Source organism: Camelus ferus, chromosome 7 (genome assembly GCF_009834535.1).
Source record: "Camelus ferus isolate YT-003-E chromosome 7, BCGSAC_Cfer_1.0, whole genome shotgun sequence".
NCBI lineage: Eukaryota > Metazoa > Chordata > Mammalia > Artiodactyla > Camelidae > Camelus > Camelus ferus.
In genome coordinates, this window is record NC_045702.1 from 44,020,061 (window position 1) to 44,141,956 (window position 121,896).

Below are 121,896 nucleotides of genomic sequence, written 5' to 3' on the forward strand. Positions count from 1 at the left end.
AGCAGGACCTGAAACTACATGGAAGTTCTTAGTTACTGGATTGACCTCCAGATGCTCCAGAATATTCTTCTGCTAATATTTAGATAATCATTAAAATAAAACAAAACTCATCAGCATCATTAAATTTCAGTTTTAAATACCTAATTGTTCAGGGCCTGTGTAGTCTGACATACCCAAAGATCCTCATCCCAAATCACTAGGCCCACATGGAATTAACTAGATACCACCTCCACCATTTTCACTGTGGCTTTGTAGCTCTGGCTTCTGAAAACTACACCCCCTGTAGTTTGGTAAATTATATACCTTCACGTTACACTCGGTCAAAGCCACAAATCTACTGGTTTGTTTTGGATGGTGATAGATTGTCAACTTGTTCACCTGTAAACCTAGTCAAAACAGTGATCCTTGTCTTTTAAAGATCCTGTGACTCTATCTGAACAGGAACACCTATCATTTGCTAAAACAAGAGCACAGAGAACTGCTTTATATGCTTACAAGTTGTGAAAAAAATACAGTATTGACTCCATTGGAGGACTTTTCTGTTTATTTATCATCTCTGGTCAAAACTAAGAATTATTCTGGCAGAGATAGAGATGACATTTTTATCCTTTGTCTGATTCTCTGAGTGATTTTTTTTCAGATTTGCACTGTGGCAATTTATTTATTTATTTTTTAGTCCTTTATTCAATATATAAGATGCCAGGAACTGGCCAGGCACCTGAGAATACAAATATCTCATAGCCCAATGCAGGAGACAGATATGAAAATAGACAATACAATCAAGTAAATTCTGCAAACAAGGCATATACTAAAGGCTATGAGAAAGAAGAAAATTGGGAACACTCACTCAGGCATTTCAGAAGAGTATCACAGAAAAGAATCTTTTTCATTGAGTAGTGCATTGCTTATAGATTGCTGCATAACAAATTACTCCCAGAACATAGCAGCTTAAAACAAAATTTTTCTCTTGCTCAGTTTCTATGCATCAGGAATTCGTGAGCCAGCTCAAGGTTTCTCATGAGGTTGCAATCAAGATTATCCACATGGCTGCTGGGAGGGGGCCGCACTCAGTTCCTCTCAGTGTGCTTTCCATGGGGCTGCCTGAGTGTGCTCATGAAACGTCAGCTGGGCTTCCCTGGAACGAGGGAACTGAGAGACACAGAGGTCCTACCTTGGACATCACATGCCATCACTTTCTACATATTCTATTCCTTTAAAGTTGCTAAGTACGGCTCACACTTAAGGGGATGGCAATTAGGCTCCATCTTTGATGAAAAAACTATCAAAGAACTCAAGGACGTATTTTTTTAAACCACCACAAGCACTGAGGAATGAACAGGAGTTCTCTACAGAGAAGCCTGGAGCTGGGGGGGGGGGGAATGCCTAGAGCAGTCTAGGCAGAGGAATAGCATGGACAGGTGTGGAAAATCATGAGTTCCAAGAAAAGGAAGGAGTTCACTGGAGGTGTTCAAACTTATCTTAGCCTTTTAATTGGATAGAATCTTACAAAGAAGCCCAGTATGTAAAACAAATAAAATTAGCTCTACTGCAGGGGAAGCTAGCTGAAGGAGGGAGAGAGGGAACTCCCGTGCCAAGATAGTCTGTGTGAAAACTCCTGGAGGCCCTAGAATATCACAGAGTTGTCTGAAAACCACTACTGTACCCAGTAGCTATTAGTGGTTATCTACAGATGCAAGGCATACACTCTTGGTTAATCTTTGTCTCATTGGGTAAAAATTGTGCTCTTGTTCTGTCACTGGGCTGTAACTAAATAAAATGTAGACAAAATTCTCATTAAAATGAGAATAATGATCTTAATGCAATGCAGGAAAATCCCAATTTTCTAATGGGTTAACATTCCAAGAGTTTACTTGTAAGAGGCTTCTTAAGAACCATGTGTGTTGGTTAGCTACTGCCACAAACATGCTGTGTAACAAACCATCTCAGAGCTCACTGACCTAAAACAATTATCATTTATTCTCACATATCTGCAAGTCAGCTGGATGTCAGCTAATTTATGCCAGCTCTGCTTCAAGTTGCAGGTCAGCTAAAAGGGAGGCAGCTACTCACAGAAAGCCCTTCTTACAGAAAGAACAGAAATGCAAAAAGGCACAAGAAGGCAAATAGAAAAAGACAAAGCCTCTTAAGGGCTAGGATAAGAACTGGCACACATTTGCCTACATGATTGGCCAAAATAAGTTTTATGGATGTGCCCCTATTCAAGGAGTAGGAAAAGGCACTCTGCTAACATGAGGCTAAAGTGAGGATGTGAAGTGTTGGAGCCAGTCATTCAACCTACAACATTTTGAATGCATTTTTCCATTAAAAACAAAATTTTAATTGTAGTTTATCACAGTAGCTCAGAAAAACTGATTTAATGCTAAGAGGAATAACAACAGTAGCTGGAATCAGGTACTTAGATGATGCAGGCACATTTTCTAAGTAAGCTGACCTCGTCTTCCTAGCTCACTTTCTTCAGCCTGCTTCTCAAAAATGCTGCCATCTCTCCCAGCAAGCTCTGCATCTGCATGGCTGCCCTAAACCCCTCACCTCTGTGCCTCACTCATCCCTCACTTCTCTCCAAGTATTTCAGCCTCCAAATTCAGAACTCTGAACGCCTCCAAGTAGGCTCTCCCAGCTGGCTCCCAAAGGAAGACTATCTGAATGATCCAATCCACAACTCATGTATGAACGACCCACTGCTTCTTCACACCCCCCAAGATATCTGCCTTTTTTAAGGGATTTGTGCCATAGCCCCATGATCCTCCCACTGGTGAGATTCAAGAGAGTACACTGGTCAAAGTCCAAAAGTCCAGAATATTTTCAGAGAAAGGGAATGGGTCCTACATAGGCCTGCCAGTTACTCTCATTTTGTGAAGAAAGTGTCATTCATACACTTGGAGCCTGCTGCATTCATTTTATTACTCTCAGTTCCAATATTATCTTTTCCTCTCTGCGCGGCTACAGGGAATGGAACTCACCAAGAGAAGATAAATGTCAGTGTTACGATTTACATCTCATTACAGGACCAGTGTTGGCCCCATTTTGAAATTTACTCCATAGGCCAAATCTTTAATGGCACTCTTCTTTTTCTTTTAACATTAAAATGACATATTTCAAATTTTTCTTTCAGCATTAAAATGACATATTTCAACATAAAATATGCCTACTTTGACTTAAGAAGAGTTCAATGATTTGGCCTTTGTATTGGGTTTTCATGTGAACATCCCTATTTTAAACAAATAAACAAAAAAAAAAGAAATTACTATCTTGAGAACACTGCAATTAATCATCTTTGACAATGTGCTTACTGTTAAAGACAGATCATAAAAAAAGATTCCACGTATTACATTTTAGTAACACCACTTTCCTGCCCCATTCAAATGTCTGTGTTCAGACAAAGAACAGTGGGAAGTTGAGGATTGAAGATACCATGTAAAAGACTAACTTGAATAATTCAGCCCCAAAAATACAGCTTTATTGATCCTGAGTTATGAATTTATGTATGGTTCTTCATTTCTGCTGATGTTTTCATGACAAAAATTAGCAATGCCTATATGCCTTATGACAGTATTATTATGTCATATTTTAGCCATTTTGAGCAGCTTTTGAAATAGTCTATATCCTCCCCCATCACTTTGCCACACAAACTATAGTACTGAGCATCGAGCTCCCTGAGGATGGGCCAGTAGGAACAATTACTTCTCTTCTTATCTAGTCAAATGTCAATAACCACAGCCTCAACTTCAGGGAGGCTATGTTAGATCAAGATTTGGGGTGTTTTGGTTTAAGACTTCCTTCTCACATTTTTTCTTACATTAGCCAAAGAGGGCATCCAAATTCCATGCTACCCAAGGGAAAAATGCTTTTCTCTTGCTTCTTAACAATTAAATTCTGATGAAATCTAAGTACAGTCAAAACTCTCCTTGGGGAGAACTGTGAAAGGGGGTATGACTGGAAAGGGAAGTCCCACTGTCTGAATGGCAGGGTGGGCAACCACCAGTCAGCCACAAAGCTGCCCTTATTACTGGCTCGTCTAGAGTGAACTCACAGGTTAGTGGCTAAAATGAGGCGTGGAGTTCAGAGCACCATTTCAAATCCTAGATCCTGCATTAACCAGCCATAACTTGGACAAGTTACTTAACCTCTCTCTGCCTCAGTTTCCTTACTTGTAGGTGAGGATAATAGTATACACCTCTCAGAGTAATTGTAAAGATGGAATAAGTCCCTGGGTTTGAGGTGTTCAGAATGCTGCCTGGCATACAGTCAGCACCATAGTGGGGTCAGTTGTCCTCGTCATGCCAACATCATGACAACCATCACCACCATCTGTGGATTCCTCTCGGCCATGCAAACCTCTCTTCTCTTCACTCAGATATTTGAGAGCAGCTAAATCAACCCTTAGTTGATCTGAATTCTTGAGTTCCTTCTTAAACATTGTTGGGGGTTAGCTTGGGCCACCACTAACATCTAACGCAGTTGAAGATGCTCATTCCCTATGAGCTAGCGATGCTATCCTCGGGCATATACAACGGAGAAATTCTTAGACCTGTGCACCCAGAGACTAAATTATTGGATTAGAATATTCATGGCAACATGGTCTGTAATAACAGAAAAGGGAGAGATTCAGATGGCCATTAACAAGAGGAGGGATAAATAAGCCTTAGCGTATTCATACAACAGAATAACAAACAATTGTGAGTATGAATAAAGTATGTTACATATATCAACTTGGACAAATCTCACAAATATAATATTGAGTGAACAAAGCAACTCATAGGAGAATACATCTGTATGATTCCATTTACATATGATTCAAACACTGGAAAACCTGTTTTTTAAAAGCAGGAGAATGATATGCACCAAATCATGATAGCGGTTACCTCTTGGAGTAAGAGGGGCATTCTTGGAGTCTCAGTGGCAATAACAATGTATTTCTTAATGTGGGTGGGACGGAGACCGTCATTGTATTGCAAAGCTTTATAGCTCACATGTATTACGAAATTTGTGAGTATTTTAACATTTATTCAAAAGCTCTTCAAAGAAGCAAAAATAAAAACCACCACCTTTCTCTCAGGCGGTGCTCCCACACACACTTGTAGCCGCAGGAATCTGACATGGCCCCAGGGTCTCGTCTTCAGTGTACTGGGGCACACTCTCCGGCAGGTATTTCTCTTTAGGAATGTGCAGTAGGGTCTGGTCAGGAAGCCACTCTGCCTCTATTGATATTTTTGTTTGGTTTCTTAATAGAAGAACACAATGTTATACCAAAATGATATGGCCGCCTCTTCTCACAAACATCACTCTACCTATCGCCTCACAAGCAGGAGGTGGATTTGCTTTCCCTATTTGACAGAGAAGGAATGGAAGCACAAACCAACACTATCCTGCCACCCAGCTGCTACAGCCGCTCTGCTTCCTTCAGGCAGCTTCTGTTCTGTTTATCCCAACGGTGCATTATGTTCGCCTCCATAAACAATCCACAAGTTCTTTTGGAGACTGGAGAGCTATAAATCTTAAATTTATAAAACAATAAGGGAATGGCACCTCTGGGATTAAAACCCAACTCTCCTGATCACAGGTTCTGTAACTGAACATCTCTAAATGGTGTTTAAATCCATACATGGTGGCGTTCATTAAGCACCACGTGCAAGATGAGAGCTGCGGGGAGAGAAGGGAACCGCTGGCAGCTGCGGCAGGTGCACACCTGCAATCATGGCACGAGTTCTGGGCAAAAGTCCCTCCCCGCAGCCACCCGGGGCCCCTCTTTGCATCATGTATTTGTTTCTAAGACTTGGGGGTGGGAAAGAGAGGAAGGAAAGGAAGTGATTTTTCTTCTTAATAGGTTTGTTCTTCTCACTCTGGGTAGAATCAATGCAAGTGGGGTTGAACACACTCCCCAACGTCCCCTCCCCTCCCAACTGCTTCCTTCCATTGTAAATAATTCAGACAAAATAAAATAATCATGTGCTGGTAATTACTACCACCCCCTCCCCCCAAACGAGCGATTCCTGCAATGCTGTCCTCCCAGATGTCGCAGTGGCTGTTACTGGTGCCCAGGCTGGTGGAAAGCTGGGCTGGGATGCATGTGGCATCTGAAGGTGAGGGCAGGAGGGCTGTGTGTTGTTATTCCTGAGCAGAAGGACAATGAAACCACACTGCCGTGCTCCCATGGAAATGGCTGGCGTTCTGCTAAGGGGCCTGGAAGCAGCACAAATTTAAACCAGCTGCTCTAAACCAAATTCTCCTTATTTTTCATCCTAATTTCCATCTTTATGCATGAGAATAAAGCTTCTATGAGAGGCTCCAAGGCACCCCCTCCCTGCATCAAGAAGAAGTATGCCTTTTCTCCCAGCCTCACCTCTTCACAGAATTTTTATTTAGTGGGCTTATTTCTTCATGCAAACACCTTGCCCCCGGTGTGGGCCTCATTAACAAGAACCTTTAGGAAAGGGGTAAGCAGTTGTTTTGCTTCAGAACATCAATAAAGTTCAGGCAGCAATGGCACCAGTTACGATATGAGAATGAATATTCTCCACCCCACAGAACAAAGTGACGGCAACTCACCAAAAAGGTAGGCGGGTGGGGGGGCGCCCTCCCAACAAAACTGTGTGTGTGAGCAGTAGGTGGTAAGGACTGTGTGGTAGAAGGAATCTCATTTGGAAACCAGTCTTTTACGGGGAAATCTCTGCTTGATAACAGTTCTTTTTTAAAAAAAAAAAAAAAGATTCTCTGCAGACTCGTCATCATCATGGAGAATTAAAGAAGCTGTAAACAATAATTTTGAAAACAGCATAGACAGGACTGTTATAACCCTAGGTTGTTACTAATAGTCAGCATGTGGCCTTCAAATAAAAAGCTGGACAAAAGAGACTGAACTCATAAGCAGGTGGACAAAACCCTGGCTCTTCCTGCTTGCTCTCATTCACTGCTCTCAGCTGGGGACAGCCTTGAGCAGCGCAGGGAAGTGGTCTTCGAAGCCCGCGGGTTCCCCAGGCTGCCCTAGTACAATGGGAATAGAAGCTGATCCCTTCTGTCTAATGCTTTCTCAGGTCCAGGGGCCACAAGGCTCTAAGTCTGACCTGTCCAATACTGTAGGCACTCGCCACATTAATTTTCAATAAAATTTAAAATTCAGTTCCTCAGTCACACTGGCACATTTCAAGTGCTCAGTGGCCACACATAGCTAGTGGCTGCCATACCAGTCAGAGGAGACACAAAACAAATATTTCCATCATCTTAGAAAGTTCTATTGGACGTGCTGCTCTGATTCAGCACATTGCAGAAGAAAGGCAGACGTGCTGACCACCTGCGGAAGCCTCTCAAAAGGAGAGAAACAGGATCTCCAACCCTACGTCACTTTCTCATCTGGTGCAACTGTTGAAATAAGTGAACATCCATGGGAAACAGTGCAACACCCAGCGTTTTAAAAATTCTCTTTCTACCTTAATGAGTCTTAAGATATAATCATAGGACATTTTCAAGTACTTAGTAAATGAATTCCTCAGTTTGGTTAATTTTCCTCTTCCATTGGACGTCCTTAATCGCTAACACAGGAAAGTTTTTGGAGAGAGGAAAAAGCATATTCTGGGTAAAATTATTTTCCACATTCTAAAAAAAAAAAGAGTAATGATTACACTGATAATATGAACATTTTGTATTCAAACATTACAAAATACAATATGTGGAATAAATTCCAAGATATTAGCATTTTATGAAAAGCTAAGATATGGTTATCATCACTCTCTGCTCCACCTGAGAGAGGACCAGGGTCAGCCCTCAGGTGTTCCACTGCCCACCTTCTATCAGGAGCCAGGTACTGTGGCTGGCTCTGGAGGATACAAATGACCCACACAGAAGATGCCAACATCACCATCACCCCAGGAAATGGGAAGTACAACAACAGGACACGCTGGGAGGACTTTGAGCAGGGGAGGGTGTGAGCCTGGATGAAAGCTTAATGCCACGTGCTTCTCGTGCCCTGGACATGCATCAAGACATAAATGATTCTGACTGACTTCATATTTTCAAATGCTCGATTTAAAGAGCGCAAACATCAGGATGCTAGGAAACACCAAGGTATGTTTCACTTTAAAATAGCACAGACCATGGAATATTGGTTTACTGCGCTCAGTGTTAACATCACTAGGGGGAGAAGAGGCATTCATGTTTCTTATTCTTACATTTTGAATAAGAGTGGAAATTTTATAAAGATGCCTTCTGACATCTAGAATGTCACACATTTGTTTCAAATGTTATTCATCTTTTTAAAGGAACTCTGATATCTGACATGACTTGTGTTCACCTGGATTTTCCATCTCAGTATCCCAGACATTTATTCAATCATTTATTTATTCATCCATTCTTTATTCCCTTGTTCATTCACAAGATTTTTTTTTCCTTTCAACAAAAACACACTGAGCATCTGCTGTATGTAAGGCACTGAGAGCAGTGCTGCAGAGGATTCAAAGATGCACCAACAGCCTCCCCAACCAGCAGGCTAGATAAGACATTGGTTCATTTGTTCATCTGGTCTTTTTCCCCAAGCAGTGTTTACAGGGAGGACTGCCATGTGCCAGGCTCTATCTTAGGGTCAGATAAACCGCCTTTTAAGGTTTTCCAGTCATAAAGGAGAGAGAAACAAGCGTTGCTCTAATATAGGCAGTGCACGACTGCCTGATGATCACCGTTTAAGAGAAGTGCAGGGAAAGACAGTACTCGGGGGTGTAGAAGCAGAGACCACTTCCTGCCTGGAGAACAGGGCCACTTCCTGAAAGAGACGGCTTTTGAGCTGGGTCTTAGAGCTGGAGGTGTGCAAACTCAGGGAGCCAGAAGAAAAAAGGAGGACTGGGTTTGGAGAACCCCGGATATCCCAGTTTAGCTGGACGATAAGCTGAGTAAAGGGAGTCAGAGGGGAGGGGAGGCCGGAAAGGCAGGTCACAGGGGTAACAAAGGACCTAAATGTTGACTGGACCAGAAATTTAGTACCCTCACACCTTCCCGGTTAACAGTGGAGTGCAGACTCCAGCACCTGCCTTTATTAATGAAGGGTGGTCACTCTATCCAAATCTGTAAATACTTAAGAGCCTCTGTCTATTACATCCATTCCGTGATTGGTGCTCCGTGTTATGGGAAATAATTGTGTCATCAGTTATAATGCCAGGCAGCCACCGACACCAGAATCCACTTACACTCCAACTTAGTTCTTCCCTCTTCCTTAAATGTTTACCTGATAGTTCAATTCATCTTCAGAGTGATAGATCTTTCACAAAAGCCCTAGGAGAGGGAAGGAAAGGATTCCTCCTCAACAAGCAGAGATTTGTAGCATGGGTGGTGGGAAGAACCCTGGACCTGAAGCCCAGAAGACAGCTTAGGCCTGGCTCTGTCATTTAGCAGCTGGCGACACTGGGCAAAGTATATACATGCTCTGACCCTCGATTTCTTATCTTCCTATAAAATGGAAGGAGATAACATGCCCTCACTCAGCTACAAAATACTGGGAAAATAGAAGCCATTACTACATTTAGATAACAGTTTAGAATAGTTAGTACTGATTCATCATCTGCCAAAAATAAATCTAGAATAACTTTTTCTTTGTGAATAATGTCTTCTTTCTTGTCAAAGTACTGATTTTCTTTCTAATTTAAAGCTACTATTTCTTCAAAAACATTTTATATCCATATTGAGATGATTTCTTCCGGTCTTTTTAAATTCTCTTTCTTAGCTTTTGTCTGTTATTTAACTTAGGAAAAAGCAAAGGATTAATTTTGTGATTTAAATTTTGAAATTAATCGTGAATTTTTTGAATTTCTACTGTGTGCTTAAATTCATATTCCTGGCTGGGAAGGACACAAAAGCCATGTTGGGCAGGGGTTTCGACCACAAAGACATTACAATCTAACTAGTTACCTGAAATCATTTTTGTTGTTATATTATGTATGCAACTAGAAAAACAAAATCGAAGAATAACCAAAGGTCAAATTCTGGTTGAGACTACATGTGCTGCAGAGCATAGGACAATGGAGAACTGACCTAAAACAGAAGCAGCAGGGAAAGCATCATGCAGTAGGTGGGTTCTGGGTGAGCCCTGAAGGTCAGGCAGGATGCTAATGGAAGGCAGGAAAAGGAGGGCACCCTGGGCACTGACAAGGCAAGGTGATGGTTACGAGCACTACGTGACGTGACTCGATGAGAACAGTGGCCAAATCGAGTGGATAGAAAATGCTGGAAAATCAAAGGAAATGTGGTTGGATCAGATTATGAAAGATGCAGAAGCTTAGCTCCTCTGAACAAATGACTTGATCATTTAAACTTCTTGGGGTCACACGTAACTCGCTAAAATGGGAAGAAGATACATAAGCTACCCTCTCTGCTTCAAGACACCGGTAGTCTGGGACAGAGGACGAAGTCTCCTGACAAATAACTATTTGCATCCACTGATTTGGGGGAGCCAAGAAACCTCCTGGGGAAAACCATACAAACAAGTCAACAGACTTGAAATGTTTTTTATACCTGTTGGTCAGGCAATTTTGTACATGTTTTGAGAGGGGAGGACATCAGAAGCCAAGTTGTGGGGAAAGATGGAGAAACCGCAGGAGAGAACTCATTTATGGGATGGGGTTGGCAGGGCCAGCCAGTCTGTGAAGAAGGACTGAGAGCCAGATATGGCAGTAATCCTGGACAACTGGTGGTACCTGGTACCTGGAGCCACCTGACCCAGCTAACCTGATCATGTCTACATACCTGTGTAGGAACTGAGAGAGGAGCCTCGATACGTTTCTTTAACACCACAGTGCTCAGGCAACAACGCTGTGGGACCCCACTCTTACTGTAACATATTGGAAGGAGGCCACCAAGCAATCATAGCACCCATGAAGACTGATTGTATCAGTGGGGGCAGGTCAGTCTTTCAGTATCTGCATTAAGCAAGGGAAGAGGATACCATAGAGCAGGCCAGAAGTAGCCACATGGTGAAGATAGCAGAGGCTAGAAGGGTTATGAGTGATTGGATATATTACCAAAACATGTACTTTATCCCCCCAACCTCCATGACAAGAGCAGACTTCTCCACCCCTTGACTTTGGGCAAAGCCAAGTGAATTGCTTTGGCCAAGAAGATGTTAGATAGGACACAGGCTGAGGCTTACAATGTGCTTGTGTGGTGGGGCTCACTCTTTGTGCTTCTGCCATCATCTTGAGAAAACTAAGTCCCAGTTAGCCCCTTGGCCTAAGACAGAGCGGACCCAAGCCCACAGGATGCAGCAGAGCCGACCCCAGCCAGCCTGCAGATCCAGGAGAATGAGCGACCTAATATAAATCACACAAACTGGAAATCCAAGTCACACAAATTGCAGAATCCAACATTCCGTCACCGAGACTGTCCCTGCCTACGCCGGTGACTACACCTATCAATGACACAATAACCGTACTGTGTCATTCATAATAAGAAACTGTAAATAGGGGCCCCACACACAGAGTGTTGTTTTATTTTTCTTTCCCACTAAAATCAATGGGAAAACAACACTCCAGCTTTGGCTAAAATAAAGCACAACTGTGAACAAAAGTTAAAACCGGCTCAGACAACAAGCTGGGTTCTGCAGTGGAAATTTCTGAAGCTCAAGTATTTTTTTTTCCTTTCAGTGCATCATTCCTTCTTTATATGTAACCTTTTATTTTGGAATAACTATAGACTTATAGAAAAGTTACAAAAACAGTACAGACAGTTCATGTATTCCCTTCTCCCAGCTTCCCCAAATGCTAACATTTATTTGGACTTCACCAGTTTTCCTCCTAATGTCCTTTTTCTGTTCTAGGACCCAATCCAGAACCCCACAATGTTTTGTCTCCCTTCAAACTCATGACAGTGCCTTAGTCTTCCTCAACATTCATGTCCTTGACACTCTTGAAGATTACTGGTCAGTCACTTTCAGAATAGGTTTGTCCGGTGTTTTTTCATATGGGGAGTGAGGTTTTGCATTTTTAGTAAGAATACCACAAAAATGATGTTGCGTCTTTCTCAGTCATCTTGGGGGTAGGGAGTAGGGGAAACTGTCTTGTTACTAGAGATGTTGCCCTTGATCACTTGGTTAAGGGGGTCTCTGCTGGGTTTCAGCACTGTAAAGTTACTGTTTCTCCTTTGTAATTAATAAATATCTTGAGAAAGATCCTTTGTGACTGTACAAACACCCCGTTTTTCCTCAGACCTTCGTCTGCTGACGTCAGCACCCATCAGTGGATCTTACCTGCAGCAATCATTGCTGCGGCATTTGCCGAAGGGTAGCTCACACCTGAAACAAGAGGGAAGCAGCTAATGAACCATCCTTTCGCTTCTCAACCTCAACTGAGCCAATAATGAGATCTGAACTAAGTGTGAAAAGGGGTAAAGGAAGGTCCAGTTCCTGAAACGAAGGCATTTCAGCCGCAATGTCTGGGCTGCTTTGCAGAGTTGACTGAACAGGAGTTGACAGATCTTGCTTAGAAGGCAAAGACGACAAGCAGGGAGCACACCCAACTCTCATGCTAATCAAGGTGAATAAAGCCATGACACAGAACAGAAAACCACAGGACTCTGTTTAACACAACCAGGGGCTCAACTTATCCAGCCGACTCCCTTGTTTTCCATTTGTAATTAGAGTCGCAAAGAAATGGCCTCCTCGTGTGCTACCCCAAAGCAAAGCCCCAGACAACATCCTCATTTTCAATAACTCTTCCCCTTTATCTCACCTCTGCCTGATGCCTAATAAGCTGATTGCTATTTACTTTGGACCAACAGCTAATCTGTTAATGATTGATTTTAAATTTTTACAGTCATTTGTCTCTGGCAGGACCTGAGGCTGCAAAAGGCAGTCCTTTTCTACCTGATGAATTGGCTTTTTCTTAATAAAAAAAAAAAAAAGGAAGAAGAAGAAAAAGAAAAAGAAAGATTTAAGTCAACAGTCTTCACGTTGCATTGTGCTGACAAACAATTGACAGTCAATGAGAAATTTCAACGCAAAAAAAAGAAATGGTAACGCTTCCCCTAAAATTCATCTGCTTTTGAAATTGTCAGCAAATAATAAAAAGTGGACTATTTTGCTAATGGTGGCATGGGGTAAAGATCCTCTTCCATAAGAAGTAAATTGTAATTGTACTATAAATTTACAGAGCCTAAAATTCTTAATTAACAAAATTGATGCTCATTGCCCAACTGCGATGGGATATCTAAACAAATGTCTTTACTGTCCTTTAAAACGATCTAAATTGCACACCATATGATATATTTTTGTCAGATATATGCAGAAAAGTAAATTTTGCTTTCCATTAAAAAAAAGTCTGTTGAATAGACAGTGGTTAGTTTAATTGATATCACACAGCAGAATTCTGCAATTTAATCGGCGCTTCTAAAAAATGGAGCTGTGGATAACTACTGTGTTCTGAAAAGTAAAGGGGACAGCAGGCAGGAGAGCGCTGCGTACATTTATAAACATCGCCTCTTCCACAAAGCTAAGCTGGCCTCAGAGATGCCATCTCTAATTTTGTAAATGAGAATGACCCCCAAGGCTAGCATCCCATCAAATATTTATTAAAACGCACCCCAAGACCTCTCATCTCAAAATGGAATTAAACTCATCCAAGTGTCTCTGAAAGATTTGAGTGATTTAAAATATGAACCAGCACTTCCACAAAGTGAAAAGGAAAGACACTGGTACAAAATGGGGTTTGGGTACCTGTAAGTGGTGGCAGGTCTTCCTGGAGAGCCAGTGTTATAAATTAGAAGATTAGACATTTTGCAGAGCCTTCAAACGGAAAGGCTCAACTGTTTGAAGGATAAAAGCCCTAATCTTATTAATATTTTAGATCCTGCAAGACAGTGAGGCTCCATCCGCTGTCAGCACTACCTGAGAAAGAATCAAGGCAGCTGGGGGACAGAAACCGCGGACTCACAAATGGTCTACTGACCTTCCTGAGAGGCAGATATCATGTGACAGCGATTGCCTATCTCAGCAGACACGCTGGAAACAGGAGAAAGTGTTAAATATAACCAGGTAGACAGTGATGAATTGACACACTGAAAAATCGAACGCTTCAGTAATCAGCCTAAGGATCTGATATCAACAACATTTTTCAGTTTTGTCCAAATTCATTGAAAGGTGTACTTTAGCAAGTTCACTTCTCATTGGTAAGACCTTTCATCTTTATGCTGCTTTTCTGATTGGATTCTGTGTCGTGATGGGTTCGGGTGGCTCTGTGCACAGGAAGCAGACAGACGGCTCACTTGTGAGAGGAGGAGGACTGGGATAAGCACAGATATAAATGGGCTTTACTCCAACATTAATTAAAAAACTATTAAATATCTATCAAGATGGTTATTTAGAAAGAATTATTAAAGCCATGGTATGTGAAAATGCATCAGGTACTGTGTTCTAACAGCACAGTAAACCTGAAATATTAACATATTGCCCTCTATTTTGCAGAAGGAAGCCTCTATAATTCTAATTATAGAACTCTAATTAATGTCTACATGGCTTCACATAACTTCATTAAATCTTTGGAATATTTATATTATCCAAAGACAATCTCTATCCATTAGAATAAAGAAATCCTTTAAAATAATTTTTAAAAATGCTATTGATATGCTTTTCTTTTTATGAGACACATAAGTCATACAATTTACTTTAAGGTTTTATTCATCTCTGTAGCAGTATTCCAAAAATTCTTTAACTCTAAAACACTGTTTTGTCCCTGGTACAGATAGATGTAACAAGGCTGTCAGATAAGGTCACTCCTTCCTTTGAGATTTAAATAAAAACCAGCTCACGTCTCCAACCATTATCCTGTGGGAGGTCCAATATTCTCTCCTAGAGTTCTGAGAATTCCTGAGAGTTTATAGTCTCACAGTCACTTCTCTCTCTCCAGTGACTTCCTTGGGATAAATTCTTGATCTCATTGTTTCTCATCTTTCATGGCTGCCCCATGACAGCCCAGATTTTGAAGGTGACCCCTTTTACTTGATTTCTGCCAAACACCACTCCAATAAACTATTTGTGTGGAGCAGACTATCTATTTCCTCAAAAGTCTCTCATTGGGTCCCATCATTTGCCGCCATCTTGTTTTCTCCCTTACTTCATTCCTCTCCTCTCTTCTTTCTTCTCTGCTCCTCCCCAGTTCCCAAATTCCTGTAAACTTCTTCCACAAAGCAATTTGCTATCTCTTAGCCTAGCTCCAGACTGCCCAGACTATCTCCTGGGGGCCTTATCTTCATAACCAAATGCTTCCACTAAGGTGGTAGACAGTCTCCTCCCTGAAAGGAATTCCTGGCTAGCTCTTAAAATAACAGCATTTTCCTCCAAGCTGCTCATATGTTACAAGAGATATCTGACTCATTCCTACAAACGTTCAGGAAAAGAAACACAAAGGACAACTAATTTTGTGAAAAGCACCTTAGGAAAGCATGGAAGGTCTACAACAGATAGGAAGATAAGATCAGAATACGGGGGCACTAGACCTGGGAGGCAGGACTTCGAGGGTACCCTGCTTTTAAATTCACCCTGGCAAGGGTCAATGAAAGGATTGATTCATAGATAGTCAGAGAGCCATGCTGAGCTGGAAATGAGCCTCCATCCCAATGTCTTCTTAAGACTCTGAGCTCCTGGCTTTCCCCAGAAAGTTCAGTGTAGAAGCACCATAAACTGGTGTTGTGTGTGACTGATTTCCAATTGCAGACTAAGCCAGAACCTAAGATGAGAAAACTCCCTGCTGCATGGAAGGGTAGAAAGAATTCCAGGAACTGAGCAGAAGTCAAATTCTTTTCCTTGACTCCCAGCTTGAATATAGGAGATAGAGCATCTCTCCACTACCTATAAGCTTCAAGCCACTCAGAACTATATGGAGAATAACTCAAGTGTGACTCATATACCAGCATAAGATCAACAGCCTTAACAAAGCGTTAGAGTCCCAGATCCAAGAACACAAATAGAGGATGACTCAATTCATCAGCAAATTCAGACACATCCTAATCTCTGAGATAATTCAAGCAGAAGAATTTTACTTTAAAATGTCTAAATAGGTTTCTATTCAATGGTTTTTTTTTTTTTTGGCTCTCATAGCAAAGAAACAATGATTTCTAAACAGATAACAAAAGTAAGTCAACCAGGTTCAAGCCTAAACAAGAATTTTCATCTTAGTTCAATGCTGGAAGTGTATATTCAAGGTCGACTATATTTAACTCAGTGGGAGGCAAAACTGAGAACGCCCATCAGTATACACTGGAATAAAACCCTGCAAACTGCTTGAGAGGAAACTGAGTAATTTTACTAAAATTTGTTGCAACTCCTAGAAATATTTACCCAGCTATAATATGGCTGGTCTATCAGAGACATGTTAGACACAATTTGCCCCTGCACTGAGGAAACTGTTGCATCTCAGGGGACCTGGGAAGAAAGTGACTTGTACTTGGTCAAACACTGCCCTTTACAACATAATACATATGATTCAGTCTGTTCTTACTGAATTCATATATTCTGTATATGATGATAAATGGCAAACATTTTCATATTTACTGTAAGCCTGGTACTGTTATAAGAACTTTTATATATACTAACTCATATCTTCATCTCAACAATACTATAGGTAGGTACCGCTATCATTCCCAATTTACAGATGGGGAAACCGAGACATGGCGAGTACAACTCACCTAAAGTCCCACAGATAGCAAAGATCCTAGCCAGACTAGGATTTGAACACAAGCAGTCTGCTGCCCAGGCTTTTACACTTGGCTTCTATGCCCTCTATGGCTTCCACTCAATGTGGGCCCACAGCTGACCTTCACAGTAGCTAGCTTCCTGTGCTCTGATTAGCAATAAGTACTTGAGGTTCGAGGATACAAGAAAACCCCACAAATCCAACCTAACTTCAGGGAGGGCAATGGTTGAATTAAGAGAATTTGCATTACAAAGTAGTTTAGGATGTACTGGTTTGGTTAATTCCAAATGCACATAGTGCCTTTCACCACAACATATTAAGTGTGTCAAGTCTAGGTTCCAAGGACCTCATTAAATAAACAAATAAATATTATTTGCATATGAGGTTTTACATGCCAGGATATTAAAAACAATTTGTTAACACCTTTCCTATACTCCTACTTGGACTATTCATTTTCTTCACAAACCATTTCTCCCTTGAAAATACCAGAGTAAATACTAGCCTGGTCAAGTGAGTTAGTGCACGATTTGAATAAACGGAGGATGCACTAGTGAAATCATACTGCCACAATAAGGCGGGTCTGCATCTCTAACTTAATCCGTGAGACACCGCAACACTGTGAAATGTATCTTGTTCCACTTCATCTTGCATTTAAGCGCCCCCTTTGTCATAGCCACTTGGCAACCCTAAATGTACTTGTGCTTGAATCAGGCAGCTGGGCAGGCTACATTCCTCCAACCCTCAACATGCAATTCTCTCTTCACTTATTAGCCCCAGTTCTTAATTTGCATATGATATAAACACTTACTTGCTCATGCACTTGTTCAATTAATTTTTGCCTAATCACTTTTTTTTCTGAGGCTCCAAAGATTAGGTATATCCGACACAGCTGGCTGCCCTCTGCTCTTCCTTTTTGGCAGAGGCCAGAACCTGTTCAGATACCTACCCCTCCCACACACAACTCAGGATTAGTCCTAACTGATCCCCAGTGCTTGGCTGTGGCGTGAGCAAGTGAGCAAGTGTCAGCTTAAGGGTTTCCGGCAAAAGTCAGCTGGAAGGTTTCCGGGTCTCTGTATGAAAAGTTATACAAGGATGAGAGAGGCTCTCCCCATTTCTGTTGGATGTTACTACGTCTACATGTGGTGTCTGGAGCTGCAGCGGCCATTTATGACTATGAGATCAACTAGGTTGAAAACAACAGAGCAGAGAGATGAGAAGGACCTGGGCCAGGCACGATGTTAGTGAGCCATCAAATTAACCATCCACAGAATCTCTCTACTTCTAAACTTGTAGTTATAGGAAATAACAGATGTCCTCACTGGTTTAGCAAGTTGAATCAGGGTTTTCTGTTACTCAGAGCTGAAAGTATCCTAAAAGAGACAGCAGCGAATGTGACTGTATAATTCACTTTAATTAATTTGTTCAACAAGTCTTAAGTGAGCAACCACTGTCTCCAGGCGTTGTTCTATAACTTGGGCACAGAGCAATTTAAAAAAAAAAAAACAGACAAGTATCTGCCTTTATGACCATGTGTTCCAGTGAGGGATTCACTTTGTGCGATGCCTTATACATTCAGCACAGCCCAAAGTGGGAAGAGAAAAGGAATCCAATGCTGGGATGATGGGAGGTAAGTTGTATTTATTATGTGCATCAGAACACATTTTAAAAGCTATCTCATTCAGTCACCACAGCTGCATGGTGAGCTTGGTATTATGGCCCCACTTTACAGATGAGGATGCTGGGGCTCCAAGATCATAAGTGGCAGAGGCAGGATAAGAGTCCACATCGCCAACACCAACCCTGACCCTCTTTCAGCTCTCTTGCTGCATCAAGCCTGCGGGGTGTACGGTGGGTCAACAGGAGCAGCAGAACTAGAGACCCATCAGATCCTGGTGTCCCTGCAGATGGACACGTCATGGATACATTTCTCGACCTGGTACTACCACAGGGCTATTGTGTGCCCAATGAGGACTGTAAACAGGACAAGGCAGTAAAACTCAGAACAATCACGAACAGATGGACATCTGGCAAAGGTAAGATAAACACTCAGAGCTTTTGATAAGCTGGTGACAGTGCAGGAAGGAACGGAGATGAGCTCGGAAGGGTCTGTGATTTCCTGGCCTGTCAGCTCTGATCCAGGCTGCCCTGCAAGAGATGTGGCCCCACCCTCTGTAGAAAATAAACACAAACAGCTCTGGGATCACAGACAGGCTGACAAAAAGGAGAGGAGTGGGAGGAGGGGTGCTGCTTCATTTGAGAGCCATGTGTTTGCTACAACAATGCATAAAGAGATCAATCCTTCCAGAAATTTCTGCTTTGAGTGCTAGTTAGTGACATAATGATGGACGCTTTCATTTATTGAGCACATGGTATGATACATGCCAGGCAATGTGCTAAGTTACGAAGTTATTATGAAGTTAATTCTATTGTTACTCTTGTTTTTACAGATAAGGAAACCAAGGCACAAAGTGTTTGTCATTTGTCGAAAGTCTCAGAACAAATAAGGGGCAGAACTGGGATCTGAACCAAGTCTGTCTTTTACCTACTGGGCTGTACTCCCCTCTATGAGAGTTTATGGAACTCCAAGGCCCTGTGTGCTCGCATTCTTCACTCTGACTCACGACAGTGCTTCTCAGCCTATCCAAAGTGAAGGGCTGGTTTGTTTGCTTGTTTTGTTTGTTTTATCCAAACTGCATGGAATGATAAAGAGTTCTAATGTGCCTGACAGAATTCCACCACACGACTCGAAACCCAGCCTGCTCTATATAAGCCTCTAAGACCATCCTCTGACTACTTCTTGGATGATGTAGCAATGTCAAATCACTAGGAAGGTTTTCATTCTAAATTTCCTCTCGGTTTCCATATTGTCTCATTGTGGACCAGCAGCAAACAGTTCAAGACAGGCACTGGTCCACAGATCACACTTTACACAGCACTCATCCAGGACACTTAACCTGCAGCCCTCAGCCCAGAAAGGCAAGAGGGCCACTTAGCAATGATGAGTGTTTGTACATACAAGGACATCTCAGAGAAGGAAAGCCCAACATTTAAAGATCCAGATGGAAAAAGGGAAAAAAGGAAGCAAAGACATTTATAAAAAGGTAGTTCATGAGGGGCAGGTATAGCTCAGTGGTAGAGTGCATGCTTAATTTTTTTTCACAAGCATGAGATCCTGGGTTCAATCCTCAGTACTTCCATTAAAAAAAAAAAAAAAAAGTAGTTCACAGGCCTAAAAGCATCTTTCAATAAACTATAAGATATACTTGTCTAACAGTAGAACAGAAAAATAATTCTGGTGAAGCCATTCATTGGAGCAGTATACAGCCATTTGAGGGGTAGATATAACGTTAAACAGAAAACAAGATTAACATATAAAAGTATATACCTAACATGAGCCCATCTCCAACACATCAAAATCTGCTATCAAGAAAGGATTTTACAAAATATCTTGTCCTTAACTGTAATTGGTAGATTATTTTAGCTACTGACTAATGTCACTCTTTTCCTTAGCATATGTATTCATATCTTCTTAACTTATTTTTAAGAAATCTGTTACAAATTCACATTTGCTAAGGTGTAGATGACTGATAACTCCTAGTATTTCCGAGAGAGCATTTCCTTTTAATGAGAGATACAGCTGAAAGGAATTAATTGTCAGATTTCAATCAGCTATGCAATAGGTGCGTTGAAATCAGACAACAGATGAGGTTGGCTGGAATCCCTGACAGCACACAGCATGAGCCTCACAAGCTTGGTCCCAGCATTTCTTCCAAATGAAACAAAACAAGAGTCCTGGCCGACACCAACAAACCATGAGATCAAAAATGCAGGTGGCTGCCTTGGTCACCCACTTAGGAAGTACATATGTGGAGGCTTTTTAATTATTTGGGATTTAAAACTCACCTACTTCCCAAAAGAATTTGAAAACACTGATGAAATTTTAAATAATTCAATTTAAAAAAAAAAAACAGAATATAGTCTACAACATCCAGAAGATAGATGTAAAGATATTACTACGATGGAGCAATGAATTAGTTTTCATTTTCCTCCCAGGACACAGCAATACTTTTTACTCAGCAAAAAATTGCTGATTGCATCTGCCACAGCACTTCCTCCAGTAGGTGATCAAATGAACAAATTTAATCAAAGTGAATCAACTTCAAGGTTTAACTATTTCTTCCAAAGGAAATTTGTGGAAATCAATACATAAATTATGAAGTATCTGTTAAATTCCAAAGCAACAGCACGCTCTGATCACTGTTTTACTTTCCCACTAAGCCATCTAAGCATCTCAGGCCTGCAGTACATTGTGCACATTATGTGTTACCGCTTTTTTTTTTATGTTTCAAGTGTTATCATTTTATAATGTATTTAGAACTCAACAGACTCTCCTTCCCCTCACCTCACCATCAGATGATCCACATAGGTCGAATTTGGTGTCAAGCAAATTAAAAGTGTTATTTTATTATCCAAAGTAATTGTTTCAGTATTAAAAGGCCATTATGCTGAATCAGTTATGTTGGTGATTATGCCATTAAGAATGTGGGGCTAACTACTGGGTTAGCTGAATGCCCATGTTTGCGAAAGCCTTCTTTAGGCTCTCCTAGATGTGGCAAATCATTCCTAACTGGGTACTCCAAATGGTCTGTGCACTTCAGATTTATTTTTCTAAGCTATTAACACATGGAAGCCCCTCCCCAAATTCCCTCAGCAACCATTAATTAACAATGTAAGAAGAAATAACCAGGCCTCCCATTGTGATGTGGCTGAGACTAAACCTTTCAGCAGTGATGATGCTCAGAACTAGACCGCCATGGGATGAGATCTCTTATTCACATCAACTATTTCTATCATGGGAAGAGCAGGGTGGGGAGAGAAGGCTATTAGAACAGTGCTTTTATTCAGAGCATTATTTAAAAATCTGCTGGATACAAATACATTTTTGAAAGCCTCAAGGAATCTCAGCCTTGTAAGGAATTTTGCGATAAACCTGGCCCTCAAACAGCTTCGACAGCTGAGGACTCAGCAAGTGCCAAGCCCTACATTAGGTGATTCGCGTATCATCACTGATGCTTACAAATCCCTGCAAGGTTTCTCTTTTACAGATGAGGAAAAGAAGCTTAGAGAGGAGACTCTACCCAAAACGTCATGGCAATCTGGAAGTTATAACAAAGATCCACTTGGGTCTGTCTCCAAAACACAGGCTTCTACTGCATACCGACTCCCTAAAACAGCAATCCAGCTCCAAGCTTACATTCTATGCCAGAGGGTAGCTTGTTCAAGCACATACCTAAGAATCATATGGTTAATCATAAAACCAACAAAACCCTGTAAAATACCCAGAAACAAACTTTACAGGAAACAAGCAAAATCTGTTTGTCACACACACACACACACACACACACACACACACACACACACAAAGGGACATTCAAACAAAGGCTTGAGCAATTCGGAAATCATGTCTCATTCTCACATAAGACTCAGAATTGTGAAGAAGCCAATTCTCTCACCCAAATTAATCTATAAGTGCAATTCTAACAAAAATTCCAACAGGATTTTTTATGAATCTTTGAAAAATGATTCTAAAGTTCATCTGGAAGAATAAAGAAAGCCAGGGAAATTCTAAAAACAAATAGTAATGAGATATTAAAATATGTGGTCCTGGCACAAAAATGCAGACTGATCAAATGACCATGGTAGAGCCCAGTGTATATGGACATTTAGTACATAATAAAAGTGGCATTTTATATCAGTGGGAATAAGATAAATTATTCAAGAAATGATCTCAAAAAAAGTAGTTAGCCATTTGGAAAAAACACACAGAGCTGGATCCCTGCCTCATTCTCTATACTAAGTTAAATTCCAGAGGGATCAACAATTTAAATATAAAAATTAGAACCATAAAGTAAAGGGGGAAAAAAGATGAAGATTTTTATTATCCAGGGAAAATGACAGTCTTTCTTATCATGAGTCAAAGGCCAGAAATTAAAAGGGGGAAACCTGATAAATTTTATTTCATTTTAAAAAAAAGAGAAAACCTCTGTAATTAAAAAAAAAAAGGACAAATGACAAATAAAAAATATTTGTAACAAATGTAACTTTTAAAGTTAAAACCACTAATCTAAAAAGAGTATATAAAATACTTTTTCTTTATATTTCCCAACATTACTTGATTTTTTTATAATGAGCATACACCATTTTTCTACTAAGAAAAATAATAAAGCTGTTTTTATTTTTAAAAGAAATATTTTTTAACCATGCCTATTTCATCTAATGTATAACTTCCAATACTTAAAGGAATCAACCAATAACTTTAGATCACACCATTCACTGTAACCCTAACGACAGTGAGGGGTCTCAAAGCTGGATGCAGTTCAGAATCACCCTGGAAGGTTTTATTGCTGATTCAAGGGTAGAGGAATTTGCCTTTAAAATTTAACAAGCATCTTGTTATGTCTCGCCTGCTAACTTCACTTTGAAAACTATTATGGTAGCATATTCAATCACAGAACATTTCAACCTGCAAAAAAGTACACTGAGACACTATCTCTGAATTAACCAGGTGATGTAGAAATATCTAGTGCTTCTTAAAGCAGGTACATTGGCCATTAAGAATTGCTTTCTCTATCTTGTAGCTTTGGTGGCCCCTTAAGATCTGATGTTAAAATGTTGGTGCCAAATGAAACTTATTGTCTAGGTTTTATCCTCAAGATGGCTTACATTTTATGACAGGAAAACAATTCTGGGGTATGACACTAAATTCTCTGCAGCTGCATGGTGTGAAGTATGGGAGATCTGTCTTCCACAGTCAGATGACTCTTAGAGGAATTCAATCTTCCGTGTGCAGTCCAAATTTCATTTACTGAAGATGCCACATACGCTTTCTAAGGTGAAAAAAATCCTGATTCTTTTTGGAACTTCTCTGTTTCATCCTGACAATCTGATTTTTTCATAAATTTGGAATGACTTTTTCAAGTTTCTACTGGCTTTTCTTTCCCTCCTCAGTTTTCACTTCACTATTAGGAGCTTCACGGGCTTGAAGTATTGAGACACCAGTACAGGTCACTAGGTATGAGTGACTTACTAAGAAATTCAAGATTTCAAGTCAATTGATGGCATGTCTAGACTTAAATGCTGTCCACTTTGAGGTATCTTCCTATAATTGGAGTTTTCAAAGGATGTGAATGCCTAGAAATTGATCTCTTTTTCTAATTGTTTTTCCTCTTCTTTCAACTTTTAGTGACAAGTAGTTAGGTCCTATCACCCACACGTTTAAAAATTGCAAACTGCTCATGGGATCAAACACATGCCACAACAACAACTCTTGTGACCAATGACTAGTCTAAGATAAATTTTTCTCTTATATACTCAACGCACTATAATACATATGTATTATTCTACTAGATAAAAACAATTGTTACCTTTTTATTGTTTATCTAGCATTGGCTCATCCCTTCCTTCTTCAATCATTATTTGATCAGTTCTTGCTGCACACCTAGATACAGTCTAGTTACTCTGCTACATCATAAGCACGTAAGAATTTCTGGAAACTAATTTTGAATGATGTAATTTTGTGCTTCCCCCAAAAGGAGCCAAACTCCACAATCACAATATAGCTCCAGAAATATCAACTATACAACTACCGTGAAGTGAGTCTCAATAATCTCGGTAAATGGCCATGAAAAAATTTTAGAGTGATGCCATACCAGTAAGGGATGAACAACCAACATTGCTTTCACCTGGTGCCCATGGCCCCCAGATGGGTACTTTTGGATCGCCTGGTCTTCACTGGTGTAGAAGTACTTCATTCAGCTTCCTGCCACCCGACATGACATGTTCTGCCAGTTGCTCTACTTCATACTGGTTGAGGGACGTACTCTCTCACAATGACTACTCTTCTAAAACAATCTTTATGCTTCTCCATGAATCTGGAAGTGGATCACGGATGAAAGACTCTGCTATATGAACAAGGATTCCATGTCTCTGAAGTCCTGATAATGATTTGGGATTGGCACCTGCTCACCCAGGCAATAAAAATCTTTCTCTTCATCTCTCAACAACCTTGTGCTGCTCTTTGATTTCTGAGAAGATTAAAAATTTATTCTCAGTGTCCAGGCCTTGCCCCATGCCAATGAAAATATCAAACTGGCATCAGTCAGGAGTGCCCCTTGGAAGTCACTGACATGGATTCCACATGTGAGATGATCTCCTAGGAAGCTATTTTGGAAATCTCTAATATCAACATGTGTGGCAGACGGCTTGACTCTGTGAGGTCTCCACAGAGCCTCCCAGATCTCTTGTTTGCATTTGCAGAAGTCAAGGCTCTGAACAGTGACTAACAGGGCTGGCAAAACATCCTTCTTCAATAATTCGTAACTTCACCAAAATCCCTCATCTTAGATGAGTCAGTGGTCACAAGAGTTGTTATCATGGCATATGTTTGATCCCATGAGAAGTCTGCTTGTGTTTATTTTAATTTGCTTCTAGATAGCCTCCAATAAAACTTAGAATACCCTGAGCCTAAGAACTGGAGGAATTACATAAAGGTCATCTGGAAGTCAGCACAGACCTAAACCAACTCCCTCATTCTTTGGGCCAAGATGGGCTGGGTAATCCTCAAAGAGTACTGGTGGCAGCTTGGAGGAAGGTCTCTAATCAATAGGCCAAAGGGTTCTCTCTCTCTTCAGACATTGCCTCAGTCAAAATGTTTCCCTCTGCCACAGACAAGGACATGGATGGCATGCTTATCAAATCTGATGAAATTCATTCAGCATATGAATCCCAAGAAACAGGACACTTGACATCCAACTCTGCAATATACTTTAGAGAAACCATTTAAGCAATGTCTGTGCAACTTTCAGTGAAGATAGGATTTAGTTTCATATGAAGAGTAATTATCAAAAGATTTATACTGCCTGCTATTGTTTTGTTTTCTTCTTCATTCTCATTAGTATCTTTTTTTTTTTTTTGAGGGAGGGGAGAAGTGCTTGCAGAGTTTGAGATCACAGTGGGTGTCCATGGCAGTTAGTTCCAGAAAATTATAACCAGTCATTAACTACCATCTTAAATGAGCACTCCAAGATATCACACACTGCTTCTTGGCACACAGAACAGAAGATAAAGTCCCTACAGGCAAGCTCAAGGCCTATAGTTCAAAGGCCATAGAATTTTAGAACTAATAAAAATATTAGAAATTATCTAGCCTATACATCCCATTTTACAAATGAGGCACTTTAAAGCTACAGGATCCCCATGACTTCAGAATGCCCCACTATAATTCAGATACAGAGCCTGCATGAGAACCTCATTCCTTCCCTATGTGTCTCTCCCTTGATGCTCCAGGATGCCTGACTGGACGCCTGACTCAATGCCTCCTTGTAAGTAGGTGGTGCCTCTCCTTCTGGTCTCTTTTCTCCCAACACACTCCCTGTGAGCCATTCTCACCAGCACTTCCACAAAGCTCCACCCCATTATTGTGACTTCGTCTGTCTAGAAGTCCCTCCCAGTTGGTCTGGTAACCGTTTTCTAAACATCTTCCAGCACCCAGCTCAAATATCAGACTTTGCAGAAACAGTTTACTCCATCACAGTTAGTTGCTCATGTTCACTCTGCCCATACTATGTGAATTTTCAGACTGCTTTACATCCCACTGTCTCTCCCACTGTGAGCTGATGGGAACAAGAATTAAATGTTAGTCATCTTCTGGGACACTATGCTGTACACCAGAAACTGACACAGTGTAACTGACTGTCCTCCAATTAAAAATAAAAAGTCATCTTGAAAATCAAGCCTCAGGTAGACCCAGGTATATGGTAGACAATAAATGGGAAAATTAAAACAAACAAACCAACAACAATTAAAAAAAAAAACTTTAGGCCAAGCCCCATTCCATGATTCTGTGGAAGCCATAGATATTAAAAAGACAAAGGTTTAGCTCTCACGGGGCTACAGTCCAGTGGAGAAGTCACTTATAACTTCTCAACAAATATTGGTTGAATGATGAATTAATGTGATCTAATTTCATTTCTCCCACATTGATAAGCCATTACCAAAACTCAACTGATCTCAGTGTGTTTTGTGGAGCAATCTTTTTTTATCTTGATTAACAAGACTTCCTACTTTGTAGTCTGACTTCCTCACTTCACTGCATTTATCACAGGGAACACAGGGGGAAAATCCACTCACACATATTCAAATGATCCCAATAAAACACTGAGTTGGCCTGGAGTGGGGAAATAGGCACACATACTGTTAGCTGGAGTATAAGGCAGTACAGTCTTTCTGGTTATCAACTTGGCAATATATATCAGCATTTTAAATGTATCTCTCTTAGTCTCAGCATTTTCACTACTAAGAATTTATCCTGTGAACATATTTGCACAAATCTGCAAATTTATACAGATACTCATTGCAGTGATGGTTGAAGTAACATAAATTTTTAAACTGTTACATCCAGATCCTGGAATTCTATGCAATCATTACAAAGGGTACAACAAATTTAAATGTACTAAGAAGGAGAGATATTCGATATATTATTATTAGTTCAAAATACAAGGCACTGGAGAGTAATATTTGGTATTATCCCATTTGTGTAAACAAAGAATAGATACATGTCTTTGCATATGTATAAAAATTACTAAAAGAATATACAAAAAATATTAACAGAGATTGCAACAGTGGATAGGTATAGTAGAGAAGAGATAGGAGAATTATTTTTCATACATTTTTTCTGTAGTGTTTGAATCATTTTACTGAATGTTACTTTTATGAATTATAAAAGTGCCTTCCATCTTCTTACCACCTTCTTGTTTTATTTCAGTTTAGCCAACTCTGTTTTCTGTTTTCAGGACTGAGGTTATATATTCCATATTAAGTCTCTCAAACTCATATACATCTCCCAATCTTATTCTCTCTAAACCACTTTTTCCACCTTAAATATGACCTTCCCAAGGTCTTTAGCTTATTATTAACCAGATGAAACCATCAGCACTTGGATCCTCAATCCAGGTATTGAATTACAAAAAGTATTTTTGAAGAAAAAAAAAAAACTGCTAACTCATTTGCCTCAGTTAAAACATCCGCAAAGATTAGCAACGTGGCAGTGTCAAGACACAAGAGGTCAAAGATCCACACACTCCACACAGGACGTCACAGTGGGGCTTAACTGGGGCAGTTCTGGTTCTGCCTTTAGGACCGGGAGCACTTTGATCTCAATGAAAGCGCTTAAGACACCGCAATTATCCCCGGATCATCGGCACGGTAGACCCAAACAACTCCAGTCTATCGTGTCAATGAGTACTCCGGGAGTCTTTAATGCACGGATCATTGGCAAGCTGTGCCATAAAAGCCCTGTAGGAGCCGTGGCCGTGTGTGGAGTCGATGCACCCTCGGGGACTCCCCCAGGCCCGGATCATTGGCAGCGTGTGGTGTCAATGCATACTTCGGGAGCCCTGTGCACGCTGAGGAACAATGGACACCAAAATACTTATGAAGTAGCTGTTACAGTGCATACGCAGTATTCACTCTTCTAAACGGCATGTCAGCAAGTTGAGTGTGCGACAAATAACTCCTAAAAGGCACAAAACCCTCCTAGAGGCCCAACTTCACACACGGACGGTTAGACCGTGGAACTATGGCACGACTGTGGTAGGAGCGGGAGTCTGTCTTTACAGGGAACAAAGGCAATCTAAGCCACTGCTTCCACTCAGTGTCGTCAAGGTTTTCCCTATAATCCCAATTACTTCCTAATTATCTGCCTGGGCATTTGATGCTTAAGAGCCAAGAATCTTCCTCTCTCCCTACTGGGTTCCAAATCACCTGCAAGACTAAGGTGAAAGGGTTAAGAGGAAAGCTCCCCGGTTTTAAAACCTCTAGACTAGAACTGTCCAACATAAATACTTTGTGAGCCACGGGCATCTTTTTAAATGTTCTTTATAGCCACATTTTTTTAAAAGGTAAAAAGAAATAGACCTAATAGATTTTAATAGTATATTTTATCTCACTATATATATATGTGTGTATATATATAAAATACTATCATTTAAATAGTCCATCAATATTCTTAAATGATCAATAAGGCAGTTTACACTCTTCTTTTCCAGAGTCATCACAATCCAGTCTGTATTTCACACCTATTTGGACCAGCCAAATTTCAAGCGCTCAATAGCCACACGCATCCAGTGGCTGCACTGGTGGACCGCCCAGCTACAGAGGAAATGGGATCCCAGCAGTTTAAATATTCACTGTGCCCCGTCAACTACCTGTCTCAAAGTAGGTGTGTGTCTAGCTTGCCACCTCATTTCCTGAGTGCTGCACCCGCCGAACCGCTTTTTCTCCGCCGCCTCAGAGGGTGGATCTGTTTTGGGTTTGACAATCCTAAAAAGGACCACAAATAAGCATTCAGACAAGGGTAAAAGAACGACTTTAGGCCGAAGCGATACTGTCGGTGTCAGGTCCTCTTTCTTGGAGACGGAGGTGAAGAGGAGAACGAGGGGTCAATGGGGGAAGGGAAAGGGAGCAGGGACAGCGCTCAGGGTGAGGGTGGCGGCCTGGGTTGCCACTAACCTCCCCAAATGCGCAGTCAGCGGGGTTTGCCGGGTCCCGGGCAGTCGGCCCGGGTCGGGTGGCTGGTGTCTGAGGCTGAGTCTTCCCAGGGACACGAAGCGGGAGGAGTGCGAGGAGGAGACAGAGACAAAGCCTCGGGGGAAGAAAGAGAGTATCGAGCGGGAGCGGGAACGGGTGCGGGCCGGCCGCAGACAAAGCCGGCGGCTGTCAGGGGGAAACGGGGCGCCGCGCTCATCCGGGAACTCGCGGGACGCTGGGGGCGGGGGGCCCGCGCCTGGCGAGCCCATTTGAATATCAGGCTCTGCCACACTCGGGGAGCCGCTGACAACTTCATTACCTCCGCGGATAAAAATGACTGCGGGCAAATGCAAATGGCGCGCGCGTCTCAGCCGCCTGCCTCCGCGCGGCCGCCGGCAGCGGGCGGGGCCCCGCGCAGCACCGCCCCCTCCCCGCGCCCCCCGCGCCCCCCGCGCAGCGCCGCCCCCTCCCCGCGCAGCGCCGCCTGCGCCCCCCGCGCCTCGGGCCGCCGAGCCCTGCTGGGACCTGGTGGGGGCGGGTGGGAACTGCTCATCTTACAATGTTCGCTCGTGGACGTTAAGCAAGTGCCCTGCCTCTAAACTGGCATCGAATTAACGTATGGAAATACCAGAAAAAGAGTATACTCTGCGTAGGATTCCTAACCTTGAACCCTGATGGAAGAAGTTAGAACTCACTGGGCCTGACCGCTACGCCTATAGTGATTAAATCGAATGAGAGCATCCCCAGCGCCCCACTTTCGCCCGCAGAGCAAGGACGGGATGTACTGCGCCCTGTTCCCCAGGCCTTGAGGTCCCGCTGCCACCAGGACGTTATTGGGTCACCGTGCAGAACGCCTTCCTAACCCCTGGCCTAGCTCAGCAGTCTGTATGGGAGTGGGGGCAAGTCCTGTGCACAAGGAAAAGCAGTCCTTAAAGAGCCTCTCTCCTTGCTTTGACGCAAAGAAAGAGAGGAGGACTCACGCCCTGGCAAGAAGTCACCTCTTGCCTTGTGACAGCTGTGGCTATTCCATGTGGACTTCTTGTGAAATTCTGAGGAGTAAGAAGGTCATTTGTATTAATAGTAACAACAGCAGTAACAAAAACAATAATAGTAAACATCTACTGAGGGCTTATTACGCAAAAACGTTATTCCAATTGCTTCACTGAGATTATTGTTTTTGCCACAACAACCCCATTGCTCACCAGGTGGGGGGACAGCTGCTGGGGGGTTCTGGGAAATGCTTCCTTGCTGGACGATATCTTGACTCTGGGTATGTCAGACCGTGTCCACCACCTGGTAACCAGCAGCAAAGCTGCTCTTTTCAGAGACAGATTTGCAAGGTTTAGTACAATTAATGCGAGGGCTGAAGTTGAGGAAAGTCAACTTTTAGTCCTATCTCTACCAGCAGTGAAATCATGCTGCTTCATATTTATTCAGAGTTATATTTAAGGTTCATTCTTTTTTGGAAGAAGAGAAAATATAAAGAAGTTAACAAATGAAAACTCCAGAAATTTGTTCATATCTCTTCCCTGCTATCTCTGCGTTTCTTCATCAATAAAATGGCTGAAGACCTTCTGCTCCTGGGAACTTCAAATGGAACCTCACACTTCTAAATTCTCTTCCTGGGCATGCACCTCCAACCTCATTCATTGTCAAGGCTCTAAGCAGCTTTTCCCCAACTCATTTTTCATCAAGACATCTTTTTGCCCACACAGGCAAGGCATCTTTTCTCTCCCAGAGCACCAGACCCTCCATCTAACTGTCTCACACGTGCACATTCGGCTGTCTGAGCCTGACTGCCTTTGAAATGTTGTTTACTGGCCTTCAAGTAGTCTCTGTGGAGAACTTGCATCTGGTTTTGAACATTTTGGAAAACAATGACTACTTAACCAGTCATTTACTTGTTTCCCTTGGCAATTGCTTTAAAACAAAGAATCCAAATTAGAATAGAAAATTGATGTTTATTGTTTCATTAAAGTCATGCATACTTTTCATTAAAATATGCAAAAAACTATGTAAAATATATACTATATGCCTTAACAATTCATCCAGAATCAGTGAGTGATGACCAGCCCAAATATCTCCAATGTTTCCCACCACTGAGGAAAGGAAGCCCAAACTCCTTAACAAGACACCCAAGACAATCCACAATCTGTGCCTAAGCAGTTCCAGCCTTACGTGTCTACCATTATATACCCCCAAATCACACTGTTGCATTTCCTCTTTTGTGACACACACTTCAACACACTGGGTGCCCACATTCTCTAGAATGCCCTTGAACCTCATCTCCAACTTTTCAAGGTCCAGATTAAATACCACCTCTTGCAAGAAGCCTTTCCCATTCCTCACATTTAGCAACACAAAGTGTTGAGTTATCAAGTATTTGTTCTCAGTAATATTTAGCATATGCTTTGTATTTAATACCTAGTATTCTAAAAACACTGTACATGTCCAAATAGCAGAGGACTTAAATATTATTATGCAAACAAGTAAAATGGGTTATAAATATTGTCAGCAAAGTGTATAATAAAGCTCACTCCCAGCTTAAGCATGAGCTGTTCTCTTAGAGGCAATAAAATAAAGCTTTTTTCACCTCTTGTTTTTGTCAGGATAACTTTGATGTAAATAATAGCAAACCTGCCTCTACTGGCTTAGACAACAAGGCACATGTTGGATCTCCTGTAGGAAGTCTCAAGGTGGCAGATGCTGGGGTTGATTAATTCATGTTTAATGTTGTCAAGGACTCAGGTTCTTCTCTTCTTTCCACTCCTCCATCCTCAACTTATTGACCTTGGCCTTAGCTAGTTCTCCTCAAGGTCTCAAAATGGCAGCCAGAGTTCCAGGCATCACTTGAAGACATGGTAAAGTCCAGCCAGAAAAGTGGGACTAGTCTTAACTACATTTCTTCTTAAGAGTGGGGAAGTGATACCAGAAGACCCCTCAGAGGATTTTTTCTCATATTTTTTTGGCCAGAACTGGGTCACATGCCTGTTTCTAAACTTTCACTGGCAATGGAGATGAGGTTATCACTACTGCTAATTAATCAGGATTAACCCCTGAGTTATATTGGAGGTATGTGAGGGGGGAGACAGGGAATAAAACAGGCAATATCAAAACAAAAGCTGAATTTTAGTCAATCTCCCAGTCACCTGTTCCTGCATACAAACAATCCCAAAGCTTATTGGATTAAAATATATATATATTTTTCTTAAGAATCTGGGGAGAAGGGAGTGATTCCCAAGGAAGAAGGGAAGATTTTGGGGTAGGCAACTGAAAGTGTCTCTCTCCAACTTACAATTTATCATTTGAAAGTCAGAAATAGTCATATTTAGATTATTCTTATATTGGTCTTTTCTATAAAATATGTGTTCCCAAAAAATAGTGTTCATTGATTTAGTCAATAGTAAATTGATTGGCTCAATTCAGTGGGTAATTTTCTTAGAGGGTGGTAAAATCATTTTTACTCTTTCGTATTTTTCCTAAATAATGAGCCATATAATGGACTCCATATAGGAATTTTCCTTTTCAATAATAACGCTTGACTGAATTAAGTCATTTTTGCCCTAAATTCTTTAGTTTGTAGACATCTGAGAATTAAGATCAGGAGGATAGCAAATAATTACTTTGATTTAGTAAATTATTTGATAACTGAATTACTCACCATCAGAATATTACCCTTTTGAAATCAGTAAATCACAGAAGCTTTTGAAGATAAACCTGTTAAATAACCATTCCCCTCTTTTAACCAGGGCAGGTAGGAAAATTGCAACATACATTCTTTGCTTTGTAACGTCACTTCCTTATCCTAAATAGGCCTTCGAGTCCTTTTAATTTTTATATATCCGAGGCAAAAAAAGTTCTTAAGCGGTGGCTATAGTTAGATTCATATCATTTACTAAAATAATACATGGATTTCCTTTTGTGATTGTATCTTCCATCTTCTTATAAATGTATAACTGCCTCTATGACAGTGCCTCTATAAGCCAGTCAGATGATGAATGTTCATATATTAATGCTACCTTTGTCCCCTTTTTTTCCCCCAAGAAGCTCATGGCACTGTTAGCACAGAATCGGATGTATTTCAACATCATCTCTGTAGATCATAATCGTAGACCATTAAAGCCAGAATCACAGCCCTCTAATGTGATAAGTAAAAAAAGAGTTTAAAGAATTTTCTGGAAGTTCCCAAGCTAGTTAGTGGTAGTGTGGGATCTCATTATCTTGTTTTCTGGTTGACTGCCTTTTCTACCACAGCATGCTATTAATGATTAACATGAAGGACAGAACTAAGCCTAACCAGATTAGCAAGTCAAATTCCTTAATACACAGTTGGTGGCGCCCACCCAGCCAGGTCCCTGCAGGGGCAGGATTCCCGTGATATCCTCAGGGGCAGAGAGCTTGTCCTCCAGCCTCCAGCCCATCAAATCCAGAAAGCCCACTAGCACTATGTACCATCAAGCCCCACTCGCAGGTAAAGCTCTCCTCGAATCCCTGTTTCAGCACCTGTCCCAGCAGCCCAGGCAAAACCAGGGTACAAGGAATGTACCTGGTAAGGTGTTTCTCTCTCCCACGCCTTTTTAGGAGGTTAAGAAAGGAGAAATGGGAGAGTGCACTTGACAATGCATTGCTTGCCATCTTCTCACCATCGCAGTGATTTAAAGTCACATTTTAAGATTAGACTTTGACAGCTCAATCATAAACGTAGGTTTTCCGTTCACAAATGTCCATTGAATTTTCCCCCTTAAATAATTATTTGGTGATTAGAAAGCCTGGCACCTGGATTTTTTTCAATATGGAATTATCCCATTTGCATCGTATATTTAAGCCCACAACTCATTTGTTCAAATCAGACAGTTCTAAACAGAAAAGAAAATGTGCTCTAATTCTCTAATATTTTTAAGCAATTAAAGCACAAGAAAATGAAGCCTCTTCATCCTCTCTTCCTCCTCCTTCTCTTCTTCGACCAACAATTGCTATAATCCACACTAACGAGGTAGACTGTGTTAAGAATTTTCTTCACTTAACATTTCTCATTATTAATAAATTGTACACTGACAACTATAAAGTGAACACTTTGGATTTATGCCCCTAACCTAATTACAGTATGCTGCATGTACGCATTTCATTATTTACTTGACAGATTCATTCCTTGATATCATAAATAATTAAACAAGAATCAAATATTAACAATCAGATACATGTTAATTCTCCTCAAATCTGTAGAAACAAACTATATTTTTATCTTCAGTTCAACAAGGACTGATTAAAATATCTTCATTAGGCAAATTTCGTAAGCAAAGTTCTTGATCTACTTTTCTTCCTTTCACTGACAATTAAACCTGGACCAAATTACCCCAGGATTACTTCATGGGGAAAAAAATGAGTATAACAGTATATCTAACAAGCCACTGGGTTCGTAATCTTTCTCAAGCACTGCTGTATCTGATGTATGAAACATTCATCTGCATGTTTGTTAGGAATTTTCAAATACAGCTTTAGTTGTAAGTTAAGAGCCAGCACCACATTGGTTCTCAGTGGTGTGTTACCAGAGCTCCTTGTCTAGTGGGATGATGGTTTTAACCAAACAATTATTTTATAACTTGTTTAAATAATTTCTAGGCATTATGGATAATGACAGAACTAAATGTACTGGGGCTGAAAACTGACCCTGAGGTCAAAGTATAGCTGTGACTTTTTCTGCTTTAATGATCGAGGTTTAAATTTTTTTATTCATGTATATCAACATCTTCATTGATCAAACTATTCTCACATTTTATCAAATTTGCTTTGGTAGAGCATACCATACAATTTCATCATTTAAAAAATATTAAAGATTCATAGATAGCCACATTATTCATAATACAAGATTAATGCCAGGCTGACAGGTTTTTGTAAAGCTCTGACTCTTTTTTTCTAAGTGCATACACCATATCTGTGTGAAATGCACCTCTGATGTTGCATATTGATTACTCCGTTCTCTTCTCTTCTGATGCCAAAGAGAGAATATTACGGAATGATTGTCAGGGTTAGTGTGTCTCTGACCTACACATGTACTATTAATAATTTATGAGCTGACTTGAAATACAGCACTAAGAAAACAACTGAGGACCACTGCTGCTGCCCGGAATGACACTGACTTGGGGTTGACAGCACGAGTAGCAGATACTGAGGTTCTGTTGTTAAAATACGTAGAGAGACACAAATGGTCCAAGTGCCAGAGCTAACTGAATGGAAGGAAGCCATGCTTCTTTGTTAGAAATCTCAAGTAGCTATGTATATGTCTCTTCAGCCTATGCTTTCCCTGCCATGAAATTTCCTTTTTAAATTATTTAATGAGATTTTCAAGTGAACTCATGGTGTCTATAAACATTAGAGAACCTACTCAAGCAATATGGAGGTATAGAAAGCCAAAGATCGGGTCTTCCTTCTAATTTCCTACATTTCTTCACACCCGGAGGCGTGGGTCCTTCCAGACTGTGTCCTATGCTCACACAAAGATGGAGGAGGTGGGGAGAGAGAGTTCCCCCTACCCTCAAAAATGGTATCACACGCTGCATGCCGGGGTGCAATTTGCTTTTCTCACTCAACAACGTATCAAAGACATGCCCCATACCAGCATATACAAACCTAGTTTGTTTGCTAAACAATATAGCATTCCATTTTATGAAGGTACCATGGCTCATTTATTCATCCCCTTATTAATAGATTGTTAAGCTTTCTTAGATTTTTCACAATTAAAAAACAATGCCACATACACTGAACAGATAGGCTACGTGCTTGCCCAACTATCTCACTGAGACAGAGTCCTAGAAGTGGAATTGCTCGGTTAGTAACTGAGTTTTTAAATCTCCTTAACCCATCAATTAGGCAAGAATCAATAAATAGTCCTATTTAGGATTTAAATACTATAATGTTTCATTTATAGATTTGCTCATAATATTTAAGTGTATTTTTTTCAAAAACATACTTTTAAAACTTGAATAATACAGAGTATTTTAAGAAAAAGATTATCTACGGTTTTAGTTACACTAATTTCACGTGTGTGTAGCTTTCTGCAAAAGCAGACTAAAGTCTAAGTTCTTTCTAATGTTCCAATATAACTTTCTAAGTTCTTTCTAGCAGCATGTCATCAAGACACACATCTGTATATATTATTTTTAACATCAATGTCCAAAGCAGCCAGTCTTCATTTTAGCAATGCTCCCCATAACTCAGCATGTTTATAGAGATTGACAACTGTTAAACTACTGAATGCTTTTCAAAAGATGTTTAAAGGATTTTATGTTTGAAAACATTTCATCTAGGAAATCTAATTAAAAACAATGTTATCTCTCTTTGAAACCATCACAAGAAAGTATATTTGTAAAATGTTCTGCTTTTCACCTAAACTGTTTGAAGCCTTCTACAAACACTGTCATGGTTACCTAGTGTGTCTGTCAAGTTCTATTATGTGAACTAGAATATGCTTTCAGAAAAGATGCCTTGCATCCCATGACAGACACTTCCTATCTGCTAGGATTCGTAAAAATTGGAACATTGATCATTTCATGTAGAGATCTTCTTTCACAAGCAGATAAAGGGAAACCTTGTTATGCTAAATGACTTACTAGTCAAAAGTAGCCAGGACACTGAAAGCTGGAAACTAGTTAATGGTTTATAACAAGTCAGAAATAAAGATGTTCAACCAAGAAAATGACATTAAGCAGCACTGGCTACAAGAGAAAAGAGCAGCCTGTCAGAAGCACGCGAGGACCGTGCTGACAGGTAGACAATAAAATGGGATGACACCGGTTCCTCTCACCGGGGGTGTTTTCAGCAGCTTTCTCTTGGGAGTTTCCATGCACTTCCTTTGTAGGAAGTCTTCCCTCTGAAAATGGCAGCAGATCCCTTGGAGGGCTTATTAAAATTCTCTTTCTGTGTTATGAAGTGTTGTTTAAGGCAGATGGCGGTACCCAAACAGTTAATTCTGCGCTGGATAAAAGAAAGTGGGGACAAAAGTCACACCAGTAAGGTAGCTCCATGGCTGACACATCCCAGTGATATTGCACAGCAGGCACCATTCGGGAAACAGGAAAAGAGTCAAGGGGGGAAATCAGTCCACGATTCCACCTAAAACGGCAGGCAGCCTGAGTCCAAGCAGCAGCAATATGGTACATAATGAATATTCCATATTCAGATTGGTATCCACTCTATCTGTGAACAAATATCATATACCAGCTTAAACCTCCACAGCACCATTAGGATGAACATTGTCTTCAGTTTTAAGGGAAATTTTCTTTCATTCACTCTTCGCCACAAAACTGCAGCTGTAAGAGTGTACCCCTACCTACCTCATTATGGACTATAAAGGATAAGCCACGAATGAATTGAAAGAAAGCAAACATCCCAGCTATTGCCCAATGACTTCCTTAGTACCAGTAATTTCAAGGAATCAAACCTACTTTATCTAAAATAATGCTATCCCCTTTTTTTACTTAACCCTGTTCTAATGTAAAGTTATATCATTTTATATATGTCTACTTAAACTGTTACAATACCACTAAACTCTTTCCAATAGAGTCATAGCTGTTAGAACAGCCTTCCAAACCATTTCTCTTTTTTTATTCAACTCTCAGCATATTTTAAGCAATATGATAAAATAAACATTTCACAATCTTTTCCAGCTAAATTTTTTTTCCTACAAATGTCATTTCAAGCAGTGGGAGATCTGTACTTTCCACACTGAAGTTCCACATCTAAAATTATTTCTAATATAGATTAGCTGTCCGTTAGTGAGCCATGAAAGGCGAAATCTTAGCCTCTTTAAGCCCGTCATCTTGTCTGACAGCATGCACGTATTTACATGAAATATAAAGCAAATATTTGTTCTTTTCATACAAGCTGTCAGTACAAACTTGAGTTGTTTCAAAACCTATTCAGACAAACAGAATTGGCATTTACTACATGACATATGGTAAAAGGTCAACAATAGGTAAAAATCAAAGATTACTGAAAAAGAAAGAAAGAGTTGACATGCATTTGTGGAACCAAAGTTGTTCACATTACGCCAGAAGTTAAATAGCACGTTGACGATTAAAACCTCATTGTTTATTCATTTGATTGTTTAAGAAAATATGGGGCTTACTTCTAGTTGTTTACTTACCAGAGTATTAACTTTCGGTCCACTGCAGGGATAGGTATAAGAAAATGTTACCCTAAAAAGTTCCCAATTAAAAGTTGCTTTTCAGCTCTTTTCTCCAGGGAGATTTCTAATAGCTAATAGGAACATATTCTGGAGATTTCCTGATATTAGTGCCACCTAATCAGGGCCACTGAGCCACCACCTCCAGGTGCCCAGCAAAGTCAGGCATCTGCTGTAAGAAACTGATGGCTCCTGAGTATTCAGGAGCAGTGATTTACCAAAAGATGCAAATTTGCTTTCCTCCTGCCTCTAGGATTTAGACTATCATGGCTTCCCTGGGGGATGTCCCCCTTCTGAGGGCACACTTCATCTTCCCTTCGACCCACTCTGTTCTGAAGCCATAAGGACTGAACCTGTTCCGCTTCCTATGCACAGCGTCCCATCTGCTGAACACACATCTTAATAAGTAAATTCTATTTCCAGGGAAATACCTATTGGTATTAACAAGAAAACAGCATCTCTACAAGATCCTCTGAAAAGAAATCCTGTCAGTGCCACTCATTCTACCTTCAAAGACATGTCCCTGTAATTACTTTCTCCCCTTCGTTTCCTTGTCTGGATAAAGCAACAAGATCAAGAGAACCTATCCATTTTCCCCAGATACCTTCCAAAATGTGCGTCTGCTTTGCAGGCTGGGGTCAGAAATTTCATTATCTGTATTTGTATTAGTAATTCACTGCACAGAGAGCACAGAGGGCAGAGGAGGAGAGCAAGCATGGAAGCAAACATCAGACAGACAATTGTATATATGCAAATGCTTGCAAATTTCTGCCAGCATCTCCCTATCTATAACCAAGCAACATGGAAGCCTATTCATCCCTCAGCTTCTTCACTGCCAAATATGGTTGTGGATTTGGAGGAAAATATTCAGGAAACGTTGAACTTTCAGCCACTGGGACTCAATCCAACTCAAAACCTACTACGTAAAAGGCTAATGCATAAATACCATCAATGATTTTCTAGGGAGACACGAGATGATATGCAACCTCCTGGCTACAGAGGGTGGAAAAACAAGATGCCCTGGGAGAGGGCGGTGGGGAGGCCATCACTGCATGTCACTCTTCAGCCCAATTGTCTGAGGACTGAAGTGTTGCCTCCTGGCTTCAGGGAGGTGCATAGTGCATAAATAGCCTGGGTGAGAAGGGGCATGGGAAACTCCAATTCAAATTCATAAATACAAAGTGCTCACTTTCAAATGAATAGGCATGGTGTTTATAAATGACAGCAAGAATCATTGTGTATTTTGTTTCATCTTGAAATCAATTATTCCCAAACAATAATGGTTATAGAACATTTCAAGACTTTCTTTATTCTTATATATTTACTCTGCTCACAGCAATTCAGTCATAATGGTAATAACTCATATACACATGCCTTTCACATACAGTAATTCCATTTGTCCTCAAAATTATGCTTCAAGGTAGGGTCAGGATTGTACCCATTTTACAGGTAAAGAAACCTGGACATGGAGGCTGATTCAGCTCCCCTGTGAACTGAGAGTGGAAGGGTGGCCTGAAGAAAATCAGGAGACTTGTGGGAAGAGAGCAGACAGTGGGCAAGGAAAGCAACGATGTCTCCTGCCCTCAACTATGGCCCCTGATTCATCCTGTCTGCTGTTATGATTAGATGTTTTCTTGTGTATCTGCCCTTAGATTGAGAGACCCTGGGAACAAGAACTGTGTATTTGTTATCACTGTATCTCCTGGAGGACTCAGGACAACCCTCAGAATATACTATATGCTCAATAGATGTTTCTTGACATTATTGTTTCATTAAACTAGTTTAAACAAGTTCATCTCCTACTCATTTTAAGTTCTGTGGTTCTTGTTCCCTTCACTACATGGAAACACATAAAATCTCAAACACACATAATACCTTTTAACACCTTCAGAGACTGGATGTCAACAGCAGAAGCAAATAACCTATGTTCATAATTTATACATGTATTGACTCTCCTCTAAAATCACTCTCTCGGCTAATTTTCCACAGGTGAGAAAAATCAAGCTTCTCTGGTGCCTTTCTAAGCCACTTCATTTTTGCTGTTCTGTTTTTGTTCAGTTGTCATCATTTGGATTTTATTGCCGTGTAAAAATGTCCTTAGTCTTGGAGTCATTGAATTTCCACCTCTCTGGCCTTTCTCAAGGACTCCCATCAAAGCCTGTAATCTCAAGTACGGCATTCTTTCCTCCTTCCTGGGGTTACAGCCGCCCAGCTAGACACTTTGCCCAGCCTTGTAGCACCCAGACGTGGCCATGTGACTGAGTTCTTACCAAGTGATGCAGTGATGTGTACCAGTTCCAGATCATCTGCTTAAAGATGTCTGGGATTTGATCTAAAATAATCCAGCGAAGGAGGGCATATCTGGGAGATGTAATAGTACCAGCTGGACCATGTGAAGACAACTTGAAGCTGAGTCATGGGCACATGGGGATGTATTATCACTACATCATCCCTACACTGATATGGATCTGTTTGGAATTTTCTATTGAAAAATAAATTCAGAGGTGCTTGCCCCATTTGTGTGTCTCCTTTTCTTCTTACTGGGTGAAAACAGCAATGGCTAGAACCACCCTGGAAAGCACCTGTGGAGGGTGACCGAGCCCTCCCACAGCCTGGGTCCCTGGCTGACGTCCTGGGGCATGGCTTGCCCCACTTGCCTTGGGGACCGACTGAAAGAGAACTTGATTTCTCGCTCATTTGAGTCATTGCATTTCGGGGCCTCTTTGTTATAGCTACAGAGCTCTCTACATACCTCCATCCTGCTCCTTATTTACTTACATTCTATTTCAGAACAGTCTCCTTTACTCTAACAGACAGTATAATCTCACCTGCCTTCTCCATATCTTTCCTTTTCTCTGGCTGTTTTGTAAGTCAGCAGAGTATAAGAACTCAATCAATGTTTACTACGGTTACTTTTTTGGTTCCTCTGGAGATCAGGCTCAACCACAAGCCACACAAATACCTAGATTGCACTAAGGCAACCTTAAATTAAATTGTTCACAATACAACTCACTGTCAAAACCCTTACAAAAATGTCACTTTTGAGTTTGGAGGTCTACCATTTAGTACAGTCGTGGACAAACTTGATTCAGAAAAGAACCATAAATTATTCAAGGTTAAGAAAAAATGGAACTTTCTACACATATAATGTAGTTGTATTCTAAACCACCCTGGGGGCTGCCTCTGATCCCATCGGTGCTTGTCTCCGCCTCTCCAGGACGGGCACAGCCCAGCACAGTGCTTTTGGGCCTTGTGGCTTGCAGTGTGCGTACAGAAAGGTGCTCCCCAGTCCGGCAGTTTCTGCCCTTCCCTGTGGCCTCACACCAGCCTCCTTCCACAGCTACCCTGGCCATAGACTGGGCTTAATGGGAAAAGAAAAACCACCCATGAGGGCAGCTGGCCTGTTCCCTCCCGGGGCCCCCAGCACACTCCACGCTCCCTCCCCGCCTGCCTGCTCCTACTCTGCAGGACAAATCTGTCTTTGCCAGGCTAGTTCCTGGGCTGTGGCTGCAGGGCTGGAATTACTGCGGGCAGAAACTGGGAGGACTGGTTTTACATCCAGAGCCACCGTGAGAAGAGCAAGGAAGGTTAGAGAAAAGGAGGAGAAAGACTAGAGCCAGTGTGGGCTGGGATTTGGAAGCTGTCAGCAGTTTGAAAAAAAGCTGACAAGACATATGAGGTGAGCATAGATGGATGAATGGATGGATGGATGGATAGATAGATCGATCAATCGATCGATCAGGAGAGAAGAGGACTGAGGCTTTTAAGAAAGTTTTGGAGGCTAAAATTTGAGATTTGCAGATACTAACTACTATGTATAAAATAAATAAACGAGTTTCTACTGTATAGCACAGGGAACTATATTCAATATCTTGTAGTAACCTATAATGAAAAAGAATATAAAAACAAATATATGTATGTTTGTGTATGACTGAAGCATTATGCTGTACACCAGAAATTGACACATTATAAACTGACTATACTTCAATAAAAAAGAACGCAAATGTTAAAAAATTAGAATCTTCTGGTGTTTTTTAAGAAGAACTTAATAAAGCTTTAAATCATTATTCAATTGCTTCTTAGAAGTCAGACTGGGCTTCAGCTTTATATGGGGTTATGTGACCCAGCAGCATGCATGTGGAGAAAATGCTAGCCTGTCCACGTAGTCAAATATTTCAACTTAATCATCAACCATTTATTGAATGTCACTCATTATATACATACCGTGCTAGGCACCGCGCATCTTATACGCAAGTAGACCAAAAGAAGTATTTTACCAAAGTATTTCATCAAATAGTCTTTTTGATCAACTAAGAGAGGATTCCTGGGCAAAGCATTTATTAACTGCTATGCAGACCTCAAGAACGGACAATTATATGACCACTTCAAGGTCTACAGCAGAAGAGAGATGGGAAATGAGGCATGGTAACAGAGGGGTCTCACACATCCTCAGGACGACCAGCGTTTTCAAGTTTAAGGAGGCAGACATCTCTGCATTACCTACTACCCTTCCTGAAGCTCTTCTTCTGCTACTCTTGCTGGTTCTGTCACAGCAAAGGGGTTTTAAGAAGGGTCTGCTGGCCTTCTGCCTACCTTAGGACAGTAATTCATCACTGACTCTAGAAGGTGCCGGTGGCTGGTGCCGGTAGGACGGGGCGGGTCAGAGATGAGATGCAGTCCTCGCCCTACAGGGGCTACTGCCTGGAGAGAAGGACAGACAGATGGGTGACCAACCCTGCAGCGCAGGGGCATGAGTGCTGCCAGAAAGACACGTGCGAACGTGTGGTGGGGCCTGCAGTAAAAACGCTGCCAGGACGGACCTATCCCTTGCAGGGGGTGTGGGCACAGTGGGCATCAGCGCCAGGAGCCTTTTCATCAGAGTCCTGCATAACTAGGAGAAATTAGCCAAGCAAGAAGGCACGGGAGGGGAAAGGAAAAAACCCTTCCAAGCAGGGGAACATGCAGTCATTTCATCAGCACCACACACCTGCTCTCATGTTGTATTCTTATTCTCATGTTGTCAACGATGAAACAAACTCCAAAAGGTGGGGGGACCTGCCCCAAGTCACTCATCTTTAAACAGTGAACTTAGCACCACGCTCCCTGCCTCTTTACAGAACCTGGACTTTAAAGGGGAATCCTCCTCATTTGGCGATCTCCACACATCCCTCACACTTTGGCTTCCAAAACACTTAGGGTGAACACAAATGTCCCTTAATCATTCTGGGAAGGAATCCAAAGTATTATAGATTCAAAATATCACAGCATTTTTATGATCTTCCTGTATACAGTTTAAGAAAACTGCATTCAGTATCCTGCTACACACACACACACACACACCCCTACTCACTCACTTACTCACTGTGTATCAACATATGAAAGGCACTGAGAAGTCCTGCAGAAATAATGTAATAGACCGTGAAAACTTCCACCCTACCTCCCTTTTTTTTGTCTATTTTTTTCTTTTAGTAACACTTATTAACACTTTTAAGGACATTCTGCATTCCGTCTTCTTATTGTACTGATGAGGAAACTGCAGTCCACAGAGGGTGGGAGCTGCCTTTGGGTATATGTTAGTGGCAGAGTCAGAATTCCATTCACCAGACTTCCTTCCTGTCAACACCCTCTTCGGTAAATCACACTTCAAAGTGTCCATTCCATACCTCCAATATATAAACAGTACACACAGCACGTGAGTTGATAACCTTGTAATTGTCAACTTACAAATTACCCTTTTAAAAAATACAAAGAAATCCCTAGGTGAGAGCTGAGATCATGTATACAAATTTGAAGTGTGTTTATACACACTATTAATCGCCCTTGTCATGGTTTATATTAGTTATCCAAGTCTTGCTGATATCAACTGTTTATCATCAGTCTTCTCACTGAAATAATAATACCAATAAACAACTACTAGCTCTTTTTTGCTCTCAGTGTGAAGGATAACGTTAATATATTGATGTAAATTTCTAGTGTTTATCTTTATGCACGCATTTGCATGGAACTGAAGAAATCATTCCTTAACAAGATAATCACAACACAAATCTCTGTACCAAGCACTTCATTGCAAGATCAACTCCCAGTATCACTAACTACAAAAAAAAAAAAAAAAAACTACTGTGGAATTTGATTTGAATCAAGACAACAACAACAAAAAAGTAGGGGAGGAGATCGGAAATCCTTTTGTTTTTTGCAAAGATTCACATTATAACAATATTTCTTGTATTAAAATTAAAGTTTGACTGGGAGGAGAGTATAGCTCAGTGGTAGAGCACATGCTTAGCAGGCACTGGGTCCTGGGTTCAATCCCTAGTACCTCCATTAAAAATAAATAAACCTGATTACCCTCCCCTCAAAAGAAGATTAAAAAAAGGTTTAAAAAAGACATTAAAAAAAGTTGTTTGGAAATTTTTCAAGGTAGTGTGCAAATTTAAAAACATATTTCAAAAGCAGTCAGTACCCAACTTTGAAGAGTATTTATGAATAATAATGTATGTTAATACTAGAAAAGGTCAATTGAGCTTTCTGTCTAAAAAGTTAAATATTCAGTGCCTACGTTCTGCACTTGTTACCAAGGTCCGCCTTATCAGCAGAAGGAGGCAAATGATACGCTGAAAATGTTTTAAACGTGCAACTTTGCTTATCTCCCTGTATTAATGATCCTTATGGCAGTTGTTATATTAACCTTATCATGTTGCACAGCAATAGAGAAAACCTATTGTGAAAGGAAGGAAAAGAAAAAGCACTTAGTTTAATCTTGGATTTTTTTTTTCAACCTAGCAATTTTCTGATTGTCAAGGAGGGTGAAAATGAAAGTTAGATTTTTTACTGGGTTATCTTAAAAATCAAAGAAGAAACTAGACATTTCCAAATGGGTGATTCATTAAACATCATCTACTGTGAAAAGGACACAGATGAGATTATCGACGAAGTGCTCATTATGTGCATTCTGGGTTGAATGGGGGTCCATGAAGGAGCTCTGACCAGGAGACAGTAAGTGGCTCCCGAGAAAGCCAGTTTCTCCTTCAAGGCTCTGAATTGCTCATTTGTGGATATGACATTCAAGAAATGCCATTTGCCCCTCATAAGATTTCTATGTCCTTCTTCATACATCTCTGTGTGCACACAGAGGAAATTCAAAGGCTCCGTCTTTTAATCCCTTTTAACTTTGACTACAATACTAAACCTTACCCCGGGAGCCTCCTACTTCCTCATTTTCTCAAGGTGCTAGAGAAACCACCTAACTTTATGATTGAAATTAATGTTTTCATTCAACTGCAGATGCTTGAGCTCAACACACATACTAGCAGAGCGAGCACTAGCCCCTTCTGCTCCTTCCACCAGGTAATATGCTTTTCCCTTTTTTTTCTTTTTTCTTTTTTTTTTTTTCATTATCCTTTCAATGTAGAGCAGGGCTACTGATTACAAAGAGGCAGTTTGACTCCAGCAATAGGTCTTCTTCACTAATCCTCACTGTCATGGAAATTCCAGCTGCTACAAGAATAAGAGGCTCAATCCATATTTGCCAGCTCTAATATGAAATCTGTCAGAGCCCAAATTAATGAGTTCCAAATTCCTTACATCACGATAACAGGTTAAGACTGGTCAATTAATTACATAAATCCTTCCCGATTCATTGTGCGTTTGCAGCCCAGATTGTGTCTTACATTACTCCATGACACAAGGCCTTTTGGCTCCTGTTGTTCTGCAGAAAGGCCCCATTTAAGTAGAGGCTGCCTGCCACGGCAAAATGTTAAATGTCACACGTTAAATTTGCACTTTTCTGTAATTGCTTTTGTTAAAAAAAAAAATTAAATTACAGCACAAGGCTCCCAGTACACCACTATGAAGAGGGCTGGGATTGGTACTGAATGGATCCCAAGGCAGGCAAGTAGCTAGCTGTCTTTTACAGTTTACACAGGTCTAATAGTTTACAGCCCCCTCTGTACCTGGTGCCCGATAGGCAGAAGAACCCAGAACGATGCCTGTTTGTGAAAATAAACCAAGTCTCCCTAAGATTTGTTGCAGCAAAAATATATAGTCGGAAGACTTTTTTCTTTATGAAAGGATTAAAATAGGATTCTTTCCATAGCCAGTTTCCCTTTTGTTTACCAGTATAAGTATTCGATATATAAAACACTGTTGATCTAATCACCTTTTCCGGAACATAAACTGTACAAATATGTGTGTGCAGGTCTTTGTGCAGGATGTCGCTGCTGGCTTTGCCATCTGCATTTGTAACTGGCACACACCTACAGAGGGAGAATAATTGAGGATAAAGATCTCAACGGGTAAAGATTTCAAAATTTATCCAGACCTTATTCTTTTTAAAACATCAAAATGCACCTGTTATCACAACCAATTAGATCTACACCTAGGACTATAGGCGTCCAGATTTCTAGTGCAATCTCTCTTCACCGCACTACATTTCCTCAAGGAGTGGACTTTTTATGTACCTATGCTCTGTGTAGAAGGGAACCAGTTCCGGTTATTTCCTGCATCATCTTATTGAGGGTTAGGTGTTTCGCGAATACACGAGCGAGCAGATGATGCTCCCAAACAGCTACGGAAACCTAGGTAAGGCGTCGGTTCTTTCCATTTGGGAGCCCTAACACGAAGCCACCGCGCAGACAAGCTAGCCAGACCCCAAGCGGCGCTGCTCTGGCCCGGCAGCGCCCCCCTCTGTCCTCTAGTGGCCTTGCACAGGGTCTGCCACCGCCCGCCTGCTTCTTTCCAAGTTAAAGGAAGCTCGGCCTCTGGACTCCCGGCCTAATGGGTGGGGGACTTGTCTCTCCTCGCACGTACCCCCTCTCTCCCCACCTACATACACACATTAAACCCTGACCCAGGGCAGTTTCTGGTCCCAGAGGCACGCGCTTCTTCCCCAGCGACCCAGTCCCGCCACCGGGCGCGGGAGGGGGGCGGATGAACGCGCCAGCGCGCCCACCTGCAGGTTTTAAGGTTCTAGGGAGACTAGAGGGGAAAAGGGTTAACTAACGTGTGCAGTGCGGGCGCCGATAAAACATTCGGAACGCGTGGGATTCGCCCACCTCGCCGCCACCCCAGGGCGCTCCCGGGCCCCTCCAGGCCTCAGTCACACCCGGGCCGGCGGGGCGTCGTCGCCCCCTCTCGGTCCCGGCGGCGGGGCCGAGGCCCGCAGCGCCGCAAAAGAATCTGCAGAACAAAGACTCGGGTCCAGCCCGAGACTGGGAACCACTGCCGCCGCCGCCACCGCCGCCTCCCCGGCTCCGGCCCGGCCGCCCTGACCCAGCCAAGCCCGAAACCCACCCGAGCGGCGGGGGCGGCTCCACGCGCGCTCCCAAACCAGCGGGGCCCAGGGGGTCATCGGTATTCAAAGTTCCCTCCCGCACCAAACCCACCACCCAAGACCCCTCTGCATTATTGTTATTTTTTTTTCAAGCGGCCAAGCTGTCATTCTAACGCTGGGAAGAGGGCCTCGCGGTACCCACGTCCGAGGCACGTGGGCGGGGGGGAGGGGTGTGTGCTGCGGGTCGGAGGGGTGTGTGCTGCGGGTCGGTGCAGTAAATCCTGTCTCTTTGCGGTAGTTGTTCCCACTCACCACCCGCCGCCCCCTCCACCCGGGTTTTTTTCCCCCCGCTCTTTCTTTCCGCCGCGCAGTTGCTATGGGTTACCAGGGCGGTTGCCATGGGTTACCGGACCGAGGCCGGCTGGCTCGCTACCTGCCACCCAGTCACCGCCGCCTCCGCCGCCGGCGGAGCGGCCCAGGCGGGAAGAGGCGGGAGCGCGCGTGTGCGAGCCGCGGCGCGGGGAGTGTGCGCGAGCCGGCCGGGCGCCGCAGCCAACAGGCGGCCTGGGTGCCGCCGCGGGAGCGCCGCCGCTGGTGGGGTGGGGGGCAGAGCTATAAAGAAGGCCCGGAGGTAAGAAACAAGCCAAAACATAACCACAAGTTGTGCCCGTACTGGGCCTCTGGCAGCAGAGACAAGCGGTGAGGGGTTTTGGATGCATCTACACTTCTCGTCGGGGGAGAAGGGGTATTTTCCTCTTAGCATAAGCCATTTGCATAGTGTCTTTAGACTGGAGTTTAAATTCAGCAGAAAACTGTAGCTTAATTTTTTTTTTTCTCGTTTCCTCTCTATCTTTTGAAAGAAGTCTTTGGAATTTTGAAGAAAGAGAGAAGGGTCATTAACTACCAGAGTTTGCGCAGCTAAAATAAATTAGTGTCCAATGCACTGTTCATAACAATGATCTAGAAAAGTTTCCAGCAAGAGTGAAGAGCAATTGTGTCTGACTTAAAGGGATAATGGTGACTCGTTTGTGAGATGCATATGGCAAAGAATAGTGCCAGAATCCTTTGTAAATGTTTCAAATTTAAAGAAATTGTTGCTTATTTATATCCTGAAATTTCTGAACTCCATTCTACTAAAATGTATTAATTTTTTATGATCTTCATGTACAAAGAAAATTGTTAACTATGCTTTGAATGTTAAATCGCAATAACTAATTTCAGATAACTTTTTGTATTTGAAATATTGTATTTGAAAATATGTATATCTATATACGTAGATATAAAGGTCTATATTCCAAACAAAAGCAGGAAATTATATTGAAATAAATTGTTTCTTCCATTTAAAAGATTGCTGCATTGTATTCGTAGGATACCAACTAAGTGATTTAAATATTAAAAGGAAGATTATTTAGAAACAGAATAAGCTTTCGTTATTTCTGTCTTAAAATTTTAGAGGCCTTTTGTGAAAAAGGGTCTTCCTTTACAGCTGAAATACTGAAAACCTTATTTGTACCACAGTAGCTCAATAATGAAGAATCCTTAAGGCACTAAAAAGCAAACTGAGTTCCAGACTATATTCAATTTACTGTTGAATATAATGGTAATTGTGGCTAGGCTAAATGAATTTATTTAAATAGCCATAAGAGAAATTTTATTCTTTTACCTTACTATAGTAAGGTTATTGCATATCACTTGTTTGTTTTTAATTACTAAGTAAAATGTGAATTAGGCTCAAAAAGCTGCAAGATATTTGATATCTTCAGCAACATAACTACTGGAAGATTAAAATTTTTGTTTTTCCTTAGTAATTTTTAAAACTTGAAATTTTAACTACAGTTTAAATCACTTTCTTCCAGGCAAGACTTTAAAAGCCCTACGTAACAGGTTGTTGACTTTCACTGTTGACATCTTTGGGTTACATATAAAACCAGTTCTCAAACAAAACACATAAATGAGCTTTATAGGCGAATAGTTTGCCCTTTCAGAATTGGCCAGGGAAATACAGTTTTGCTATATGTAAATCAAAAAGCATCCAGGATTTAGAATTCTTTAAACTTGTTACATATAAAATAGTTTTGAATAAATATCTTTCTATTTAGTTATTTAAGTAATTGTTTCATTTTTCTAAAGAAAGCTTTGTTTAAAAAAAAATTTGCCAGAGAAAAATAAGAGACTTGAACAAAGCAAGAAAGCCATTGGGGGCTGAAGCCCATTTAAATATCTCAGCTGCAGGAAATCAGTTTTAAGATGCAAGTGCTTAGATATCAAAACCAAACCAAGGCTAAAAGCCTCAAATATATACAACTATAGTGAATATTAAAACAAATTTTAGCAAAGTTATTCATTAAAAATTACTGATCATTCAGAAACACACTGAATGTAGATCTGAGAAGACATATACTCTCTTGTATAAAATAAGCAGTTCAACAAATTAAAGTTTTTTTTTATGTTTAATGTGAAAATGATGATCGCATGAAGTTTACAACGCGTAGTATTAGGCATTACTTAATATCAATTTGATGGCTATAGTTACATCATCTAAAATTACATGACAATTGGTGGCACATTATATGCTTTTCAAAACTGCTGTAAAACAGAAATAATGTGAATGCACGGACATATGACCAGGGAGCTGGAGATCACACTTAAACAACTAGATGGCAAACTTTACATGCTAGCAGGATAAGAAGAAATGGCTAAGTCTTTTTCCCCCTGTATTAAATGATTAATCTTAGGTGACAAAGTAACAAGATCCAAGATACATTAAATCAAAATATTTACAAAAAGTTCAATAATGTTTTAGACCAAACAAAAAACAAAAAGGCGAAATTAAGGAAATCATTTGTATTCTAAATTTAATTTTTCTCCTGTAGGTTCTTAGTTATAAGCATTTCAAAAACTTTTTAAATAATATAATAATTTTAAACTCCTCATTAAAATAAAATGAGGTGAGGAAACATTTAGTTAAAGCAACAAGTTATCGCAGTTATGTAACAATATCTTCCTTTTAATTTCAGAGATATTCTGTACCATTCAACAAGGAAGAAACTTGGACAATTATCTCAAAAAAAAAATGCTGCCTCATCTGAAATTTGAAGTTCAATGTAGTTTAAGACATTTTATCTTTGGACCACTAAAAAAAAAAAAGACATTTTATTAAATTATACCAATCCTCAAGCAGATGCCTTAAAAGAAAGTTCTTTTTAAAAATGAATAATTAATTCTGAAATTAGCAAGTTCATATCCTTTTCTAAATTATGGGAATATTTATTGGCAAAATTTATTGTTATAAGTTCCTACTTTAACTTAAAGATAAGTAACAAGCAACCACCACAACCACCACTGACACTGAAAGTTATCTGGTGATAAGAAACTGCACATTAAGTGAGAAAATAAATCATTAACCTATAATTCTAATTACACACAGATAATGAAAACAAATGATTTGCTTCCAGAAACCATGTGTTAAAGCTGATTTTGGACAATGAAAATGTATTTCTGAATTGATGTGTTGCAAATAGAAGCAAAATGACTAGCACTAATTCTGGGTTTTTTCCCTAAGATGTCAACATTATTTTAACATGTCTCTATTCATAAGATACATTTTCTGTCTAAGTATAAGAGAGAATACTGGAAATGGTAAACGCCTAAAATATTTCAAGCCAACACCCCAAAGCAAAATGTTTTCCCAGTGCAGGGGAGGCACCCACAAAATATCAGCCGCCTGTCGGAGAGAGGCGGTCTGTCCTGGGCCATGAGTCTTCCTAGTGGTTAGGATCATACCTGCTGGGTTTGCACTGACGCTGCCCCAGTGACACAAGAAGGAATGCTCTATCTGGATTTTAAATGCTACCTACTTACCTATCTTTTAAAATTCAATAAAACCAACTAGGCTTTTTAAAACATATAAATCATGTCATTTGAGGGCAGGATCTTGATTTACCAACAACGTATGCCTGTCGAGGAAGGTACTGCACCCACAGGCTTTTAGCTGTTTACAGAAGCTTAGGCACAAGAAGACAACATAAAAATACCACTAATAAACAACACATCTTTACAAATTTAAATACTTAATATGACGGTAAGCTTTAGGTAAGCATATGTTGTTTGCAGGCTTTTTTCTCTATGACTGGACATCATTGGCTATTCCTAAAATGGTAACATTAGAATTATTTTTCAGGATTCCTGCAGAGCTGGGCTCATTTTACATCCGTGTGAACTGCTGTCATCACTACTATGTCCGAACCCAGAGGATGAACTGGAAAAGAAGAGAGGGGAAAATAATAAAAAGAGGAAATTGGTTTTCACAACACACTCAAAGCCTGAGTAGCAGAGGAGAACTTTAATTATCTCCAGTCACAAAGAGAGACAGGAAATTTGGACTTTTAATTAGCCATTTGGAGTGCAGTTGGATATTTTTTTAGCTAGATAATTTAAACGCGAATAATTCAAGTCTGACTAAATGAAAGTCACATAATCAGAATGCAGATAATTGAATTTCTACTGCATTCATTAATTCAGTGTGGAGGTGTGTGTGAAGACTACTATGATGAGCTGTCACAGCTCAATAAAATCTCAGTCAATTAATTTTTTCATTATCTTAGTATTACATCAACAAAAGAGTGAAGTGTGTGTATATATCTATACACATGCATATGTGCACGATGTGTTATATAAATACGTGTACAGTAAATCAAAATGCCAGGAAATACCTTTCTGAATCATAATCTACATCATTTTCTTTTTTTCCTTCTTCTTCTTCTGCAGGGAAACGTCTGTTCATCAAGGCAAACTTGTGAATTGCTTCTTCTACAGAGTACTTAGTCTGCCCAGAAACACACGCCTCGATGTCTTCTGAATTCAAATGGCTCTGCAAGAAGAGGTGAAGGCTGCTATCTGAAAGCAAGAGTGCGTTCTGCAGGACCCTATGTAAAAGATGAAAGGAGAAATAATCAGTGGACAGGGATGGACAGAGGGTGGCAGAGAGAAAAGCATTAGAAATGTGGCAACGAAGTCATTTCTCTAGTATGGCAAACTTTGCATCAGTTATAGACTCTGCCTAGTAAAGGGATGAAAGCATATGTTAACTTTTATTCAATTATTTGGAAATTTAAGTAAGTAAAAACATGAAGCTAATAGTTAAGAACATCTGTTAAAAGAATAACTTCAAGGACATTTCTTCAATTTAACCATCTGTTATGACCATGTGGATTAATTATGGAAATATTTTGCTTATATAGTCATAGAAATTTATTCTACTTAAAAAAAAATTTACTGCCAAGCAGCACGTCAATTCTGTGATCTTTATTGGCTAGGCTGTCATGAAACATCAAAACTTTCAACTACTATTAAAAATTATATTAAAAAGTCAGTACATTTCTCAGCATGTTTTACACTTTAAAATTTTACAAGTATACTTATATACATCTTTACAAGGGCTCAGTTGAGAGGTGGCTTTTTTTTTTGAATACTTAAGATTGACTAGACATTTCTCCAAAAGCTTCAGCAGTATTGCGTATCTATGTTGTTAAAATGAGTCACTAAATAAAATTGCTCCCAGCTAGTTTTACCATACATATCTTTCAAATATGGTAATTTTGTAATCAGTACCTACTAGCTTTCCGACATTCAGGATCAAAGTTTACAACGAGAGTACAGATTTCAGCTAGGGCATCAGAACTACATGGAGAATTTAAAAACCATCATGGAGCAAAATCTACATATGCTCAAATTCATATTATCCGTGAATGTGCCTTTTTCCAAAATGCATGTCTTGGAACAGGAAAATAAGTCAAAGAACATTCTGTATTTAAATAAAAACTGGTTTCAGCTTTTTAGCCAAGATTTTGATGTATGATCATTTAGTCTTTATTAACAGTTCAATAATGATATAACATGAGACACTAAGACCAGATAGATGTAGGGGACAGAACTGAAACACTGAAATTCAAGTATATTTCTGCCCAACATGGGATTTTTCCTACAGAGAGCTATGAAAAACAGATTATGTATTCCAGACCAAATGAAACTTACCTTATATTCTGCATTTTAAAATAAGTAATGAGACACGTAAATCTCTTTTGGCCATTCATACCAATTTACTTAAAATCCCCAATACTTCCTTCTCTTCCAAACAAAATAGAATTATTTCTTCAAGAAGGCAAATGTCTAAAAATGCACAATATCGAAACCAAAATCTAGCTGTCGCCTTTGCTTCAAATAGGCTTACAAATGTAGTTTGAGAAAATACTCTTTACTGACCTACTGAAAGGAAACGTAAAACCTTTGTGCTTTTTTAAAAGGCAGAATCTCAAGCAAAGCAGCTAAACACTTCCACTGCCTCCATGTCCTCCGCCCTGGGTTCTCCTAGAACATGACCGTATCACATGATAAAGGTTAATCTGCCAAGTACAAGTAGTGAAGCAGTAAGTCCCTTTCACTGCACTTTCAGATTTATTTTCTGCATTTACAGATGTTTACCGCTCTTGTTTTAAATGCTTCAAATCAAGAGAAGATTTATATAGCAACAAGCCATTAATATTAACTTGCATTCGCTGTGAAGTTTGAACGGAGTGTTTCCTGTGTCCTTTTGTCAGTGGTTTCCTGCCAGCAATGGTACAAGTAACTGTTCATAGAATTATACTTACTGCTTTGTTTCTGTTGGAAATGTGTTCTATTTTCCTTATAAAATAATGGGTAATCTTTAAAATTGATTTTAGATGGTTCGAGGCATTACACCACAAAAGTAATGAGCACTAATGCCAATGATATTGGACACAAATTCATTTTAGCTTTATTTCATGTCTAAAGCAATTCTACCGAGCCTTGAACTGCTCACGCGCTGTTATTAACTTGCTAGTAACCTAACACATGGGTACAGCAAACAAAAGTGATCAGAGTCCAGGCTGATCGGGACCTCAAGGCTACCGTCCTTTTTCTTGAGCTATAATTCAATTTCCAATTTTACCGTACATTAGACTCATTATTTCCCAGTGTTTTCCGCTGAATACTGCCACCTGGAGGACACACAGGTGAACAGCCAGAGGGAGCCGGCACATCACCCAGCTCACAATTCTGAACCCGGAGAAAGGTGTGGCTGGGGAGGGGACATCTGAACACCCGTGCAGGCCCAGCGTTCAAAGACAGTACATCTGCAGGGCACAGTTTAGGTTTTCTAAATTCCCTCTCTCTGGCTGGCAAAATTTACGCCACCAGACTCCACGGATATGAGTTTTAAATAAGCAGAAATAATTTATTGTATTTATGATTTTTATTTTCAGTCAAGTGTTTCATTCCAAAATTAAAAATACAAAATACAAAATTTGGGGAGTGTTTTCCCATCCAGTTCAGTGAGCATAATTACTTCATTTTAAGTAATATCTGGTTTACTGTATATCACAGAGAGTTATGAGCGCCACCATAATATTAAATCATTTTTTTACTTTAGTCATGTTTGTGCCACTTTTTCCACAAATCTAACAGCAGAAAATCAACTTCAAACTTAATATAAAGAGTACTTTGTAAAACAGTCAATAAAACATCATCTTTGTAAGCCTCCATAAAAAATAAATGTATACAACTTTCAAGCCTTTATAAAAGGAACAAAAAATAGCCTCTAGAATTTTAAGGGAATTTCTGAAGAGATATTTACAACATAAGTCAAAAGTTATTCCTTTCTCCATAAGAACTTTAAACTAAACAAAGCAAAACCTGTTTTTCCTTGAATTAAACACAGTTGAAAATCTGGTTTTCCTCAAGATGATTTTATTAGGTGTATTATATATCGGTTCAGCTGAGAACATATATCGCTGTGCAAAACCACGTAATCCTAACTAAGGATGCCCTGAGTCTGCTGAACCCAATGTAATGATATACATACACATCTGTTTAGCATGTGGAAGGTTAGTGGTTTGATGTAGGAAAAAAATTTAATTCAGCCTGTTTACCTGTTACCATGAGAAAAAAAATAAAACATACAAATCTTCATTGAAGGCATTCATGATCTGTGCTGTGGTGCCCTCTACTGAACACAGACTTACAAAAAGTGTGTGTGTGTGTGTGTGTGTGTGTGTGTGTGTAAAACTAGCTGTAGTGTTTCCAAGGTACCCTTTTGCAAAAAATTTTTTTGATTTAGATTCCTTAAATTTTTAAGGAATACAAAACAGTAATATAGAAGTACATGTAGTTACATGCATGGGATGAATTCAGTCAAGAAGGAAAGCCCAGCTCCCATTTGTGACAGCAGTCAAATGTAAAAAATTAGTAGGATGCCAGAGTTTATAATTTGGTCTACAATTTTTTTCACAACTATTAGTAAAAGTGACTTACAATTTATAATTAGCCCGGGTCGGGGGGAAGGGGTGGAATCTAAAAGTTTCTGGCCAAGATGGAAGAAAAATAAATATGTTTGGAAAATCTCACAATCATACTGACCAAATTTAGCTAGCATTTCCGAGTTCTTCTAATTATAAACCTTCCAGTTCCTGGGATTAATACAGTGCCTCCACCTTTCTTATAATTTCCTTGTCTATAAAATTGAGATGAAACTTGACTCCTAATGTTGTTGTTAAGTATTGAGTTAAAACATAAAAAGCTAAACATATAGCCAGTATTTAATAAAATGGTACATAAATTATTCTTATTTGGTGCCTCGTCAAAAAAAACAAGTTTCTAATTCCTCTGTGAAAACTGGCCTGGATATGCACTTTGCTACTGAATATGTATTATTTCACAAATGATCTTAAAATGAAAAAATACATATTATATACACACACATATGCACAGAGACAGCAGCATTTTGGTTTCAAAGGGTTTGAACATACATAGTACTCTTGGTTCATAACTTCAAAACTTACCTAAAACCCAAGTTTTAAAAGTGCATGCTAAATATCTACAACACAGGCATGTTTCACATTTTAATGCTATGGTGTTTCCCTCTCATGTTCCCCGAGTGCTCTACAAACAAGGCACACAGGATACTGATGGTGGCCCTACTTAACGGATAACCAGCGGGGCCTCAGAGGGCACAGGACACAGTGTCAAGATGGCCGAGTCACATATCACATCCAGTTTCCCAAAGTGGGTTTGGGCTGGAGGGAAAAGGGGTGCCCCAGGCAGAGACATGCAAGGATGCTATTTCTACACCAACCAGACTAAGAACAGCAGGATGACGCATAAAAATCTGAGGGACACAGAAAAGGGTGGGAAGGATTTGGAGGAGCCACAGTATTTAGGGCATTTAGGTCAGGACTGAATCCAACTGTGTGGTATTAGACTGTTCGCTTCCTTCAGGTTCAAATCACACAGAAGCACCAGCTTTCATTTTTATTGTGAAACTCATCAGCTTGGAGACTAATCTTCACAGACCCCAGTGAAACAAACAGCACAAGAGAACTTGGTGTCTTGTCTGATCCATGATTTGACTTCTGGATGATAATCCAGATCCAATTTTATTGAATCCAGCCATCCCCTGGTATGTATACAGTTGCTTCCCCACTAGAAGGAAAGCTTCAAAAAGACAAGGATATGTGTCCATTTTGTGCAGTCCTATAACCCCAGGACCCAGCCTGGTCCAAAGGAGTCATTTAATAAATAGGTTTTCTGAGTCCTTTCTGAGCTGTCATCTGAGGAACACAATGACCCACAAGGTCGGCAATGCACATGTTACATTCTCACACTCCTTAGAGCAAACCCAGGCCCACGGGATTCAGAGGCCTGTCCAAGGTCGCAAAGCCAGACAAACATCAGGAGCCAAGATTAGGGGAGACCTGGAACCCAGTTCCTCGAGCCCCTGACCCAGGACACCCTCCATTGTGACCTCTGCATCAGCTTCAACCAGCAAACTGCCAAACAACACAGCATCCAAAAATAACCTCAAGGAAGCCCCAACCCCTGTGGCCCAACGACACTCCATCATGAATTTGGTTGATCAACTGTAAGGAAAGGTCATGTTCAAAACAATGAAGCGATTCCTGATCAAAAAAACATATGCCCTACGCTTAACCAACAGACATAAACACGGAGATACAAGCTGTCCTTTGATCTCAAATCAGGAGGCTTCTCTAGAGAAAACACTCAGATCCGCAGTGCTTACGGGGACTGCGGGATTTCACTAGCCCTGCCCGGGCCTCACGGGCAATGGTCAGTCCGCAGCTTCCCCGAGCAGCATCTGCAGTGACAGCCCACTCCACCAACTTGGCTGCAGGGACCACATCTTAAGGGAAAGGCCATCAGCCACCTGGGTCTCATGCAGACAATTATATTGGAGCTGCCCCCAAAGGGAAAGGGCAGAGAAAACCTGGCCAGGTCTTTGTTCTGTCATGTCTATGATACCGCAAAGAGTAGTACACTGTGATCTTTTCCAACGACTTGGCTCGGTTAATCGGTTCTTCTGGTGTCTTGTCATTTTTATTCCTCTGGCTGCTTTTTCTTTTCCCGCCCTCCCACATTTTATAATCTTGGGTTTTTCTGTATGTCTCCCTGACCCCTTCAAAGGAAAGGAGTGATGTCAATGTAATAGGAATAAATATGAATATTCATGTGCATACTTAATACTCCAACCCTTTAGGACTGAGCCATATGGGGACAGGGCAACATATTATTTCAGCTGAGCTCCAAGGTACCACATAGTAAACTCAAAAGGAGATTACTTTAGATCCTGAAGCTAGTAGAAAAAGAAAGTTCCGGAGACGGGGCCCTGCCACTCACTAACTAGTAGTGCTAAGACTTAGCCTATTTCCTTATCTATCAAATAGGGAGACAGAAAAATCAGCTCCAAGCTATTTCATGTCTAAGTATATTAAAATAATGGCCTGACACTTGGATACCACACGTTATACGTCAGCCTGTTTTGAGTGCTTTCCATTCATTAACTCATTTAATCCTCTCAACAACCTTATGAAGTAGATACTATTACTACCCATTTAATAGATGGGCAAACACAGGCACAGAGGAGGTAAAAGACTTGCCCAAACCCCAGACAATAAGTAGCAGAAGCAAGGTTTGAACCCAGGCAGTCCGGCCTCAGAGTCTGCGTGCAAACCAGTGTGCTGTCCCATGGGGTGGGTATTCCAGCATTCCAGAGTGGGGGGAAAGAGGGATTTCGGTAGTGTGAATTCACGTCACCTTAACTGCCGTACCAACCATCACCGGGTACTCCAGAGTCAATAACCCACTGAGACCATTCAAACACCACTAAGTACTCCCTTGTAAACATTCCCTCCAAAGCACAGCATTCACCTATTCATTTACAGCAGCCCACTGTAGAGCTGGTTTTGGTCTGTCAATCCCAAATGTAAATAAAGACAGTTTTTAAGAAGTGCCTTTTTAATAAATCACATTAATTTCCTGGCAAATTTTAGTTTTGTCAGCTAAACTCCCAAGTAATCTGGCTCTGCTTTATAGCTTAAGGGAGAATATGTTGTTATCTGACTCAGTTCATTGTTTTCTTTCTGGAAGGTTTGTCCTGAATATGCACTGTATGATGGGAGCCACAAGATGGAGCTCTAATATAGGAAATGAATCACTGAGATTTGCTCCAGAGCAGATCATTAGCATTTCAGAAACAGAAACATTCTTGCCCAGCCATCATCCATGGGACACTCAGCTCTTGCAAAACGCTTCACTCGCATCTCCTGTCTGCCCACGAGAGTTTCTGCATACTTACTTTCTGAGGAAATCTTCCAAACCCTGACGGCGCTGATCTACATGCTGGCGATTGTTCATGTTGAAAAACAGGTTTTTAGATGGGAGTTCTGGCAGTTGTCTTAGGAGAAAGAAAAAAAATTAATCATCAAATCAAAGTGGTTTAGTTACAGAAATCCCTCAAAATGAAAGCAAATTACATATGTTAATTATGACACAACTATTATACAGTTATATATACTATATGGTTATATAATAAGGGTATGAGGATATCAGTTAACTCAAAGAAAAACATTTTAAAGCATTTTTGAGGTCTTTCATAGTCAATGCTCATAAATGTATGTATAATTCAAGTGACAAATTTTGAATTCAGATGCAGTAGCCAAAAAACTAACTAAAGCTAGATACTACAAAATCCTTCATATTTTATATATCTTAACACACGTCAATTTTTTCATGGAACTATAGCTGATTTACAATATTGTGTTAGTTTCAGGTGTACTGCAAAATGACTCAGTTATATGGGTGTGTGTATATTCTTTTTCAGATTCTTTTCCATTATAGGTTATTCCAAGATATTGAATATAGTTCTCATGCTGTACGGTACATCCTTTTTGTTTATCTATTTCATATATAGTAGTGTGTCAAAATTTTAAATATTGAATATAATAATAAAGTCTCCTCAATACACTCTTTAAATCACTTACACCAGCAAAGCATTGCTTTGGAGTCTCTGCCTCAGCCACACAAATTCCCTGTATCTTCTTCGTACACAGGATGTTTTCATTGTAAAACACATGCTATTGGTCTGTTTAAAGAAAATGAAAAATATAAGCCTCACTTGAAGAAAAAAATGCTTTTCTTATATCTATAACTCACCATATGCCCCAATATCCATTTAAAGTAGGATTTTAAAAACCAACAATACATTTGCATTGATGTCAGACTCAAGTCTTGCATATAACCCATCAATCACTTTTAAACACGAGAACAGCATTTCCTTTCTCTACCAGAGGTGCAAAGGAGTGTGATTGAGTGAAAAGAGGCGTGCGGTGCCCAGCACAAGCATGTGCGTGGGGGACCCAAATTCCAGTCCTGCCTCTGCTATAGGGCAAGTCACTTAAACCCCAGTTGCCTGAATGGTAAAATGGGGTTTGTACCTTCCTATTTCACAGGGCGGTTGTCAGGACTCACAATAAGCAGGTAGCAAATGTCATCTATTAATATTACTATCAGTTAGTAGACGTTGGTTTCCTTCCAGCTACCCTAAGGCAGACTTGGAAAAGCCACCCTCAGAGTCCCTACCTGAAGCAAAACATCGATGCTTCTCCTTTGAGTAAACACAAGGCTGGTAAATATGTGTGTTTCTCCTTTGGGTAAAACAACAGACTGGCAAGTATTTGTCTATCAGTTTGTAAGAAGATCTCTATTCTGCATAAGTTCTATTTCATCATCTTTACACTGCCAAATGAGAACAGTTTTTTGCCTCCAAGACACAGATTATTTCAAAACCTGTATTATTATTCTACCCCTTAACACACACCCAGCAGTTGTTTTCCTTGGGAAATGTCAGTGATCACGTGCATTCGTTCTTAACTATTCCCAGGAAATGTATGGCATGTTTCCTGGTATTCCTGAACTTTATAAAAATGCAAAAAAGCCTCAGGATGCAGAGGGTTAAGAGACTTGCCCCCAAAGTAGTTACTGACCTAAATCCCATCACTGACGATACAGCAGCGCAACACGCTGGATGGAGTTTGTGCAAAATAACGTTCTGTGTGGGTTTCAAAACACACCAGGGCCTCCCTCTAATGTAACCCTTGGGGACTCAGACAGCAGGCCGCTGAAACACTAGAATTTTTGCCCTAACAAGGCCTGGGCAGGCCTCCTTTCAGTGCACCCTCCCCAGAGAGGACCAGGCCACGGCAGGGACTGCTGCCACCTCAGGTACAGCCAGGTCTAGTTAACTCCCTTCCATTTCTCTGCTCAGCATCACTGGATGCCAATAACTGGCATCTGGTACCCACACCAGACGAGGATATATCTTATCTAAGTCTTTCATTTGCAGGACAAGCTCAGGAGAGTATATACTAAGGACAACCTACCTCTCAAGTCCATTTGGTTAAAACTCCAAGTAAATGCAAAGACTTCAGAGTCGCCTAGCATCATTTCCCTCGAGGGTAATTTAAATGAGTTAAACCCCAGCCTCCCTACCTGCAAAGCCCTATGAGTATACATGTACACGGGGCTGACGAGAACTCTGCCGGCTCCCCGGCCAGTCCTAACCATGCAGCAGGTTGAAGCCTCCTTGGGATCAAATGACATGGCGATCACTACTTAAAATTCTTCGAAATCTTTTGGCTTGTTTCTGCTACCTATCAAGCCCAGATTTATTCATTGTCAATTTATTAGCACTTCAGAGCACTGCCAAATAATATTTGTGGAACCCATCATTTCTGGGTCTAGATGGACACTTCTGAATTCACATCATATTATTTATGTAGGAGAGAAGGCTCTAGACTTCCATTAACTCCCTGAGGATAATTCAATGTCATATCTCCTCTAAAATGTACCATCACCCACACATTTTTTAAGAGGAAGTTAAAAGGCAACTAAAGAATTTCATTTCATTTTCAAATGCTTAGTCTTACACACCCATGTTATAATTTTCCACACAGAATGTACATCTGGTGTGACCTTATGAGTAAAACCAAAACAAAATCGAAATACAAGGCATATCCCTGTACAATACAATCATCACAAAAGCAGTTCTGAGTTTTTACTTTATTTTCTAAGTTGGGGAACTTTGGAAGGAGAGGAAAAAAAAGAGAGAAATTTGTGGGTGGTATATGGGTGACCAATATACCAATTTAGCTATTAACAATGGGAAGCTTAAAGGATGGTTAAACTCTGTCCCATTTGTGCTATATATATGGTCACAGATAAAATCTGAGCCCATTTCTATGCCCTCAAGTCTGGACTAAATCAGACAGAAGAAGTGACGATCTTCATGATCAAAGGTCAATAAACTATATGCAGCCCTTGGGCCAAATACCATTCACCACTTGTCTTTATAAGCACATTTTTATCGGGACACAATTATGCTCATTCATTTATGTGCTGTTATGGCTGTTTGCGCCCTATAACAGCAGAACTGAGTAGTTTTGAGTCCTTATGGCCCACAAAGCTGAAGACATTGACTATCTGGCCCTTTTCAGGAGACGATTGCTGACTCTTACTCAAAATAATTAAAGGAGGCCACACACCACATGACACTGTTCAAGAGACTACAATACAGTATTATTTCCAAATAAAATAAGTCATTTTTAGTTATTTACTTATCTTAATTACTCAGAATCTAGGCTAAGGTAAAATAATCACACAGAGCCATTTCCTACTTTCTTGTTCTAAGTAAAAAACATGGCACATCTCTTTTTCCAGAGAACTCTATATCCTCTCAAAACTTAAGATTCATCAGGTAATACAGTGTCCAGAAATATGCTACAACAGATCATAAAGAAATATCATTAATGAGCTATAAAAACTGTGAATTTTAGATGTATTCACATCTTCATATATGAAGGCAATAAACATTAAAACATTAATATTAACAAGGGTACAATAAGGAATTCAAATAAGTTAATTTTTCAACTTAGGAATCATCGTACTACTTCATTTAAGATACAAGCATTAGTTGTAATCATTCAAATTCAGTCCTGTGAATTGGAAAATTATTTATAAATTTCAATTATATCATAGTATCCCACCAAATGTATGCTACCTAAAAATGACTGTGACTTCTCTGGACTATTGACGGCATACTTACATGAATACAGATCTCATAGTCAATATAAGAATGCCAGAAGTCCTCCTTCTGAATCCGAGGATCTCGAACCCAGACACTTACAAATTCCTGTAAGGGCATCGCAAACAGAGAAACGTGTTTCAGAACTGCATGCAGCTGGAAGAAGCTGAAAGAAATGAAGGGGCTGGAATAAAACTGAAATTAGCTTTAATGGTTGCAATCTTTTAAAAAAACAAGAAGTAAAGTTAATGAATCAGGCACCACAGGAAGTCCAAAAAACACTGTTGCCAGAAATGGAATTTTTAGAATAACGCAAAACTGAGCTGGGTGTGCTTTGGGACAGTTTTACAGGTTATGTGAAGACAATGAGAAAGGATACTCTAAAACTATTTTAATTTTGTTTTAATGTTTTTATTTTTTAATTTTTATTTCTCTTTTCTTTTGGGGGGGGTAATCAGGTTTGTTTGTATATTTGTTTGCTTGTTTAATGGAGGTCCCGGGGGTTGACCCAGGACCTCATGCATGCCAAGCCTGCGCTCTACCACTGAGCTATACCCTCCCCCCTGATTTTTAATTTTTAAGCATGAAAAATAGGCTCACATTTTTCATCAAGTTTTAACAGTGATTATTTCTTACTTTCTTCAACTCTCTGAATTAAAACTTCAGTCCTGCCTGTTAAACCACTTGCTAGAACACAAATAAGAGAGAGTGGCAAAGGTTATGTGAAAAGCAAGCCGTGAGCGCTGGAAATGACTTTGTGCACCCCAGCCTTCTGAGAAGCAGCAGCACTAACTTAGGAACAGAAAGATGAGCACCTTTGACACACTTCTATTTTTTAAATCTACTTTCCCATATACTAAATCGTTTCATCGTCATAACAATTTCATGCGATAGCTAAAAGTTAGAGAAGTTTAAAAAAATACAAAGTAGATCATTTTGTTCCCTTTTAAAGATAATAAGAATAGGAAATACGGAGTAAAGTTTAAAATATACTATTTTTTAAAAAGTGCTCTTTACTGAATTAGCTTAGTTTTAAAATATGAAAACAGGTACAACAAAAAAGTGTTAGGTTTGGCACAATAAACTATATTTATTTAGTTAGTTATTTTTTAATTGAAGTACAGTCAGTTATAATGTGTCCATTTCTGGTGCACAGCACAATGTCCCAGCCATTCATATACATATATATATTCGTTTTCATGTTCTTTTTCATTAAAGGTTATTACAAGATATTGAACGTAGTTCCCTGTGGCACAATAAACTTTAAAAGTATCATTTACTCACTTGGTGATTATAAATTTGCTAATTGAATTTCATTTTTAAATATTTTAACTCTTTCTTTAAAAAAAAAACAAAAAAACGGCTTCGGGGCTGAAATTTGAGGCCTTCCCGATTTGCTGAGGCACATCTGAGAAGTGGGCCATCAACGCTCTAGAGCAGAAGAAGAAGAAAGATCATGGGGGTTTCTGGACAGAGCATCTCCATTCTGTTATGCAGATAATCAAAAGAATTTTCAGGACAGAGGATTAAGAGAAAAGGAGAAAAAGAGTCCACATTCCCTTAAATAGCTTTTGCCACCTATCAAGTCTCAACTTCTAAAGCAACGCCTTGCTCTTGCGTCGACGACCTCTGCCCAAAGCTCGACCTCCGTTTACAGACAGGGATTTTGAGTTAATATTCCCATAAGTCTTATTTTAACATCTTTTCATTATGTGTTTTTAAAGTCATTTGGAAGACAGAGAGATCATAAAAACAAGACACAATATAGCAATGCTCTAAACATTTTGGCCATTATTTCTTAAAAGCGCTTTCTACATTTCAAGCAGGACTATAAAAACAATTGTTCAAGCGAAACAATTGTTCAAGTGAAGTATATCGTTAAGAGCCCCTCATTACATACAGTGTGATGGGGTCAGGATAACTAGATCCTGCCCAGATGTGGAAATGAAACAGAACCCAGGCACCCTGTATGTGTGTGTTTGTGTGTGTGTGTGTGTGTGTGTGTGTGTGTGTGTGTGTGACTCATTTTGCTGGAGTGCTTCTCGGATACCCATAGGTCTTAGTAGGAATGAATCAAGTATCAATGAATCAATGAACTTAAGGACAAACACCAGAGGCAATGGTAGACCACCCCTACCCTCCAAATGCCCCCACCCATTCAGGGCTGCATTCTGACCTTCATGGGCCCTTTCCTCCACAAAAGAATATTAAAAATCACACTTTACAACTGCCCTGGCATAAAGATGAATATATTATTATATAGTAAAGTCTTTTCTTTGACCTAAAGGTTCATTTCATTCTTCTGATTTTGCAAGAAATTCAAACATTTTCATGGGCCCCTAAAAGCAGTCTGGGTGCTGGGCACGGAGCCACATGGAGAAGTTGGCCCCAGGTCCTACACTCTGAGCAGGGCAGGATGCTGACAATAGCTGACAAGGTTATCTTGTCCTCTACAAGCAGGACCAAGGGAGAAGGCTCCTAGTCATCAGGTCACATGGAAGCCACGCTCCCTCACAAGGTGCCAGCAGCTCCATTTTTCCACTGGAGAGGCAGACCACAAGGAAATTAAATATTTCCAACAGCTCCATGTTCCACATAACAGGAGAAGACATGCACCTGTTACTGAAATGGGCCTTCACACAGGTTAAACAAAATGAAAAGACAAAGAAATCCATTTGTCAATTCGCTACAAACGTGTCATTCCAAAAAAAAAAAAAGGTTTCTGAACTAAAACTATAAAATTCAGAGTTACTACAGCGTCACAGACCCCTTGACCACTCAACATACTATTAATTGGTGAGGGGAGGATAAAGCTCAGTGGTAGAGCACATGCTTAGCATGCATAAGGTCCTAGGTTCAATACCCAGTCCCTCCATTAAAAAAATAAATAAAAATAAACCTCATTTCCTCCTCCCAAAATTAAAAAAAATAAGTAAATAAGTAGATTTTTAAAACATACTATTAATTTATTAATTGCTGATGGTAGAAATGACAAATAGTTCTCAAAAAAAAATTAGAGCTTTTTATCTCCCTACTTGTTTGCTATTGCCCAAGAATTAACACATAAACTTTGAGTAACATGTTCCTTTTTGGGGAAGAAGTACTGGATTTATGGCCACAAGACAAGGGGTAAATTCTGAGTCACCTACTTCCTAAATTATGAACTTACTCACTGAGCCTCTGTTTCTACATCTGTAAAATAGGAATGATGCCCATCCAACCTATCTCAGCTGTTCGTTAGCAGGATCAAATTATAAACTACCTGTGAAAGCACCGGGAAATTTGTCATTAAGTGCTATAAGAATGTAAAGCATTATTACATAGAGGGGAAAATGCTTATATATCCAAAGCATGGAGGCCTTCCCATAGGCGTTGGCCATAAGCAATTCATAAATGCTAAACCAGTTGTATATCTTTTTTAAGCATAATTTATTCATTTAAGAACCCAGTAGCAAACATTCTACAGTGTAATTTTTCAGCAAAAATTGAAGCAAAGTGACCTCAAGATTTCACAGAACTTGCTCAGAGCAGGCCCCTCACATTATCTGTAAAAGGAATGGACAGCATAATGACAAATTAAAGGATCTATCTTCCTCATCTCAATGGGTCGAGTTCTCAGATTCTACCATTATTATTATTACTCATTACAGCTAATCATTATGTAGGGAAGGGCATATTCAATACATACTCTAAAGACATGCTGGAAAAAATTTTTTTCTAAGAACACAGCTGTGCATTTTAAATGCACACTCAAAATTAACTACGGTGCTAATGCTCCAAGTATTTTTTTCAATCCTGAAAATCTTTGATTTGATTGGAGTGCTAAATGCTGAATTCTTCCTTCTTGTTCCCGTCAACACTGCAGCAGCCCTGGGAGCCATCCGGCTGTAGTTCTCGCCCTGTCACGATTCCAGGGTGACCTCATCCAAACATGGGGTTTCAAGCACTCAGTATGAGCTGATGACTCTCTCTCTATCCCCCAGACATCTCTCCACACATCCAGCCTCCTGCTAGACAGCTCACTTGGAAGTCCAATAAGCACACAGAGTCCACACCCTTCCCACATCATCCTGCTGCCCAGCTCGTCCCTGACAACCCTAGCCAGAAACTCAGAGTCCCCGGGCTTCTATCTCTGGCTCACTGACCAAGTCTTCCAGATTCACCCTCCTATGAACCACCTACAACTCCATTCTCTCTGCTAGCACTCTGACTCAAGGACTGCTTGCCCAACCTCAAAACAAGGTCTGCTAATTGATCCCTGGGCCTGCATCCAATTCACCCCCTACACTAAAACAAGAATGGTTCCAAAGCACACATGTGATGATGTCATTTTCCTGCTGAAAATCCTTCAAAACCTGCCCCATAACCTTCAAGATCAAGTTCAAGCTTCTGAGGCAGCACAATACAGCCTTCTATGATTTTCACTCTGCTTATCTCCAAAGGCCAAGCTCAGGTCCCCATACGCAACATGCCATTTCTCACCTCCACACCTCTGAACACGCGGTTCCCTCAGTCTGGACTGCTGTCTCCACCCCCACCTTCCGCTTTTTCCTTCATCGTGGTCATCGTCTTCCTTCTTTCAGTTTCTGCTCATTCTAATCCATTTTCAAAGTGCAAATCAGTCTCTAGAAATCGTTCTGGAATTCCTCTGGAAATTTTCAGATTCACCCAGTCTGATTACTTTGACTCTCCTCCAAGCCCCTACTGCCTCTGGGCAGGCCTTACCGGACTATAACTACATGTCGGCCTCCTCTCCCAGATGCTAAGCTCCTATAGGGTAACTTAGGCTGTCGGTACAACTTGAGTGCCTGAAACAAACAATGCATTCCATTAATATCATTTAATCAATAAATGAATGCCTACAGGAATAAATAAACTGCCTTCAGGGGAAAATAAAAAAAAAACAAGATCAAACTTCAATTGAAATAAAAACCTCACCAACTTGGGTTCTTGGACCCCATGAATTAATGATGTAATTTAGCAGCTGGTCTAAAGTTTATCTTCATTTAACAAACCCTTTCTTCTAAGGGTGTGCCAATTAACAGCACATGGCCACAAGAGCAGCATTGAAGATCTGTGAGAACCAACTGTTTCCAAGCACCCTAAAGAACGCCAGAAGCACCTATTTACATAGAAATAATTGAAAATCATTCTGATCGTGCCAATAACTTGAGCCCCCTAAGACTTGTACCAGACAACAATTTGTTTGCCTAGTTGGAGTTAAAATACGTCCTTGAAAGTAATAAAAGTACATTTGTTTTAAAATATTCTATAATTCAGATGGGCCTCCCCTCCCCCACTCTGCAATTAGTAGGAATTAGGGAAGTTTCAGGATACTTCCAGCTACGAATAGCACACCCAGGAAGCCAAGGTTCACCTACAATCTCTTAATTAGACGCATCCCTCATGAAGCTGCCTGCCATCCTTCAAAGGAATGTTGACAGTCTGTCAGCCACAAAGGACAGCTCCAAGTTCCATACCTAGAATCATATGGATTTCCTATGAAAATTGCTTCAGTAGCAGCAGTTAGTCAATTTAATAACCTTATTAAACACTTTAATGACTTCTTGGGCCTAATGACTATGCCTAGCATGAAGGAAGAAGCCAGGCAGAGTAGAATTAAAAATTTAAGCTAACTGATCCCTACTGTTCTCCATGTGAAAGCAGGCTTCTGAAAAAAGAGAGACTGCTACACTCTTTGAAATATCTAATTCCTGTTTTGTCTTATAATAATCACTCTTTGATTTCAATGTACCCTATTCCCTCCCCGACCCCATCCCAGGTTCAGCCTTGAACTATTCACCCAGCTACCCTGTCTTTTTTAACTTAGCCCTGATATAAGACGAAATTAACAATAAAAGTAACCGTACTGTACGAAGCACACACAGGCGCCAGGCATGGTGGTAAGTGTTTTACACGTTCTCCTTTCATCTTTACAACAATCCTAAGAGGTCAGCAAGATTATCATCCCATTTTACAGATGAAAATAAGGCTTCTAAAGCTTAAGCAACTGACCCAAAGTCAAATGGCCAATAGGCTGAGCTAGGTTTCAAAATCTGGCCTGCCTTGCTCCAAAGCCTGTGCTCTCAAACATGTTCTATCTGGTGGTTCTTTTAGCAATCATAAATCTCCAATTTCACCGTTCAGTGAATTATTTTGGAGAGAAAAAAAATGACCTTCTTTGTTATTAGCTAAAATTTCAGTTCAAACAACATGCTCTCCTAAAACTCTGTCCCACCGGCCTCTCAAAGGCCTTGTCTTCCTTTTTATATTTCTAGCACCAAGCACAGTATTGGCGCTCATTTGTAAGTGCTAATGTTTGAGAATTAATTAACCAATTTATTGTTTTGAAGAAGATTCAAAAACAAAGGATGTACAGGTTCTGTATGCAGAAAATTATAAGGTGCTATTGAAAGAAATCAAAGAAGTATCTACTTCTTTGCGTAAATCTAAATACGTTTATTCTCTACTGTGTTCATGTATTGGAAGACTCAACATAGTAAAGAGATAAATTCTCCCCAAATTAATCTATAGGTTTAAAGCAATTCCCATAAAAATCTCATCAAGATTTTTTTTGAAGACATAGATGAGCTTATTCTAAAATGTACATGGAAAGTGAAAGGCCCTAGAATGGTCAGAATAGTTGTGAAAGAGAAGAAAGGAGAAGGACTCCTTCCTGATGTCAAAGCTTCTTACTGTAATCAACATAGTGTGGTACTGGTGGAGGTGGGCAGATCAATGGACCAGAATAGAAAATCCAGAAATAGACGTCTACAAATATGTCCCATTGATTTTTTTAGGGAAGGAGGTAATTAGGTTTATTTTTTTTCCAGATAAAATATTATAGGTTTATTTAAAACTAAATTATTAATTCTATTTATTTATTTTTTAAGTGGAGGTACTGGGGATTGAACCCAGGACCCTGTGCATGCTAGGCAGGTATTCTACCACTGAGCTATCCCCTCCTTCTATCCAACCAATTTTTGACAAGGGTGTAAAAACAATTCAATAGAGGAGGGACAGCCTTTCCAACAAGTGATTCTGGAGCACTGGACATCCACAGGCCAAAAGATGAACCTTGACCTGAACCTTGCCCTTTATCCAAAAATTAACTCAAAATGGACCATAGATTTAGATGGAAATATAAAACCACAAAACTTTAAGAAAAAAAAAAAGAAAACTTTCAACCTATGATTAGACAAAGAGTTCTTAGACTTGACATCAAAAAGACAATGCATATAAGGAAAGAGATAAATGAGGCCTCACTAAAACGAGAAACGTATGCTGGGCAAAAGATCCTGTGAAGAAGCTGAAACGACAAATTACAGGCAGAAGAAAATATCTGCAAATCACTCATCCCTCAAAGGACTTGCAGCTAGAATATATAAAGAACTCTCAAAACTCAACAGTTAAAGAAAAGAACAAAACCACCAATTAGCAAATAGGCAAAACACATGAAGACACATTTCACCAAGGAGGACATACAGATGGCAGACAAGCACAGGAAAAGATGTTCAACATCACTGGCCGTTAGGGAAATGCAAATTCGCATCACAATGAGATGTTCCCCCTTAACTACCCCAGTTTCTAGCGGTATTCTTACTATTTTTTATTTTAGCCATCTTGATAGGTGTATTTTTAAAAGCTTCCACTGTAATCTAGCTTTAATCCTTACAGCACAATAAATAACTCTGTGCCATTAAAATATTTACTCAGATTACAAAAAGAGGAGTAGAGACAAAAGCTAATAAAGCAGATTCTCGAGCTGTTAGTTTTTCATAGCCTGGATGAGAATTTCCTATCACAAAAATGAAAACTGGTTTCATTTCGTGCTTACTTTCTCAGGACTTTTTTTTTTTTCCTATTCCAAAGTATATACAGTTTTACATGCTTATGTATTTGAACTGGAGTTTAATTCATTCAATTAAAATGCACTGAGTCCTGACTCGGTGCTAGGCACTGTTCTGCACAAGTAATGACAACAGGATTTAACCAATGCCTCATTCACCAGGCTTCCACACAGGACTCCCACGTAACTATCTTAAAACTAAAACTGAGCCCATTTTACACATGCTACATTCTTTATAAATAACAAGCTTGAAAGGCAGAAGGAATGTATCAAGTAACCTTCCTTTATTTCCTGATAATAGTTATGACAAGTAACCTAAAAGACATACTACAGGGGATGTCACTTGCTGCTTTATAGCTCAGAGTGTGTTTAAATGCCTTGCTCTGGCAGTTTTGAATCATGATTTTTAAGAGAGCTCTTATTACTTCAGGATAAATAACTGTGGATGAGCATCAACTAGACCTGCCTTTTACATAACTTATAATAGTTCATGATGTTGTAAATTTCTTTACACAAGGACTGCCCAGAATTAAGGAGAGTTACCCTTTTGTATCTCATAATACATTAGGAAAACTGCAGTGGAAAAAGCTCTTTCACAACAAGAAATAATTGCCAGCCCGTGTTAAACTACACCTAGAGGACACGATCAGCAAAATCCAGGATGCAAAAACCTCCATGGGTCAAAAGATGCAGTTTCTTCAACAAATAAATTGCACAAGGGGAAAAAGGGCAGAATAAGAGACTTTAAGCAATATATTAACCAAATACAATGCATAGTTTTTATTTGGATCATGCTTAGAACAACCAAGTATATACTTTTTTCAACATAACCAGGGAAACTTGAACACTGGCTGAATATTTGATGGTATGAGGAATTAATGTTAATTATTTAAGGTGTGATCATGTGGTTTGCTTCTAAGAAGGGTCATTTGCTAGAAGTGCATACTGAAATATCTACAGATGAAATTATGCCAGGTCTAAAATTTGTTTCAAATTACTCACTGTTTGGTAGCAGGAGGAAATGGGTGGAGGTGGGGAGATGGCTTGGTGGTGAATTAATAATGTGTTAACTGTGAACCCTTAGGAATAGAAGAGTTCATCACATCATTCTCTCTACTTTGTGTAACTTTAAAATGTATAATGGAAAGTTAAAACTAGAAAAAGTAAAAGAAAAGAAGGAAAGGAGGAAGGGAAGAAGAGGGGGAGGCCATCTCCAGGGGACTGCTTTACGAAAAGAGACACGTGTGGCACTTGAAAGTGAAAGTAAGTCACAAACATGGACCTAAACGCGTTACCCGTGAGTTCATTGTGTACTGACACCATTAATGTAATGGTATCCTAACACTTATTTACCTTTAGAAAACAAGAATTTTTTCATTATTATAAAAATAAAACATGTATGTGGTTAAAGAAAGAGAGAGAGAATTTCAAATACAGACGAGTACACCATGAAAATGAAGTCTTCCTCCTACTGGACCCTCCTGGACTCCCAGTTTCTTGTCCACCTATCCAGGACTTTTATATATTTTTAATGTTATGTACATAATTAGCAAATATATGTATGTATGTGTGTGTATATATATAATTTTTAAGGTAAATGAAAGCGTACTATAAATACTGTTTCATACATTGGTTTATTCATCGCACAATCTTTTAGAAATCTTTATATGTGAGCATATATAATTCAGTGTTATTTGTTTATTTTAGAACAGTTTTAGATATACAGAAAAATTGTTCAAAGATAGTAGAGAATTTCCCATACCCAGTTTTCCCTATTATGACATCATACATAGGCAGGGAGGGAAGGAGGAAGGAACAACAATGAATTGAGTTTTGGGGAGTGGAAATCTGTCTGGTCTGGTCTTGTCACTTCCCTTCAAAGTCCCCAGCACCACAGGACACCAGGTGGAGGCCTGGCTTCTGGGATGTTCTTTAATGACATTCAATGGTTCCAGTTCAGTTGGTTTCCAATCAGAAAATCAGAATCGAAACCATGCTTTCCAAGAGCAAGCCCAAAACGTTACCATCAGTCAGCATAAGCGTATCTCCAACACGTAAATGTTAAGCTTAGAGCCAACACATCCTTCTATTCCTCCCTGCAGGGCCCTGCGCAGGAGGGACCTCACAGTGCCTGGAACCTTCCCGGACCCACTGGGTCTGCTCCACTCAGGGTATCCCCTGCCATGGAGCTGATGAATTTACAGTCACTAGGATGTCAATAACCGGTCCATTGCCATTATATCCAATATGAAGTACGTACATTTTGAAAGAGAAAAAACTCATACCCAAGAGATATGAATTTTTAAAGGTAGAATTCAGCCATCATGATCCAGGAGAGCTGGGGAGACAGACAGACAAGACAGACACACAGACACACACACACACACACGAGGTTTCAGCCCACCCTTCCAGTCACATCACCCATGTAGGACCACCCCACTCATACCAAGTGAGCCCTGGGCAGAGGAACAAACCCAGTGCCTTGGAGGGGCTAGAAGGTCAGACTGCATGAAACTGCTTATTCACATATCACATAAGATGAGCTCAACATGGCTGCACCCAAAGGTCCTTAGTAATATAGAAAAATCAGTGTTCATTCTGGACATTCAAATAGAAAAAGAACAAAAATGCCTGACTCCAACAAAAGACACTGTCCTGAACCGTGTCTCCTGTCACAGCCACCTGACTTTCCATTAGGATTGGGGGTTCTGTCTCATTAAACAGAAGAGTTGATTCAGTTGGGTCCATCTAATTATTCTTATTAAAATATGTAACCATAATATTTTAATTGTAAATTAAAGTTGCATGCATGAATGACTCTGAATTCATTTTAATTTTACAATGGCCCAATGCCAAGGCCTTTTTATGGAGAAGATCCATCAGCTCGGATACTGCTCTCCTGGGAATTCAAACCAATGCACAAATGGAACATGTTTAACTAACAAGGGAGCCTCTCCCAGCCTGTTCTCCTCTCTCTAGATTTATTGCAGCAATGAAGCTATTTTAACAAGAGAGATTGCAATTGATTCCCCAACACCCCCTCCTCCAAATCTTTTTCAAAAAATTAATAATTTAACAAACTTCTAGGCTGGCACTACCAGTTAGGTGGAAACAAGATGTCAGTCTTGAGCCGTTTGCGTCTTGAACAAGGATGGTAGTAACTAGGTCTCAATTCATGTGCCAATCTCGTGGTTAATTAGGAATGTCTCCTGGGGGCACCAAGTGCAAAGTGCTTACACGCACACACTACTCCGCCTTGGTCTAGATTCTAGGACCATCAGTGATACTGCATTCAACCCTTACATACGCAGTTAGGTGGGACCTGAATTATTTGCCACTAAACAACCGCCAGCCGCTAAGATATTTAAAGTCTCGATCAAAACCTCCTCCCCTTCTAACTGGCAGTGACTACAGGGTGCTGTTGGGGTAGGTGGTGAGATAAAAATACCTTGATAATTGAGGCTTTAGAAAAGCCTTGTGTTCACTTCTAAGCTGAGGGCTGAAAGATAAGGAGGAGTTAGCCAGTCAACAGGGTGCGAGGGCTGCGGGAGAGAGATTATTCCAGGCAGTGGGAAAAACATCTGTGAGAGCCCAGGCGCCCGGAGCGCACAGGGCATTCAAGTCTCCGAAATAAGGAATGAGCAGGGCTCAGGGTGGAGGAAGGGGCAGAAGGTGAGCCTGGGGAAAGAAGCAGGTCAGATCATACAATGCTGTAGAAAGCACATTTAGGACCTTGGACTTTGTTCTGACAGCAATGTGTTAGAAGCCAGGAAATCATTCTGGCCGATACTGATATGTGAGTTTGAACTGACATGTGATGAACAGTAGTACATTACAGCACAACCAGAATCTCACCTTGCTATCCTTATTTCTTGCTGACAGAGGCCAAAGTGAATTTCTGAGCATTATGGACTTCTTTTTCTTTTCAGTTGAGGGACTTTCCAGTTTAAAATTCCTTAATGTTATAATATTAGTATGTAATTATTTATAATAAAGGACTTTTGCAAGGTCAATAAAATGCCTTTTTTATTGAAGTATTATTGATTTACAGTGTGGTGTTAGTTTCTGGTGTACAACATAGTGATTCAGTTATACATATATATTCCTTCCATATTCTGTTTCATTATAGGTTATTACAAGCTATTGACTACAGTTCACTGTAATAAAATGCTTTCTTTATGTAGTCGGTTAAAATTTGTGTCTAGTTTTTATTAACTGAAATGAACTGAAAATAAAAATCAAGTGATTAAACCAGCCAAGCCAAAAAAAAAACCTTCTTCTAATTGGAAAAAAATCTTTGTTGCTTTCACTGGTAGCTTTTCACTCCCAAGAGAACAATTTTTAAAATGTGCCTTTGGAATAGTTGTATGTAATTTGTGCGACCCTGCTCCCTTGGTACTGCCTGCCCAGGGCTCAGGCCGACACAGGTGTGTAGTGAAGGACTGAACTTACCCAAAAGGAGAGCTGGTCTCTGCCCTCGGCCACTGGGAGGCGATCTCTCAGCCCCTGGAGTGTCCTGCCTGGTGGGAGTACCTCTGTTTGCCTGGGCTTTGGCCACCGAATAGTCTCACAATGTGAATATGGTGGAAGCTTAGGGCCACACTGGAGACTAAAGGTATTAGCCTGAGCCAGAAGGAGTGGAGACTAAAGATCAGCCCTGCAGGCAGTATGAGCCCCAATAAAACTGGACACCGGACACTGTGGGCATTGACTTCATAAGGAGAGGGTAACCAGTAGCTCCGCATTTGGACCCCTCCCCAATTCTGTCCTCTGAGTCTCTTCCTCTGGCTGATTCTAATTCGTATAATTTCCCTGTAATAAACCATACCCGTGAGTATAATTGTTCTCAGTGAGTTCTGTGAGTCCTTCCTGTGAATAATCAAAACTGAGGACGGTCTGGGGAACCCCCAAACTTGAAACTGGTGTCAGAAGCGAGGGAAGCCGTGCAGGGACCTGCAGTCTGGCCAGCTTCTCAGAGGAGGTGATTCCTGAAGAAAGCAGCTTGAGGCCAGCGAGGCTTAGTACAGGGACGGGAAGCAGCACCCCTGACCTTGGTATTGTGTGGGGCTCCCTCTGTGGGGGACAGGCGGGGGGCTGACCTGACAGGGGCACAAGGTACATTCTGGGGTGCAGGGAACATCCACACCTTGAGCCGAGTGTTGTTTACACAGGCGTATTCATAAGTGAAAATCTTCTGAGCTGTACACATAAGATTAGGGCCTTTTATGCATTTTACTGCACATGTGTTACACTCAATTTTTAGAAGTTAAAGAACAAACAAACAGAAATACTGCCTTTGAAAATGGGGGAGCCCAGCCTGGAATTAAAGAGTGGAAGCAGGCTGGACTATAAGGACAGCTTGAACCCAAACGGGGCTAAAAGAAATGGTGAGAGTTGTAGCAAAGAAGTTTCTGGAAGGATTCTCTGAATGGATTGGTTAGTGCTTTACACTTGGGCAAGGTGAACAAAGGCCCATGTGGCCGTGTGACTGCGTCTGTCACTATGTGTGTCTGCATGCATGACGGGTGTGTGCATGTATGACCGTCTGTGTGTGTGTGTGTGTACGCACGCACACTCCCCACAAAGGCCCACATGCCACTGTTGAGCTTCGTTCAGCTCCCCGAGTAATGACGTGTGTGGCACAGTAAGCAGGGTAGACAAACGGGTACTTCTGAGGAGGCTGCTTCAGCGCAAGGCTGGTGTGGTGGTCAGGCCACCATCCTCCCAGTCAGAAGGCACCTCAGGAAGCTGGGGCAGGAAGCCAGGGAGGCCAGGCTGGGTTCGAGAAGGGGCAGCCTTCCTTGAATTACCCAGCCCAGAGATCCAAGAGGACACGAGCAGGGCAAAGCTGAAACAAGCAGCAGACAGCCTGGCAGCCAGCATCACTGGGTGGTACCATTGGTGGGGGATGAGTCAAGAGAGCAGAAAACCAAGTCAGCAGCCAGAGGGAGCCTGTTCAGGGCAAAGGGGGGGTGGGGGGCAGAGCCTGGGAGAATTCTGACTCATGGAAAAAGATACTTTCACAAGCAGTGGGTGGGAGTGAGCAGAGAGACAGCTCAGTCATTGGAAGCAAGGAACAAGGACCAGGGAGGCACTGATGCCGGGGCTGGGGCCAGCGGGTGCTGGAGGGCCGCGGCTTTGTTCTTCCATTAGTCCCCATCTCTGACTCCTCTACAAATTCATGTTAGAGAATGAAGACTGACCTGCAGCGAGTCAAAGGGCATGGATTATTTATTTTTGGACTTCTGATGCCATACCTCTTTCTGCTGTTCCGGAAACATCTTCAACAGAGAACACGATCAACCTGAAAAATAAGACACATCACTCGGTGACTTGGAACCTCCATACAGGAGCAGATACGCCTCTCCGGCTTCCCACCCAAATCCCCTCTGAGAGCCTGCCCTCCCACCGTCTCGAGAGAGTGTACCTCCACTCCTCCCCGACCCGGCCCCTGTTGACCAGACTAAGGTGAACATCGGCCCACCTGGGGATTGGGAGTTTGGGACATGGCAAAGCCAAGGCAGCTGGGTGATGACAGGCCCTCAAACTGAAGGCCAGGCAGAGTCAGGCTAGAATTGGAGCCTTGGGGAAATCAGATGAGGCTGGAGACATGGGGGAGCGGAGGGGCCATGAGGGCCTCAGGGGCTGCTGGCTGGCAGTGAGATGGAAGGAATGGAAAAGGTGCCCAGAGGCCCACCACTGAGAACGGCTCTTCTACCAGGAGCTGACACTTTCAAGGAACAGGTCCCCGCTGTGACATTTAAACTGCTCCAGAGTCTAGATAATAGATGGTGTGGCCTCGAGAGGGATGAAGGTCAGGACCTTGATTCTGACCCTCAAGTCAGTACAGTTGATTCCAGGCCCTCCATGTCCCTCAGATTGTCTATTGTTCCTTAAACCCCATTTATTACCAAAGCTTGTTGGAGTTAACACTTACTCCCCGCCAAAAAAAAAAAAAAAAAGAAAAAATTTAACCCCCCTGACTACATGCATGCAAATGTGTCTTCCTATGGAAATGAGGCTTTGGCTGCATAGTCACGATTTGCCTGTTTTTTGATAATATAATCTGACCCATTTTCCAGATACTTATTATCATCCACAAGTATTTCCTCAGTCTCTACTGACGTCTCTGCCACCTGTAAGGAGTACTAGGAAGCAAGAACCCCAGCTCCAGCCTCCAGTCCCATGTGGCACCGGGGAGGAGCTAACCAAGAGCAGAGCAGACAGAGGAAAGCAGTCCCGCAGGAGGAGAGGGAACCATGAGCAGCAGGTGGGGCTTCCAAGGGGAAGGAAGTTCCTTTCACCTGCAGGGGAATTTCAGTGTCCACGGAAAGAAGAGGAAGAGGTGTGAGGATGGCCTACACAGAGGATGCAGACAAAGCATGATGGGCAGTCAAGAGATGGTGACGAGGCCAGTGCAGCTGAGGGCAAGGGTTCAGGGAGGGTGGGAGGCCACCAAAAAGCCATGTCTGTATCCTAACCTCTGGAACCTGTGAATGCGGTCTTATCTGAAAAAGGGGTCTTCGCCGGTGGGTGGGCCCTAAATCCAGTGATAAGTGTCCTTATAAGAGACAGAAGAGATCAACCACACACAGAGGAGGCCATGTGAAGACAGAGGCAAAGGCTGCAAGGATGCAATCACAAGCCAAGGACACCTGGAGTCACCAGAAGCTGGGAGAGGCCAGGCAGGATTCTGTCCTAGAGCCTCCAGAGGGAGTCCAGTCCTGCCAACACCTTGACTTCAAATTTCTGGCTTTAGGAATCGTGAGAGAGTAAATTTCTGTTGTTCTAAGCCATCAAGTTTGTGGTCATTTCTTACGGCAGCCACAAAACACTACCTAATTCAGAGAAGCTCTGTGGGGATTAGATCAGAAAGATAGGTTGGGGTGGTAATTGGCAGGGGGAATTCATTCATTCATTCATTCATTCATTCACTATTTATGTGCCATGTGCCGGACTAGGACTGGGACTTACAATGGAGGGTAGAACAGACTCGGAGCTTATGAGATGACTTCATTATTATATGTAATACATAATATTATAACTTCACAATTATAATGTGGAAAGGAAAGGAAAGGACAGCCTCTTAGAAGAATGGAGAGACTAAAGAAGGAGGGGGGGCGATGTCAGCTGGGAAGGCTTTACTGAGAAAGTGGCATTTGAGCTGAGGCCTGAGGTGGTGAGAGTCAGCCAGGAAGGCAACAGGACAACGGCATTCTAAGCAGAGGGACAGGCATGTGCGAAGGGGTGTGGGCTGGAAGAGTTCAGGGTACTGAAGGGATTCCTGTATTGGCTACAAGCTAGGCCATGGGTTGCACCCGTCTCGGGATCTGGCCGTGTTCCCTACACACAGCCGACACACTGATCAGGTGGGTCCTCGACCCCCCTGCCTCCACCCTTTCCAGACCCCCCTACTAACTCCCACTCCTCTTCCACGATCCTGCTCAGAAATCACTTCCCTCCTCCTGTCCCAGCTTTTTGCCACCATCACACAACGTGTTATGCAAATTACCTGCTGGCACTAGCCTCACCTGCATCATCACATTTGTACATTCTCTGTCTCCCCCAACTGACTGAACTTCTCCAGCAGAGCACAGTTGTGTTTCCTCGTCACTTTACAGGTAAGAAGACAGAAGGTCAGGGAGATTAAGTGGCCCAAGGTCACACAGCGAAGAAGAGAGCTCAGGTCCAGTTTTAACTTAAGCCGACCGGTCTGCTTCTCAACACTGGTCTTCCCACTAACTGAAGGTGCCTCCAGGACTGGCTGACAAACTTTGGGTCTTAATTCTCCCCAAAGGGCTTTCACTTCCCTCCCACCAGGCAGAAGGACTCTGCAATTCTCACAAGGTGTTGGTCACCCTGAGATGCTAGAGACCAAGTCAAATTGTCAAAGTAGGGAGCTGCAAACTTTAAACAGTTCCAAAACATCACAGAGAACACAGGGTCAACCTTTAATAATTTAAAACTCGAGAGCTGGATGGGGGTGAATTTGAAGAGGGGAAAGCGTTCATTGTTCACTCCATCCACTTCCATACTGTTTGAATTTTTCCAGTGAACACAAATTTATTTTACACTTTTGGAAGTTACAATTGTTTAAAAATTAACACAATTCTATCAGAAGTTTTAAAAAAAGAAATGATAGACCCCAAATGGAGACACCTGTGCTAAAACCAAGACTTAATCCCTAACCTAATTATAGTTACAACCTTCCCCAGGAATGTAGTCCCAGCCAGTCAGTGTGGAATTTTCTAGTCAGCACCAGTGAGGTCATTCTATCCACCCCTCAAAGGAAGATACGGCAATCTATCATATGACCCCATCTGTCCCCCACAGGTATGTTACCTAGGCCAGAAATTTTTTTTTTTTTTTTTTTTTTGCTGTGACTTTCTTGTTTTGCCTTTGAAACCTTCTCCCTTTCTGCAGCCCTTTGGAGCTCCCCTCTACCTGTTAGAGGGGCTGCTGCCCAATTCATGATCGTTCAATAATGCGGATTAGATCTTTAAAATCTACTTGGTTGAATTTTTGTTATTCAACAGAAGAAACGGTGACCCAAACATAAATTATGGAAGATTTTTATTGCATGTAAAATATAATAGCAGATTCAAATGAACAAAGAGGCACTACTTTCATGAGACAAGAGAAACTGTCACCTGGTACTGGACCTTACTATGGCATTTTCTGACGGGGAGAAGGAAATTAAATGATAGCACATAGTATGGTTTGAGATAAAAGGTCAGTTGCCTATAATTTAGCAAACCAAAGCCGCTAATCAGAAATTACCCCCCTGACAACTATACCCTTCTGGGGGCTTGTAAAATTTTAGACTTGTTTAGATCTCCAAATTCCCCAGGCTAGCTCATGTGTCTGTCATAATAACGGACATGGAGAATTCTTGCCTCACTGAAAGGCTTACACAAACGAGTGTGGAAATCTGCCTCCAAGTGACCATCAGCAAGGCTGACCTCGGAGCATATTCTCTCCTCACCACCACTGGGAGCCACAGTGCACATATGTGCTCACCCACTGCTATCCATCCTCCCTCCCATCTCCCTTCCTCTCAAAAATTAATAATCTCTACAAAGATACACTGTACAACACTGGGAATGTAGCCAATGTTTTATAATAACTATAAATGAGTATAACCTTTCAAAATTGTGAATCACTATATTGTACACCTGTAACTTATACAATACTGTACATCAACTATACTTCAATAAAAAGAAGAATTATTAAATCTCACAACCAGCCCAAACAACAGGGATGATTTCTGAAACCTTGTTCAAGTTAGAGCTGGGCACACACGGATAACAGATCTACATGGGGCCCCCCAACCCCGCCCTGGGGAACATGGCAGCTACAGAGACTTGTCTAAGAAGCCCAACATGTGTCTTCATAACTGCATCATTGCCTTGAGAGCATGACTTGCCAGAATCAGAAACTTCGGGAGAAACCTGCCTCCACTATCCACCTTGGACTAAATATTCTATAAAATAGAAAATGACTGTGAAACATAGAATTCTCTAGAGCAGAGGTCAGCCATTTTTTCCTATGAAGGGCCAAATGGTAACTATTTGAGGCTTTGCAGGTCAGACTCTGCTGCAACTATTCAAGTCTGCAACTTGTAGTAAGGAAGTCCCCACAGATGATAAACAGTCAAATGAACACAACTGTGTTCCAGTAAAACTTAATCCATCCGCAAATTTACTTTTATTTGTCCAAATGTCCATCAACCAATGAAGGGATAAGCCAAACGTGGTGCGTCTACACATATAATGGAATATTATTCAGCCTTAAAAAGGAAGGAAATTCTGACACACTCTACAACACGGATGAACCTTGAGACATTATGCTAAGTGAAATAATCCAGTCACAAAAAGACAAGTACTTTATGATTCCACTTATTTTATAAGGTTTTAAAGTAGTCAAATTCATAGAAACAGAAAGTAGAAAGGTGGTTGCCAGGGGCTGGAAAGAAGGGGAAATGGAGAGTTCTTGTTTAATGGGTATGGAGTTTCAGTTTTGCAAAATGAAAACGATCCAAAGATCTACAATGTCACACAACCACGTGAATATACTTAATGCTACCTAACTGTACACTTGAAACAGGCAAGATGGTAAATTTTATATTTTAAAATTTCTTAAAATTTTTTAATTTTTTGAAAAAAAAGCCAATAATTTCAAATGTTTAACCTTGCTATAAACAAGTACAAATCAAAATGAAATAACACATTTCTGTCTATGGAATTAGAATGTTTCTTTAATGACAGCTGTTGCTGGCAAGAATCATGGGAAATGGGACTGAATGCTGCTGGTAGGAATGTGAGCTATTTCAATATTTCTGAAAGACAATTCGGCCATATATTTCAAAAGCATTTTTAAATTGCTTATGTTCTTTGACTCAACTATTCCATGTCTGGAAACTCAACCTAAAAAAACCTGTCAGATGTGCAAAAAAATTTTATGTGAATATTCACAATGAATATTTTTCATAAAAAAAAATCAAAGAAAATAGAAACCTAAATGTCCATAAGTAGTAGATTAGAATAACTGAATTATGGTAGGACTGCATAACAGATCACCTTGTAGACATTCCAAACTACATTACAGAAGAATATTAAATAATCGGGACTGTTCCAGAAGTATTAAGTGATATTTTAAGTATATTTTTATTTCCTACTTATTTATTTAAGACCTGGAGCCTACATATGACAAGTCAACAGTGGTCACTTCTGAGTGGTGGGATTCTAGTTGGTTTTGTTTCCTTCCTTTTTGCATTTTTCCAAAAGTTTGTTAAAGTCAGAAAACCATTTTTTTCTTTTGTTTAATTGAAATATAGTTGATTCATAATGTTGTGTTAGCTGCTGGTGTACAGCACAGCAATTCAGTCATACATAGTCTTTTTCATTATAGGTTACAGAAAACCATATATTTTTAAAAAGAAAGTAAAACTTAATTACTCAATTACTTTTATTATTTCCCCTTCCCCAAAACAAAAACAGCTAATTTCACTTTCTATGTTTATTTCATTTCCTCCTATGATGTTCAGAAATTTTTCTATTTAAATAAAAAAATCACTGACTTCTTACCTTCATCTATATAAGGATATGCCATCAGCGAAATTATTTAAAATTCAAAGTAGAATTTAGTGCCAGTTTTCCCCAGATCTTCTCTCCATGCTATCTATGTCCTTTCTGTGGTAAGGAGTGGGGGCGGGGGTGAGGGGCGGCGGCATGGCCCTCCCAAATCTCTTGGGGAGGCTCTCTGCCAGAGTCTTGGTGGAGGGGCAACTCAACAGGTAGCCCTGTTTTCTATCACCTGAGAGGATCCTCCCCAGATACAAGAGACAGCATCAGTGACAGGCATCAGACTGGAGGCAAGCCCGTCCACAGCTCAGTCAGGCGACTGAGGCACAGCTTGGAATGGAAAGCAAGGAGGGCTGGGCACTGGCTCCCTCCCAGCAGGTGGACTAGGAAACACCGAGACTTGGCTTCTCCGGGTCTTGAAGCTAGGAAACGATGATGAGGAAATGGAGACATAATGACATCTTAACTGGAGTTTTAAGGGATCAGAACTTAGACAAAAGCCATGATGTAGAAAAAAGATCTCTTGAGATAGTAAAGAAACTGGCCACCAGAAAGGCTGAATTTTAGAAGCCGGCTTCAGCTGCTGATGTCCGCAGGGCAGCCTGGAGCCAGCGCACAGAGCTCTTACTTCCCCAGTGGTTTAAGTGCCCAGTGTCTCCTGGGTTCCCATGCACAGCATCCTTATGATAAGCACCCCTTTACTTGAGGTAGCTTGAGGAGATGCCAATTTGTGTGATCAAAAGAACTCAACAAAAAAGCAAAAGAAAACATGAGCACTGGACTGAAGTGGGGCAGCCATGCACTTCCGAGGGGGGCCGGCCAGGTGTGCAGAACCATCTGTAAACTAGGCCCAAGCAGTTCTTCCTCAGTCTGATCTCAGAACTTTAAAAACGCAAACCAAAATGGAAAAACGAGCAGAAATCTGAAATTCAGTTAAAGTTGGAAAGACAAATAAAATCACCATTAAATTTTTCCAGCATTTGTCACACACACACATAAATATATTAAAGAGGGTAAGCAGTCTAAAAAATGCTGGTTCACAACACATAAGATAAAAACCGTTAACTGGCTAATCTCTACACAGGTTCCATCTGTGGTCATGAATATGATGCTAGGCCAAATTTAGGGTTTCAAATCTAGAAACAAGAAAAACTATATAGAGAATTTTACCCTCATGACTACTTTGGTGGCATCTACAAAAAGTGCTACCTTGGACTTACAGATGCTCTGGACGCAGGCATGTGTGTGTTGGACCCGACCTCCACCTTCCTACGTATACACGCTAAGGAGAGCCACCCAGAACATGACAAAGCATGAGGAGAATAAACAGAATTGAAGGAAAGAAGCCATAAATAGCAGATGTAGGAGACAGGAGCTGCCCACTACAGCAGACGGGCAGGTAATGCAGTACTTCCTAACTTGGGCTGTGACATCCTCTCTCCTCAAAACAACCCTAACCTCCCAGATCAAATCCAAAAACACTTTTTACACTTCCTGAAAAGTCTCCTTCCTTTTTTATGCTACTAAGTGTCTCCTAATTTGTGATTCATCTGGGATTCTCATTTTCCCCTTTAAGAAAAGCAGATAAATTTCAAAAGTTGGGGGAGAGGAATTAGTAATTTAAATGTCAGTGTAAATTAGTCCAACGAGATTGCATTCTTATCAACCCAGAACGATAAATCTTCAGCTACTCACCTCCCTCCCGCACCTCCACCATTACACAAAACCATTGGTTCTGGGGTTTACAGAGTTCTTTGCAGGCTCATGTGTCCCTCAGTGCCCTGCCACAGGATTATGAGAGACCTAAGAACACACTTCCTGAAGAACAGCAGAAAATTCCCTGCTCTTCCTTCCTGCCAACAGTTAGAGACATTTTTTCAACTCTCCACTCACTCTACCCCTTCACCTGGTAAGAGGACTTTTCAGAACTACTACCATGACTTCCCATCAAAATACTACCTGAAGTATAGCATCAAAAGAACACAATAACTGGGATTGAATTTACCAAAGGAAGCGTAAAACATACACTCTGAAAACTACAGAACACTGCTGAAAGAAACTAAAGAAGATCTAAGTAAACAGAAAAACATCTCATGTTTATGCACTGGAAGACTTAACATTGTTAAGATGACAATTCTCCCCAAACTGATCTACAGATTCAATGCAGTCTCTACCAGAATCCCAGATGAATCCTTTGTGCAAACTGACAAGCTTATTCTAAAATTCATATCTAATTGCAAGAGGTCAAAAACAGCCAAAACAACCCTGAAAAAGAAGAACAAAATAGGAGGACTCTCACTTCCTGATTTCAAAAATACTACAAAGCAGTAGTACTCAAGACAGTATGGAATTGGCACAAGGAGAAACAAACAGATCAATAGAATAGAGAGTCCAGAAAGAAAACCATACCTTTGTGGTTAACTGATTTCACCAAGGATGCCAAAACCATTCAATGGGGAAAGAACAGTCTTTTTAACAAGTGGACAGTCAGATGTAAAAGAGTGAAGTTGAACCCCTACCTTATACCATATATAAAAATTAATTCAAAATAGATCAAAGACCTAAACGTTAATAGCAAACACTATGAATCTTAGAAGAAAACAGATAAATCATGGCCCTGGATTTAGCAAAGGATTCTTAGATATAATACCAAAAATATAACCAACAAAAGAAAAAATAGAAATTATACTTCACAAAAATTAAAAACTTTTGTCCTTCAAAGGACATTATCAAGAAAGGGAAAAGACAATGCATAGAATGGGTGAAAATATTTGCAAATCATTTATCTGATAAGAGATTGGTAACCAGACTACATAAAGAACCCTTACGACTCAGTAATAAAGACTTAAGAATTTAATGTATAATATGGTAACTACAGTTGATAACGTTGTATTGTGTAATTGAAGTTTCTAACAGAGTAGACTTAAACGTGCTCACCAAAAAAAAAAAAAAAAAAAAAAAAAAGAAGAAGGTAAATAAGTGAGAAGATTGATGGGCTAATTAACTTGACGGGAGAAACATCTTTTCACAATGTATACATATATCACATCATCACATTGTATACTTTAAAGATCTTACAAATTTGTCAAATGAACCTCAATAAAGCTGGAAAAATGATAATAAAAAAAGACTAGTAACTCAATTCAAAAATGAGCAAAGGATCCTGAATAGACAAGGAAGATGCACAAATGGACAATAAGCACATGAAAAGATGTTCGTCAGTCATCAGGGAAAAGCAAATCAAAACCACAATGAGATAACACTTCACTCCCACTAGGCTGGCTAGAATCAAAAAGTCAGATAATAACAAATCTTGGCAAGAATGTGGAGAAATTGGAACCTTCATATATTGCTGGTGGAAATATAAAATGGTGCAGCCACTTTGGAAAATAGTCTGGCAGTTTCTCAAACAATTAGACATAGTTACCATTTGACCCAGCAATTTAAATTTTAAGTATATACCCAAGAGAAATGAAACATATGTCCCCAGAGAAATTAGTATATAAATATCATCAGCATTATTCATAATAGTCAAAAGATGGAAACAAACCAAATGTCCAGTAGTGGATGAACAGATAAACAAACGGTGGTATAGCTATACAATGGAATATTATTCAACAATAAAAAAGAATGGAGTAGACACATGCCACACCGGTGATGAACCTTGAAAACATCATGTTAAAGTGAAAGAAGCCAGTCACAAAAATTCACATAGTAAATGACTCCATTCACATGAAAGTCCAGAATAGGGAATTCTATAGAGACAGAAAATAGATTCCAGGATGCTTGGTGCTTGGGTGCAGAGGGTGGAGGGGTGGAGGCTGAGGGAACAGAGGTGACAGCTAAAGGACAATGAAATGAGGTAATCAAAATATCCTAAAATTGACTGTGGTAGTAGTTGCACAGATTTGTGAATATACTAAAACCCACTGACTTGCACACTTTACTTGGGAAATTGTACAGTGTGTAGATAATACAATAAAGCTGTTTAAAAAAAAAAAAAAAAGGAAGTACTATCTGAAACCCTGAGACCCACCCATTTCACTCAAGATCTCTCATGTCCCTCAAACTGCAAACCACAACGTCTGCCAAGCTGAAATCTCCCCAGGCATCACCCTCCCCTGGGTTCTCTCATCACTACCTGTCTCTGACCCCATCCCTCCTCTGCCATCTCCTCTTGTAAATGTCCACTGTGCCCCAGGAACTCTCAGCCTGGAGACAGCTAATGCCCCATATCTGCCCATCTCAGCAGCTGTTATCTTAGCTAAGGCTCTGGCTTCTCCACCCTCACCTTCCCTGGAAACCCTCCCACATCCAAGTGCTCATTTCCTCAGCACGCCCATTTCTCAGCACCAGGTGAAATCAAATTCCCCTGGCCACTGTTATCTCCAGACAATAACCCACCAGACAGTACCCAGGACCCAGGAATGTGACCGACGCCCCTCTCCTCACTTGCTGGCATGACTCCCTTCCCTCCAGGTTCCTGTCCTCCTCCTCCAGCCTGCTCCTCCCCACTTTTCCTGATCCCCCCGAGGAGGACCTCACTCACCGGGAGGACCCAACAGTCCCTGGTCTCGCCTTAGTCTGTCTCCTTTCTTCCTGTGACCTGACCCTTTGTTTACCAACAACGTGTTTACCATGTGGCCACATCCGAACCAGGAACTATTCTCTGAAATGGAAAACTAAAAGTCCCCTCTGACCACCTTCCTGTTCTCACTTCCTCATTCTCACCTCATTGCTCTTTACTTGAAGGAAAAGCCTCCAGAACTTTTGATCCTGCCCTTCTTAGTCTCCCTCTGGGCTGCACTTCCTTCCGCCATTCATATACTCTCCCTGCCAGCACCTTTACTCTCCTGTTCATTGACACACAGCTGCTCTGTCAGTCCCCAGACACCGATCTGCAGAGCCTGTCTCCTCCACTTTCTCTCTTGTCCTGACCACTACTGAGGAAAAATCTGGTCGTTTCCATGACAGGCTCCATCACCAGGTTGTGAGTTCCAGCCTAAGTGGGGCCCTCCAGGGTTCAAGAGTCCTTCCACTCATCCAGGCAGCTTCAGGCATTCACCTCTCGCCTCCAGCTTCCTCCCTCCTCCCGGTCTACTCCTCCTCTGTCATCTGAGAACTGCATTTCCCACTTCATGGAACAGAAAGACCATCAGGTTTACACTCTTCATCTTGGTCCTCTGACCCCTTGAAATCTACCCACATATTCACCCACTTCCCTTGGTCTCAAAGAAAAGCAACAAACTCCTGTTTTCATGATCTTTTCTCCCCTACCTTCTCCAAGACTTCAGTCCATCCATTATCCCACCCCTTGAAGAACTGCAACTTCTTTCTTTTCACTAGTCCCTCCTCCTTCTCCAACAAACAAGCTCAGGCTCTTCTTATCCCGGTGTAGATGGGCAGCCCTGGCTAATTCATTAACCTACGAAAGACCAGGACTGCTGCATTCGTCAGAGATGGGGCAATGAACAAGACAACCAGGGCCCAGGTTTCACTTACATCAGAGTGAGAGAACCAAACTCTCCAAAATGGACTACTCGGCCATAAAAAAGAATGAACTCTTGCCATTTGCAACAACACGGATGGACTTGGATGACATTATGCTAAGTGCAATAAGTCAGACAGAGAAAGACAAATACTGTATGATGTCACTTATATATGGAATCTAAAAAATACAACAAACTAGTGACTATAACAAAAAAGAAGCAGATTCATGGATACAGAGAACAAATTTGTGGTTACCAGTGGAGAGAGGGAAGGGGGAAACAATATGGGGTAGAGGATTAAGAGGTACAAATCATTATGCAACAATAAAAAAAATAAGCTACAAAAATATATTGTACAACACAGGGAACATAGCCAATATTTTACAATAACTATAAATGGAGCATAACCTTTAAAAATTGTGAATCACTATATCACATACCTGAAACATAAAATATTGTACAACAACTATACTTCTACTAAAAAAAAAATAATGAAGAGCTTAATGAAGAAAATGAAACAGGATGATGTGATCAAGAGTGACTACGGGGATTTGGTGGGGACTGGTTCACACTCGGGTCATCAGAGAAGGCTTCTCTGAGGAGGTGACATTTGAGCAGAAACCTGAAAGGCAGGAGGGAGCCAGTACAAGGCAGTCTGGGGTAAGAGCACTCCAGGACAAGCAACCAGCCGGTGCCAAAGCCCCAAGGCAGAATGCGCTTGGCTTAATTGGGGAGCCAAGGAAGCCATGGGGCTGGAGTGTAGTAGATGAGAGAGATGAGCTCAGAGAGGGAGGCAGGTGCCCTGTGGGCCACAGTGAAGAATCTGGCAGCCATGGGGACATTTTCAGCAGGTGAGAGACATAATCTGACTTATGTATTAATGGGATCCCTCTGGCTGCTGGGCAGGGAGTGGTCTATCTGGGACCAGAGAGGGAGCAGGGAGGCCTGCTGGGGGGCTACTGACAGGGTGCAGAGCAGAGGTGATGGTGGCTCAGACACAGGAGTAGCAGCAGAGATGTACACGAGGGGACGTGGTGGTGGTGCTCCCTCACCTGTGCTTATCCAATTGGAAGAGAAAGTGATGACCACGGTTGCTAGGAGAGAGGACCACAGCATCTATTCAAGAAGGGCTCTGTGAGACATGCCGCAGGGGAAGGAGACAGACACTCACTGCCGCTCCGGGCCTGCAGTGAGGCCCACACGAGGGAGAGGGCATTCTTCTCCCCACCTCTGACTACACCCTGAAGGCTCATCTTGACTTGCAGACAGTGATGTCGTGTTCCTGGGGGACGTGAGCAGTTTCCGTGGTGAGGCACCACACGTGGCTTCTCGGCAGAAGCCACAGACTCACTGTCATCTTCCGCTTTAGTCAGAGCAGTTCCCCAAAGGGCCACTGGAAGCTCTCCCCTCTTCCTGTCCACACGCAGTCTCCATCTCAGCCACCACCCCCACACCCCATGCAAAGGAGTTCAGAACCAGAAGGGCCCTGGAGGCTGGCCTGGACACCTCCTGTCGGACATCCCCATCCAGACATCCTGCAGGCACCTCAAACTGACCATGTCTAATCCAGGCTAGCTGTCACGTGACACCTCTTCCTGGCCCTTTAGAAACCAGCCAATTCGCCCACTTCCTATGTTGTCCACTGTAGTTAATGGTCTCAGCACCCACACTTGGACTCAAGTGAGAATCACAGAGACTGTCTTTGATTGCTTCCTTTCCCTTACTTTCCAGATTCAACTGGTCAGCAAGCCTTGACCATCCTCTCTAAATGCCTCCTAAGTCCATCCCTTCCCCTCAGCCTCCAAGGTCACTGGCCTAATTTAGGCTCTATTCATTGCTCTCCTGGACTCGAGCTGGAACAGTGGTAGATTCCCAAGCCCAACACATAGCAAGTGCTCATAAACGACTTTTGAACAAATGAGAGAGTGCATGAATGAAGAGAAGGATTGAGTGAACAGATGAGTGAGGAAATCAAACAGAAGAATCATGCACACTGTGTAGAAACAAGAGAACTAAGAATATATAGTGTAATGGAGGAGAGGCAACCAGGCGGCCCTAGGCATCAGGTGACAGAGGTGCTGTGGGGCGAGGGGGGCGGAAAACAACACAGGCTGCCTTCCAGTTGTCAGCTACTAAACCTGGCACTTCACACATAGTCCACACATGACTCCCCCAACAACCATGTGATATATTGTGCTCCAGATGGTGAAACTGACATTCAAAGAAGTTAAATAACCATCCAAGGTCACCCAATTCATAAGGGGCAGGGTTCAGGCTCGAACCTCCGCAGGCCCCAAATCTCATGCTGGTTAGTGGATGCAGGCTTACAGGACAGGCCAGACTTCGAAAGCTAATAATAGCCAACGCCCAGAGAGCGCTTCTGACCAAGTCACTGTTCTAAGCACTTTACATATATCCTCATTAAAAAGTCCTATGAATAGTATCCCCATTTTATAGTTAAGGAAACAAAGGTACCAAGAAGTTAACAAGTAATTTGTCAAAGGTCATACAGCCATGGATGCGATGGAATTAACCTCATGCTGTGTTGTCTTAATGATGGAGGTAAGACGGCAGAGGTGGGCTCCGGGTGGAGGGAACAGTACCATTACCCTCAGGGAGGCAAGAAGTGCAAGTCACATTTGGCAACAGGAAGTGGCTCATTGTGGCTGGGATCGAGGGGTAGTGGAAAGTGAGACCCCAGAGAAAACATGGGATCAGACACGCAGCTTCCTGTCACCTGGTCCAGGGCCACGGGCCTGTCTTGTTTGATGTGTAAAGTGCCTCCCTCTTCCACAAGGTAGTGAACAGCTGGAGGAGCGTGTTCACCGTTTTCTTAACCAAGGAATTTAATTCTCTTGCATCTGAAGGTGGGGAAGCTAAAAAGGCAAAGGAATAACTGATTTGTTCAAGGTCTTACTATTAACTAGACAGTACAACCTCCCCCGTAGTCTACGAGGTAAACACCAGCGTCCTGACTCTTGGGCATGGATCTTTGACACACTTCTAGCTTGAAAAGCTTACGCATATTTTTTTAAGTCTTTCTCTGATTTTATTCACAGTCCTGTAAGTGTGAGCCAATGCAGCTGCCTCACTTCTATGAGGTTACAAGTTGGTCAAATATAAATTTCTATTAGGAACGGTTTAGTAAAAACAAATGAAAAGGCATATCCAACTGCTTTTGGGAAGAGGGGAGGAAAAAAGAAAGAAAAAGACCCAGTCTGCCAAGTCATCTAAGCAAGCCTGCCAAGTCATCTAAGTAAGCCCTTAGGCCATTCTGAACCTACCAGACTTGTAATCTCATCAGTCACAGGAAAAGGTCACCTTGGAACCCACAAGTGCTACTCCAGTTCCTTCCTTCGTGAAAACCCAGGCCTGGCTGGGGGGGATGGTCACAGCTTCAAAGCCTCCCAGCTCGAAGGAGACCAACATGGTCATTCCCCATGGTCAGGAGGACAGACTAAGTAAAAAAGCCCAAAGAAATGTTCTGTGACCTCTGAAAGTAAATATTCTACAGAAAATTATTATTTTCATATATTTTAATTCAAATGAGATTTAAAATAGAATAATTGAGGAAGTTTGAAAAAAAGAGAAGTCAAATTATCACGCATAACTGGGCATAACCATATAAGCCCAGGTTAGTCAGGGCAACCCTGGTTTATACTTACCACGCAACTAGTAACAGCTTGCACACACGCACACAGACACTTGAGGAGTATTCAAAAGTGTCATGGTTAAAATGGTCAGTTATTTCTGGTTACCCTGGCATAATCCACCACCATAAACAATCATCATCATAATTTTGGTATGGGGGGAGGGTGTAGCTCAAGTGGTAGAGCGCATGCTTAGCATGCATGAGGTCCTGAGTTCAATCCCCAGTACCTCCTCTAAAAATAAAGAAATAAACCTAATTACCTCCCCCAACCAAAAAACTAAACCAAACAGATAATTTTGGTATATTTCTTCCTTTTTCTCATGTGCATATTTTTTAGCACTATCATCATAAATGGTTTCACAAGCCTGTATCTTCTTTTCTTCCATTTTCATTACAACAACAGCATTGCATGTTCCTGGATATAAGTCACAGGATTCCACTGAGTAGATGTTACCTTTCCTCTAGTATTGAACACTTAGGTGGCCTCAAGACAGTTTTAAAGGAAATGAATTTGTCGGGTACTTAGAGGACCAGTGTTCAAACCTCAAGAGAAACTCCAACCCAAGTGAAGAAGAGGCAAAAAATAATAATAATTAGCAGCGAATTTCACAAATTCTATTTTTATGACCAGTGTAGTCCCCTGTTCCCTTCTAGACCAACTAACCTCATTATTCCCTGACCACGGGTCCCTGGACCCAATTCCAGCATATGTGTGTGGACACCAACAAGCAATTCCGGGACACCAGTAGGATGTCAACTCAGCTCTGACACTAATCTACCCAGAGAGAGAATCAGACTCTACAGGAACTGGGCTCATTCCCACAAGACCACCCTCCGCTTCAGATGCCAGCTGCAAGCCCAGCTTGCTGTCACTTGTGCTTCTGTTACCTGGCTCTGCAAGCTGGCTGCTCCAATGGCTCCCTCCACGGGTGCAATTAATTGGCTAGAATAGCTCACAGAACTCAGGAAAACCCATTTACTCACTAGGTCACCAACTTATTACAAAAGGATATTAAAAGATGCAAATAGCGGCCAAATGAAGAGATACATAGGGCGAGATCCCAACCAAAGGCACTTCTGTCCAAGTGGAGCTTGGGGCTGGCACAGCAGCACGTGGAAGTGTTTTGGTTCCCAAGTGTCTGAAAAAGCCAACAGGCTGTCTATCTGGAATTTTAAGGAAGCATCACTACATAGTCATGACTGACTAAATCCTTGGCCCATGGTGACTGATTCAATCTCAAGCTCCTCTTCCCCACCCACTAGAAATCAGAGGGTGACACTGAAAGTTCCAGCCCTCTAATCAGGCAGTTGGCTCTCCTGGCAAACAGCCCCCACCCTTGGGTAGGATCCAAAAGTCACCTTCCTTGAAATGTTTTCAGGAACCAAGGACAAGAGACTAAATATTATCCCATTGCTCTTATTAGTAAGGAAATTCCAAAGTTTTGGGAGCTGTGAGCCAGGAACTGTGGTCATCTGAATGACCAAACATATATTTCTCCTATAAATCACAATATCATATTCCCTTTCACAAATACTTATCGAGCACCCACTATTTCCAGGCACCATGGTAGGAGGTGTATAGACACACAGCCTGTCGGCACCACTTCTAAACGTATCCTTGATCTCATCACCATCTGTGCTGGTGAACCTAGTTCTGGTCACCATCACCTCTCAACTGGACTGCTGACACAGCCTCCCACATGGCTTTCCAGTCTTGCCCATACAACCCATGCTCCAGACTTGCAGAGTTATCCTCTCAGTGCAAAATTCAGATCAAACACCTCTCCTGCCTAAAACCCCGCCACGGCTGCCCCCTGCAATAAGAATAAAGTCCAAATCCTGTGTCATGACTTATAAGCCCCACGCAGTCTGATCCTGGCCGACATTCCTGCTTCACCGCCTTCCACTCTCTTCTTTACGCTCAGCCCCCGGGCCTTCTCCCCATCTTTCATACACACCAACTTCGTTCCATCCCAGGCCCTCAGTACTTACTACTTCCTCTTTCTAGAACGGTTTTCTCTAGATCTTTTCCGACTGTGTTCCCAGCTCAAATGTCACCAGAGTCATCTTTGCTGCAAACCCTTAACTAAGGTTTCCTCTCGAAGTCATTCTTTTTTCAATTACACTATTTTGTTTTCCTTATGTAACTCAACACAGTCTGAATCCATATTATTTGTTTATATGTTATTTTCGCCTGCCTCGCCAAAACCGGGGGAAGCGGTCAGTGCTGAATCTCTGACTTCATGGGACTGAGGTGCCCCAGGGAAGGAACCTTGGCCAAGGTGGTCCGGCCAGGAGAGGGCCCAGGGGAAGGAGTCACAAAATGGACCAAATTAAACTAAGCCAGTGGCAGTCTTTTTCAAAGAAGGCTAATCTTGTGATCTTGTCCACGATGTAAAGTCCAAAGGTTAACAAAATACTGGGAAGGAAAACAAATACTGGGGAGTGGGAAAGAAAACCAAGACTGGCCTTATTCTAGGAGCAGGCTTGGCACAGCTGAGTTCTCTGTGAATTCATCTGGACTGAAGCAAAAGTCAAAATTGAAAATTGCTACCTTCACAAATTTGAAAAGGGTGAACCAGCTAGGAGAATCATCACACCCACAAACTAGCGGTGTCCAGGCACGGGGCTCCAGGCTGCCGCTGCTCTGCCCGCCTCGTGGAAACAGAAGACACCATCCGACCCAAGTCAGGCCAGTGCTCACGCTGCCACCTTGACCGGAACGCAGGGTTACTGGCTCTAAAGTCTAGAGCGCATGCACCCTTCGACCCAGCATCCCTACTTCTGGGAAGGGATCCTTAAGAAAAGCCGGCACCCAGGTGCCAAGCCACACTTTGAGTGTGAGACTGCTCACTATGGCCGTGTTAATAACTGAAAAAGTTGCAACAACTGAATGCCCATTCGTAACAGAATGATTAAACAAAGTGGGACGTATTCATGGATTACCTTGTCGCTGTTCAAAAAAGGGAAATCTGTAAGTGCTGACGTGGGGGGATGTCCACAAGTGGAAACAAACTGCAGAACAATGTGCAATGTGATCTCACTGTTTAAGTGTGTACATGGATATGCTTGGGGATGCACAGAAAAAGATTCCAGAAGGATACATGCCAAAGTGCATGCAACTGGGACAGGGGAGGACTTCGTGTTTCATTTGTTTTTTTTTTCCTTCATACACTCTTGAATTGCTAACAACTTTTATTTTTAATATATTACATTTGTGATTTGAAAATACAGATAAAATAAGTATGTAAATATATCTAACATATATAAAATAAACAAGCACCCCCACAGTCATCTTTACTCCTCTTGCTGAGTCGGGAAAAATCAATTATTAGGAAAGAAAACAAGCCTGGAGAAGTGATCTCTCAACTCTCTCCAGCAGTTGTTTGATATTTCTCCCTCCTTGAGCTGACACGTCAGGTTATATTTTCATTTAGTTCGGATCAAAAAGAACACTTAATTCCTGAAGCAGGGTTTGCATTAGCAGAAAACAAAGCAAAAAGTGCAGAGCAACTCCAGATGCTCTGCCCCATCTGCGGCAGCATTAGGCACTGACAGCCAACGGCTTTACTGGCCAATGGTCTCGCTGATACGCCTTTCCAACTCCACCCACACAGCCTGCACCCATCTCTGAGTATATTATTTATTTATAATACACCCTCCCCTTGCTACCAAATGAATGTGAAGTATTTCCCCAATAGATTTAAGGCAGCAAACAATAACTAACCTGAAGATGGCAAAGCTATTAACTTGGGAACTGAGGTAAGAATGAGGAAGAAGCTAAATTGTTATTTCAAGTATAAACTCCTAACATTCATAAGCATATTTAATTTTTGGTTGATGTACACTAATACTTCTTAAGGTCTGTACTGCAAAACCAAGGATTATAACAATCAAGAAAATAATCCAGAAAGACATTGCTACAGTATCTACTTCTGATTCATTGAACAAATAGATCTAAATTCAACAAGCTTCCCCGTGCTCTTCAAAGGCCACCAACATTTTTTATAAGCTTTTCTCATGACCATGTAAGTATAATAAATTTTTTGACACATACCTACTTTGCTGACACAGGGATTTGATAATCTTTAAAAACTAGCTTAAAAGGCAGCATCAAACTGTTTAGAATTCAGGTTTGGAGGTATTAACATCCGAGTTCAAATCCCAACTATGGCACTCATGGCTGTTCTGACCTTGGACAAGTTACTTAACCTCTCTGAGCCTCAGTTTTCTTGTAAACGGGGAAAAAGCATTCTTAATAGTGCCTATTTCGTAGGGTTCCTGTGAGAATTAAATCCGATAACGTACCTAAAGCACTTAGCAAGTGTTCAATAAAAATTAAGTCTTGGTACCTTTTTCTCCAAAATTTAAGAACAATGGAAGGTGCAAAAAACTATAATACTCCAACAAAAAGTTGAATTGGATATTTCCATATACATGTACATCTCCGCAGATCGAAGAGAGAAAAGCAAGACCTGCCTTTCTCAAAGGATGCAAAAGGACCCCTGCACATTTAACTGCAGGAAATATCCACATATAACTACACACAATGTGGCAAAAATCACTGGGCACATAAAACATGGTGTTGGTACTGAAAATACGCAATAGCCTAGTTATTCCTGATTAACTGCCATGAGAAATGCAGGAGATGGGATCTAATAATACTTGTGTCTTAAAATCCTAGTGTATTACAGTTGTTTCCAAGCATTCTGAATGTGACTTCACACCAATGGCTCCATAAGAGCCTTCCCCACATCTTGGATGCTGAGGACACCTGGCCTATTTGAAGACCATCATTAAATCTCCCTTTAGTCTCCATTTTCCAAGTTAACTATTCTCAAGGTATTTAGCACAGACAGTAATAAAAACAGCTACCATTTACGAGCGTCAACTACACGCTGGCACTGTGCTGAGGACACTATGTGCATTGTCTAATTTAATTCTCGCAATCATCCAGGTCACAGATGAAGACACTAAAGCTTAAACAGGTAAAGTAACTTGCTCAAGGTCACCACTGCAAGATCCCCGACTTGCTCAAGGGCAATGCTGCAATTCAAACTTATCTGTCACCAGATAACTACTACTCACTTTTCACATCTCAGTTCCAATCTCACTCACTCAGGGGACCCTGCCCTGACTCCCTCCAGCAAAGCCAAATGCCCCTCGTGACACTTCCCCTGCACCATCGTCTTCCTCTGTAGTTCTGATCTCAGTGATAGTTTTACCCTTATTGGTGTAGAAACTGAATGAATGTCTGTGTCCCCACTCAACAGTAGGCTTGGGGACAGCACAGCTCTCACTGTTCTTTATTTCGGATCTCTAACCCCTATCACAGTACCAGGCACATGATGGGTTCTCCTCACACATTTACACTGATTAAATGAATAAATGGGGAAAAACCGTGCTCAGCAGTCACCCAGCCGCTTGGGCACTGCACTAAGGAAGCACAGGCAGCTGGTGCTCGTCCACGTGTGGGCCCCACAAAGCCAGCTGCCCACTCAGGGGGCGGAGAGGACAGGATAACGCTGGGACAGAGGTCTTCTTCAGAACTGCAAGAGGAAGGACTTCAGGTGCAAAACCTTGCAGTGGTGAGACAGACAAAGCAGCATCTCTGCACTTGAAGGAGGGCAGTACGAGGTCTGGACTCCTCATCCACCCAATTGATATACTATTTTTGTGTATATATATTTTTATCCAATTAATATATTATTAACAATAAATGTTTCTCTGATTCAGTTTGGCCAACTCTTTCCTCTCTATGTGGCTTACTTCTGTTTTGATTATTTTTCCTGCTATTTAATCTGCTTTCTAGTCCCTTCCTTGAACATCTTTTTTCTTTAAAGATTTTAAGCAGAATCACCTGCCGTTCACAGGCTAGGTTCTTAACACTTCACTGTGAAACTGAAAGCAACTGAAATAAAGGAAGCTACATACACAACAAAAGAGTTATCAAATACCAGCACTTTGTCACAAGTCACTGTCACAAGGAAAAGCCCAAGAGTTTTGGAGCAATAAATTTTAAGCAAGTCACACAGCACTATTCCATATTATATTCATTCATAATACAAAAATATTAAACCAGGAGAAGCATTAAGTCCTTTATGAGAATGGACTGTCCTTTGAAAACACATCCAAGCTATTTCAGTCTAAAAAGATCAAAAAGGGAAAAGAAAATTTTATTTGCTACCTGTCAAAAAGTGAGGTTCTTAGGGGTTCAGGATTTGATTGTCAGTCGATGGCAGGCTCGATTTCACAATGTTTTTATTTTTATGTCAGGAGAGAATAGTGAACTTTAAGAGGACAGAGACAGGGGAGACAAGCAGGAGGTGGGGTTTTGTTATATGAACGTTCAGGAGAGAAAGGAAACTTACACACTTAGCCACATTGGTTTGGCAGAGCCCCAGACTCATATAAGGCCCAGACTGTTTGCCCCTTTTTAACACGCAGTCTCTACAGGTACATAATTTCTCTGCATATTCTTTTCAGAGAGTTATAGATATAGCAGGTTCCCCCAGACAGGCCAAGCAATCCTGAAAATCCCAGTTAAGCAATCTCTCGACCAAGAAAAGTGCCTCAGGTGAGTGAAACAATAGCCTTGGGGAGGAAAGAATTCCACTTACAGTTTCTAACAAGGTCTGCTAGAGAAATAACTTGTAGACATCTGCTGTACAACCTTGTACCTGCAGCTAGCAACACTGTGTTCACTTCAAACTTTACTAAGAGGGTAGATCTCACGTTAAGTGATCTTATCTCAAAAAAAAAAAAAAAATTAAATGATCAGGTGTCCACTAAGTGGGTTTCTAGTTAGCCCTTCAGGAAGGACTGAGAGAAAGAAATGCCAGTGTCTCTAACATGCCCCTTAGGCCTCCTCCATACATACATGCACACACACCCTACTAGCTTCCTTCTTTTACCAGTTAACTTCCACTTCTTAACCCCTAGGTCTGAGCTTCACATGTTTGTTTAAAATTAGAAAGAAAGCCAGCGAGCCAGCCAGCCAGCCAGCCAGCAGCTCTTCATGATGAGGGTTTAGTTCCTGAGCCCTGACTTCAGAATATTCTTCCCCCTCCCCTGTCTTCTCTACGCCCTCACCCTGAGCAGCCTGCCCTCCAACCAGGATGATCACACCTCACCCCTCCCCTTTGCTCCCCGGGCCACCGTGGGGTTGGGTCTGGATTCACCACCTAGCACCTTATCAGTCCTAGCCCACCAGGGCTCAGTGTCTGTGGAGAGAGAACACGCTGGTGCCTACAGCTGGCTCTCCTGTGTGGACACTCATGGTTACCTGCTCCTTCAAAGCCAGTTTTCTGCCTCTACTGTGTCCCCACAGAGGAAGAGCAGAAACCTCAACTGTGTGGCTTTGGCAGGTCCCCCAGGGCTGAAGGCTGGGCCGAGGGGTGAGCCTGGGCCTGCCATGGTGTCTTTCAGAAGCCAGCTCCCTTTCGGCCTTGGCCATCTGGGGCTGTGGCCCCTCAGCATGGAGAGCTGCTTTCTTTTTCTTTTTCTTTTTTTTTTTAACATTTTAAATCAACTGTACACGAAGAGCTGCTTCTTGAGCAGATGAGCCAACGGGCTCTTCAGGGTTCTTGGGGAGAATGACCCTGAGGTCGGGGCACTCTAAGCAGAAATGGGAATCCGGATTTCCCAGACCCGGGGCCTCTCCCGTGTGCTCTCCCGCTGCCTTTTGGAAACCCCTCTTCCCTCACAGCTGCTTAGATTCCTCTTTCTGACTCTGGGATGCCCAGGGCCCCTCAGGGATCTGTCCCTGAAATTGGGGACCTACATGGTGGCAGGGACTGTGCCAAGCAACCCGTACAAATTAGTAATCAGACAGACAATGCTGCCCTGCTCTTACGGAGACACTTAACAGGAAACAAAAGCACAAGTGATGGCGGCTTACAGGGACACGGTAAGGTCTGGGACAGGGCCAAGTTGTTAACTTAAATGGTGTCCTTTTGTTGACCAGGACCAAGGCCTCCTCGTGAAGCAGCAGCCTGGGCTAGCGGTCTCCCCGGTCCTGGGCGGTCGGTGGTGGGGAGCCAGCCTGCAAGCGCTTTGCTTTTCCTTTCGCCACATGGTGAGGGTCCTCTTCCCCCTGCCGGGGCTTACAGCTGACAGTGAGCCTGGCGCCCAGGTGTGCTCCCTGGATGTGGGGCTGCTTCCCGGGCCTGTGCACAGGCAGGGGGAGAGGAATGAGGCTTTGGCAGCAAAAGGCAGGGGCTTTGGGCACTGTATTTTGCGTGGATTGTTTGTTCACATCCTTTGACCATTTTCCTATAGAGTTGTTTTTTCCTTATTGATTTGTAGTTCTTTACGTATTAGGGAAATTAATCCTTAATATATAAAATGAAGTGCAAACATATTTTTCCAGTTTGTAATCTGTCTTTTGTTTTGCTCACAACGGTTTTGCCGTGCTGTTCTTAGGTAATGAATTTTACCAATCTCTTCCTTATGGCTTCCATATTTAGAAAACCATTCCTACTGCAAAGTTATACAGATATTCTCCTGTGGATTATTCCAGAAACCAGTCATCTACAATCAGTGAAAAGTTCTTTTCTATGGTCATGAATTACATCCTAGCCATAATGTGCTACTGGCCATAACATTTGCAAACAAATTTTAATTTTTCTAAAGTAACTTTTATTTTCTGATACTCTGCAGTTTATCAAGCACTGTCCCATGACCGTCGGAGAGACAGGCAGCGCAAGGCTTCTCTGTCTTATTTTACAGAAGATAGCCCCCCCCAAGCCAATACTCAGAGAGGTTAAGCTACCACCCAAAGCCACACAGTGTGGTCCAGACTCAAACTAAGGACTCTGGAAAGCTGGAAGCTGTTCTCTCCTCTCCCCTCCACTGCCTCTCTTCACAAAGGACAACACCCCCATGCATTAAAATCTTAAAGGATGTCTCCAAAGGCACTTCTAAATAACTTCAAAAGAATGACAATAACTTTTCTATTCAAAAACAGTATTTATTTATGTAAATGGGTCACACAGTGATCCAATTAAACGGTGATTCATCCTCAAATGCCGTGCCAATGTTCTCAGCAATGGACGGAATTCCATGTTCCTATAGCGTGCCTATATAACCCTGCAAAATTTAATTGAAAAGAGACGTAAATGTTCCCAAATCCCAAGGCTTCTGAGTGGATCACCAGGAGTAGTGCTTCTCAGTTTGCAGAGAGGGAGAAGGTGCCTCGTGTATCAATTATGGAGGGCTCTTTTCACATCACCCAGCCCCCAACAGCCCCGCCCCAGGAGCATAGTGCAGGCTCCTGCAAGTGTATGGATGGTAGAAAATCTTTGAAAATCACTGTCCAGAAGACAGGGTCTGTATCCACACAATCCCAGGAAACCACACTCATTTGGTGCTCCCATCAACCCTGACGCTTCTGCACACTCAAGGCGTCCACTCGCCCTAACCAGGTCAGTTCTGAAACTGCCCCCTCAGGCCCTTCTTGGTGCATCTTGTTCCCTCTGACGTTCCCCTCACCGCCCCCACCCCAACCCCCAAAGTGGCTCCTTCCCATTCGTAGGGCTTGGTTTAAACGCCACCTCCTCAGAGGGGCTTCCCTGACCACCCACTAAAGCAAACTCCCCCAGTAATGCTCTTTTTATTTTTTCCTTAGAATTCATCACATTCTGTATTGCTTTATCTATGAATCTATTTTCTTGTTTATTGTCTGTCCTCTCAAAAGTCCCATGAGGGCATGTCCAAATCATTCACACTTTATAACCCTAGCACTCAGCAGAGTGCCTGGCATACAGTAAGTGCCCAATAACTACTGGGTCAATTACATTTGACTGAATTAGTTCCAGCAAATTCTCTCCATTTCTGCATCACCATCAAGTTTCTCAGCAGCCCAGTCACGTGGGCCGGGAGGAGGGACACAGAACAGTGTGCAAGGCATCCCTTGCCGCCCACCTCTTCTTGTTCGTGGTTAATCATTCACCTTGGGAGAAAAGAAAGCTTTTAGTCAGCAACAGCCCAGAGGCGAATGTCTTGAAGGCCATGTGTCTTCCTCTGTTGTTTTCTGTCTTTCCTCCTGACCTACCTCCACTGGACTGTGGCAGGTGAGATTGGAGAATGATATTAAAGTTACACCATTCATAATCAAAAACAACAATCCAACTAAAAATAACAGTTAGCTACGTGGCTGGACACTGTGCAAAGATTGCAACATGAATTATCTCATCTAATCCTCAAGGCAGCCCCACAAGGCAAGTAGTAGTATATGAACAGGGACAGCCACACATATGGAAAGGACTTGCATCCTTGGAAAGATGGTAATACTGAGAGAAGTTTTGTGCCATCATGTGACAGACCTCTTTAGGGTCATTAGCTCTAAAGGACGCCCTAAGAATAACTAAAGGACAATGACAATTTGATTCAATGAGCAATCACTGAGAGCCTATTGTGTATAGTTCTAGGTTTGGTCCTGGTGAGCAGTATGCGTTTAATGGTTGAATCACACTCCCTGAGTGCTAAGACCTCAGGATGTCCAGACACAGATATGAAACAATTCACTCATAATGCAAAGCTCACTCTATGTGCCCAAAGAAATAGCACTGGTATGGGGTGGTAGGAAGGAGGAGAGTGGAGAGGGAGAAACTTCACAGAGAAGGTAGGATTTGAAAAGTCCTCGATGCTTTGATTAGGACAAGCAGAGAAACAGCACCGGCCTGGGGTAATGAAGAAGCAGTACCACTTTCAGTAGACCTGGTGGTTGGAGGGGCCAGCTCCCTAGAAGTGGAGGGCCTGCACTGGCAGAATATCACAAGGAGGTAAGTCTGGAAGGGCTCTGATGGTCATTCTAGGATGAGGAAGTCCCTGAATGAGAGGAGGAATATGGACTTTTGTCCAAAGACAGGGATGCAGCAGGCAGAAGCCTGCCGTGATGGCAATGACTCACGTGGGGATAGGGTGGAGGATGCAGTGACGGGCGGTGAGCTGCTGCTGGAATGCACCAGCCCACAGAAGAGATCACAGACTCAAGATGAGGAGGGGGTGGCCAGGCACATTTGAAAATACAGAGAAGCAGAGCCCAGAGGATTTAGCAGGACAGAGAAACCATTCTGTACAATGGAGGACATATGTCAGACATTTGTCAAAACCTACAGAGTGTCCAACACCATGAGTTAAATGAACCTTAATGTGAAATGTGGACTGTGGGTGACAATGATGTGTCAATACAGGTTCACTGATGGCAATAACGTTATGTACCACTCTGCTGTGGGGGTTGGTCATGGGGAGGGGAGGCAAGTAGTGTACAGGATCTCTCTGTACTTTCCCTCAGTTCTGCTGTGAACCTACAAATGCTCTTAAAAATCAAGTCTTCTAAAAATATATATATAACAAGAATAACTTGGAGACAGCATGATGGTGGAAAGGGAGTAAAGGATGACTCACCAGCCAGGTGACTGGAAGAAGACTGGGGTAGAATGGGGAAGTTGGAAAGGGGGGCCTTTTTTCAGAGGTAAGAGAGAAAGAAGATGAGTTCATTTGGGAACAAGGTAAGGACGATGACGGACATTCACACAGAACAGTCTTGAGGCACCTGGAGAACAGTTTCGGGCTGAGAGAAGAAAAGGGTACAGGCATGCAAGTTGGACACAAAAGTCAGCATTAAATGTTCCTCTTTTAAACTGAGTGACAAACAGCCTCAAAAAGGAAAATCATTGCAACACACTGGAAATAACAACCTGCCCGCCAAGTTCGCCTCCTCTGTCACAAAGAACTGGGGAGGCAAGTTCAGTTACGTGGGAGGACAGCAGCACCAGGGACTGTGAGCTATTGGTCAAGTTCAGCTCTGCCCAGAGTGACGTCAGTCCAGATGAGAAGAACTGGCAAGTCATCTGAGGGACCAGCAAGAAGGGAGATTTCACTTTTGAGCAAGGAGTGTCCCCATAACAAGAGTAGGAAGGGCCTGGTGGGCGCCAAACAGCCTGGCTGTGAATTCTTACTGTCCTTTGCCGGGAGAAAGTCTTTCACTCTCTGTGCCTCAGTTTCCTCCTGTGTAAAATGGGGCTAATAGCTGACCTCATGGATCTACTGTAAAGATCAAATAAGCAGTGAGGGAGGATATAGAAAAAAAAAAAAAAGATCAAATGAGCAAAAATGGAGGCACTTGCCTGGAGCTCACTGTCAGCCACTGTCACTGCCCATTTTCATCCTATACTTTTCCAGGACCGCTGAGGGGGGAAATGGTGAGGTTTCTTCCTGACGATCACAGCACACCTGTGCCTTTTTAAAAATGTTCCCTTTAAGTATCTGATTTGTCAAATGGGACAGTATATTGACAGGAACAGAATATTTTAAACCTATATGCTCTGAAACAGCCTACGCGTGTGAAGCTCACACCCTGGCCATTCCCTGGCCGTGACCCAAGAAGGCTGAGATAAGACATGAGAGAAAGTCCTTTTGAAAGTGGGTAAAATGCCAAAGTTATCATTCCTTAAACTATCAGCCCAAAGCACTCACTGTAATCCAAGGACATTTGACTCGTGTCTGTCCATAGACTAGGTCTGGCAAAGTTCTCAAAACAGAGGTCACAGTTTTTCTAGGTTTCCTAACCATCATGAAAATGAGCTGCCTAGAAAAGCCAGCATCCAGTCCGCATTTCCCTGTGAATAATTAAGTTGATTTCCTGGTATAAGAATCTTCAATATACACCTGGACAGAAGGAGCCCAGCTTCTCTGGGTCTGATCGACCACAGAGGGCTGACAGAAAGGCCCCGCATCTCCTGCTTGGAGACACCAGAACCCAGAGCTGGGCTAACACTGCCCCGAGGTGCTGCAGAAACACCTGCCTTCTCCCCAACTGTCCCAAATGCCACTCTACAGTCAGCCGCTGTATCAGTAAGAAAGGAGAAGATAATTCTCAGTGATAGAAAACTCCTTGTATAAAACTGTGTTTATAACTTCTAAGGTGCATAGGCTCCCTACATACAAAGCCTCCTGCTCTGCTCTGCGCTTGGAACCATTTGGATTTGCAAGTTTAAGAGGAACTGGGGAGCATCCACAGTCGTAAGGGAAAAGATACTGGAACTCATGGGAAAAGAAGGGAGGGAGAGGCAGGGCGGAAAGGCCAAGAGAGGGACCCAGGAGACAGCTGAAGGTCAGGAGCACCACAAGGTGACTTCCCTACTAATCTTCTGAGCAAGCAAAGCACCTGGCGGGGCGGATTTCCCCATCAGTGAGGGATTCTTCTATCACCGTGTCAGGGCTGATGCCAAGGTAAAACAGGACGAGCACGTGAGCCCTCTCCTCCACCCACATCCTAAGGAATTAGCAGAAAGCTAATGGTCTCTTCCTGAGGATCACAGAGCACCTGGGCCTTCCTGGGGGGCCTTTGGAATTCCCTGGGCCATGGGCTTGTGGGTTCCCACGAAGGTTAATTAGTTCTCTAAGAACAAGAGGCCCCTCCATGACACCTAGGTTAAAAGAGAATGTATCCTTCTTCTCCAAAAGTTAAAGACAGTCTAATTTTACTACTTAACATCTAAACACCAAAGGAATGTATTAAAAAGACTGAAGAGCCGTCCACCCCCATCTTGCTTGGCTCAGTCGGGACCAGCACCCTACACCGAGGACAGCCCCATAAGGTTCTGGGCCCCAGAGGCTTGAACTGCATCCTTCAATGTTTAATCTGCCGCCCAGGAAACGTGGGCCAAATGCTACAGGGGCCTTGGTGGAATCAGAGAAGCATAAAAAGTCCCAAAGAAGGAAAATACACACCTGAGATGGAAAATGGGAAAGGATGGTGGAAAAAGGGAGAAGAAAATAACTTCGTGTCACTGATTTCAAGGCTAAAATGCTCTGAAGTGTTACCATCTACCTCCTGGTTCATAAGTAACCAGGATAAAGCCCTGGCTGCCTGTGACATCACTGAAAAAATTTATGACAACGGAGCCCCCAAATTACAGCCTTTTATCACCTGCATGGGGAATGCCTGAGGATCAGAAGTGGGAACCTCAGAGTCCTATAGCTAATAATGCACCCAGTATGGATTTCAAAATTTTCCCGCAATCATTTTATCAGAGAGAATGCCATCTTGGCCCTGAAAGCAAACACGATGGTGAGAATCTTAAAATAGAACACCAGAAAGAAAAAAAAATCAGGCATGGAAGCAGCTGTGGGTTCAAATCCTGCCTCCTCCACTTGGTCAAGTCATGAAATCTCTCTCAACAGGAGAAAATGGCTGTAATAATTCCCATTTCACAGGAGTCAATGACATGATGTAAATCAAAGTGCCCGGAGCCGTGTGTGGTACTTGGTGAGCACCGTGTAGGTATCTTTCCTATGTTCCATCGCTTTTCTAAAACATGTCATCGTGCCAAACACATATAAAATTTTCCTGGAAACAAGTCAGAAAGCTTTATCACAAGCCTGGACACAGGACTGGTCCTGGGTGAAGTCTATCTTGTCCTCTGGTGCCCCCTTGTATTCCCTTTCCCCCTCCCCTTTTCTGTTCTTCCATCTCCAGGAACCCAGGGCTCCCTAAAAGAGGACACCAGCTACTAGGAATTTAATTAGGAATTCCCAATCTGAATCTGAAATGGGTTCCAGACTTAATTTTCTTATCTTCTAAAAGGTATCCAGGCTGTCTTGGGGCGGGGTAAGGGTGGGGGAAATCAAGGATATTTACATATGCAATTCATTATAATTTCTGCTATTAATGAGCCAGACTCATTGAGTGAGAGAGAATATACTTCCTTTATATATTCTCTTCTGCAAGAGATTATGTTCTCAAAAGAATATATTTCTTCAGTGCAGTTTTTGACTGCATGGGTAGGTAATATGAGATCTGGACTGCCAAAGTCAGAAAGCCCAAGGATAAACTTTTACTGGGGTCGGGTGGAGGGGGTGTGCTGAGAAAATACTGGTGAAAGGGTAAAGGAACTAGTCTTGCACTATACCCAAGAAATAAAACTAAATATTGAGAGAGGAATACTGATATTTTTTAAACGCTTAACAACCACAGATAATCTAGGGCAAGTGTGCTTCTAAATTGAGCAATTTCCTTGCTACATGTAACTCCTGCCTTCAGGAGTGGAGGCTGGGGGCACATTTTTGGAATGAGTAACAGAAAGGACGGCTGGGAATACTCACCTGGAAACCCAGGGCACTGGGTCCTCCAAACACAGGGAGGCCAGCCCCTAACCAGGCAGGAGGGCCTTATCAATGCTGTAAGTCATTTATCTTATTTTTGTTTATCACAGGCATTCTTTTTTTTAAATTTTTTTATATTTTTATTGAAGTATAGTTGATTTACAATGTTGTGTTAGTTTCTGGCATACAACATAGTGATTCATATATATTCTTATTCATATTATTTTTCATTATAGGTTATTACAAGATATTGAACATAGTTCCCTGTGCTATTCAGTAGGACCTTGTTGTTTATCTATTTTACATACAGTGGTTTCTGTCTGGTAATCCCAAAATCCTAATTTATCCCTCCTCCCTGCTTTCCCCTTTGGTAACCATAGTTTGTGTTCTGTGTCTGAGTCTCTTTCTGTTTTGTAAATAAGTTCATTTGTATCATTTTTTTTTTTAGATTACACATATAAGTGGTATCATGATATTTGTCTTTCTCTGTCTAATTTACTTCATTTAGTATGATAATCTCTAGGTCCATCCATGTTGCTTTAAATGGCATTATTTCATTCTTCTTTATGGCTGAGTAGTATGCCATTGTGTGTGTGTGTGTGTGTGTGTGTGTGTGTACACATACATACATACACATATATATATGTAAATATATACCACATCTTCTTTATCCATAAATCTGTCAATGGACATTTAGGTTGCTTCCATATCTTGCCTATTGTAAATAGTGCTGCTGTGAACACTAGGATGTATCACAGGCATTCTTAAGAACTGCTTTTTTTTTCAGTACATATACTCACAATTTTTAAAAATAAAGGATTTATTACTTTGGTCATTTTTCTGTAAGTTTAAAATTATTTCAAAATTTAAAGTTTTTTAAAAATAGGAATCTATTGATGAAATCCTCCAAACTACCATCCCCCAAACTACCATCCCCCTTTCTAATCCCACTTCCCAAAGGTAAGCACTATGATTAGAGGCATCTCCTCACAGACTTTTATTTTCCCCCCAAAATGAGATCACACTATACTTCCTGCTCTGCAGTCTGCATTCATTACTTAACATATAAAGGACACTCTCTGTATCAGCTCATTCATAGCAATTTCCTCCTTTGTTCAAGTAGGCAAGTACTTCTGAAGTATAAAGTCCTAAAAGGAACTGATACATCAGAAAGTATGCAAATTTCTAAATGTTATAAATACTGCCTAAGTGCCTTTCCAGAAAGTTGTACCAATTTACACTCCCCACAAAAGTAGATGGCGACAATTTATTGTCCCACACCCTCACCAACACTGGGTACTATCAACCTAAGCAAAAATGGTTTCATGGTTGTTTTTAATCCACACTTATCTGATTATTAATGAGATTATGCATTTTTATATACAAATGTGAATTGCCTATTAATAGCCTTTGCCCATATTTCTACTGGATTATTTTTTTCCTATTGATTTCTAAGAGTTCATGTATGTTATATATATTGCAACTATTTGCTTAAGTACTTTACCATCTGTCTTTTAACTTTGTTTATGGAATCTTTTTCCTTATAGACGTAAAATGTTTCACAACCTTAGATTACTCTTTTCCTCTGGAGTTTTTCAGTTTCACTAAACTTGGCAAGGTCTCTCCTACTCCAAGGTTGTTTTTTAAAACCATCTTATACATGTATATGTTTTTTAATATCTATAATTTTGATTTTGACATTTAATCTTTCATCTAAGTGAAAATTAGTTTTGTGAACCGTGTGAGGCATGGATCTCATTTTTCCTAAGCGTATCTGTCCCAACAGACTTTACTGCAGTCAATTGAATCATACATTTAATTCCCAACTTTACCGTGGAGCCAGTTCTGGACTTCTTATTCCTGGTCCTACATTACATATTTTGATGTCTGGCTGAATAATACATTCCAAAATGCATTGTCTATTAGTACAAATCTATTTTCCCAGGAAAACTTAATCAGTTTGTAAAAAGTAAGTGAAATTAAAGGGCTGGCCTACACTAATAGAGGTCTCATGACCTAATAGTCTTTTTTTTTTTTTTTACTTATTTTTATTATTGAGGGGGGTGAGTAATTAGGTTTATTTATTTATTTATGTTTAGAGGAGGTACTGGGGGTTGAACCTAGGACCACATGCATGCTAAGCATGTGCTCTACCACTTGAGCTATACCTAAACCCAACCTATACCCACAATGTAATAGTCTTATTCAGTCACTGGAGCATCAAGCTTTGGCTAGGAGGTGGCCCTACTTCCCAGTGATTCACACATTACACAGAAATCTCAGGCTTCATGGAATTGTGTTTGAATTTACAAATCTCTCAGCAAAAACTTTCCAATCCTACAGTTCTACCTAGAGGCCTGAAGGCCTCCTTGTACCTCAACCAATGCATATTCTAAATCTTTCCTCATCTTCTCCCCAAACAAATTTTATCCTCCTAGCTCATATCTTTCAGTGTTGTAGCTTCCCATCCTAAATCACTGTAAAGTGGTTTGGCTAACAAGATGACAGGCCAAAGGATGATATATTTTTGATAGCGCTTCCAGGAAGCTCTGCTGGTCTCTCCCACACTGGGGAAGCCTAAAGGGAGAGTCAGGAGTCTTTTGGCATTTCAGAACTTACTCACCTGGCACCAAAGGGAAGTGCTGGGGTGTGATGGAAAGAATATTAGACTGGAAGTCAGGGGACCTGAGTTTTAGTCCCCTTTCTATGTCTAATCAGCTACATAGCTCAGATTAAGCTATTGTGCCTCTCCACTGGGCCTCAGCTGCCGCATTTGTAAAACGAGATTATTGCAACAGCATAGTCATTACTAACCTTTCTTACAACCATGGGTGACCCTTTAAGAATCAAAAGCAAGCTGAGGATTCCCACCCCCAGAATAATGCACTTTTGCACACGAGTATGAGCTCATACATTTTCAGGGAGTTCACAGACTCCCTAAAGCCTATCTCTGTATTCCCAGGGTCAAGATCACCGAGACCTATGACACGCTTTTAAAAAATAAGACAGGATACAACAGAAATGTATGCAGAATCACAAAACCTTACACAAAGTTGAATCATTTCCAGAACTAAAAGCATCTCCTCTGCAGAGACTAGGAGTAGGAAGTGGTCACTTAGGGAAAATAAATGAAAATGCCAATTAAGAGCTGCCCTTGATTGAGGTCTGGCTAAGCCCTCTACACAGATTCACAGAGGAGTGGCTGAGGAAGAGTACCCACTCCAGAGCCAGGCGGCCTAGGTCAAATCTGGGCTCCATCATTTACGAATTGTCTGACTTAGGGTCTGTGCCTGTTTCTTCATCTGTAAATAAATAAACAAATAAATAAATAAAAAGGGAGAGTGGGAATAAAAACAATACCTATCTCAAGGATTGTTAATATACATACGGACCTGACACAGGGCCTGGCCCACACTAAGCCCTAAATAATTACTTGCTATTATAGAAATCTGGGACACATTTGCTGGGTGGATAAAATTGTGAGCTAGAGAGTTTAAGGAAGTCATAAATATCTTGAAGCCTCATTTTCCCTCAGATGTAAATAAAACCTACTTCTGAAGTTGGTTGTGAGGATTAGTGAGGCTGCCACATCGTCTTTTCACAACGCCTAGCACATGGTCAGTGCCCAGTGAATGTCAGCTACTGTTATGAACAGTTCTGGGAGGCAAGGATTATCAGTTTTTTTAATATCTGAATAAAGGATAAATCAGACTTAGAGAGTTAGGTGCCCTGCTGATAGCACCTCAGCCAGCAAATGACTGTCCCTAGATTTCAACTCTAATGAGTCCGAAACCAGAAGTTGTAACCACTACCACATACAATCTCTTATTTGAACAGGGCTTAGAGAACAAAAAAGCTGAGTCATACCTACTAGATTCTAGAAAAAAAGAGGTTGGTGGTAACAGTACAAAGTGCAGGATGTTCTTCAAAGAGCTCAACCATGACTTTGGCCAAAAGCCCTCCTTTGCCAGTCTTAGAAATGGAAGGCTGAAGAGGCTGGACCCCAGTCTCAACCAATTCTAAACCCCTTACAAGTAGTGGTTAAACCACAGCCCTGACACCAAAAGAGGAAAAAGAAGCCATTTCCCATAACAGCTGAACTAACAAAGTGAATCCTCTAAAATGAAAGTAGTGACCGTAAGGCTGAGAAAAGCTATTACTAAGAGTGCTCCAAAACCACGTAGAAATGCTGTAGTGGAACACAAACATTAGTCTTTAATCAATACTTTTACATGGGAAAGAAAAAGGGTGTTTAATTCTGTGTTTCAGATACCAAGCTCCGGGAGGCCTTCCCCCAGGTAAAATAAGAGGAAGTTCGTATCACAGCCCACTGTGGTGGGGGGAGAAGCAGAGTGCCAGCCCGGCAAGAGACCCCTGGTGAGGAGCAGAGTCACCTGAGCAAGTCCCCACGCTTGCAACACCAATTTCCTCATTTGTGAAAAAGTCACCTCAGAAATTAGAATGAAATAGGCCAACAGAAGTAACAGGATGATCTGGTAAAATACAGGTCAGTGCTAATCACCTTATCTTACATATATTCACTTCCGGATGCATTTTATTTTGCATCTTTATTCCAAATAGTCCCATTAATCAATATGAAATCCACCATGCCTTTAAAAAAAAAAAAAGGCCTTAGGACTAGGCATCACTGGAAGTGATGGCAGAAACACCAGGAGCGCCTCACTCACCTCCATTCTCAGACTGAGGAGCCCTAGCTGAGCTTGGTCCACAGATGGAGCAGCCAGTTCTCATCAGGAGCTGCACTCACCCTCTGGCCCAGCCCACCCCCAGAGGAGAAGAGGAAGTTCATGCATTCCAAGCCTCGACCCACCCCAGGCCCCCAAAGGTGGGGAGAATTCTGCAGCGAGAGTCAGAAGCCCCCAGAATCTTGGCCTGTTTCTGCTCTCACCTGGCTGAATGACTCCCCACGCTGGGGCCTTAGCTTCCCCATCCTTAAAATAAAAGGTTTAAAGATCACACGAAGCCTCCTTCCTGCTCCAAATTTCTAATTCCATTATTCTTACATAGAAACATGCCTTGCAGAAATAGAAGCCTTCCTTTCATGCAGGACATGTGGCTCTACATCCCCATGACCATGCCCCTCAATCACCCGCATACGCATCATTACAGAAGTATGATGCATCAGAACTGAAAAACAGGCTGTTGCTTTCCTGTGGCACCAGACCTGGTAATCAGTCAACGTGGATTTTCTCTCGGACCTTTTCCCCCAATCCCACAATCCCACAAAAAAAAAAAAAAAAAAAAACCTGCCTACTCCTCCCAGTTTCTAAACTCAAACCTTCTCTTTCGTGAATAAAAAAAAAAATTTTTAAAACCACCAACCCCAATTCGGCCTGGTGGAAGGTGCCTCAGCACTTTTCCGGGCATCCAGGATTTCGTCTCGGCCCCACCTCTCCCTGGGGTGTCTTTTTAGCCGGATCGATGCGATCGGTGCCCTCCCCTGGCAAACAAGCCAACCCTTCCCTCCTCCCCGGTGCACCTCGGCTGCAAAGGAGGCAGCTCCGGGCTCCCATCCGAGGAGACCCAAACCTCTTCCCAGCCCGCAGGGAGCGGCACCCCGGCGCGGCGGGAAGGGCCCCACGACTCAAGAAAGGAGAGAAAGGGTGGCCGGCTCGCCTCTGGCCGCGGTCCCCACCCCGGCGGCGCGAGGGAGGCTCCCCGGCAGGTCCCCTGTCACTTACGGGCGGCACCTCGGGGGAGACCCCGGCAGGGCAGGGCAGAGCTAGCGTGCGGGCGGGCAGGCGGGCGGCGGAGTTTGCTGACTCAAAGGCGCGGCGGCGACGGCGACGAGCCCCCAGGAGCGCACACGAGCGCAGCCCCGCGCTCCCCGCGCTCCCCGCGCACGTAGCGGCCCCGCGCCCGCGCTCCGCGCCCGCCGCCCGCTTCCGCCGCTACCGCACCGCCCAGCCCAGGTGCCGCCCTGCGCAGGCCCGTCCCGGCCCGCCCCCGGCGGTGGATCCGGAGGCCGCCCCTAGGCCGGAGGGGCTGGGGAGAGCGGTGCTGTCGCGGGGGGGGGGGGGGGGGGAGCGCCGCGGTTCCGGTGCCCGATTCCGCCTCCCGGGTCCGCGGGACGGGGCTGCGGAGGAGGCCTCCGGTAGGCCCCACGCTGAGGCTGCCGGCGTGCGAGCCGCACCCTTGGGAATCGCCACTGGAAAGCCACCTTGAGCTTGCTCACCCCGCCGCACCGCCTTAGTTTGGGGAGGCTTGATGAGTGGGGAGAGGGATGGATAGATAATGCTACCTTGTCAATGGTGGAACCTAGGTGGTGGGCGTACGTGTCTTTACTGCAAAGCTATTTCAGCTTTTCTGTATGTTTGAAGTTTTTCTCAAAATTTGGGGGGAAAAGAAATGAGATTACCAAGGGGCCTGAATCAGTAAACTATTTCCCAAATGGCACCTTGAGCTGCGCCTGACCCACCTGTTTGCCTGGAAAACCCCAATAACACTGAAACCGTTAATAGGTGACAACGTGACAGAATAATAAAGGTAGTGTTCAAAAAAAATCCGCTGAGTAAATTTTGAAGATATTATTGGATTTGTCTCATGATTCATAATTGGGCAGCGTCCAGTCTAGCAAATAGAAAGGCGCTCTAAGGAGGAGCTGTATAAAATGAAAGACTTTTACAGGCATAAGGGGGCAGGACAAGAAAGTTATCCTAGCAAAAAAAACATATTGGTTATGGCAAGGTCAACTTCTCCCAGGAGAAGGCAGGGGTCTATCAGGCAGATGATCTCACTAGTGCTGACCAGGTAATTGCAGATTAACTGCATTTTGTTAGTGGGAGAGGCTGAAATTGTAATTAAGTTAGGTACTAAGTTTCCATTTGGTGATGTCTTAGCATAAGTGACTCCATTTGGAGTCTCTTTTTTAACAGCAGACCAGTATTTCATTATTTAAGCACAAATTTTCCCTTTAGATGCAATCAGCTGCTGATGACCATTCAGGGCCATTCCAGGCCCATCTGAAAATATACATGTTTATCCTCCACACTTAAATTGGTTTTACATAACAAAGCTTCTAATCTACAATATTGTGTCTTAGCAACTTGGATTCTGACCCTTGCATTGCTGAAGCTTGAATCATTTGTATTTAATTTCCTAAAATTGCAGCCAAGTTATAATACACAAGTGAATGTAAACATGATCACTTTTGGAAATCAAATTAAAGTGTGTTTTTCAAATTATTTTCCCTGTGCTCCACAAAGAAAAGCATTGACTGGAAAACAAATGCAGCAAAACGTGTCTAAGATCTTAAGAGAGTCTGCAAAAGTAACTTCTTTCTGGATTTATTATCAGCAAGAGCACAACCTTACAACTGTGGACACAGCAGCAAAAAACCTTTGGAGAGTCTATAGAAGGTTATTTAAATATCTGTTAGAATTATAGTCTTAACATAAAGGAAAAATATGAAAGTAATTTAGAATAGAATGAAGCAATACTGGATTTTAATCCACTTCATCAGGGCAGCAGCTGAGTGGGGTTTCTAGTTTAAGAATTGTAATGTGTAACCTGAATCCAGGGGACTGAGCTAAAGAAAGCCAATTTTTTTCAAAGATGAAACAAAAGACTAACAATATCTAAGAATATCCAACAGTTTTTGACACTTTATTGCAATCAGAAAATGCAGGTAAGAAGACCAATGCTTATAACAAGTGCTGTCATGTTTAGAATGGGAATTCTTGCATGAGACATGCTACATGTTCACTTGTCTTTATACAACTGTAACAGACAAAAAAGAAAAAAACCCTCTTGTGTCTCTCCTTTACTCTCACACTACTACAACATTCACAACACCTCTGACACCAGATGTATGGGTTTTCTACACATCAAGCAATTCTGTGCCACTAGCTGGGGTGTTCTGACACTATCTACCTAGAGTGAGCATCAGATCCCACAGGCTAAGGGTTCAGTCCCACAAGACTGCCTGCGTTGCAGACACCAAGTTCAAGTTCCAGACTGTCACTTGTACTTCTGACCAACCAGCTGTAAATTGGGGTGCCAATGCTCTCTTTGGGTTCAATAATTTGCTAGAATGGCTCACAGAACTCAGGGAAACACATTTATCAGTGTATTAGGTACTAAAAGATGTGATAAAGAGTAGAGATAAGGAGCCAAGTGAAGAGGTACAAGGGGCAAGATCTGGAAGGACCCCGAGCACAGAAACTTCTGTTCCCTGGAATTGGGGTGCATCACGCTTCTGGCATGTAGATGTGTTCACCAGCCCAGAAGTTCTCTAAAGCCTGACTTTAGGATTTTTATGGAGGCTTCATCACATGGGCATGATTCATTGTTAATTCAGTCTCCGATCGCTCTCCTCCCCCTGAAGGACAGGGGTTTTATTTTAGTATTACAAACTAAATATAACAAATTTATTGGTTAGAACTGACCAGAAACGAGGGGCATGGGAGGTAACGGCACAGTGGTGGAGTGCGTGCTTAGCATGCACAATGTCCTGGGTTCAATCCCAATTCCTCCGTTAAAGTACCTCCATTAATTCTCCAATACCTCCCTAGCATTACTGAGCATATCTTAAACATAAATCCAGTCCCAAATTTTCTAATTTCTAGGCCTTTGATAGAAACTGCATTGCGATATAATTAGCACCGACAGTCAACCAAAAAGCAGGAGACCAGTGGAGAAGCCCATCCTCTTGGACAGAACAGCTATAGGTTCCTGCACTGCATGTGCCAGGTGCCTTTTTTTATACACGTGGTACTGGTTCTAGATCATGGGTACAGTACAGCCAATAGCCATGTGGAGGCAGTAGAGGGCAGTGGCTAAGACGCCAGAGCCAAATGTTAGAATCTAATCCCAAAGCTTTTACTTAGGAGCCAGATGACCTTGGACAAGTCATTTCATCTCTTCAAGCCTCAATCTTCTTATCTGTGAAAAAGGATCCACCCACAGGGTTGGCGTTAGGAGATCATGTATGTAACTAACTTGACCCAGTGCTGCAACAGAGTAAGAAAGAGCTTCCTAAATAGGCACTGTTGTCCCTAATGCGCATCTCATCCTTCCTGCGTAAATGGTTGCCTAATATCCAAATCTCTTACATCAACTTTTGCAGAAGAGGATATGCTTATACTCATTTATACAATTTTCTTTGAATGGATATGCACAGGCCTTAATTTTCAAAGACAACTAGGCTGTGTATATCTCTGAAAAGATACACTTTGGTAAGGAGAAATGGGGGGGATGGGAGCAAGGGTGTCAAGATTGCCTTTTACTTATATCCTTCTGAACCTTTCAGATATTTTAGAGTGCATTCAAAAATATGTAAACAAAAACAGAAACAGACTCATAGACATACAAAACAAACTTACAGTTATGGGGGGAAAGAGGGTGCAAAGGGGTAAATTGAGAATTCGAGATTTGCAGATACTAACTACTATATATAAATAAACAACAAATTTCTACTACATAGCACAGGGAACTATATTCAATATCTTGTAGTAACCTATGATGAAAAAGAATATGAAAAGGAATACAAGTATGTATTTGTATGACTGAAACATGATGCTATACACCAGAAACTGACACAACATTGTAAACCAACCATACGTCAATAACAAAAATATGTAAACAAAGGCAGCTGAGTGCCAATGCAGTAAGGTTTGTGGGTTATATCACTGCCAGCATCAGACTTAAAGCTTCCAAGTGTAGGGAGGATTTGAGCAGCAGTAATCTTGGGTACCAGACAAGACACATTCATTACCTCTCAGAGCCTTCCTTTTAGATGGCAGGAATACAATAAAATTCTTGTATAACAAAGTTATCATTTCTCAGTAGCATCAGGCATCCATTTTCTTGCTTCTGTTTATGTTTCAAATCCTGTTTTGAAGGCAATAGAAATTACTAAGGTATTTGCTGTCATTGCTAAGAGCAGCTTAAAACATTTTTGCAGTATTAATTAAAATTACTCTTAAATTTCTACCTGTGGGTTTAGACCCACATGGGTGAAATGTGATCCCAAATGATAGTAAATGTTAAAATTGTGAAGAATTTTGTTTATATGAAAATATTAAATATTTCATTAATTTTTCCAAAGAATCAAATTGAAAAATTATCAGTTTATTAAAATAATTTATGTTTAAATATAATTAAACTTAATAGATTAAAATAATTTAATTTATGTTTTTAAATATAATTTAATTTTGCTTTTTAATTTTAATAGGTGCTAGTGAGTGCTTAGAATAACTTTTTAAAAACTCAAAACTTTTGATAAAAATATATGCAAACTATACATACTGTTTATTTTTACTATAACTACATTTTATTTTTAATTCTTTAGATCATTACTGTCAATAGAAGACAAATTATATAAAACATCCTCACTGTGATATTAAAAGTAATGACTTAGCTAAAATAAAGTTAAGAAAAATAACTTCATGGAATAAATATATAATAATTTATGAATTATGAGTGTATTTATTTTATCACTCATAAAAACATCACCAGCCCATCAACAGAACACCCAGGCATGTCCAATAATAATAATTAAATTTAGTCATCTTTGATATTTTACTAAACGTCAATCACATAAAAACATGACTATGAACATATTTTTCAATTCTGACATTATGAAAGTAGATCTGTCAAAGTAGAAGAATAGATTATATTTCATTTAACAGTTTGTCAGCTTGATTTATAACTTGCAAATACTTAGACATATGATATATACATCTTCATTTTATTCTTGGCTCAGGACCTATAAACATTAGGGGCACATTTATGGAGATATATACATATATAAAAAATAAAATTAGTATCACATCATATAGAAATATCATTTCAAGGTGTATCATAGACCTAAATGTGAAAGGTAAAACTATTAAGCTTCTAGTGAATGTTTAGAATCCTATTTGTTGGACTTAAGGCATGAAAAGCATTACTCATCAAGAAAAATTTGATACATTGGACTACATTGGAATTAAGAAATTCTATTCATCATTAACAGAGTGAAAAAAATTAACCAGAATGGGAGAAGATGTTTGCAGTATATAAAACCTGACAAAGGACTTATATCCAGAATATATAAACAACTCCTTAAAATCAATTTTTGAAAAGCCAGATAACCCAATAGAAAAATGAGTAAAGCCTTGAACTTCCCAGAGGATGATACTTCAATAAACAATAAACTTATAAACATGTAACAAGGTCTTCAGTCTTTTTAGTTATCAGAGAAATATACGTTAAAACTGCCAACCAGAGTAAGACTAATGATACCAAATTTTGCTGAGGATGTAGAGCAACTAGAACTCTCAAAATCCACTTTGGAAAACCCTTTGGTGTTATCTACTTGAGCTGAACAGACACATACCATATGGCCTAGTAAATGCATTCCTGGCTAGATGCCCAACAAAAACGCACACACGTTTCCTAAATACATGTAAGGATGATAGGAAGGTTGTTAGCAACACTGTTCATAATGACCCCAAACTGTCAACAACCCAAATGACCATCAGCATCAGGAAAGAGAAATAAACTGTGGCGTAGTCATGTAACACTGAGAGTGAATGCATGCTAAGCGCAGCAATGTGGATGACTCTTAGCGCATAATGTTTAGTGAAAGCCAAACACAAAAGAGTATATAAAATACAAAGTGGGCCAAAGTCATCTGCAGCACTCTGACTCATGACAGTGGGAGGTTGTGACTGAAAGGGCATGAGATAATATTCTATTTCTTGATCTGGCTGGTGTCCATACCGGGGCATATGGAGACAGGACTCACAGAGGGAGACAAAGGTCTGATCTGATTTCTCTCACACATCTTGCAGCTCAGCTCTCACCAGCCAAGAGACTGCTGTATATAATCTCCCTCCTGTAAACTCTTTATACTTCCTATGAAGGTTCTTCCCAGAACTTCCTCTTGGGAATAGGAAACTGTTGGCTCCTAGCTGAAGCACTTAGGTAATTCTAAGGGCCCATGTCCTCTGGGAGGGTCACATGCCAAGCAGTGTTCCACTGTGTGAGATGTCTTCCTCTGACATCCTAGGCACCCAGAATAACCACTGAAGTTTCAAGTCCATGGTTTTGCGGGACCTGATAATGGTCCTGGCCTCCCCTCCATGAGAGTATGTTTTCATTGTTTCAATATTTGGAAATTTCTTTTCACTGCCTCTCAGGTGTCCTTATAAATATCTTTGGAAAATATAGATGAAGCTTCAAGAATGTCCCTGCTCGACATTTACATGAGCATGAATCCCAGCAATAAGAACTTGAGCAGTGTGACTTCTGTAAAGGTCTTCATTCCCCACAGGCAGAATTTTCCCTGGGCCAGCACAGCGCACTTTACAGCTCTGTGAAGCATGCTTGAGCCAATAGCAAATGACTTTCTTTGGTTGAATCTTATCAAAGGGGAATAAATGGATTTCGTGAGCAAATTTTCTACAATCTCAACTAGATGTGACTATTGCATTAGTTCCTGTACTGTGAAGCATTTTTCTCATTTAACACACCTTGTGTACAGTTTTGTGCATGCTGCCCTGCCTCCCTGGCCTCCTGACTGATTCAGAGACAACTGATAACCTACTGTAGATCATGGTGGCATTATTATCATAATTGGTGGAAGCAGCAGCAGGGGCAGCTTCCTGGAGTTAATCATAAGGAAAAGAATGTAGGAAGGAGAGAGGCTCAGGGATGGGGGGATAGAGTATGGTGTCTTTTGTGTATGTGACTCAGTCTTTTTTTGAAAAGAAAACTCAAATTTAATGATTTCTTTTGTCTGCATTAAAGTATATTATGTCAAAACATCAACATCAGCTTCAAACAGCTGGTATCGAGATAATTGTGTTGACAGGGTCACATACTGTAATAAAGAGCTCGACTCTTTTTTTTTTTTTTTTTTTTTTAATGTTTTCTGACAGCGTTTAAGTCTTCACCTTGCTCTTGCCCTTGTGTCCCACATCTGGGCAAGCTGATAAGAAAGTCTGGTGCTCCCTCCTTTGGAAACAGCAGGAAGTTCAAACACACACGGAATCCTCACCTTGGCCTTATCCCCAGACATCATTATATTCTCAAGCCAGTCTCTTTTCCCTGCTCTCTCAAGCTGTTTTCAGACCTGCTTAGGAGCCACCCTATTCTCCCCAGTGAGTAAAATTTCTCATGTCCTTTTGATGTGTGTATGTGACATCATCAGTCTCAACATCCCAACCAGATTTTGGGTTGGGATCCGTTCTATTTCTTCTGAGTGGCCATAACATATACCTTTACCACATATACCTCTTGTTTCATGTTTTCAGATAATTAATTTGTACAAATGTGCTACAGATGCCCTAGGGTTTAAAAAGAACCCCAGATGAAGGCCCCCCAAATGAGCTCCATCCATAAGCATAAAAAATGGTGCATCTACATTAATTACCAAATCATAATGCTTTGAATCGTCACCTGCTTGAGAGCAGAACCTCAGCTTCCCTCTCCCCAGACCTTTCTGACAGTTATCTTTGGAAGCTCCCAAAGGGGTCTTCATGTGCGCCTGTAAACTGTAAACCTCAGTTACCACCTGGAATCACCATATTCTTCCTCTCCTGCTCCAACAATCACATGTTGCTGTCCATGGCCCATAAATCTACTTCAAGGGAGCGCCCACTGGTTGCTGTGATGGAGGCAAAATAGGCAGAAGAATAATTGAGTATAAAAGATTATCAACTAAAACACCTAGGAAAATTGTAGTCAATGAAATTTAAAACTCAATACATGGATAAACTCTAAGCTGGACATGAGTGAAGAGAGAATTATTCAACTGGAAAACATAATTGCAGCATTTGCCCAGAAAATATCACAGAGACAGTTAAGAGATGTGGATAATACATTGAGAGACTCCAAAATACATAAAGGTGGTGCTCCAGTAAAAGACACTGGTAGTGAAGTGATGTTTAAGGTAAAGGCAGTTGAGAATTATCCACAACTGTTGAAAGGTGTGATTCATCAGATAGAAAGTTCACTCTCAAATCAAAGAAGGAAAAATAAAAATAAATATACACTTAGAGCTATAAAAGCGATATTCCAAAGCATTGGGGATCAAAGCAAATCTATGAAGCTACCAGAGAAAAAAAGCAGATGACAGGAATGACTTATACTGGCCACAGACTTCTCATTGGCAGCAACAGATACCAGAATGCTTAGCAAAAACAACACACAACCCAGAATTTTTTTTTTATCCAGCTGAGTGATCATTCAAGAGTGAGGTCAAAATTTGAGATACACAAAGACAAAGGGAATTTCCTACCCACAAACAGACAAAATCAGGGCTCCTGAGGCAGCCACAGCTCTGGCCCACAGTGAGATCAGTTGTTGCCAAGAAAATGCACTGGCTCTGAAAAGAGCTGCCATGAGTTGGTGTCCCATGTGCTAGGCATTCTCATAAACCACCTCACTTTATCCTTCAACCCCTGCCATACAAGTGGTCAAAGTACATAAATGTCAAATAGGGGGAAATACAGGTATATCCTGTTATATGTTACTTTGCCTCTGTAGTAACTCATTTACTTGACATCTTTGGAAAATAGAGTGCTCCACACTTTCTATATGA

At 41.5% G+C, this 121,896-nt stretch overlaps 1 protein-coding gene across 2 annotated transcripts; it reads right to left on the reverse strand.

Annotated features, from left to right (window-relative positions):
• Nucleotides 1-50,144: 50,144 nt before the first annotated feature.
• Nucleotides 50,145-113,253, reverse strand: SNX10 (sorting nexin 10). 2 transcript variants are annotated; one of them, XM_032483828.1, is made up of 7 exons: nt 113,048-113,253; nt 77,268-77,314; nt 63,183-63,269; nt 60,064-60,164; nt 59,379-59,477; nt 52,426-52,638; nt 50,145-51,971 (listed from the first exon to the last, which is right to left on the reverse strand). In XM_032483828.1, exons 2-7 carry the CDS (start codon nt 77,289-77,291, stop codon nt 51,890-51,892), a joined length of 606 nt encoding a protein of 201 aa, XP_032339719.1. In that variant the 5' UTR covers nt 77,292-77,314; nt 113,048-113,253; the 3' UTR covers nt 50,145-51,889. The 2 variants fall into 2 exon arrangements, with proteins under 2 accessions (XP_032339719.1, XP_006175750.1); XM_006175688.3 differs by lacking the exon at nt 113,048-113,253 and adding an exon at nt 87,643-87,743.
• Between the last annotated feature and the right edge of the window lie 8,643 nt (nt 113,254-121,896).

What these genes read in the sequence shown, in the direction of transcription:
- SNX10 (XM_032483828.1), bottom strand. Translation starts at nt 77,291, where the DNA reads ATGTTTCCGGAACAGCAGAAAGAG. An exon ending in ACTATGAGATCTGTATTCAT is followed by an intron (nt 60,165 to 63,182) that starts GTAAGTATGCCG and finishes TTCTTTAAACAG; the next exon opens with ACCAATAGCATGTGTTTTAC. An exon ending in TTGGAAGATTTCCTCAGAAA is followed by an intron (nt 52,639 to 59,378) that starts GTAAGTATGCAG and finishes TCTTTTACATAG; the next exon opens with GGTCCTGCAGAACGCACTCT.